The 126,015-nt window shown below is 43.4% G+C and overlaps 1 protein-coding gene and 2 pseudogenes across 2 annotated transcripts; 2 read left to right on the top strand and 1 right to left on the bottom strand.

The window, feature by feature from the left end:
* Window positions 1-4,375: 4,375 nt before the first annotated feature.
* Window positions 4,376-67,887, top strand: GIPC2 (GIPC PDZ domain containing family member 2). 2 transcript variants are annotated; one of them, XM_066623880.1, is made up of 7 exons: window positions 4,376-4,678; window positions 21,051-21,236; window positions 22,797-22,977; window positions 25,551-25,660; window positions 28,191-28,272; window positions 34,064-34,221; window positions 67,864-67,887. In XM_066623880.1, the coding sequence occupies exons 1-6, from the start codon at window positions 4,421-4,423 to the stop codon at window positions 34,213-34,215; spliced, it is 969 nt and encodes a 322-aa protein (XP_066479977.1). In that variant the 5' UTR covers window positions 4,376-4,420; the 3' UTR covers window positions 34,216-34,221; window positions 67,864-67,887. The 2 variants fall into 2 exon arrangements, with proteins under 2 accessions (XP_066479977.1, XP_066479976.1); XM_066623879.1 differs by lacking the exon at window positions 67,864-67,887 and having other exon boundaries at window positions 34,064-39,003.
* A 28,264-nt stretch (window positions 67,888-96,151) lies between these two features.
* LOC136650255 (5S ribosomal RNA) lies at window positions 96,152-96,265 on the top strand (annotated as a pseudogene).
* A 19,284-nt stretch (window positions 96,266-115,549) lies between these two features.
* Window positions 115,550-115,671, bottom strand: LOC136650804 (5S ribosomal RNA; annotated as a pseudogene).
* Between the last annotated feature and the right edge of the window lie 10,344 nt (window positions 115,672-126,015).

Below are 126,015 nucleotides of genomic sequence, written 5' to 3'. Positions count from 1 at the left end.
TGAAAAGCACCGGTCCCAGGACAGATCCTTGGGGCACACCGCTTTTGACTTCTCTCCATTGTGAAAATTGCCCATTGACACCCACTCTCTGTTTCCTGGTCTTCAACCAGTTCTCAATCCATGAGAGAACCTGTCCTCCAATTCCCTGACTGTGGAGTTTCATAATATAAGAGTATAAAATATAAGAGTATAATGTTTTTGTTGGCATCCTTCAGTCTCGGAAGACTATGGTGTCACGCTCTGAATGGTGGTTCTGGAACAGAGTGTCCTCTCCAGTGCAGGAAGCCTGGGTAAAGTAGGTATGGAGGATAGGCTGTTACCCATGCAGCAAATCCCCCCTCTCCACATCGCTGAAATGGTCCAATGGAAAGGCAGAGGCCAATACAGTTGGTTCCAGCGGCGTCGCAGGAGTTGCCAGAACGTGACTGTGTTCAGCCATGAACTGCCTCAGGGACTCTGGCTCCGGATTTTGCCTCGAGGTTGACTCCTGAAGCCTTTTCCATAACTGGATGTAGCCACAAGGCAGTGGAGGTTTGGGATCAGAGTTTTCCTTCTCTCAGATGAGCTGCCTTCCCAGGCTCACGAGTCCCATCTACCCGGTGGCTGTTTAGTCGCCTCTTACAACAAGTACAGCCAAACTGAGGGCCTGTTCTTATCCCCAGCCCCCAGGGGAAGAGTATAATATAAGAGTATAAAAAGAGTATAATATAAGAGTATAAAACTTATTTTGTCATGTCCTACATTTTTCCTGGATGTCCTACATTTTGAGGTGCCTTGCCTTTTTTTGCAGTGATGACATCTGGTCACCTTGCCTTCGGAGCACAGTGTCTCCTGCACTAAGGACAGCACCTCTGTCCTCATGAACAGATGGCGCTCTGGAGGAAGCTTCGCTGGGCCCTGCATCAGACAGGGAAGTGCCAGCATGTGACACTGTCCACCGTGACAGCAGCAATTGCGAGCAGGGTGCTGGTGTACTCTTCAGGAGATGAGCGTTCTCACTTGCCATTCTGGGCACATAGGTGGTGAGGGAGTCATGTTTGGGCTGTGGATCAGCAGGTGGGAGGTGGGTAGGGCAAGTTATAGGGTGTAGCTCAGGGGTCTGTTCTAGAACAGTGTTTCTCAAACTGTGTGGTTGGGACCCACTAGGTGGGTCACGAGTCAATTTCAGGTGGGTGCCCATTCATTACAATATTTTATTTTTAATATATTAGACTTGATGCTACCATGGTATGTGACTGCATTTGGGGAAATGTTACAGACCTGTACTTTTAACAAACTACTATGTATATTCTTTTAAGGATGATAGTCAATGGGACTTACTCCTGGGTAAGTGTGGGTAGGATTGCAGCCTAGGATTGTTAAAAATTTCCTGCTTGATGATGTCACTTTTAATGACATCACTTCCAGTGGGTCCTTACAGATTCTCATTCTAAAAAGTGGATCCCTGTGCTAAATGTGTGAGAATCACTGTTCTAGAGCAGGGATGCCCAGACCCCGGCCCTGGGGCCACTTGTGGTCCTCGAGGATTTCCAATCCAGCCCTCAGTGAGACTTGCTGGAGCCGGTGCTGGCCTGATGCAACTGCTCTCAGCTTGATGGCCAACTGTTTGACCTCTTGCTTGAGCGGTGGGACAAGGGCTCCCTCCACTGCTTGCTGTTTCACATCTGTGATACTGCAGCAGCAGCAAAGGAGAGGCTGGACTTGCTTTGTGCAAGGCCTTTTATAGACCTTGAGCTATTGCATGACCTTCATTCATTCATATAAGTTCCATCTCTAAAATATTCATTTATGTAAATTTATTCAAATTTGAAAGGTAAATTAATTCTTTTTTTTCCTGGCCCCTGACACAGTGTCAGAGAGATGATGTGGCCCTCCTGCCAAAAAGTTTGGACACCCCTGTTCTAGAGTATAAGACCTCTTCAGCCCATGATGAGAAGCTGGTGGACCCCAGGCCTGAGGAGAGAGGGAAAGGGGGGGAATTTCCAGGGTTCAGGCTTCCAGGAGAGCTGGGCCATGACAAAACAAACATTACAATCTAAATCACATTTAGGAAAGGAGGCCCAATTAGGCATCTTGCCTTTGGCCGAATGCCAGCTTTCAGCAGCCCTGGTGGGTCCAGGGTTAGGAGGATCCAGGCTGCTGAGGGCAGTTAACTGTATAGCCTTGCTTTGGCATGACTGCTGGCCTAAGGAAGCCGATGCCCCAACCAGGATGATGAATGGTCAGGATGAGTGCTAACCTGCTCCCCCTTCCAATCTCTGAGGCCACAAGGTAGACATAGCGAGAGTCTACAAGGGGCTGGAAATCTTGCCACTAGCAGATAGAGAGTGGGAAGATGCTCCTCCCTTTGGGGGGTGCCAGACACACTGAATCTTCATGCTGGTGGAAGCTTCTCAAGGCAGCTTACAATCAAAATTCAATACAAAAAATAAATGAAAACCAAACACATTTTTCTGTAGAAATGTAACTCCATTTATAAGGGATGCACTTCAATGAATGACAGGGAATGGCCTTTGAAATTATTCGCATTGCCTTGGGAAATAAAATGCATTCCTACCAGGCTACTTGGAAAGAAAAAATGCATTTTTGTGAGCATTCTCTGTCATTTTTAGTACATTCCCAAGTGATTTACACTTCTGCTTAAACACCCCTCCTCACTAATCCGTCATCCCTGGTTGAAAGTGAGTTCTTGATTTTGCCTGGGTTGCTACCTTCCCTATGATGCCCTTCAGCTTATGCATCTCAAACAAACAAGTTCAGGACCAAAGATTGTGCACAGGAAATTGGGCTGCTAAGCTGTTTGGACTTACCTGGGAGTATGTTCCACTGAACTTAGTGGGACTTATTTCTGAGAAGGCATGCATAGGATTGTGCTGTTATTAAAGGACAGCTGATAGCTTAGACATATAGTACAGTGGTTCCCAAACTGTGGGTTGGGACCCACTGATGGTTCACAACATGATTTTTGGTGAGTCGACAAAGGATGATGGAAAGATCAGATAACTTGCCTCAAGCCCTGAGGCTTTTCAAAAATCAGATACTGTAGCTGCTAATTACCCTGTAAAGAGCTCAGGGCCCAATCCTATCCAGCTTTCTAGCACTGATGCTGCTATACCAAAGGGGTGTGTGCTACATCCAGCAGTGGGGGGTGCACTCATGGAGGCCTCCTCAAGGTAAGGGAATATTTGTTCCTTTACCTCAGGCCTACATTGCAGCTGCATTGGCACTGGAAAGTTGGATAGGATTGGGCCCTCAGCTCCTGCACTTTGCAGGCATGTGTAAATACAGGGAGATAAATGTTTGAGGGTCTTTTTATGGTTATTACTACTTATAAATAAATAAAATAATTCTTTTTAGATCAGCTATTTTCAACCACTGTGCCAAGGCACACTGGTGTGCCGCGGATGGTCCACAGGTGTGCCGCCGGTCTTTGGGGAGGGTCTTTTATTAGCAGGGCAATTGGGGGATTTGAGCCCCCTACCAGGAACGTGGTATGCCTTGTCAATGGTCAAAAAACTGATGGTGTGCCTTGACAATTTTAGTGCCTTGTCACTGTGCCATGAGATGAAAAAGGTTGATAATCCCTGCTCTAGATCTCCTTTTTTTTAAAAAAGTCTGGTAAACCTAAGTGAGTCCAGATAGAGTGTCATTTTAAAAAGTGGGTCCCGGTGCTAAAAAGTTTGGGAACCACTGTCATAGTACAATTGTAAGAGAGCTGGTGCTTTGAATACACACTCTTTTCCCTACAGCCTGACACTATTCACATTTTGTAGTATCAACAGTGCAATCAGACTGGAGTCCTGCTAGGCTCACTGGGGCTTACTGCTGAGTAAATGTGAAAAGGGTTGGAAGTGAAGTCCCACGGGTGGTGTGCTTGCATGAGGTTGCCCCCTTCCTGCCCAATCCTCTGCATGTCTACTCAGAAGTAAGCCCCATTCCACTCAATGGGGGCTTACTCCCAGGTAAGAGTGGATAGGATTGCGGCCTTACAGCCCAGTCCTATCCACACTTTCCGGGGAGTCAGAACTCATTGACCGTAAAGGGATTTACTTCTGAGTAGACAAGCAGAGGATTGGGCTGTTCCTCTGCATTGCTAAGTGGGAAGGAGATTGAACGGGGCTTACTGCCGATGGGAGTTGAGGAGAACAACCCTGAGAACAGGAGCCCTCTCCAGAGAGTTCTCTGGCCAGCTTCGCTGCGGGCGAGGGGCTTGGCCGTGTCAAAGCGGCAAGCGCAAGGTTGTCGCTTCTCCTCCTGCCCCGGGCAGAAAGCAGCGCTGTGATTGGCTGTGGCGCGCCATCCACGGGCCGCCTGCTGGGTGCTCCGGGAGGCGCGCGCACAGCCTGGAGGGCAGAGTCCAGCAGGGCAAGAGCAGCAGCAGGTGGTTCTGCCTTGTGCGCCGGTCGCGGCTGTCGGGAAGATGCCTCTGGGGCTGCGGAGCAAGAAGAAAGACAAGTCCAAGGACACGTCCACGCTGGTGGAAGGCGAGGCGCCGCCGGCGCGCTGGAGAGGCGACGAGGCTGCGGCAGGCTCCCCGCCGCCCCCGCGGCGCCCCATCCAGCTGGTCTTCCACACGCAGCTGGCTCACGGCAGCCCCACGGGGCGCGTCGAGGGCTTTGCCAGCGTGAAGGAGCTGTACGCCAAGATCGCCGACGCCTTCCACATCGCCCCGGCGGAGGTACGCGGCGCGCCGGGTCGTGCTCTGCCGCGAAGCCGGCTTGGGTCGCTCCAGTGCGAGCTTCCCACACAAATGGGGGCGTCCCTGGACACCTGGGGGGAGGGCGGGCCTCGGGGTGGAGGAGCTGGCGGGGCGCCCAGGGGTTTGCTCCGGAGTAAGCCCCACTGGGCTAAACAGGACCCTGCCAAGGAAGCGGGCACAGGACTGGCAGCGCTCAGCATTCCTCGCGGCCAGGAGGTCACAGCGGGGAGCCTTCTGGACTGTTCCGCTTCACACTGCAGGGTTGGGATGGTTACGCACACACTGGCTGACAACACACACAACACGTAGGGTGACACCACACATACACACAACACTCAAAGGCATCCTCTATTTCAAGGACGTGTCCTCTTTTTTGCCTCGTGTCCTGGAAAAGCACTTCAGTGTCCTTTTCCCTGTGAGCAGGCAGCACAGAGTCTTTTTGTTATTAATAAATTAGGCATAATATAGTTTTAAAATTAATAATAAGTAATGTAGCGTTTAAAGTAACCACATGAAATCAACAGAAGAGTGTTTTTAGCTTTTATTTGGTCGTGTCCTACATTTTTCTTGGATGTCCTACATTTTGGGGTTCCTGGTCCTCTTTTGCAGTTATGACATCTGGTCACCCTGACACACCCCCTGTGTATACAGTACATGATCACATTGAAGGGGAGGTTTTACTCCAGCATCCTCCTGGTTTGCTGGTTTACTGTTGTGTTTTTTCCCTTTTTTTGGTGCTTATTTTGCATGGGGGAGAATTTATAAATTATAATTTGCCCACCTGCCCTCTGAAGTGAAGCAGTCCAGAATTCTGCCACCTCATTCTACGTAATGTGTACATTGAGTCTTAAATGTGTCAATGCTTAATGTTAGAAAGCCTCTTGTCTACTGTGCAAGATTGATGCCTACTTACGTTAAATTGCTTTAAAGATTTGGGGTACAAAATCAATGTGGCTTTATTCCAGGTTAACTAATACTCAATGCTAAGGGCACTGGAGGAAATACCAGTGTGGGTTAACTTATGGAAAACTGAGCTACCTACACAAGAACAGCCCCACTGGGGGCCCAGTCCTATCCAATTTTCCAGCCCCAGTGCAACCACAATGCAGCTCTGTGGTAAGGGAACAAATGTTCCCATATCTTAAGGAGTATTTAGAAAAATACTTTGTGATTCTTTTAGAAAAGTATCACAACACACATTTATACATCTTAGCCTTGATTCTCATTGTCTTGATGACTAGAGAACCAAGGAAAAGCCCAAAGGGTTGACTGGCAGGGATCAGATCTGCTCCAAATTGTAGGCCAGCTCTCTTTATTTGAAAGCACATATTCAGGATCTATAAAGGGAGAGTGTTTTGGGTACCAGGCCCACTAATTCAGTGTTCTAAATGCCTTCAGTTCTGGAAGTTTTGGAGGTCAACACAGGAACTACAGGCCCAGGTTTGTTGCTGGACTGTCCAACCCAATGTGGTTTCTTTCTTCTGGTAGTACTTCTCAACCCTGTCGTTTCACCTTAACTCAGGCAACCAGCAGTGTGAGAACTTTCCTTCTGGGCAAGACCTAAATGTAACTTGGGTCATCTTTTACTGCCTTTAATCACTCAGTTGTAATTATGTTGGAGTGCTGCTGTTACAAGTGGTAAAAGTGTGCATTTCCCTCTGTCCTTTTAGGGAGAGTTGTTGTTGTATTAGTGATAGTGAATGCTGAACTATAAATAGCAATCTTTTGTGTATTAATTAACGGGATATGCATGGATACAATGATGTGTATGTAGACTTTAGTTTGAGAGTTGATTCTGATTTATAGTGAAGCTATTAAAAAAAATTCCAATTTGGGGGTGGGGTGACTGAAGCAGAAAAAAATCTGAATCTCTTTCTCTGTGGTAAAAATATAACTAATTAACAAATTGCTAGTGACCTTTTAATGATACCCCAAATCTGTCACCTGAGGATCAGTTGTACAACCCTACCTATTTGCTGGATGGGCCCAGCAGCTATTGTGAATGAAATATACTTACATCCTTTCAAGGCTATTTTCAGACCTTTTGCAATGAGTTACAGTCAGAAGGTCCTGTTAAAGTCTACAGAATTGCCTTGCTTATTGCAAACCTAAAACCAGCCAAGGCAAAATTGTTTTCATTTATCCAAGTTGTGGGAATTTGATGTAGGAATTTGATCTATTTTATGTAGGTTTGAGCACTGCAAATGAAGCAAGGCCTGAACACATGTAATTATACTCCTGGGTACAAGGATCATTTTACCTTGGCATTGCAGCTTGCCACAATAGTATCTCTTCTTTATTATCGTGAAGAACAATAAGGCCTTTGAAAGACCATGAAGGTTTTTTTTCCCTGTCGACAAAGAATTGCAAAAGTTTTTTTCACACCAGACATGGTCCTAAGCTGTGCACATCCTAGCTGCAACAGCTTTTTGGACACCAGGATGGTGCAACTTTTATCATTGCTTTTCTTCCTTAGTTAATCCATTTCTGCCCAGTCCACAGGTGTACAAATTTGATCCTTGTTGTATATAGGCAACATTGAACAGAAATGGCTTAAGTACATTTTGGTGTAAAAGGAATCAGCTGCTGCCAATCTAGTTAGAATTCTCAATTCAGTAACTTTTTATGGTTCTAAACCTTTTCCTGTTATACGGCTGTACTTCAGTAATTTTGGTTGCACATAGTATGTAAGTGTTGATCTAAAAGATCCAGGAGAAGAACAGAACAAGAAAATCAACTATTTTTCTTCTTCATGTTTCCCTTGTATACGTAGGAGATGGATATGGAGGTGGAGTTTAGGTGAAAAATAGTTTTTGTTCACACTGTTGGTTTGGATAATAGAGAATGTTGAAGCAAATAGAACTTTCTCTTATCCATAAATGAGATGAAAAAACTTGCTGTTTGATGTTTTGTTACTCTTTAGTTGCTACTAATAAAAACATTACCCTACTTTAGATTGGATTATGAATAAAGATTAGTTTTCTGTAGCGAATATGGAAATAGATTCTGTCAACAGATATTGTAGAAGTTCTGTACCTAGTCATTCATTACTTGTTTTGTCTTGATCGTATGTTTTAAATCGATTTGTCCTTCTTTCAAATTTAGTGTACTGTATGCAAATGGGGGGGGAAGACTTAGTGTTGTATTAGTAAGGAACTTGCTGGTGGTATGTGTTAATGCTTAAAAGAATGTTGTTTTAAATATTGCATATGCCATGGCTTGTTTGCTTTTTACTACAATGGAAATGAGTGCAGTTTGTTTCAGGGATCAGTGAGAGGTCTGCTTGTAATGTAATGATGTGAGCTGAGGAGTCAGTCGTTCATATCACAGGTGCACTGTTCCCTATCTTGTATTATACAGATAGCAATATTGGCCTACCTTAGAAGGCAGTTATGAGAGTTACTGAACAATAGATGTGAGTGTGGTAGTCTGCATTTCACTAGAAAAGGGAAAGAGCAGTGCAAGGCTATCTTCCTTATATCCCCACAGTTTCTCTCCTTGAGTGTTTTTCTTTTCAGCTGAGTTCTGAAGCCAGAAGTTATCTCCACTGGGTGAAAAGCATTTAGGGCCAGGAACTGTAAGAAATGATGAGCATGAAAAGGGTTAATTGTATCTCTCCCATGCACCTGTTTTGCTGTTGAATCTACCTTTCCTTTTTCAACATGAGTAGGGTAGTTGCATGTTTATGCTGTCATATATAGCCTGGCCCTCATAACATATCCAAAGTGCTTTGAAATCTTGAAGTTCTAAGGGCCAGGTACTATTATGTTAAAAGTATATAATGAAGTATTACTCTTTTTATTCATGTGCGCCGTAAACTTCATATCAAGCACAATGTGTTAAAGCAAGTACTACTTTATAATAACATATCTGAAGTTATGAATGAAAGTGTCATGTATGCATTTTGGTTTTTTATTTGAATTCTGTCTGCTGGATATTTGGAAAAGTGTATTGGTTCCACATTTACACAACAAATGAAGCAAGCAAACAAGCAGTGAAGAAACGTTTTGGCTACATTTTATCTTCTCTCAATCAGATACCATGTAGTGTAATAAAACAATTTATAACAAATGGTTTACAGATGACATACAAATGTAAAATTAATTGTATATTTATAGTATTAATACTGATCTTCTACATGAGTGTAGAAAACTAGTTAAATGCTGAGATTTCTTAACAGCAGAGATCTCATTGTTCTGCCCGACTTGGATTTGGAATTGATGCATCTGCAATTAAACTTCATAGTTTGCAGTGTCTTTGTCAGTGGTATTAAACATAGATTCAAAAATAGGATTCTTTTAAAAAATCTAGCAAAACTGTTAGGTGGTGCTGACAGCTCACTTTCCAGCAAAATAAACAGACTTGTCCTTGAGACAGGAGGATTAGTGCCTGAGCAGCAAGCTAAGGCTAAAATCATATGCACACTTTCCTGGGAGTAAGTGCCATTGAACACTGTGGAACTTAACTTCTGAGTAAGTATGATAAGGATTGTGCTGTAAATGTTTTTGTTAATAGGAGTCCTCTTGGGTGTGGCTCAAATTTCAAAATAATTTTTTTCTAGTATGTCTTAAATCAAGTACCTCTTTCTTAAAGGGCAATGACTTAGCAATGACTTAGATGCAAACAGTTTCCCTGGATAAATTACTACTCAAAGTACAAATTATAGTTTGCTTCCTTACTGAGGTTGTTGAGGGAGGAAACCTTGTGGGGATTGCTTCATTTACCAACATGTTACTAAATCTTTATAAAGGTGAGTGTAGGCATATTGTGGAAAACAATCTACCTAGTTACTCAGTTCCATTAGATAATTAAGTAGTATTGTTTCCATTCCTCTCTCTGCATACCAGTCTTCACCTTCTCCATTTCTTGTTGAACTTGTGCCTGTTTCCCCCTCCCTCCAGTTATTCTCTGTCCATTTTTATGTGATTTATTCCTGAATGCACATACGACATGTAGCTTGTGCAGTCTACAGTTCTTCCTGTCTCTTGTTCAAGCAGCGCTCATCATTTGGTAATCATAAATCATCTTTATAAATAGTAGATTGAGGGCCCAATCCTATCCAATTTTCCAGCAGTGGTGCAACCACAGTGCAACCCCAAGGTAAGGGAACAAATGTTCCCATACCTCTGTAACTATCTCCCCTCCACAGGATGCAGTGCATGCCCCACTGACATGGTTGCATTGGCACTGGAAAATTGGATAGGATTGGGTCCTAAATCAACTACAAAATTCAAAGCTACAAAGACAGAAGGAGGCACATCAAAAACAATATAGCAAAGTGCATTGCTAGACACTTCATATATTTATTTCCTTCCATCCAAAACTGGACGGAGAGAAAGTTGTTGAACAGGCCCGGGGGAAGGGTTGGCATAGCAGCAGAGGCTGCAGCTGGATCTTATCCCCAGAAAGCCCTACACAGGACTACTTGGATCTGCTCCAGTAATTGAGCTGGTCCAGATGTGAGTATATCCATAGAGGCTACCGGGTCTTGACACCTCTGGCTGCCTCCCTGGCTATAACAGCGGCTGTTTCAGCACTGCTGTATTGCAGCACAGGCAGCCCTGTTAGGATTGGGCTGTAAGTCTTCAAAGAACATCAGAAGGAGAAGAGAGGAGGAAGTGCTTTTCACAAGGAGTGAATTGCTTCCAGGAAGTCCCTCGTAAGTGCTCTCACAAAAGTCTTTTCCTCATAATAATTGACTGTACAGGCACCTGACTGCAGAAATTCCCCTCTAAGAACCCAATCCTATCCAGTTTTCCAGTGCCAGTGCAACTGTGCCAATGGGGCATGCACTGCATCTTGTGGTGGGGCAGCAGTCCCAGAGGCCTCCTTAAAATATGGGAACATTTATTCCCTTACCTTGGAGCTGCATTGTGGCTACACTGGTGCTGGAAAATTGGATAGGATTGGGCCCTAAGTTGACTATGTCTTCAGTAAGGCAAGTTTACATCATTATTGATCTTTTTAAATATTCAAGGCATTGGATACCTGATGCCATAAGCTCACAGGAATTTTCAAAAAGATGGATGCATTGGGAGACTTTCACTTTTCCTAATAATATAGATTTTCATTTCCCTCTTGTTATTTCCTGTTCGGTACCCTATTACTTCATTTATTACAATGTTGCACTCTACCATTTATTTCCGAGATTATCTTTTAAATGACACAATGTTCCCTTTTCTGAACTTTAAATCAGTTTCCCAAAATTTGTTCTTGTAAGATAGTCTCATTCAATATATCATTTATTCACTGTTAGCTTAAAATACTGAAAAAACTTCTCCCATCATCATCATCATCATCATCATATTCCAACTAGTCATTCGTTGTTGTCTTTAAACACTGAGAAGTTATAAATCCTATTTATTGTTCCTCCAATTTCCTCAGTATAAGAAGAGTCCCAAGAAGATACTTCTGGACTGAGATTGCAATCTGTGCATGCTTATGTGAGGGTAATCCCCATTGAATATACTGGGACTTTCATGTAAACATGTATAGAATTACATGGCAAGTTTCTTTTTTAATTTTACTCAAATGCATTAATGTACAATGTAGGCTGAAACTTAGTATCTAATTACCACAACTTTCACACACTAACAATATAAGCAAAAACTTTCCTGGATCAATCAGATCAATGGTTGAATGCACGGCTTTTCAAACTGGGACGTCACAGTGCCCCAGCCTGAAGGCCCCGGTCCCTACCCCCTTAAGGGGTGGGAACAGCAAGGAGACAGGGAGGAGGCAGCTTCCTGTTAAAAATATATAAATCTTTATAAAGGTGAGTGTAGGCATATTGTGGAAAACCATCTACCTAGTTATTCAGTTCCATTAGATAATTAAGTAGTATTGTTAAGTAGTAAGAGGCAGGAAAGAGACAGTTAAGGGGGCTGCAGGGTCTTGGCTGGACTTACCAGAGCCTTCGGCAGCCTCCCAGGGGTGCGGGGAGCCCTGAGCAAGCATCTGCAGGGCTCCCCAGGTCTTCAAAAGTGAAAATGCAGCAATTGTGCTCCACTTCTGGTTTTGCGGAGGATCGTGGGGATCGCATGGTTGCCCCGCCCCTGCAAGGACTTGCTGCCAGGCTTGAATTCCCTTGGAGTTTGATAACTGCTGGTTGAATGGTTCGATTCAACCAATGAATTATATTCTCATTGTGTGAAAGTTGGAAATGCTAGTTGCTCGTACTGTTTATACTGTACTTCCCAAAAATCTACAGTTAGGGCATAAAGACAATAACCCATGCATGTTCTATGTGATCCTCATTCCACCTCTGAACATGGAAGTTCCACTGCACTACCTGACCTAACAACCCTTGATAATATGTAGCCTCTGTGAATTAATTTATCTGTTTTGTTTTCTAATCCATGGAAACTAGAGGTTAGCACTACATCCTGTGACACTGAGTTTTGTAACAATGCAGTTTCTGCAATAGTACTTTTGTTCTGAGGCTATCAGTCAATTTCACTGATTGAGCTTTGAGTTAATGTATTATGAGGAAAAGGATTTACTTCTTGTTTATGTTGATGACAGTGTCTCTGGCCTTGATCATTGCCCTATCATTCCTCCTCCACTACCACACATATTATGCACTTCAATGTATTCACCTATCAGTAAACACATACAGCACAATTCTATGCATGACTTCCTAGAAATTGGTTTCACTAAGTTCACAGGGACCGACTGCCAGGTAAAGGTGTATATAGGATTGTAGCCATAATTTCTTCGGTTGCCATACTTGTTTCTGACATTGTACAGTGCCAGCTGCTTTCTTATTCAACAGAGAGGAATCTCCCCTCAAGCTTCTGGCATTCCAGTTAAGTTATGAAATATGTGTGAGGGGAGAAGTTGCTCTGTTAGCAGTGCACATATTGAGATTTTACATTTTTTTTCTAGTTACCCAGCCTACCAGTACATAGTCCCCAGAAGAGGAAGTGTGTTTATATGGAAAATATGTAAAGAGCAAAAGTACAGTCCACAACAGGGAACAAGGAGTAACCAAAACAAGAACTTCCCTGCTGTCCTGCAACAGAGGTGTTCTGTTGCAAATCTAGGACACTCTTTTATGTCAAATGAAAATGCATTTGAGCTTTTCTGTGTTGCTATTTGTAGGGATGTCTCCAAGTTGTGCCAGGCACTGGAGCAAGGCAGTTATCTGGGCTTCTGTGCGAACACTGTCCTTCCATGGCAACCTCCTATCCCAGCAGTTGGGCAGATGTGGACAACACCTTCAGAGGGTGGGAGGAGCTCCAGTCACCCTAGCTTGCTGCCAGGACCCCATGCCATAAGGCAGGGGCTGCTGCCTAGGGCAAAGCCCAAATGGTCAGATGGGAGGGGAAGGTTTCAGTGCGATGCTCATCTCTTATAGGCATTTCCTCCTCCCCCTAGACCAGTTGGGCTTTCTCCTAGGTGGCAGCATCTGATTTATCATAGGGGTCCTTGAAGCAAGCTCACTGGCTACTATGCAAGTTTCACAGGACGTACAGGACTAACAATAAGAAAACAGCATACTTTGTGACTCTGTTTTATCTGTGACTTTATATATGGTTTTTGAATCTTGCTGCTAGTTCAGTGTGCTGCCCTCAGTCGCAGGTCAGCTGCTTCAGGGCTGATATTTGTTGATTCATGCATAATCTAATGCCACCTATGGTGCTTCTGCTGGCTACCTGTGTCATGTATGAATGCTGAAATAGAATGCATTTTACAGCCATATACATGTGCATGGTAATTCTTACAATATGCTACATAATCTCAAAGTAGACTACAAAAATACAGGTGCAGCCTATTTATTCAAGGATTTTTTATCTGCGGATTTGTCTCGACGCAAATTGGGTGGGGGAACTGAGAACAACTGCCTTAGTTTCCTTCGATCCAGAAGTGTCAGGCTCCAGCAACAACAACAACAGCCAGCTTCTGCTTAATTAATGAAATGGTGGTTGGTTTTTCTGTGGAGTCATGCCTGAGTCAAGTAAGGGTAGCAGTGCAGTGAGTGCAGAAAAGCAATCAGTTCCATATGAACCCTAGCATTGATACGCCCCTTCACATTACAACTCCTGAAGGAGTGCCAGGCAGGCATACCAGGGCATGGCCCAAAAGGGACCGAGCAAGGCAGGAGGGGGCAGGACAGACAGTGTGAGGCATCAGAAGCAGTAAGCAGGAGGAGGGTCACATGCAGTATGACCGAATCCTTTGCTCTACTCAGAAGTAGTCCTACTGTGGCTGGTCATTTCAGTGACCCCACTGGAGCCATGGGTTTCTCTTCAGTTGCTAGGAATAGCCTCCCCCCCCCGACTTCCCCACCTCCTACTTTTCACCCTCCTTGGGCTTTTCCATCCACTCTTAAGTCAAGAACCCCACCCCCATCCCTTGGGCTCCTCCTTCCATCCATCCTTTGCCCAATGATCATCAGTTCCTTCAGAGATGGAAATGAGAGCCTGCTTCCACCTCCCCCCCCCACCTGTTCAATGTAAAACCAAAACATTAATCCTTCCCTTTTCCTGGCTGGAACTTCCCTGCTGCTTTCCCGGTCTGAATGATGGTCCCCTGAGGTCTGGAAAAGAGTAAGCAAGTCACCTAACTCAAGTTCCGGTACCTCGTTCTGGGCTAGGAATAGTCTGCTGATTTTTTGGTTAGTTAGCGCTGGTGCAATGTGAATTTTTGGACAGTAAGTGAAACTTTATAGTGAACTAGTGGTTAGCTGCAGGTGAGAAAAAAAAATCCGAAGCTTCTGCAGCTTCCTTGATGATAAACCATGTCTGGCATGGATCTTTCATTGGATTGCATATTTTAAAGGTTGTCTGATTTATCTCTAGTCTCCTGACAAGTGACATTGCTAAGAATTTTGTTCTACAGCTTTATCCCCTCCTCTTTTCACATAGATTGGACTTCCATACTAATTGCTGTCTTCCCTTGCAGGGTGTACTAGAGATAGCAGTGGAGGGGAGAAAAGTGGAGGCATTTTTTCACATTTTTATACCACCCTTCCTCCAAGAAACTCTGGGTGGTTGCTCCCCTCCTTTTGCTCTCCGCCTTTTGTCCACACAACAAGCTTGTGAGGTAGGTGGAGCTGAGAGATAGTGACTGGTCCAAGGTCACCCAGAAAATTTCATGGCTGAGCAAGGATTTAAACCTGGATCTTCCAGGTCTAACTCCCAAACTACTGCACCATCCTGGCTCATGCAGAGGATTGCACTGTTAAAAATACACAAACTTTTATAAACTTGGATTATCCTTAGGAAAGAGGAGTACTGTGAGTGATCCAAGTTCTGATTTAACAGACATTCTTACCCGAGGTAGGTGGCTTAAAACCAGCTCATGCGGAGGCTGCATTCTATGTACGTGTTGCCCAGTTGCCGTTCTAAATAGAGTTGTGTTGTCTCATGTTTCTAAATATCACATTTCTTTTTAGTTGCCAGTGTTACGTAGTCAAAGGTGTGAAACCAGTAATGAAATGATAGCTGTAAGTAGAAAGTTAAAATGTCATCTTCTTTCTTTTAAGCAGGCAAATGTCCTTGATTTTATTGAAAAGGGGCTGTAATGAATTTGTTCAAAAACACCCAAGGCTTAGCAGACTAGTATTTGAGGAACCTGGAAACTGCTTTACTGGAGCCCTCAGTAATTTATTTTCCAAAGTTGTCTTAAATGCTTTATTACAGCAGGGAAAATATCTCATATTTCTGGTTGCCAGATTTTTAATATGGCTGCAAGCTTTAATCAGTTGAAAACTTTAGTTGATCTCCTGATTAATTGCAGAGTGAATGGCATAAGCCACAAAGGTGTATTAGCTCTGTCCTCTGCCATATTTAATGAATGCAAGCCTTTATGTTTATATACAAATTTATGTTTATAGTTGGTTTATATCCAAAGCCAGCAGACATTTTGGAATCCTGAATGGAGAGCCCAAATTTCTGCTCAGCCATGAAGCTTCCTGGGTACCTTGCCCAGTCACTGTCTCTCAGGTATCTCACGGGTTTGTTGTAAGAACAAAAGGAAAGGGTGAAAGGAATAATTCACACTATCAGTGGAAATTTTTTAATAGACAGTGTTAATTCGAAATAGTGTCTTTTAAAACTTTTACGTTCTACAGCAGGGTTGTCCAAAGTTTTTGGCAGGAGGGCCACATCATCTCTCTGACACTGTGTCGGGGGCCGGGGGGGGGAAGAATTAATTTACATTTAAGATTTGAATAAATTTACATAAGTTTACATAAATGAATATATTAAAGACGAACTTATATGAATGAATGAAGGTTTTGCAATAGCTGAAGGCCTATAAAAGGCCTTGCACAAAGCAAGGCTGGCCTTTCCTTTGCTGCCGCTACTGCATCACAGACGTGAAACAGCAAGAAGTGGAGGGAGCCTTCATCCCACAGCTCACGTGAGAGGTCAAACAGTCGCCCTCACGCTGCGAGCAGTTGCATCGGGCCAGTGTGGGCTCCAAAAAATCCCTGGAGGGCCAGAGGCTCATTGGAGACTGAGGGCTTCCTGAGGGCTGCATTGAGAGGCCTCGAGGGCTGCAGGTGGCCCCAGGGCCGGGGTTTGGGCACCCCTGTTCTACAGTGATCACCATAGAATGTGTAAATTTAGAAAAAAACACAGATGCCTTTCCAGAATCTGGTCAACTTGTTTGTGAAGGAAGTGGTGGGATGAGTCAAATGATAAGACTGGCGCTACTACTGCTTTTGTTACTGGGCACCTGCATATAGTACTTCAAAACCCTTAGAGACCCCCTGAATCATCAGGGGGTCTCTAAGAATTATCTCCATTGGCTTAAGGGGACAGCAGGAAAAGGAAGAGCTTCCTTTCAGGACTTCTCACATGGCATCTGTTCATTCTCCCCACTAGCACATAGGCTTTCTTCCAGGCCCTGTGATATTTCAGGGGCCAGGGAGAGAGCTCATTGGCCTGTGCTAGTGCAGAAGAGTTGCTGCTGAAACCATTGACAACTCTGTTCTCATCCTCACAGTGTGGGAAGAGGAGGAGTTGCTGCTGCCCACCCGTTCACCCTCCTGTGCATGGATTTTGACACTTGTCATTGCACTTGGGGCCCTTTGGGTGTGTTAAGTTACTAAGCAATAAACTATACTACAGCATCCCAATTGGTGGAACATAAACTATTAAAGATGGTTTTTGGCATACTAGTCTTGCAGTAGCTTTTGTGTATTAAATTGCTAGTTCATTTGCTTAAAGGAACATAAAGTTCCTCCCAATCCTTAAAGGCATACATTTATTATTTAGAATATCTATATACTGTTTTTAGCAAAAAAAAAAAAATTCTCAAACCAGTTAATGTTATTAAGAAAGAAGAAGATGGTTCCCTGTCCCAAAAAGGTTTATGATCTTAACAAACGCATGGGAGACACCAGCCACTGGAATACAACCTTTCCTGGGATGAACAGAGACAACTGATGTAGGAGGATTTGATGACAAGCAAGTTTTAAAAATGTAAACTAAATTTAAAGTTTGGGAGACATACAGAGTAGCAAATGGGCTCTTTTTTACAGGACCAATAATTGCAATTTTCCATCAGCCTACAGTCTCAAGTGATTCCAGGGTCCATTAAAAACAAGCTACTTTACAAGTTCAAAATTGTTTGAATTAGTAACAGTCCTGATGTTCAGGTAACCAGACAGCAGAATTTCTTCTAGCCTTGTTTTTTTATTAATTATTTATTAGTAGATCTGAATTTCTGGGTAATTGTATTTCTGAGTAAAGGTTCAGTGATTACTGTTGAGTTCTGCCTGTACTACAAACAACAAATGTGGAAGAGGGTTTATGAAATACTTTGTACTTTGTACCTAAATGTTTAGGCTTAGCAGGACATTAACAACTGCAGTGTATGATAAGGGACAAGGAAAGAGATGTTTTTAATCTCTTGATTTATGAAGCTGCCTTTCTTTGATTCACCTATCCACTCAACATAGCCTAATGATTAAAGTGGGGAGGAACAGGGCAGAGGGGAAGCACTCTTTCTGTAAACAGAAATGGTACCTATGGTAGTCCTGTTGCTAAAGTCCTGCAGATCTTGGCAGTGATCACACCTTGATTGCACTAGGCTGCAGAACACAGTCTTTGGATTAGTTGCTCATCAGTAAGTAGTTACCTTGTAACCAAGCTATCATGGTGTGGATTCCACAATTGTGTGTTCACATACAACTTGTGTTTGAATGCTCTGCCCTTCCCCCCCTTTTTGCCAGTTTGTTGCCATTTGAATGAATTTAATGTAGATACTCATAGTAGCTAAAATTTTTGCCAAGTAATCAAGCTCCTATTATCACTTCGCCTTATCTCCGGGTCAGTCAGAGGGCAGAGCCTTTCAACTCTGAACAGTTTCTTTCTCAGCTCTGAAAAGTTTAGTTTCTTGGCTCATCTCAGGCAGGCACCTCCTTAGTTGCTATAGTAATTTTCTTGGGACATTCCAGCCACAGTTAACCTTTTATTCTCCTTCCTTCTGCTGCAAGCTGGTTCTGCTTTGCAAATGCTTGCAAAGCAGGTCTGTTTTTTTTTTGAAACACCAGGATGGGATCCTCCTTCCCAGGCTACAATTCAGTGCACCCTTACTTCAGAACAATACCCATGGAAAGCAGTGGGTCTACTTCTGAGTAAAAAGGGTTGCAAATATCTCATCTCTCTGCTGTGAATTGAATTGCACACTCTCAGTTATGTGTTATGGGTTGTATGTTGTATGTTGTATGTAGAGCTTCTGGCTTAACACATCAGACACCTTAAAGGTGGATTTGATTCATGGTTCTCCTGCAGGGGTTACCAACCTTTTTCACTTGCATATCCCTTGGCAGCCCATTTCCATAAATTGTACCCTTCTTATTAGCAAAATGTTGTAATTAATAATACAGGCCCTCATCTCCTCCATATGAAAGCCCAGACTTCATGTATTAATCACAGTGTTTTCTTTTTTTTTTATCTGTTTGAAGAACAGAAGACTCTGCCTTTGCACTGTTTTGTACCAGAAGTGTGCTGAGAAATTCTGGGTGATTGTTCACTTTCCATATTATGTTTCAACTTTTTTACTGTGCTGGTTTTCAATCACTGGTTCATAGATGAATTGATGACCAAAAACTAGCTATTGTTGGGGCTTTCACAGCCAACTAGCTACCTCCCTTTCTGCCTTGCTGGTCCTTGCAAGGCATTCCTGTCTTGCAAGGCATTCTGGAGCATGACCTGCCTTTTTCTGCCATTGTTCCATTCTTTTTCAAGTACCCCCAAAGGTCCTGTTGAGTGTCCCTGGGAGTACATGAATATCAGGTTGGGAACCACTGTTTTACTGGTATGTTGTTTACAGTGCACTTACTGTGATAGTGTTTACAAAAGGTGGTGAAGACCAGAATTTAAAAAGAATAAAAATGTATCTTATGATCTTTTTTACTATGTTTTTAATAAATTAGAGACTAGAGTTCTTAGGTAACAATTAGTGGCAGGTTATTTTTCAGGATCTGGCCTCAGGTAAAATCAGACAACACTATAGTCAGACACCCTCCTAAGTTTAACCCCTGACTTATCCGAGGGTCATAGAAAATTCCATGATTGTTGGCTCAAAACCTGCCCTCGACTTATTTGTGGGATCGACTCATAGGCGGGTATCTGCGGTGAGTGATTTTAAAAGCGAGTATTTGCACATGTGAGGTAAAATTTAAACAAGATCTATAGTTTATGATTTGGTCAAGAAAGGACAATGTTTATTGCAGATAAACCTGTCTAGTCAAAGGATTACTTTTCAGGGCAGTAAAAACCTGTTTTATGTTTTACAAATGTAAGCAGTGTCACAATACTTTTTAGTTCAATCCAAAGACATCTCCCTCCTATTCTTTGCTCTTATTGTCTACCTGTCCTGTGAACTGTGCTATGCCCCTCTTATGCAATTTTTCATGGGTGGTGGATGCACAAGTAAATCTAGTTTGTGTCCAGCCCAGACACATCAAAATTCCTTGAACTTTGTGCTGTGGTTGAAGATGTGAGAACTTGAGTTTGACCGCCATCAGTAACAGTCACATTCAAAGACTTGACAAACAGTCCTATAATGCAGATAATGTCTTATGACTAGCTTCCTGCTATGAATCATTATATTCACATACCAGCTCATAGAGTCAGCAGTGCAATATTAGTCCTGGAACAAGAGGACTGAATGCTAAGCACTGCCACTGAAGATGCTGGGGCAGTTTTGGAGTAGAGCTGCTCGGCTGTAGAGATCTGCACTTCTAAGATTAGAATCACCTTAGTAATGTAGGTAGTTTCAACAGGAGCAGAATTGGGCTGCACTGTTCTTCCCAACTTTTCATGTTTAAATTGTTGCTGTAGAATTTTGGTAGAAGTCATAGTAGCATCTGAATTTTTAGAATGTGTCTGGAAATTGTAGATGACTGTATCTTGGAACATCTGTTAACTTCCTGCTTCCTGTTAGCTTTCAGTCTACTCTTTTCAAGCATTCAGGCTGCCTGCAGTATGTCCACATCGCACTATAAGCTTGCATGCTTGTAGTGACCTGTAAAAGGAAGACACATTTTCACCTTGACAAGCATGTAAACAATGTTAATAGACGGGGGGGGGGCGCACAGATCTGCTGATAAATGAAACAGTGGATATTGGATCTAGGGGTATTGGATCTAGGGGGGAATGTCTGTATCTCACTGGAAGAAATAGATCCTATTCTGTAATGCAGCACCTCATTTTGGAATGTTGCTTGGTGTCAAAATCATGCCTGAACATATATACTCTGTACCTTTGAATAGTTAGATGGCAGTGGTTTTATTATGGAATGTGATTTCTACTTCAAATTGACCCCTCTCACAGTGACATCTGTCCCTCTTATCTGCTGCCTGGAGACTAGAGAGGTTCTTAAAGTTTCAAAAGTTGTACATCCTTGCTTTAGGAGATTCCAAAACCGATTAGGGCTTCTCCTAATCTTGATAATTGTTGATTGTCTTTCTGTGAGACCCATCATAGTCAATGTATGTATTCCTTCATGCTTACTTCATAAAACATATTTTGTACATTCTTGCAGAGGGAACTCTGTTAAAATATGTATAAAGCTTGTAGCATACTTTCAATACCATTTCTGCTCCATAGGATGGTTTTTGGAATAATTCTCTTGCATAGAGACATAGGATGCCTCCAGGTAATGGTTTTTCCAATCTGCTTATGTTTGGATATGAGTATTGTATGCTTGAGTCCATCACAGTACTATGGAGAATTTAGTGGCTTTCAAAGTATGCTGTAATTTTATCTTGTGCCATGGGATAATTATTGGGATCATCCTATAATGGTGGGAGAGAGTATTTCACAAATTGTAGTATCTATGGGTTTCTGAAAACTGGATAAGATGTATTTATTTGTCTCTTGTGTTGTAGATCATGTTTTGCACTTTGAATACACACAAAATTGATATGGACAAACTCTTGGGTGTGCAGATTGGCCTGGAAGACTTCATATTTGCTCATGTAAAAGGACTCAAAAAGGAAGTAGCGGTCTTCAAATCGGAAGATGCACTTGGGCTTACCATTACTGATAATGGAAATGGATGTGCCTTCATAAAGGTAAGAAGGAAGATGTAATGAATAGATGTGAGAGATCTGGCAGAAATGGGACTGCTGATTTTCAGTACTACTTTGTTGGCATGTATGGCATGCCAGAAATCATGCCAGCAATCAGTTAATTAATACATCTTGGATAATATTTTGCAAAGTTGGAGATGTCAAAATCATGGCATGACTTGGCTGGATCAAAGGATGTGTGAGATAATATTTTTTTAAATTTTTTTTAAAGAGCCTAGCTAGGTTTAATTATAGTAAAGTCACTTTGAGCAGTATCCAGAGTAGTCTCTTCTTGAACATGTGATAAACTCATGGTATATTTATACACATATATTTAATTTTGTATGTATTTATCTTAGAATATCTTTTTCCAGTTTGAAAAGGACCATTACGTTAATCTCTGTACATTATGCCTTTGGCAAACCATTTCAGAAAGAGCATGCACAGTACAGCTCACTTGGGGACTTGTCCATGTAGATGGGGGAATGTGTAATTTTTGAATGCTCCATCACATTTAAAACTAGTAGGTCATACTTTGCAGCATGTCACAGATGAAAAACAGCATATTTTGTAACACTCCCATTCTCATCCCAAGGATTAATGTCTACCTCAAAGGCTCTTCTCTCCCTGCTACATTTGCATTCATTTACTCTGCAATATCTCCTCTATGGAGAACTTGTGCAAAGAAAGCGCCCTACAGGTAGACCACAGCTGCGATACAAGGGCATCTGCAAGAGGGATCTGAAGGCCTTAGGAATGGACCTCAACGGGTAGGAAACCCTGGCCTCTGAGCGGCCCACTTGGAGGCAGGCTGTGCAGCATGGCCTTTCCCAGTTTGAAGAGACACTCAGCCAACAGACTGAGGCAAAGAGGCAAAGAAGGAAGGCCCATAGCCAGGGAGACAGACCAGGGACAGACTGCACTTGCTCCCAGTGTGGAAGGGATTTTCACTCCCGGATCGGCCTTTTCAGCCACACTAGACGCTATTCCAGAACCACCATTCAGAGCGCGATACCATAGTCTTTCGAGACTGAAGGTTGCCAACAACTCTGCAATAGCCTGTCCCGCACCAGTTTCAGGAAAAGATATGTTAATAAAATGACCATAACAGTAGCTTTAAAAGTGTAATAGCTTTCTATTGGATTTAATTGTACTTCTTAAAATAGCTGCAACATTTTTAATATCTAGTAGGAGTTTGTGTTATGGAAGAGAAGCACTGAACTGGCATTTTGTGTATGCATTTGCATGTATGTGCATGAGAGTCAAGATACATGTATCAGAAATTGGACCAAAGTAAACATGTTGAGAGATCTGTGATTGGATCTCAAAGGTAAAAGCAGTCATTGGGGGAGTGGGACCAGTTTGGTTTCCTGCACTGGTAAAAGAAGGGTTAATGCCCTTTTTGCTATGTTTTCCAGTGAAAATTGTTCTCTTCCCCTGCCCTGGCTAGTGTTTGTCCTGCTGGGGGAAAATACAGTCAGCAAACTGTGTTTGTTTCTACCTTTTGGTCCAGTCTGTTTGCAGCATTAATCATGGCTAATATGATGTCCCTTTATCCAACAGAGAATTAAAGCAGGCAGCCTCATTGACCAAATAAAAGTGATATGTGTTGGTGACCACATAGAATCTATAAATGGAAAAAGTGTTGTGGGGTATCGTCATTATGATGTCGCTAAGGATTTAAAGGAATTGGAGAAGGGTCAGACATTTATGCTAAAACTGATAGAGCCTATGAAATCATTTGGTAAGTGATAGTTCTATCTACCATAAAGTTGACTTACACTTTCTTGTTTCAGATGTATATGTATTGTAAAATAGAGTAAAGCCTGCCCTGTTTGATCACAGAAAAGGGTATGCAACTTGAACTGTAAGACTTTGAACAGCTAATTGCAATCGTTATTTATTCAGTTGTTAAGTCTTGACCCCATGGACCACAGCATGCCAGGACCCCCCTGTCTTCCACTAACTTTGTCCAAATTCATGTTTGTTGTTTCGGTGACACTATCTAACCATCTCATCCTCTGCCATCTCCTTTTGCCTCCAATTTTTCCCAGCAGCAGAGTCTTTTCTAAAGAGTCCTCTCTTCTCATGAGATGGCCAGAGTATTTGAGCTTCAGCTTCAGTATCTGTCCTTCCAATAAACAGTCAGAGTTGATTTCTTGTTGGATTGTCTGATTTGATCTCCTTACAATCCAGGGTACTCTCAAGAGTTTAACACCGTAATTCAAAAACGTCTGTTCTTCGGCACTCAGCCTTCCTCAGCTGTCATTGCAATCATCGTCAATGTACAATTCACCAGGGGCTTAGTAAACATGTGTTCCCCTCCTCATCCTTTGAACTAGGATTGGGGAAAAAAGGTTGTTATACCTGGCAGCACACATGGCTGTTGGACAGCTTTTGTATTACATCGGAAATTATACAGGCCTGATATAGAACCCAATAAATAGAACCACAATGATCTGTATCATATGTTGCAGAAGTTCTTGGGTCAGGTGTGTCACAGGTCCATAAATGATGTAGTCAGTTAACATTGCCTTGTTTCACATTGGATAGTATCCAATACTGTTAACGGGTCTCTATGTAGAAGTTCATACAGGGGCTGACTGCCCAATCCTGATCTTACCTTTCACCTGTACAGTGCCTGTTGCCCCAGCCTAGGGTGTAGCAAACATGCTATAAATCACCTTTGTGGCACCCTGGGAGAAAGGAGCACTGGCAAGAAGGCCTGTGCCATCCCACCAGTACCAGCTCTGAAGCTGTGTCCGAAGGAATATGTAGGAACTATTCCGTGTGGCAGGGAGAACGTGAGGAGGGGATATAAGGGGGAAGGTTGAGAGGGGTGGATCAGGCCCAGGAGGGGGTGGGATAAGTGGGGGAGGCCTCCACAATATCCTATTCCCCCTTCTGAGCCTTTTCCCCCAACACAGGGCTTCTTGAAAATCCTCCAGCAATTTCAATTGTTCAGTTCCATGTCGCCCCATTGGGCAGGCTGTGGCTTGACAAATGTTCACTTTCCCAGTAGAGACATCCAGCCTGCTCAAACGCATTGCTGGATACAGTGTGGGCCACTGTACTAGTGCAGGATAGGATTGGGCTGCCCATCAAATGTCTTTCTTTGATTATCTCTGACTTTCACTTTCTCTGACTTTTCCTTTGATTCCCTTGATAAACTAACTTCATTCTTAGGGTGCACTCCTAACCCCTTATCTCAGCACTGATATAAGGGCAATGCAGCTCTGAGGTAAGGGAACAAACATTCCCTTAATTGGAGGAGGCCTCCGTGAGTGACACCCAACTGCAGGATGCAGCACACGCCCCATTGGCACAGCTATGCCAGTGCTGGAAAGCACTGACATAAGGGGTTAGGGCTGCGCGCTTAGATGCTCAGGTTCCCATTTTAGAATGCTCCCAAAGCTGGTGGGATACTGTATTCAGTGGTTTAAAGGGAGAAATAAATTTGACACAACTGTAGTGCATCCTAGTGGACATTTTGTGTCATAATCAATTTATGAATTAGATAGCATATGACTGTGGTAAATGCTAGTGCTCTTTGCAACAGCATTGCAAGAATGTTTTAAAACACTTATTTTGAAAATGTTTTTATATGAAATTAAATTTGAAAAATTTTGCCCAGAGAATTCAGGTTCAGGGCCTATATTGTACTAAATGGTCTATAAAGACATTCTTACAAAACACAAACCGCTTTTAATAGTGGTCTCAGCCCAGTGACTCTAATGATACCTTGATGTATACCTTAGACATTTTTGCGTGTCTGAGAAGCTTGAATCAGAGTTTGGACACCCAAGAGACAAGAAGACGATTGCGTGATCACATTGGTTTTGACAAGCAGTGGGAACAATTAAGACCTGGAATGCTGAAATCATGGAACTTTAATGGGACTTTTTTGTTTATTTAACAACTTCCTCAACATTTTCCTCAACCTTCAACTTCCTCAAATGCAGTAATCTGGAACCTTCACTTTTTCTATTAGAATTATTATTCTTTACTTTGAGTTTTGCTTTTTAGAAGCTCATTGATTGCTATGATGCCTTTGGACCAAACACACCAATTGCTGGTACAGTGTTTCTGTTGCAGCTGTTCTTTAAACTCTTCCATCTGCCTTCTTTTAAAAATGAGCTAGTCCCTTCAGGGTTCAATACTGAGCCAAGAGTGTTACGATGTTTGTGTTGACTGATTGCCAGAGTTCAGCATACTGAACAATGAAATCTTACCATTGACTCGGCTTTTGATAACTTCTGAAGCAAGGTTGATTATCTTTGTATTAAAATTCCAAATTGCATAATGTGTCTGCTTCAGAAATGATTGAACCAAGGTCAAAAGGTGGAAGTTTTGCGGAAGGAAAAATCTCAAGAGGCAGAGAGACTCTTCGACTCCGATCCAAAGGCCCTGCTACAGTGGAGGAAATGGTAAGTTTATATTTAATAACTTATGTAACTGCTGTCATTGGATGAGATGTAACAAAACATTGGATTTTTATCCTTCCTTCCTAAATTTTGTTTGTAAAAAAAATATCTTGGGCATTTCGGTGGAATGTTCCTATCTGCTAAGACCCAATAGCAGGGATGGGGAAATCCAGGGCAGTGCAACTTGAGTCTAATCAAGAGTCTCTGCCCTTGCTACTTGACTCACAAACAAGTCATAATGGGGACACTTTCGCCGAGTCACTCCTTCTTGTTTTGGTAGGACTCGAGTTGCCCTGCCCCCTTTTAAAAGCCCACTGTGGAAAAAATAGGGCTGCCGCTGGTATGTGTGTATTGGGAGTTCTCTTTAAACTCTCCCCTGCTGTCCCTGCCCATCTGTAAACAAGGCAGGAGGGGGTGGGACGAACTGCAAGAGAGTGGGAACAGAAGCGGCAAGAGGGAGGAGAGTCATGCACAACAGCTGCAAGGCTTACCAGGCTTATGACCCAGTCCTTGGCAGCTCTACTCAGAAGTCGTCCCAATGCAGCCAGTCATTCAATGTGGGTTCGTGCTTCCAAGCAGCAATGGAGCCCATAGAAGCCACAAGGTTGGAAAGCATGATTGCTTCCCCACCTCCCTTTCCCCCTTTCAGCCAATTCTAATGCAAGAACACCCTTGGGCTCCTCCTCCTGCCCTCTCATCCTGCGTCCAATGATCATGAGTTCCTTTCTTCCTATCATGGGCAAAACAGCTCACTCCCACCTCCCCCTTCCTGCTTAGATGCACTAACCCTTCCCTGGGTTACTGGAACCTCCCTGCTGCTTGCCCTGTTGGAATGATGGCCTCACAAGGAATTTTATGCTGCAAAAAAGAGTAAGAAAACACAGGCAGACTTGAGTCAGCATGTGTGGGGATGAGTGCCAAGTCAGGTGGCCCCTGACTCAAGTCTTCCATGCGCGCAACCCATGAGTCATTGAGTCACTGAAAAATGTGCATTTTTGTGACTCGAGTTCCCATCCTTGCCCAATAGTGATTATTATTGGTGGTACTGATACATTGGTTGAAGGAAAATGAACTAAGACACATGCATGTGAGCACAGACAAAATTTGTTTTATTGGTAAGCTTTAGATTGTTCTAAAATGGAGATACATATTCAGTGAATGTTTGTAGAAACTGCAAAGATTAACCAGTTTATTCCAATATGAAAGTCAATTGCGACAGCAGCAGCACTTGTTAGTGTGTGTAAAGGACGTTTTGCAGCTGGCTGCTTCATCTTGTGGGAAGGAGGGACTGAATTCAGGCACCTTGTGCTTGACACACGCTTCACCAAAAAGCACGCAACCCTGCTCAAAAGATATCTCCATTTACCCTGCTTCCTCTGGGCTACCTTCACAGTCTTCACACGGGTGCCTGCATTGGAAGCCGTTTCCGAAAACTGGAAGTGGCTTCCAATCAGAGATAAGTGCTGATTGGAGGCTAGCTGTTTCGGAAGAGCTGTGTACCGCAGAGGGGGCTGTGAGCCTTCTTCACACTGCCAGAGGCCAGTGTTGCCCTCCAGTAAGTAAACAAGCCCTTTGGTCACAGCACCACCATGATTACTGCAGTGCTGTCACAGCTATCCCTGCAGGACCACTCCCCTTAAGGGGGATTTCCCTGCTTCCCATTCCCCTGGTGGATTGCAACCACCAGTTTGGTGGAATACGGCCTGATAAGGTATGATAATTATTTTCTCTGTAAACCGCTTTGTGAGCTTTTTTGAAAAGTTGTTTAAAAGCGATATAGAAATATTAATAACAATAAATAACAGTTATTTATAACAATAACATTTGTTATAACAATAACATTATATTGCTATTGTTATAACATTATATTGTTGTTGTTATGTTATTGTCATAACAATATTGTTATTTGTTATAACAATAACAACATTGTTATACCAATAACAATAACAATTTATAACAATAACATTTTATAATTGTTGGAGATGATAAATACATGGAGGATATCCATTATTAGATTTAATTCTATCTGTCCATCCATGCATGCGTCCTTGTGAGTTAACATCCCTTCAGTTTCTTTTGTAGATGCCTAGTAGCCCAGTCCTATCTGGGATTGGGCTATAATGCACAGCCATTTATGACAGTGGAACAGATTTCTGCTGTTCTAAAATAGTAGCCAACAGAGCGTAGAAGCGCTCTGTTGGCGATCATTTTGGGAGTGCTGCCAGAAGAGGTGTCGGCATTCCCAGGATTTTGGTGTACTTCCCTGGACCCAGTAGGGGAAATATTCCATAATATTATGAACAGAAATATTTAATATTTTGCATTGTTTTAGCCACCATCCATATCCTTTCGTGATAGATTATTTTTAGGACCATTCTTCTGGTTCAGATGCAATTGTAGGATAGATGAGGATTTTAGATTAAATCTTTGTGAATATCCAAAATAAAAATTGGTTATCAGAAATGCATGTTAAAATTGAGTCAATTTTGTATTAACATCTTTCTTCAAAGTTTTACGTTCTATTTCACTATAGCCTTCAGACATTGAAGAAAAAGCTACTAAAAAAGTGGATGATCTACTTGAAATGTATATGGGAATAAGAGACCTGGAACTAGGTGAGTAGTCATGTTTGTATCTTTTCTAGGTCCCTGCCACTGTGGATTTCGCAAAGTTTAAACATCTACTGGCACAGATATTTTGTCTTTTTTTCTGATAGCCAGGGAGAATGTGGTATGAATGTAATGTTCTAATAACACTGATCAACACCCATTTTGCTGTCTTAAAAGTTAGACCTATTCCTGGTTATGTTTGGGGCACTGAATCAACAAATGCCATCAGTTTTTCCCTATCACATCTAGTTTTGGAGACAGCATCATTAGTGAATGGTTCAAGCAGCTTCCTTGTGAGGAAGTCATGGCATAGACTTCCTCACAAGGAAGCTGCTTGAACCATTAAGTTTTATAAAATGTTTTTCTGACCCCCCAGTTTAACAGGTCTGTATAATTGTTCAGTTTTACTTTAAATGATTTTGCATATTTATGTAAATTATTTTATATATTCATAACTTTTGGAGTAGGGTGAACTGAAATCTGGCTAGTTAACCATAAAAAAATGACTGTAGGTACTCTGGCTGGGCTGCAACACCAGACAAGAACCATATAATTTAAGTCCCTGAAGATAAGTCTTTCCCAGGGCAGCATGAATGATTAGCACATGGAAGCCTGCTTACATGTAAGGATCCCTTGATGATACTGTTTTGATGTGTATAAAATGGTATTCAGACTTGCAGCTGGCACCAGGACAGCATGCATGCCAGTGTGTGCTGGACCAGAGTCCTCCTATGCCTGACTAAATGATGATTGGTGTAGGCAGCTCTGAAAGAACAAGACATCTGTTTGAGATTTAGGGAGATGCTGAACCTGAGCATACCTTCCCTCCCAGCCTGCCCTGTATTCCCACCTCATTGAGTGAGTTTGTCAGTACAGTCAACCTTGACAACACAATCTGGCTGGTGATATGCTCATGCAGATGACATTTTTGCAGAGTGAATGCAGTCCGCTATTGCATGCCGAGATGTTAGACTTGAGACCAAGACAAATATAATAAAATCTCTTTCAATAACCAAAGGACAAACCAATTTCTAAGCACCTTAGTATGCTGCGAGTGGAACAATCTCTGCAGTCTTTGTAAGGGTATAAAGCAAGTCATCGAATGACTATTTGTCATGTCTAACCATTCTTAAATCTAAGTTTTTTAATTATACCAGCTATCTCAGCTCTCTAGATGAATGCAGTGTCAGTCATTTTGATACAGTGATTGCAGATACAATCAATCACCCAGGGAAATGAAATGCGAAAAGTGGATTCATTCCGATAATACCAATTACAGCTAGGAATTTCATTTTTATTGCTCGTGCCAGATTAACCTAATCACCATAAGTGTGATATGTGTTCAGTAGATAAACGATTAAGAGTGTAATCATTGCTCTGTTTCCACTGTGCTCTGTTCAGAAAAGACTTTCACTTTTGGGTAATATAGCTCTTGAATCCCCAAAACAACTTTAATTTCCTAAAGGCAATTTTAAGTCTAGAAGTTTAAAATATACGAGTAAAAGTACCCAAAATAAATGAGGACTCCCTAATCGTTCCAGTAACCAGAGTGAGTATGGGAATTACAATTATTCTGGAGATTGTTAGTTCCTAAGTGGCTGTAAATGTTGAAAATTCAATGCATTTGTTTGCTCTATGGACGAATTGGTATAATGGGAGAAAAATTTTAAATCCACATAGACTGTAAGAAATCCAGTTCTACAGTCTGTGTAAAACAGCTGCATGATCAGGGTGTGGAGGAGCACTTGTACACATTCCACTCATGTACTTGTATTATTATTATTGCAAAAGGTACTGATTTGGCATGGATTTTTGTCACCAAGACTGGAATCCTATGCTTGTTCCCCATGGAACTAAATCTCACTAAAACTAATGGAACTGCCAGTTGAAGGGATTAGGATTTCTGTATAAGTGAAATCAATTAAATTATTCAGCCCCTGGTGGAAGCTATGAAAAACGTCCATGCTAACATCACCGGTAACTGAGAAAGATGCACTTTTTAATGTGATGATGCTGTTCTTATTAGCATGGAGAGAGCAATTAGCCCTGTTTATCGCAATGTTGTTAATATTGGGCTGGAGGTCTGGTCTAGAGGGTAGAGCCTCCGTCTGCCTGAAGATAACATCCACAAGGTCGCCAGTTCGAGGCCACCGGCACCATGCGACCTTGGAGCAGCTGACAAGCTGAAGCCGAGCAATTCCATCTGCTCTGAGCATGGGAGGATGGAGGCCAGAATGTGAAGCCAGATTGGAATGAAACACCTTGAATGTAGTAGTTCTTGAAAGAAAGAACCTTCTTTGAAATTGTAAAAATCCCAATTTAAATAGGGATTTAGATAAAGCCTGCCTATGTAAACCGCCTTGAATAAAGTCTTGAATAAAGACGAAGAAAGGCGGTATATAAATACCTGTTATTATTATTATTATTCCCAGCAGATGATGCTGATGTGCTGGTATCTTGTGAGTGTATGTTGAGAGTTCCTTTAGGACAATGAACCATTTTATCATTCATTTTGTTACGTAAATCGCTTTCAATTATTTTGTTGTTGTAGTTGGTAAAGCAATGTCTGTGTGTTCATTCTACTAGCAATAACATTGTGGTAGTGTAAATACATGCATAATGTCTCAGACTGCATCAGCAATGTATAGGAATGACACAGAGATGATGCATAGAGAAAGTTGTCTTTTGAACGTTGCAAACACTATTTGGAAGAGGAGCCACAATTCCATGGAAGTTGATACTATACTGTTCACACAAGTTGCTTACTTCTAGAGGCAGATTATTTCACATATTGTAATGTATGAAGCAACTCTTAATCCGGTAGCTGTGTGTCAGATTTCATCAATCATACATCTTTGCATTCAGGAAGACACACACTCAAAACATCAATGATATTATATCAGCTATGATATTTCATGGCAGTTCATTCCAGTGACCACTAGAGGTCAGTACTTGGCTACTGAATATCAGCATGCTACCAGCTGTCAAACTTTCATGTGATATTTTGTGATCACATTTTTATGTCTGATAAAGAGTGTCTTAATGAAAACATCTGATTGTTATAAGGAGCAGGGCCTAGGAGAGGGGGGTAAAGGGGGTAATTTGTACCTGGGCCCAGGTTTAGAAAGGGCGCCCAGGAGTCAAAGGAGGGGGCCCAGAAAGTTCCTGGGACCGGACATTTTCCTATCTCACCTGAACTCGCTGCCTGTGCATGATGTTGGGGGCACAGCTGCGGGCATGCAATGGCAACTGCTGCTGCAGGCCATGCACACTGGACCCAGGAATGCATCCATGACCTTCCTTAACACCGTATCACATCTTGGCCTGCTACAGTAGCTCTTTTCCTTGTGGTTCCAATAACCATGAAGGACTGTATAGGAGCTCAGGGATACCACTGTGGGGCTATAGCTGCTGAAGAAATTTATTTTGGTGCACATAGGACACTGTCCATTCTAGTGCGACTCTAACTACAGTGATGCTAATTTTCTGCAATGATTTACTATACTTCAAAGATTTTAGAGAGACTAAGGAGTGTGTTTGGTTTTCCATACTACTTTATCTAGCTGCCAATGCTTCATGGTTGGGTAGACCTGGGCTCCACATCAAGAAGCCTGGCAGACCTGGACTTCAAAGTCTATTCTAGCTGTCAGCACCCTCTCCCTGCCTTATTTTGTCTCCCATTCTGCCTGCTTCCATTTACCCCCTCCCCCTTTGGGAAGGGGCCCAAAAGAAACTTTGTACCCCCTGATAAAATTCCTCTCAGAGGCCCTGATAAGGAGGAACTTATATTAGAAAGCTTAGTCATATGACTTTAGTATATGGAAAAGTTTTTAGTACGTATATGGAAAACCTTACGTCTTATAAGGTTTTCAAATAGATTAATGAAATGTAGTATGTTTGACTCAAGATGCTTTTGAGTCTAATTTTTTATGTGGTATTTGAACACTGAACATAGTGAGGAAATGAATGTATTGTAACTTATTCTCTAAACAGATTGTGTTGTCACAGAATACTTCAGTGGATTTGCAGACTGATCCTCTATACGTTTGCTATCAGTATTCTCTGGCATAGGCAGATGTCAAATTGGTCCATTTTTATCCTGCCACTCTGTCTGAATTAATGCTTCATATGATGTGAAAAAGAAAGCAGAAAGAAAATTTCAAACAACCCTAAAGGCTTTGTTCTAATTAAACCCACCTGTTGTACATAACAGCCCAACAGGAGATTTAAAGACACCAGAGAGTTGCCAAACTCTTTGTGTGGTTTTTCCTTTTACCTAGTCCATTATTTTTTGCTACAGCAGTTTGCTTTTTCTTTTTTATTTCCATGGCTGAGAGATAAGAGAAGCATAGAGAGATTAATTTTCTAAAGGATGTCCAAATTCAAACCATGGCCGAGCAAGATTTTGAAATGAGGTTTCCCATAGGCAGACCTAAAAGTCCCTCAACATATACCATTTCTGTCCCATTTGTTCCACTTTCAATGACTTGGAGCATGGAAATCTCTTGGGACACTGTTAGGTTCACTCTTGGCTTTTAAACTAGAACCAGTTTGATAGTCCTGCCATCCATTCTGCCAGTTTTATAGAACTGGATGAGCAATGGACAACTGTAGCATTATGGTTTTAGGCCATTGTAATGTTGTCTAGCCTTGTTGCCTGTATGCAAGGAGCCTCCAACCGTGCCTTCCGTGGATCTCCGCTAGAGCTTGGTTTCAAAGGCCACTATCCTAATTAAATCCCCGCTGCTAATGAAGTGCAGGCTGCATCTTACAAGGGAGGGGGCAGTCATGGAAGACTCCTGAAGGACACATTCCTTCCCTTACTTTGGGATAAGTCTCCACTTCCCCAGTGGGTCTCTTTGGATCCATACCAGCTGTTTTGTGGGCATACGTATGAGAAAAATAAGGAAAGGGTGAAGGAAGAGGGATAGGATCCCGTGTAGTCAGTTGTCACCAGGAACCACCCTTTCAGTCCCCTGTTACACCCATCACCCACCCTGTTCTGCCTATCATCCACCTTGTTCTCCCACCCATTGCCCACCTCCTGAGCTGGCTTACCTGCATCAGAACGGGTTGCTGGCTGTGATAGTACCCCACCACTGCCAATTTGCAGCATTGGTTTTAAAATGGCTACTGGTGTCACACTGTATGATGCTGTAAAGGCATATACAGTACATTGCTGTATATGCCTTTACAGTGGCACCTGTCGCTCATAAGATTGGGCTATAAATTATTGGAGTCTCCATGAATGTTTTCTCCTAACCTTTATTTTGCATACGTGTGTTCCATCAAACATGTAGTTTGCTAATTTTCAGCTGGCCAACTACAAGTACAGTGGTACCTCGCATAACGAAATTAATTAGTTCCGCGAGTCCTTTCGTTGTGCGAGTTTTTCGTTTTGCGAAGCGCGGTTTCCCATAGGAATGCATTGAAATTTAATTAATGCGTTCCTATGGGCAAGAAAAGTCAGAACAAAGTCAAATTTGGTTTACAAAGTGTTTATTAAGTGCTCTTTAAAGGCTGTACTGTACTGTACTGTACTGAGGATTTCAAAAATTTCAAGCACAAAACTTCAACTTTTTAATTTTAAAAATTTGTCTTGCGAAGCACGGCCATAGAAAATTCGTCTTGCGAGTCACCAGAAAAAATCGCAAAAACACTTTCGTCTTGCGAGTTTTTCGGTGTGCAAGGCATTCGTTATGCGAGGTACCACTGTAGTATCTTAATAATGGTGACCTTTCATATCCATGCCCCTAACAGTGTACTTTATAATTTTTCTGTCTCTTCTTGTTTTCAGCTGCAACAATGGTGGAAGCTGGAAAAGGCAAGAACAACCCTGATGAGTTTGCAGTTGCACTTGATGAAGCTCTAGGAGACTTTGCATTCCCAGACGAGTTTGTCTTTGATGTGTGGGGAGCCATAGGTGATGCGATGCAAGGACGATTTTAACGAAAAGTAGGCAGGTTTAGTGTGCATTGTCAGCTGTCTGGGGACATGGCATAGATTATAAATCATGTTTCTGAATAGAAGCATATGAATATTTGGAATCTTGGATAAATTTTAAGAGAGATTGTTTGAAGCTGATACCAATTTCTTCTCAAAAATGAGTTCAGGGCTGTACTTGTATGAAGCTTTTAGGCTGATAAGGCACTTGATTTGAAATGCACTCACTTGAAATTTCTCAAAAAACAGTATTTTTCAGGTACTTGCTTAGCAAGTTAAGTTTTTAAAATTAAGGTGGAGAGCAGTTCAGTAGGATGCTAAAAATCCTATGGGATTGAATTGCGTTTCTGATCACAAAAGGAGTGATCTGTTGTTCAACTTGAGCAAAATTGCACTGAAGAAATATATCACTAATCCTGACCTGCCTTTTCCTCATTCTCCCACATTTATCTAAGTGGCTACAGTGTTTGCTTTCCTCGAAAATCTCTTCCTTAAAGGAATGCTTGATGGTTTTGTGTGTGCATGTTCACATATTCTAACTGTAGATGCTAGAGAGTGAATCGAGGACCTTCTACAATCAAAGGTTTGTGAATCTTTTGTGAAAAGGTATGAGAATGTCTTGACATCCTGAGAGCTGCTGTAACAATGAAGTGAATGTACTATTGACCCGACTCAAGGGTCAGCATTGCCCCCTTCCAGCATTGATTTGCCTGTGATTTGGGTACTCTGCTTCAGGGGCACGTTGTCATTTATTTTCAGTGGCATTTTCAGTGTCAAAATGATGGGAGGTGCAGCACAATCCTATCTTGCACCGTAACCATCGCAAGATAGGGGCCCAGAGTGGCTCAGCTGGAGGCAAGGAAACTCTTCCTCTTACTCCCAGTAAGCCACAGCAGCCCCATTAGGTCTCCTCGGACTTGCACCACCTCTGGAGGTGGCTAGCAGCCGCTCCATACTGCTTGGGAAAGGGGGCTAGTATCCGGCATATCTTCTCAGTCCCAGCCCTGCTTCCCGCTCCCTGCCTGCCCGCCCCCCAGGATCGCCCTCTGCCCGCCTGCACCCCACCTTCTCCCTGCCCTCCCCAGACCAGACCCCTGTGTCGGCTGAGGTCAGCCGACGCAACCTACCTGAGGCAAGCTGCCGCAGAGGCTGGATGCAGCCTCCGTGCTCTAGCACACCTCCGTGCACTGGCGTGGCTTGCTCCTGAGGAGGCACAAAAGTGCTTTATGGCATGTTTGCAACCCTCCTGGACCAGTGCAAGGGACTTGTGCCCCCCAAGGGCACTTTAGGATTGCACCCTTAACCTCTTTATTCCAGCATGCTGCAGTCTCTGCTAGAATCGCCTCTCTATGAGACTCCTTTTTGAGGGGAAAAAAAAGTGCTTCCAGCTGGAAGCACATAATCCTGCTAACATGTGTTTTGACCTGCGGTATAAGGAGTATAAAGTAACTCCTTATAAAAAACACTTTGTTGTTGCATAGCAGTCAGAGAATGTCTTTCAAGTGTGCTTTGTGGTGGCGTTTTGGATAAGAGTCCCAGAACTTTGGCACTTTCACAAGTGATTCTTAGAGTAGTGTTGTAATTTTTTAAGTCTGTAAATAAAACACACTAACTGTAAATAAAGCACACACTAACATATAATCACTAGAACGTACTTTTTAGTTTTAGAATGCCTCCTTGTTTCCTTTCTGCGTAAATGCAATTCCAAGAGACACATTCCAGACTGAAGGGCATTTTTAGTATCACTTGGAAAATATCCCTGCACGAAACATTCCAAGTCAGTGGTTCTCACACATTTAGCACCGGAACCCACTTTTTAGAATGAGAGTCTGTTGGGACCTAACAGAAGCGATGTCAGGATCAAAGTGAAATTATCAAGCAGGAAAATTTTTAACAATCCTAGCCTGCAATCCTACCCAATCCTTTCCCAAGAGTATATCCCATTTACTATCATTGTTAAAAGCATATACACAGTAGCATGTTTAAAGTACAGGTCTGCAACATTTCCCCACATGCAGTCACATACCATGGTAGCTTCAAGCCTAATATATTAAAAATAAAATATTAAAATGAATGAGGACCCATCTGAAATTGGCTTGCAACCCACCTAGTGTGTCCCGACTCGCAGTTTGAGAAACACTGTTCCAAGTAGTATCCAGAGTGGTGCTAGTGCAATGTGATAGCGCAGCGGTTGCCAAACTTGCGATCACTGCACGCTGAAAAACTGGCCCAGGTTCAGCCCGAAGCTTACTGTTTTGCTGCATCGCTGCATGTAGTCTAAGTAGATTGGGGCGCAGGGACACTCTGGGCAGTATGTCTGTTGCCTGGTGTCCCAGAAGGCATCCCAAGGTGCCGGGCAGAGTCAACTGCACAGAGCATCCCTATGCCCTGATATACTTGGGCTGCATGCGGTGACACGGCAGACCAGTAAGCTGTACTCACATGGCGGAAGACTTTCACCAAACCCTGGATCTGGGCCAGGTTTTGGAAAGCTCTGTACTAGCGTAAGCCATTTTTCCTACCCTCTCCTTCCTGCTGAACTCCCCTGAAAAAGCCATTCTTGAGGTTGAGGCTTGGGAGTGGTGTCGGAGGCTAAACCAGGTAGAGAGTCTACTTGCAAAAGTTGTCTCTGACCAATTCTTGGGATTTTTTCTCCCCTATATTTTAGAATGCCTCATATGACTCTCAGCCTGGGCTAGTTAAGCAAGAAAAGTTTTGGAAGGAATAATATTGATGTTCTGATGAGGGGATGGGAAAAATGGCTTGTGCCAACACTACTGCATCTCTGCTACTTTCTCTTAATAAAATCCATAAATTTAGATCTCCTTTTTCTGCTGTCCATTAAGCATTCTCAGAACCACAGAATGTCAGAAAACTCTCATGCTTTGGGACTTGATGTGTGGTTTGGAACTAGTGGAGATGAAAATGTATGGCATATGGGATACACTCCATCAGGAACTGCACAAATGAGAATTAATCAAAGCATATATAGTATGCTACTCTATTTCAATTAGGTTTATCCAGAAGAAGTTAATTGGGAATTCTTAGTACTGTATGTATTTATTATTACAATCCCATTTTTGAATGAAAATATGATGGTCTGTCAAAAAAGAAGAAGTGATTTGTAACTATTTATTCATGTGTTAATGTCACAGTAACTGTATAAGTGTACTGAAGCTGTACATTTGATTTTGTTTTTAAACACATTTTTTTGTGAATCCTGGAATTCTGGGGACTTGTTATGTGCCAAACATTTCAAAAAGGAGGAATGAGATTAATAGGTGACTTCTGGTTGCTTAGTTATACAGTACTTGGCAGTAATTGTGTTGAAACTATACAAGCTTTTGAACTACAGAAATGTCTTTCTCTGGTAGAATGAAACTGTTTCTAATCTCTGATAGATACAAAACAAGGTTTTTTTACTAATACAATTATATAATTATATATATTTATATAACCACTTCTAAGAGAAATCTGGAAAAATATTTTGTGACCAATGCACCAGCTGTTAGAAGTGACTGAAAAATATTGGAAGTTGAAAACCTAAAAGAAGTTAAAACTTTTTTCACCACATAGCTCTTAGAGTTCTCAGGCTGCAGTCCTGTGCTGATTTACTGGGGAGTAACCCCCATTGACTATAATAGGACTTACTTCTGAGTAAACAGGCATGGGATTGGGCTGTAATAGTCTCTCTGTACCAAAGTAGGTTTAACTTTTTCTTGACTTGGAAAATGTACATAATGCAAGAGAATAACATCTAGTAAATCCATAAGCTGAGGTATCTAATGAATTCAGATCATGTGTTGTGTGCCTGGAACTTTATTAATGGGAATGAGGTTCAAATTGATTTTGTATCATGAATATGTTTGTTTGATCTCTTTGACCTACTTATTTGTGGGCCAGCTCACATACAACGCAAAACCTCGGTTTAACTTTGGGAGCATGAAAGTTGTGCCTGGATTCTCAAATGGGTTGCGCTTGTTACGTGTTTTGTGCGATCTGTGACTGCTAACATTTCCCATGAAGGCAGCAGCTCCAAAAAGTGGAATACTGGAATAATTTAGTCAATATGCCTTAATCACAACAGAGTGCCTGGAACAAGAAAGACCAGCTGTTTAATCTTATGTAGATGTTGCTGGATTATTCTGTGCAAGAAATAAAACAATTTGTTGAGTCTAGCTGTTCTAATTGGCTCCATGCCATTTGAATAGATTTTATAGGCTAGAAAATGTCACTTCAATGTGACAGTTTAACAGATCTGACACAAGAAGTCGTTGGGTATAAACCTAATACTCCATGTAAGTCGTTTTGTTTTGAAAGAGACAAATTAAAGTTGGCAAAACTTTTCTAAGAGAGATTATTTGTTTATTAATGTGGTTAGGTGTTGCCAAGTTTAATTGCAATCACTTTTTTCCATTAGAAATTGATGTATGCATATTGCTTAGTCTGTTGTTTTTACTACACCTAAAAGCAGGTGATCACTGCTAAAATAATATTAAAATTACTATTTAATCCTGTTAATATTTTTTTTTGTGGTGGTGTTGAGTTTTATGTTTTTTTTTTTTCAAAAAACAATCAAATCAGATTACACTTCATTTTCAGTGTTTTCTGTCACTGGGGTTTGGTTTAAGCTATACAGAATAACTGGAGTTGTGGAGAACCATGGAAGCTTGTTCCATAAGCAATAGTATTTGAGCCAAACATGTCACTAGAGCAAAACTTGTGCAAATGCTGTATCTTTACAATATTCTTTTGTACTAGATTCTAAACAAATAAATTAAACCTATTTTCTAAGTTACTTTCAAGCTTGCTTTTTACACTGTGAGGTGTGCCTGCATTCTGAGTCATAGGACTAAAAGGGATATGAAACTCATCTAGTACACCGATTCTCATCTTCTGGAGACTCATCTTGCAAAAAATTAGCAGAATCACATGGAGAGCTCCTTGCACATGAATATCTTGTGGTGAATATAGCAAGTAGTGTTGGGGTGGTGAGTAGAGCTGCATAAAATGACTACTATGCCACTGCTGTAAATTGGATCTTCGTCCAGTGTATGGTCAGTGATCTTTCATCTGGATGCAACATACAGTAACTGTGTTGCAGAAAATGGATAAGTAACCTACAGATTACCACCAACATAATTGATTCTAGAGAGTTAGAGTCTAAATTTAACTCTAGGTTAAACATGTAGTTAGCCTCGCATGCTCACATTATTATTAATAATAATAATAAATTTAAATGCATAAAATGACTACTATGCTACTGCTGTAAATTGGATCTTTGTCCAGTGTATGGTCAGTGATCTTTCATGTGGACGTAACATAACTGACATGTACCCAGCTCCACCTATACATGCATATAAAAACATATGAGGCAACAATTCACAGAAAATGTGTCAGGCAAGCAACAATTATCCTTACAGCGCAATCCTATCTTGAGCTGGAACAGGCAGGCCAGGAGGCCTGCACTATATCCAACGCAAGATTGGGGCCAGAAATGGCTCAGCTGGAGGCAAGGGGAAATTCTTCCCCTTACCCCCGGGTAAACCACTATTGCCCCAATGGGTCTCCTCAAACTTGTGCTATCTCAGGAGGTGGCACAAGTCAGGAGCAGCTTGAAGTGGCTCCGTGCTGCTTGGGGAAAGGGGTTGGGATCCGGCATAACTGCCAGGACCTAGCCCCACCTCCAGCTCCCCACCCTCCCTGCCCTGTAACACCTCCCTCCCCCCTCCTCCCCAGACCTGTGCATCAATCAATGCAACCCTCCCTCCCCAAGTTAGCGCAGAGGCTGGATGCAGCCTCCATGGGCGAGCACTTGTCCCAGCACCAGCCCAGCTGACTCTCGAGGAGGCACAAACATGCTTTACGGCATGTTTGCCATCCTCCTGGGCCAGCACAAGTGACTTGCGCCAACCTAGGGCACAGTTAGGATTGCGCTTTTAGTGATCTTACTATGTTTAGTCAATACTGGTGTTTGCTTTTAAGCTGGTATCGGTTGTCATCTGGCAGATTTTGTCCTCAGTGTTTTGCTTCTCTTTCTCTTATTCTTTGACAAAAGGCAAAGTAGTATCTTGTGAATTCCAAAACCAGTGGAAGTAGATTCATTATTGGGCTATTTTTTTCCAGGCATCATGTTTTTCTCTGTCTTTTAAATGCAGTGAAAAGATAACAAGGAGTGATAACAAGAGCTGAATCATGTACTTTTACTAGCCTGGTTCAATAACACTCTTAATATGAGGAGGCAAATATCACACACCTTGTTACCTGTGGTGAGCTCCTTCGTATCTTACAGGGTACCTAATGATTTTATTTGTCCTCCCTCCTGTTTCTGTACATGTTTGTTTTTGCCTTACTACTTAATATGGTGGTTTTGGCTTCCTTTTATGTTGTGGTTATATGTTTGATTCTCTGACTCAGAACCTTCCTTCTCTTTCTTTTTCAACTTCTCGTAATTTATGCCCATATTTTATTGTGTTTTCCTCTTCTTACTTAATCCCTTACTACTTTAATGTTCTTGTAATTTTTAATGGTCGTTTTCCACTGTCAGCAGATGACATCACTTTATTGCTACTGCTGCTGCTGCTTGTGGTCTTCAAGGTCAAGAAGATGAACAAAGCAAGTTTGGAACGGGGCCTCCGTTCAGTGTGTTGCCGAGACAAATGGTTCTGCTTAAAATGTTGTCCTCCTGAGTGCTACCAGCTTGTCTTTCTAATGCCTTAACAAATGAATTTTAATAGACCTGACCTGGCTCAGTTCATCACTGAGCTATTAATTTGGATATCCCAAAGCAGTTCTAGTCTACAGTAGAATGGTGGAGACCTTATGATAGGAAGCTCAATCCAATTTTGTTCATTATTTGATGATTAGTGAAGGAATGTTAGGCATTTGGGGAAAACATGCAGCAAATGTATAGGTGATTGCACATAAACTCCATGCTTTACTGCTGTGATTATATTATTCAATTGCTATTTCTTTCGACTTGGGACACTTCCATATGTGTTCCTTGTAGTGCCAACCAGTTACTGTATTGATTTTCCACTGGGCAATCACATGTGGAATTGTAACATTCCTCCCACACTGCAGTAGCTATAGCCTGTTCTGGGACATGGTAGAGTCACCGAATCCCCCTTTACCCTTCCTGTTTTTGTTATGGTCTCTTGAATTTTAGTGTGTGCCCTTCAAAAAGAGGGAACAGTAGTGCTGACAACAGTCCAGTGGATACTAGATGGATGACAACATTGTGTGAATCTCCATAAACACATATGAAAGCCTAGATGGTGCTGAGACTAGGAAGTGTCCATGTGTCTTTACTGGTGCTTCAAAGCTATTCTGAAAGGGAATGAAAGCAGAAGCAACAGAATAAAGTAACATTTTTTCCTCCATACTTAGTGGAAGATACAACATGAACAAGCATAGAGTTCTTTCTTCCTTGAAAAAAGGAAATATATATATATATATATATATATATATATATATATATATATATATATATATATATATATATATATATATATCTGATATTGTGGTGTCTCTGTGGAGAGGCAAAGGTTCAAATTCTTGTATTTGACATACAAATGCAAGGAATTATAAGACGAACAAAGATGAGGAAGGGCCCATTCCTATCCAACTGTCCAGCCCTGATGTGACTATGCCAATGGGGCATGTGCTGCATCCTGTGGTGGGGGGCAGTCATGGAGGCCCCTTAAACGTAAGGGAACATTTGCACCTTTACCTCGGGGCCACATTGCAGCTGTATCAACGCTAGAAAGTTAGAGAGGATGGGGCCTGAAGCCAAGAAATATTAATTTGTACCTATTTGGAAAGTCTGCAGAATATTCAAATGAATTTTTTATTCCAGGCATTACCCAAAACAGAAACTCTTTTGTGCATAAATCAAGTCATTTAGAGCAACCCTTAATGTATTAAAGGATGTTTTTATTGCACTAGCAGTTGAAGTATTTGCAATCATAATAATAATATTGCTCAAGAGAAGACTTCTGCAGAACGGCTCATTGGGAGCATGCCCTGAAACAGAGCAAAACATGTTGACGTGTCTGTCCATGCTGATGAAAGATAAGGAACCCTTAACAATCAGTTTAGCTTTTTCTATAGTATTTTTTTCACATGAAATGAATTTTTCCCCCCAGTTGTCTGAAATGGGAATGGCTCCAGAAGTATAATAGACACCTACCATTATCAGTGTCTTTAACTGATTTTGAATTATATGGTTACAACTAAACTTGAATTAATTCCTATAAGAGAGATTGCAACGGCGTTCTCCCTTCATGCATTCAGTTTACACATCAGTATACATCAGTGAAGACCTTGTAGTTAATAATTTAAAACAGGCCAAGGGGTTACAGTTAGGTTTACATACAGCGCAATTGCATATTTTATGACTGGCCTGCAGTTGGAGAGCAGAGGGCTATGTAAAGCCTGCCTTACACAGGAACAAATTATTCCAGAAGGATAGCCATGTTAGCCATGTTGCAGTCAATTGCAAAAGATGAGTTTTTGAAAGATAGTAGGTAGCATCCTAACCTTGATCTGATCAAGTGGAAGGCACTTGTATCTGGGTGTGTGTGTGCCAGTCTTTGCCAATCTTTCCCCTGTCAACAGCCTTCAATATGGCATCCCATATTGTTCCAAAGTGTTTCCTGGCCTTCAGGAGAGGGTTTTCAGGAGTCATGCAAGGATGTTGTGGGGGAGAAGGTCCCAGAAAGTTCCTAGCTAGTTTTTCTGTACGTGCTGGATAGAACCCTTAACAAATGTTTTGTGCTATAATGGGCTGTGGTCCATGAAAGTCTGTGTCACAGTAAGTTTGTTAGTTTTAGAAATGCCTTAAGAGTCTTGCTTATATGGGCTGTTGTTTTTATCAAACAGTCTTCACAGTTCTCTTGAAGTTGGAAAATTTCAAAGTAGAGTGGATGTCTTATGCAGTTTTTTTTTCATTTGATGCAATGAGAGATAAAGAGAGATTCAGAAAAATGTTTGAGAATCTCTAGAATACAAAAACCAAATATAAAATACATATTCAACATTTTTGTTTCTGGGTGACTGAGGCAAATCAGGTTGATGGGACTGTGTAAAAGAGCTTTGGTCAGGGGGGAAAACACCCAAGATCTATCAAAGACTTTCCAAGTTTTTACCATTCACCAATATAGCCCAGAATTATGTCAAAAACATTTCTTCCAAGAAATGTTTGCTCAAACATGTGGCAGCCAGAGAAAGTGCAAAAGTGCAAAAATAAATCTCCTGATTTTAGAAATGGGCTATGTCAGATGCAAGGGAGGGCACCGGGATGCAGGTCTCTTGTTATCAGGTGTGCTCCCTGGGGCATTTGGTGGGGCCACTGTGAGATACAGGAAGCTGGACTAGATGGGCCTATGGCCTGATCCATCAGGGCTGTTCTTATGTTCTTAAAAAAAATGGAAGAGGAAAATAGGATTGGCATAATAAATAAAACAGAAAAATCAAAGGCACAAAGAGCAACTGGGAGAGTACACTATGGAAAACTTACAGTTCTGCCAAGTACATGGAGAACCACTTGCAAATTAATAGCAGAACTGGATAAGATGAACAAAAGAAAAGTCACATAGCAGGAATATTTTTGATGTGGGTCAGTCAGATGGAGTGTTTATAGGAAGGTATTTCAGCGCAGAAAAAATGATGGTGATGGGGGATGGGCAGATCAGATCTGGAAAGGGGGTTTGACAGTGGCTGCCAAATCCTAGCCTCCTTCCTGGGCCTGATCCTGCAGCATGGGTCCATCTGGACCTGTGCCAGGGAATTAGCTAGTGCAGGTCCGAGTAGACTCCCCCCTCCCCCCTTGTGCACGGTAGAGACTTACCCACCTTGTAAGGGAACAAATGTTCCTTTGCTCAGAGGAGATCTCCACAACTGCCCCGTGGGATGTAGCGTTAGCCATTTTGACATTGCTGCGTCAGTGTGGGGAGGCAGGGAATAGATAGGATTGGTCACTAAGACAGTGATGGGATTGTAGGGGCACTGTAAAGGAATTACTGTGACACAAAGGGCACCTTGAACAAAGTTAAGTTTGTTAACTCTGCTCTAAAGGGTTCTTTCTGCACTACCAGTACAAGACTCCTGCACACACATTCATGTCTTAAGTCTCATTGATTTCTCTGTTTGGTGAAGGTAAGAAAATGTTATCCTTGGTTCCCCAGTCACCCTGTTCCAATGAGCTTGGCTCACTTGCTTGAGTAATCTGGAGTTTTGCCTTGTGAGTCCTTTTTTGCAACATACCTTATTTCCTTCTTGTGGCATACCATAAACTGGATTGCATAGATTGATATAAGAAGAATGAAGAGCCTATGGTTCTTGCTCACAGACAGGTTGGACAGAATACATTTTTAGTTGGTTCCAATTCCAGTATTTTAATACTGCGGGGTGTGTGTGTGTGTGTGTGTGTGTGTGTGTGTGTGTGTGTGTGTGTGTGTGTGATGTTGCATTCTGGCTGCTGTTTGGAAGAGGAATGAATCAACAAAGGTCACAGTGGAGTTGGCTTAATCTGGATGCAACTGCATGCACCATTTTTTAGGTAAGACAGATGATGATATGTACCTCTCCTTATGCACACTGTGGATCTCCCATTGTGATCTCAAATAGTGTGATGTTATTTCTGAATAATGTACAGTATTCTAGATGAGTGCTATATAACAAAAAAAAGTATATTCACACAAAGACATTTTATTTTCTTTTAAAATTTTGTTTGATGTTTTTCCTTGTCAAATTGCTGACAAATTTTAGCTGTTTCTTTCCATCGCTTCTTTCCATCCTGCTCTAGAGAGCGTGATTCATTGCTGGTCAGCACTGGCAAAATTCCAAGGCGGCTAATGCTTTCAACACACCTCTTCCTACACTATAAAACACAAACTGTGCATTGTTCATCACCACAGCTGCGGTGATTGAAACTATGCAGCCAAGTAATGTTGCACAACATCAAATCTAGGAATATCAGGCCAACAGTCTGATCCTGTACTATTGGAAAGAATGGATCTTTTGCTACTGACATCACTTATCAGCTTAAGAAATAATACAGTTAGGCAACCGATCAGTATTTCTGGCTTTGACTGGGTTGCACTCAATTTAAACAAAACAGCAAACAACTTTATAAAGAGACAGAAAAGACTTTATTGCTGTCAGATGACAGTTTTGTTTGTTTGCTATCAAATAGCAACACTCCCATTCTGATTTGAAAAACAATTTGTACACAAGAACTGGGAAGTATAAAATGTAGCTATGCTTGGATGATAAAGAAAGCGAAATAATACAACAGAAACAGAGCTTTTGCTGTTGTTTGTTGCCATCATTGATTTATGGACCTATTCTATGACTTATGGCCCAATCCTGTGGGGGCCTTGCACTACAGGAACTAGAGTTCTGGTGGTGCAGAGTTCTTTATAGCTGTCGCAAAACATGACACATCATACCATACGAAGTGAGAGGTCAAGGCTACGTGCCTACAATCTGGAAAGGGGTCCTGGTACTGGTAATGCAGGGGAGGGAAGGGAACAGGGAGTGGGAAGAATGGAAAGGAGAATGGTTTGGGGAGGGGTGTAGATGAAGGCTGGGAAGGGGTGGTGGCCGTAGTGCCGCCAATATCCTATCCCCTGTCCCAGTCTTGATTCACTTTTCTGGGTTCACTCAGAAGTACCAGCTAAATCATTGGCACAGGTCTGAGTAGATCCATTCAGGCAATGGAGTCTTACTTCCAGGTGAATGAACGAATATTTCCTTCATCTGGGAGACATCTGGGACTGTATCACCCCCCACAGAATGCAGTGCACACTTTGGTAGCACAGCTGCATTGGCGGGGTGGTTGATAGGATTGGACTGTTAGGCTGCAATCCTGTGCATGATTTTGTAGGAGTAAGCCCAGCTGAACACAGTGGAAAGAACATCTGAATGAAATTGTATTGGATTGTGCTGCTGGTGTGCTGAAGTCACCTTGTTAAGTATGGCATGAAAATATTAAGATATGTGCATTAAACGAGGCTGGTGAGAGTCCAGGATAAACACACATTTAGAATGTCTATTAGAGTGAAAATGTGTGATTAAAAAGTTCAGACAGCAATGGTTTGTAGTTCAGAAAAATTATCCTGGTCCAAACTCCAGATTCCATTCAGCATGTCAAATGTGAATGATTATGCAAGTGATAAATAAGGAGTGCCACCTCTCTCCCTCTTCAAGTTTGCATTGTTCTGAGAACATTTTAGTAAGAATTTAAAATATTGTTTGCATCATTGGTAGGTGCAGCCTCTTTGAAAAGGTTGAAAAGGCAGTCTGGGAGATATTTATTTATTTATACAGGTATTTATATACCGCTTTTCTTTGGTCGTCAGATTTCTCCTTAGACTTTAATCCAAGATAGTTTACATAGGCAGGCTGTTCTCAATCTCCCCCCCCCCCCCCGTAGGGATTTTTACAATTGAATAGTTCTAGTCTTTCATAGAACTCCAGCTGGATTCCTTCCTGGTCTGACCTCTCTCTGGCCCTCCACCTCCCAAGCTCCACTTGATGGCAACTCCTCTCTGCCACCGATGGTTAGCTCAGACATAGCACTCTAGTAGCTTATAACAAGATTCCTTTATATCCCCTTCCCCAGAGCTGTGTCCCTATGACTTCAAGAAGATTTGCAAAATATGAAATCTGCAGTTTATGATAGCAAATCACTGTATAATGGGCTGTTAATATCCATGGGGCTTTGGTTCCAGTAATCCTCATGGACTCCCAAAAACATGGATGCTCAAGTTCCTATATAAAAATGGCAAAGTATTGTATTTTTAGGTGGTGGCCTTTAAGGCCCAGAGGCAGCCTGAGTGACAGGCTGATTGGCTGCTTCTGTGCCAAAGCATCTCTGGCCTGGAGGGAGCTGCTGGGTGAGATGAGTTAGAGCCTGCAGTTGCACATGTTGAGCTTCAAAGGACAGCACTGGCAGTCAAGGAGGAGAAAGTGAGGGGAATTCTTTAAATATTTGCAATCTGCAGTTGGTTACATCTGTGGATGCAGAATCCATGGATACAGAGGACCCAATCTATATTTATGCAGAGCACTGCATAACAATGGTTGACCCTTGTGGTTTAGAATTTGACTACTGGATGCACAACTCAGGCAGATTTTGGGAACTGCTGGGTAAGGCATGCACTGTGGATTTTCTTAACCTGGAAGATGTGGGATGTACAAACAATTCTTTTGGCATCTTGATAAATGTTAGCCTTGCCAACCTCTAGAACGAACCCTGAAAAAAGATGATATGAAGAGCAAAGTGCTGATGAGCTGTTTTAGTGGAGTATAAATGTTTGGATTCTGAGAAGACAGTTAAAAAGAAAAACACCAGGAGGTACCAAGAAATGTGATGGAAAAGCAAAACCTGTCATTGCGAACTTCAGGCCTGCAGCAGCAGCTTGTCCAAGGTCATTTCTGGCACAATGGAACACTTCTGTTCATGTGCTGCTGCAGTTGAGGAGATGAGGCCCCTATGCATGAATCAAGGCAGGAAGAAATCAAAGAAAGTGCAAACATACATATTGAAGCCGTTCAGGATCTCTTATGTGAGGAAATGTATCTCCTTGAAGTACATTTTGCTCTCAGTCCTTAAGGAATAAAATGAAAGCTGTTACTATGTATTTATCATGTGATGATAAAGACTGGCAGAGATCTGAGAAGAACAAGGAGCCTGAAACATACCTTCTTAAGTGCTGCGGTCATTGCAGAGCCTGAGGCTGCACGTTCCAGGTTAAATACCCAGAAGAAAACTAAGTATTGACAGCTGGATTAGAAGAAAGAGATAGTTCCAACATAAGAAAACTTTCATGCTTTGTGTTAATACACATGTTTAGTCCTAAGAAACTTTTGAAGACTGATTTATGATATGTAATATGTTCAGTTTTTTAAAACATATACACTCATGGAGAGTGATTGCACAGTAAGAGCTGGGAAACTTTCACTGCAAATAAAGAAGTCTTCAGGAATTCCCATTAGAGACCTTTCAGATATTGACAGAAGTAGTTTTATTAGCTGTGAGCAAAACACAGCAGAGTTTAAAATCCTGTAGCACATTGACACATCTCAGAACGGTTCTTCCTGGAACCGTTGCACTCACTCTTTAAAGCATACTATTAGGTGACTTTGTTCAGGGAGAGAAAAAGAAAATTGGAAAAGTTAGATTTCCAGTAGTGCAGTGGATGGAATTCTGGCTTTTGCAAAGCTTGGTTTCAGTCCTTACTCAGCCATAAATGTCCTGTGTATTTGGACAGGTTATGTCTCAGACTAAAGTTTTCATTTGTAGAATGAAACAGTGATAAAAGAAATATTGACCTGCCTGCTTGCTACTTTGTTATGACCATGAATAAGGGCTGTAAAATCTAGAGATGATCTCTAGACGGGGACGCAGTTGCATTTTACTTTGCATGTAGAATGGGGACCTCTAACGAAATGCTTCTTTATCAGATTCTTGCCATGTAAGCAACCTTACAGCCCAATCCTGAGCTGACCAGAGCGCTGGGCTACCATAGTGCCAAAATAGCTGCCGTGGCATCCTACATTGCATCTACATTGCATGTAGAATGGGGACCTCTAACGAAATGCTTCCTTATCAGATTCTTGCCATGTAAGCAACCTTACAGCCCAATCCTGAGCTGACCAGAGTGCTGGGCTACCACAGTGCCAAAATAGCTGCCGTGGCATCCTGAGCAGGTCGGGCAGCTGCTAGCAGTTCCTCAGGGGAAGGGGATATTGGCCCCCTTTCCCTGCGTAAGGAAAGTAGCTCCACAATGGGGAGACTCTGCACTGGCTATTTAGCAGGCACAGTCCCGTGTCTGGCTAAGAGGCCTGATGTGGGGCTCCAGTTGAGCTCCACCAGTCCTGCCCCACTCCCTCTCATGCCACCTCTCCACCCTCCCTCTGCCCTGGAACGCCTCCCCCCATGCCCCCACTTTTCGCTGCCCAGAGCTTACCTGGAGCTGCAAGCAGCGGTTGCCTGTCCTCCACCCGGCGCTGGTTCAGGGTGGGCTTGTGCTGAGCCAGTGCCCACGTTGGCTGGGTGAAACGTGTCACAGGCATGCCTTACGGCATGTTTGCAACACTGCGCACAAGCAGTGAGCCAGTGCACACAGGTCAGGATCGGGCCCTTGACATTGACACATCTTGCATGAGAGAAACCTCTTAATTTCAATGTTGGTAAGCAAGGATGACTATCTAAAAGAGCCTTTTTGACCTCCTGTTGAATGATGGACATCTACATAGAAGCCCTATTCATATGTTTATGCTCCCTATGCTCCCTGTCCACTCTCCTGGGTACCCCTGGGCTCAGCACTTGGTCTGGACAGCCAGAATCTCTGTTCATGCTCAGCACTTTCCCTTGCAGACAAGTGCTGAATGCAGGGGTGCTCTGGGGCCATGGTATGTCTGACTTATGTGTTCCTGTTTGCCCCATTCATGGCCACGGATGATGAGCACATGAATAGGGCTATAAATTGTTGGCAAATTACCACACTATTTTAGCAGCCCTTCTAGTGTCCTTTAAACCTCTTACCAGTTGTATATCTCTACCCATGAATAGCTCCTGTGTGGCTGGAAAGATGTTTCAATGGCCCAAACATATGAGTAGTGGACAATTGCCACAAGTCTTTCTAATGATGGCCCACTCTGGGAAATTGTTCTTTGAGGAAGATGCACACATCACTTATACATGTCTCTGTTTTAAGAGAGCTACTTGCAGATAAGCAGCTTCCGTAAGACTGGATGAAAGTCAAAAAGACACCATGGTTTAGTTTTTTATTTGTGGTTAATCTTTTTTGGCGGGAGGGGGGAATCAGTTGGAAATCAACAACCAAGGCTTGGATACTTGGATACAGAGTTGTTTCCAGGTAGTGCATGCTCTAAGCAGTAGTTGCCAAACTCGCGACCACTGCGTAACAAAAATGTGGTCCCCGTTCTGATTGCAGCTTACCATTCCGCTGAGTTGCTGTGTGTCTTTCACCACGTTTGAGGGTCAGGGATGCTGTGGGAGGTCGCATCTGTTGCACAGCATCCCAGAAGGCTGTGCAACAGGACATCTGGGCAGAAGCGACTGCACAGAGCATCCCTGTCCCCCAAACAAGGTGAAAGACATGCAGCGACCTGATGGAATGGTAAGGTCCACTCACAGGGCAGATGGCTTAGTCCAAAACCTGCATCTGACCAATGGGCCAGGGTTTGGAAAACCCTGCTCTAAAATGATTAGTGATGTGCTGCCTAAAATTTTGCAAGCGCATTAAAATCAGTATTTTTCTTTTTACAGAAAGTTGTAAATTTAATATTTCAAAATGTGCAAAACACTCAGAAGGAAAAAGTCTCTTAAATTTAAACAGGTTGCATAGTATCTCTAAAAGTTATTAGATGTAGTAATGCATGCAGGAAAACATTTCATACGAACCATTTAATAGCCACTTGCATCAATTAAACCATAAAAGAAGTACAAATTTCCTTTCAGTTCCTGAGCAGACCTCTTTTCTTAAATGGCCTTTTCATGAGCCAATAATTCTACTACCCAAACTATCCAGGCCTGAATCATTGAGAGCATTACTAGATTTCTACCTCATTAAAACGATCCTTTCTGCAACACATGCTGCTTGGTCAATAAAGGTTCATTTGCCCTTTTCATGTAGGACTTGTAGCAAAGAATAATTTTTATGATTATCCAAGTGTATTGGATATGTGAGACTGGTAGCACATACTAGATTTCTTCCAGTAACTCAGTTTATTCTGAGTTATAAGGCCCAGGGGAGGAAAAAAAATAGATTAGTAAAATAACAAGCGCAACATACCTAAGAACTACCTTTGTTAATGTGGTTGTCTGAGTCTAGAACTGTTCCACCCTTGAAGAGATGTGAAGACATAGGACTCACAGTAACGTTGTAAATGAACTTCAGGTGAAAGGATAAAGCTGAGCTTGTAGATAAATCATATGGGCCTTACTACTGACAGGTTATACAGAAAGGGGGGGGGAGAGAGTGTTCTGTCACTCAGGGCACAATCCTAACCCCTTATGTCAGTGCTTTCCAGCACTGACATAAGGGCAATGCAGCTTAATTGCATAAGGGCAATGCAGCAGTAAGGGAACAAGCATTCCCTTACTTTGAAGAGGCCTCCGTGAGTGACGCCCAACTGCAGGAAGCAGCACACGTCCCATTGGCACCTCTATGCCAGTGCTGGAAAGCACTGACATATGGGGTTGGGACTGCGCCCTCAGAGTAACATTCACCAGCTTCTCAAAGATGACAGAATCATGAAAGTTTCAGCGTGCTAGGACTAGACTGAACTGAAAGTTTCAGTTCTTGAACTTTTCAGTCTCTGGAATACTTTACATTCCTCAAAGGACTGTGTGGCACATGCACAGAGTCTTGGGGAGTCCCAGAATGCTGGTGCATGCAAGGAATAGAGCAGTGCTCAGCCCAACACTGCATACTGGTGAAGATCCAGAACAGGAGGGGAATGAGGAAGCCATAAACAGGAGAGGCAGGAGGGACGGACAAGATAACTGGGCAGGAGGAAGATGGCAGCCTCTTACGATATGCTTGTAGGATCCCTGAAGGGATCCCAAGGGGCCCCAGGGCTCCCAGGAGCACACATTGAGAAACACTGATCTAGATGGTTCAAAAAGTGTTGTAGACCAAGTTCTGCTTGGTCAAGCTTTGAGAGTGTGTATCATTCATGCACTTTATATGGTATTCAGACACTTCTTGTTTGATGTCAAGGTGGATAGGACTACAGACAACTAAAAGTGAGGGTTGGCTTTCATGATTGGTGTATTACTCAGGCATAATGTTTCCTCCATTTTATTTCCCTGGCCTATGTGTCTTTAAGCAGAACCAGGCTCCTGGAAGTAAAATGGCTCAAAAGATGTGCACACTGCTTGGTTGTTTTTGCTTATGAACTAATGAGCTTACATTCCAATGTATTTTAATTACAGAGCTAGCCCCTGCAAACTTGGGTCTTATCAGTAAGATGACCCAAATTTGTATGGTGGAAGCACTTTGTTATTGTAGCCCCCACCTAATTAGGTGTAGCTAATTAGTTAGCATTGGTGCATCACTATATAAGCCAAAGCTTTAACAGCTTTGGTAGTAAACACCTTGTGTATATAAGTATGTAATTTTGCTTGTTTAATTGTTTGAGATGAAGACTGTTTGGATAGCGATGGTCTGCAGCTTGGCCTCTCTGTTCCAGCTTATTGGGTGCACGTGTACATTGTCAGTTATCTAATAAAGGCTTCAATCTTATACACCAGCAATTTTCAACCTTTTTCATCTCACAGCATACTGACAAGGAATTGTTAAAGCACACCATCAAGTTTTTGACAATTGACAATGCACACTATGCTGCCAGTGGGGGGGCTCATATGGTCGATTGGCCCTATTAATAAATGACCTTCCCCCAAATTCCTGTGACACACCTGTGGACCACTCACAGCGCTCCAATGTGCCATGGCACAGTGGTTAAAAATGGCTACTATACACGCTTTCCTGGGAGGAAGCCCCATTGAACACTATGGGACTTATTTCTGAATACATGCTTGTCAAACTCCATGAAGAAGAGTTCTTTGTTCAGGTTTTCTCTAACTTACAAAATGTAAGACACTGTTAGAGTCAAAATTCACAGTCTGAAAAATCATATAAGCAAACAGCTACTGGAAAAGGTACTATGCTGGGATGAAAAGGGCTAATAGTTCTTTTTCTGTTCAATAAAAGAGAACCACCACTTAGAAGGTGCCTCTTGCCTAATTAGCAGGGAGCAAATTATGATGTGCAGTTTTTCAGGACACTTCCATATGCATAGAAAGAGCATTCTATAAACATTCAAAAGTGCTTCTCCCCATCCTTCTTGAAGGCCTTACAACTTCTTCTAGGTTGACTGGGCAACTTTGAATTTTACATTGCTGATCCTTTTGTGTCAGGATGTCCACATGCTCATATTATCATGTTAATTTGCTATTCTTTGTCCAAAGCTATGAATTCTGGAGTTATCAGTGATTGAATTAAGGATGGTGAAGGAGAATGGGAGGCTCTTAATAAAATTCAGATGTCCACTCCCTGGTTTTCTTCTAACCAAATTACCATTATCTTCTATAAACCGAAGCTCAGAGAGTCAACAGAAAAGATAAGAGGTTGAGGTTTTCTCTGACCTGTTTTCCCTTAGACCAGTCGTTTCCAAATGCAGAAACCAGCCAGAGGAGCTGAGGAATCTGCGCAAAATACCACCACCCTATACAATGTATAGGATTGTAGTACTAATGGGGAGCTACCAGTGGCCTAGTAGATCAAGGGAGCTGCCAATCAAAAACATTTGGGAATCACTGCCCTAGACTGTGCAGAAGGACATGGCTAGATAAATCATTAAAAAAAGAGGTCATAGAACCTTTCTTCAGTAATCTGAGCCAAGTTTTATTTTTTAATGCAAGGGCTCACATCCTTTCCCACTGTGTTTCTGTGTCCAGTTCTGCAGGGTGAGTGATCATTTCCATTTTCATGTCTGCACCACTATCTGTTTGGACTTCTGACTGTGCATTTGCTGCTGCCTTTAATGACAGGTTTCCCAGAAAGCAGTGATAATGACTAATTATTTTGCATGGCCCCGTACTGATGCAGCCCCACTGTTGTTTGAAATAAGCAGCATGGATTCGACCTCTAACCTAATCAGGTCTTTGTAATGCCTGAATACAAATGCGTCAGACTATGTGTAAACACATGAATAAGCCCACTTCTTGTTCAGTTTTTCCTTATTATACTTCCAACGCTGGACTACATACAAGTGTGTCTGAAGATTGGAGATTCACAGACAGCATTACTTAAATTTCCCCCAGGAGATTTTTGTTACACTGAAATGCCAACAAAAACTAGAAAGAATACTAGCAGTAGTGTTTTTAAAACTTGTGATGACTAGAAGAACAAGGAACATTAAAATATTTCTAAGAACATAAGAAAAGCTTTGCTGGATCAGGCCAGAAGCCCACATAGTCCAGCATTCTGTTTCCACAGGGCTCTCTGGGAAGCCCACAAGCAGGAAAGAAAGGCACACCGCTCTCCCACCATGCTTCCTTGCAACTGGTATTCAAAGGCATGATACTGAACCTGGAGGTAGCCATCACAGAAGCCGGAATAAAAGTAGAATAAATATGTGTGATGCTGGCTTTTTTGTTTTTGCTCTAATGTGCATCACTTTACACTTATGAACACTGAATAGCATTTGCCATTTGGCTGCCCATTCATCCAGTTTGGACATATTTTTGGAACACTGTATAGAACATGTTTTGGTTCTTACCATGCGGAGTAGTTTTTTGTCATTTGCAGAATTGACCACCTCACTGCTTGCCTAGTTGGTCTGCCTAAGGGTACAGCTGCACACTAACCACAGTCCTCTAGAAATGTAAAAATGGCTTCAGGTGCCATTGAGATGCTCTGTGCCTTATTAGTAGTAAAACATTTTTCTCTGTACAAACAAAATTAGCTTCAAGGTTTCTGCATTTTACTAGCTTTCACGCTTAATGTTTTAGGTTATGGAAACTCCAGGCTTGGGCGGGTGTTTCTCAACAGGATCTTCACTGGTAGAGATGCTAGTAAGTCCTCTTTCTTCTCTCCATCAGTGGTGGTGGTGGTGGGGGGTGTCTTCAACTGCTGTTCACTTGCCCACTTGCACATACTAACTGCTGTCTGCCTTTGGGCCTGAGCCTCCTCATACCTGCTGTTAACTTCAAACTTCCACATTTTCTTAGAATGTTGGTCAAAACTAATTTCTTTTGTGCCAGTAGGAAATAACTCAAAAGTGTCAAGCAGCACAAGTTTTGAACTCAGGGACCTGGAGACCTCTCTTGTACTTTTTGTGCCAGGCTACAAGGAGGCGTTTGTCATTCAAGATGCTGCCATTTGCCTCTTTCTGGTACACATGTGTCAGCCGATTGTGGTCGTTGCTGAGAAGCCGGGAACTGTTCAATAAGGTTCTCTTTGTTTCATACCTCTTAGCTGCTCGAATGTGAGAACAGAAGCAGTTGTGCATAATTGCTGAAAAAGCAGCTCGAGTCAGAGGTGGATGCAGGCAGAAATAGAATGACAAAATCTATCCTACGAACAGAACATGTGCAAGTGGCTGCTATGCAGTCACAGAACCCATTAAGCCAAGTAAGACACACTTGTGAAAAGTCCATTCTACCTGATACCTCAAAATTGTCGATATTCTGACAGCATGGGTGGCAAAAGAAGCATCCCTGCAAAAATCAATCATGCTGTTTAGATGCCTTCTCAGGTCTGTATGGGGAAGAGAGTTGAGACATGTCTCTATAATGTCAAGTAAATATAGTCCTTCTCAAGAATGATTCACCAAGTCGCCATGTGTTATCTGATTTCAGGGCCTGCTAAGTGCTCGGAATGGAAAATTGGAGAGGTGTGAACCTAAAAGGTCAGAAAAAGTTGTCTTTTCCTCCAAAAATATACTGACTTGTCATCAGTTACAGCAAAATGGAGCCGTTCTTGTTCAAATAAGTGTAGTTCTACGGATCACAGGACAGATGGAAAAACATGGCAGTAGAGGACAGGAAGAGCTCTGGTCCACTGCACAGTCTTGAGGAAGTCATTCTGCCATCATTCAAGTTATTTAAAGTGGAAATAATAGCAACTTCACATGCTTGGGTGATTTTTTTTTCTGTGGTGAAGGGGAACAAAGGGCAATAGGGACGCAGCACCTAGTGGTTAACAATGGCCCTTTCTCCCTTGTTCTCCCCACTCTACTTTTCCTACTGGTCAATCTGGACTAACTGGGAAACACAATCACTTTTGCTTCTACTACCCAAGGAAGCCCAGTCAGAAAGAGGCTGCCTTGGGAAAGCCTGCCAGGTTAACAAGGATCCCCTAAGTCCAATGGTTGCCACTTAAAACCAAACAGCAGCAAAACTGGGGTGGTCTGGAAAGTGTGACAACCCGCTCCCTCACTAGTGACCTCATGCTAGACAGGTAATCAGTAAGAAATAGAAGGAGTTTATTGCAAGGGCTGAAGAAACACAACAACAGATGGGGAAAAGCAATGGGGGAAATGAGGCATGGTTCAACCAGTAATTAGGAGGTACAAAAACAAGGAAGGGAGGTTGCTGACAAAGGTGGACATGGAGGTTAAAACCTTGACCTTCTCTTTCTTACTTGTACTATTCAGAAGTCTGGTACCTGCACTCACATGATAAGTGGGCATGCCTTCTGGTGAAACAGCAGCAGTTTCCAATGCCAGACTGGTGCAACCCATCCAAGCAGCACTGTGTGTGGCATGATAAAACCTGGGGTTGACGTCATTTGTTCATCCAGTTGGACTATTTGTAACCATCTAGGCACCTTTGCTTGCCCCTTGATCTGGACAGGGGAACTGTCCAGGTCAATACCCAATTGGCTGGCCTATGCCAACTCAGCAGGAGGTCTGGCTACAACCTGTTCTTCTTAATCTTGGGGAACCCAGACAAGAAGGCTCTGAATCCACAAAACAACCTGTCGGATCTAGGAGATCCTTCCGTAGTGGTGCTGAATTCAAAGAGGCTCTTGTACCCTAGTGTAGGACACTGAAGCATCATAGAGGTCCCTGGGTAGTGAGAATGGTTTAAAAACAGGGGAAATGAGGAAAAATGTAGGGAAAACGCAGAGATCTTTTTGCATATATTCATTACCAAAGGGCCAAAATATATAGACCAATCCTGTATGTTTGTCTTCTCAGAAGTCTTATTATGTTCAGCGGGGCTTACTCCTAGGAACCCATGTATTACATTGTAGCTGTAGATCTGGACAATAACCTAATAAAAATCTATTGTGGATAGGTTTCACATCCATTTCATTTTGTAAGGATGACTTAGGGCCCAATCCTATCTAACTTTCCAGTGCTGGTGCAGCCGCAATGCAGCCTTGAGGAAAGGGAACAAATGTTCCCTTATCTGGAGGAAGCCTCCATGATTGCCCCCTCCCTGCAGGATGCAGTGCGTGCCCCATTGGCCTAGCTGCACTGGTGATAGAAAATTGGATAGAATTTGGCCCTTAGACGTAATCCCATGAGACCTGTCATGGAGTTCAACCTTGGGATGGTGTTCCATGCTGAAGAAGTGGTCATATTTACCTGCACTTATTTAGTACAGCTGTGTGGAGTCCAGGCTTCCTGACGTCTTCATATCCCTGCCAGCAAGTGAACTGGACTGTTCTACACATGGAGGTTCTACACATCTGGGAAACATGTGGCCTACAAAAATTACCGTTTCCACAGGGAGTGGAAGCAGATGGAGGACATGTTTTGCAACTGCAATCAATCACACTGAGATGGCAGTGTTCAAAGCAGCTCTCCCTATTTTCACAGATGAAACTATCTTCCTTACAAGTTGTAGTTTTTATTTTCAGTGATGCCAGATTCGTTATGATACTGCATCAGTTTCACAGCTTATCTCCTAAGAGTGTCTAGAAAATGCATCTTAGAATCAAGTTGAATTGTTGTGAGCAGTGTGACCCAAATTGAAGATCATGCGCTGATCTGAGAGCAGAGAATCTTTGAAGTCTGTGTTCAGCAACGGTATATGAAATCTGGAGAACTTCTTCCATTCTTTTTTCCAGTTGGGCTTGGCTCAATTTTATTGCATCTGTTGATTAGAAGCAGCTGGGCTTGAGTGGCCTGTGTTAATAGAAAAAGACATTGTATGGATAACACCTTTTTTCCTAGAGAAAAGCCTCAAGGAAAATCCAGGCTGAGCACACATTTCACTTGGTAAATTGCATTGCCTCGCATGCCGTTTTAATTTACTTGAAAAAGTGCTCATGGGGGAGCATGATTTTTGTGTGCTGAGATCAGATAAAAAAAGCCTTGAAACACTATACTACACAGTGCTGCTTTCTAAGTATTGATGTTACAAAAAGATGAAGGTGCAACATATCCTGACACAGAGAAGATCACTGGGCACAGGTGAGCAGATATTATAAAACATGTTATCTATTGTATTAGAAAACAATAGGCTATATTTTAAAAATATATATTTTAAATAAAGTAAGTCCTTGAAGTGTGCAAGGCAAAACATATTTTTCTAGTATTCAATCTCTATTCACTTCAACCTGCCCCCTGGCAGTTTGCCTGTCTTCATTGCCAGGAGATCACTGCGCACATGGAACTTGGTTGCCAGCTGGTCTGCGTGGATGCACGGCTTGGTTGCTGTGCTGGTGGTGGTTTTCTTTTTCTTTTCTATTGTGCCTTGCTTCTTTTTTACCTGCCCTGTTTACCTGCGCTGGGTGCCCCGCCTTGTGCTTTCCTTTGAATATGGCAGAGCTGCCAGCATAGGATTTGGCTTATGCTATGCCAGTGTTCCTATGCCTTTGGTGCAGCAGTTAGGTAAGAATGGGCTGAAAATTACTGTCAACCCAATTCTAACCTGTGCTGGCACAGTTGGGCTGCATGGCCTGTGGTGTATCCAGTGCAGGTTAGGATAAGGTTAGAGGAATACTCAAGGATAAGGGGATATTTTTCCCCTTACGCCCGGTAAAGCCCAGTTTGCCCTATGGGGCTCCTCAGATCTGTGCCAGCTATTTAGCAGGCACAATTAAGTAAGCCTGGTGGTAATGTCACAAGGCTTGAGAGGAAGGATAGGATAAGGCAAAACAGACCTTTTCTGTTCCTGCCCTCTTCCTAGGCCTGTGCCATCCTCGTTTCTCCCTTCCCCTTAGCACCCCTCCCTTTCTCCAAAATACCCTCTCACTAATCTCACCCAGCTCCTGCACCACTCAGCTCAAAACTTGCCCCTGCCAGTATCCACGGGCCTGGTTGCAGCGCTAGCATCCTGGTGCAGGCCATCCTGCCTGCGCTACTTACTCTATTCTTCAAGGCACATTTGCAACATAGGCTGGCACAAGGGCTGTTGCACCAGCAAAGGGTAAGTACAGGATTGTGCAGTATGTCAAGTAAACAAAATGTAATGCTAGAAGCATCGCTCAAACAAGATCCCATTGGCACCAACAGGAGTTTTCCTTTCAAAGCTAACAGCAATGTCTAATGCTAATAAGCAAGGATGATTTTTATCAGCACTGCTGATAAAATATAAGGGGACAAGGTTAAATATCTCCCATACACCTGGTCCCCAATCCTCCACTAGGGCCCAGAAGCTGCTATTTGAATGTTTTAAAAAACCCAAGATGGAGCTCTTTGATCTGAGGCTGCAGGTAGAGTACCAATGAGAAGAAGTGTCACTGCATTAGTAGCATTGTCTCCAGCCTGTTACCTTCAGTAAACCACATTTAATGGTCAATATATATCACAGAAATATTCATTCCTATTCTGTGGCTATATTCATATTTTTGTGACCCAGAGCCCTTATTGCCACACTGTAATTACACTGCTGAAATGAGATTATGGTAAACGTTCTGCCTCATTGTGTTGGCAGTTTGTGCTTTTATTCACAATGTTGTAAAAAATCATAGAAATTTTAGAAGGCATCTTATAGAAGTTGCTGTAAATTGAGTTATATACCAATGGAATCTTGGAATGGAATCTTGGGATGTAGGAATTTCACAGTTTCACTTCAGGAGGTTTGCAAAGGTATCCAGGAACACAATGTGCATACAGGCACCCCTCCACTCCCCCCCCCCCGCTAATTTGACAGTTTGGGGACCGGAGCAGTGGTGAAAAGCAGAAATGGTTGAAAAGTGGAACCTGGTCTTTTTCTAAAGTTTACAAATGTTGCTTCCAATGCTTTTTTAGCTAGCAAATTGCAAATGCCTTTTTTATCTTGCAATTTCCTGCTGTCCCACAAAGATTTCTGAAAACGGACTCTCATTAATGACTTCAGGAATGGGAATAGACCTGGAACTAAATTTGGCAAGTGCTCTCTCTCTCTCTCTCTCTCTCTCTCTCTCACAAGCACACGCAAACAAAACAGTTTGAATCACCATATCATATGCAAATCAACATGGGGAGCAATTCTAGCCTTTAGAACAGTAGAGAGAGGTTGAAAGAGCAGAGTATGCATTGAATGAATGACTTCTGGGTTTAACTGAAAAGTGTTGAAAGAGTGAATTGTTGAAAAACGAACCATCAGAAAGTGGGGATACTTGTAGAACCTCCCCTTCACGTGCTTCAGTAACTCTGAATTGGAGGGCAAAAGGATTTCCAATGAATGCAAACTGCATTTACTAGCATTAACTAAAGCTTCAATCTTTAGTTGGTTTAACTGGAAGATTACCCAACTTCAGCTTTACTTGATTAAACAGCAGATGGAAGTTTTATTATTATTCATATTATTTATTTGATTTTTACCCTGCTTTTCTCCCCGAAGGGCACTAAAGGCAGCTCACAAACAATTAAAATATATAAAAGATAAAATACATAAACTATAAAATACAAATAAAACTTTAAACTATAAAATAGGCATTAAAAGCCAGCCTGTGGCAAGCAGCAGCAATAAAAAAATAAATTAAAACATAAAAATTACTTTAAAGCGTTTTAATCAGCAAAGATGTTAGTTCAGATCACACTTGCTTATTTTTTGAGGTACATTTTGGTTTTGGAGTGCTACTGGCATAGCGAATGAAAAGAAATATTACAGTTGGCTTTTCTTTCTAATGCTGAGTGATAACTTTTCTATTATTCTGCATAAGATTTAAGAAATTTAATTGACTGTTTAAAATGCAGATGACAAATGAAAATAAATTATTTTAATAGTTGGCAGCTGATGATTTAATGTGTGTTGGCAACCTTCAGTCTCGAAAGACTATGGTATCGCGCTCTGAAAGGTGGTTCTGGAATAGTGTGGCTGAAAAGGCCAATCCGGGAGTGACAATCCCTTCCACACCGGGAGCAAGTGCAGTCTGTCCCTGGTCTGCCTCCCTGGCTATGGGCCTTCCTTCTTTGCCTCTTAGCCTCAGACTGTTGGCCAAGTGTCTCTTCAAACTGGGAAAGGCCATGCTGCACAGCCTGCCTCCAAGCGGGCCGCTCAGAGGCCAGGGTTTCCCACCTGTTGAGGTCCACTCCTAAGGCCTTCAGATCCCTCTTGCAGATGTCCTTGTATCGCAGCTGTGGTCTACCTGTAGGGCGCTTTCCTTGCACGAGTTCTCCATAGAGGAGATCCTTTGGGATCCGGCCATCATCTATTCTCACGACATGACTGAGCCAACGCAGGCGTCTCTGTTTTAGCAGTGCATACATGCTAGGGATTCCAGCACGTACCTGCTGCTATGTATGAATGATTTAATACAGTGTTGACTAAGGGCCCAATCCTATCCAATTTTCCAGGACCAGTGTAGCCATGCCAATGGGGCGTGCATCCTGCATCCTGTGGTGGGGAGAGTCACAGAGGTCTCCTCAAGGTATAGGAACATTTCCCTTACCTTGGGGCTGCATTTTGGTTGCACCAGTGCTGGAAAGTTGAATAAGATTGGGCCTTAGTTTGAGGCACGGTGACCTTTGAGCCTAGAGCCATTGGATAGCCCAGTAATACTACAGCATACACACAATGGTAAAGAGCTGCTTGATTTTAAAAGCAATAAGGTTGGTCTGACTGACTTTGGGGCCTCAAAGGCTGTGTTATATGACAGAAGGTGACAGAATAACCAGTGTGACAGCGACCTGGGTAACGAACCATTTGTGCAAAATCTTAAAAGCCACACTGCAAAAGTATAGAAGAGGCTGTTTGATGTCATTTGAAGGCAAAATTGTATTCTCACAGAGCTGCTTAGGCGTAAACACCTTGAAATGCAAATAGATAAACTGGCTAGGTAATGAGCAGATAGGCCCCAACTTGGCAGTCTTAGCAAGGACAGTCTGCCTGTATTTGTTTATAGTTTTAAATTGTTATTCTTCCGTGCTTTCAAAGGAAAAGACACATATAGGTAAAATAGTCTTTGCCCTAAAGTGTAACCAACATATATGGGGACATAGTAGTAATTAGAAGTAAGTCTTAAGCAACCTTTGCTGCTAGATTTTAGAAAAGTCTTAAGAACAGACAAAAGCTTTAACATTGCAGGAAGGCTTCACAGGTGTTTCTGTGTTGACATTAGCATAGGAGAAAGGCATGCAGAGAGAGATCATGGTACCAGTTGAAGTACATTGTGTCATCTCTCTAATGAGAATGGTACGGAGACCTGTCAAGGCAGTCCCTAACTGGATTGATGGATGCGAGTAAGGGTCAGTACTGGATAAAATGATATTATAGCATCCCCTGCTGGTTCTTGAAAACTTTGTAATTCAACATGTTTAATTGTTTAATTTCATCTTTTTTGGAAACCTGTAACTTGAAGCTCATGTATGAGGTGTCTCTAAGGTTATCTCTAGCCTATTAAGAACATAAGAACAGCCCCACTGGGAATAGGCCCATCTAGTCCAGCTTCCTGTATCTCACAGCGGCCCACCAAATGCCCCAGGGAGCACATCAGATAACAAGAGATCTGCATCCTGGTGCCCTCCCTTGCATTGGCATTCTGACATAGCCCATTTCTAAAATCAGGAGGTTGCACATGCACATCATGGCTTGTAACCCATAATGGATTTTTCCTCCAGAAACTTGTCCAATCCTCTTTTAAAGGCATCCAGGCCAGATGCCGTCACCACATCCTGTGGCAAGGAGTTCCACAGACCAACCACACGCTGAGTAAAGAAATATTTTCTTTTGTCTGTCCTAACCCACCCAACACTCAATTTTAGTGGATGTCCCCTGGTTCTGGTGTTATGTGAGAGTGTAAAGAGCATCTCTCTATCCATTTTATCCTTCCCATGCATAATTTTGTATGTCTCAATCATGTCCCCCCTCAGGCGTCTCTGTTCTAGGCTGAAGAGGCCCAAACACCGTAGCCTTTCCTCATAAGGAAGGTGCCCCAGCCCAGTAATCATCTTAGTCGCTCTCTTTTGCACGAGTTAGCCCCATCTATGATGTCAAATCTTCAGCGAATGAGAAGTCTAGAATTGAGGACAGAGTGCTGCGAGAGGTATAAAGGTTAAGGACCAGCATTCAGACGGGGCTCATGCTTTGTGACATGAGTCCCGTGGGCCGATTGTATACAATTCAAATAAAAGTCTGTGAACCTACATCCCTGTGTATCGAGTCGTTCTGAGTTGCTTTCTTCAGCCTTGCAACAAGTTTAGCGCTTACCAAAGTGTGGGTTGCGACCTACTGGTGGGTCTCAAGTCCAAGCACAGTGGGTCGTGGTCTGGGTCAACCAGCACGCCCTTGCACTGGTTTGGCTCCAAGTAGAAGCCCCTGTGCTCACCAGAGCCACTGGATACCTCTCTCAGCCCGGTAACCAACAATACAGGCCTCTGCAGGCCTCAGAATGGCCCTCCGAAGCCTCAGCAAGTCACTTCTGATTACACAGGCCTACAAAATTGAGGGTCAGAAAAGTTTTTCCCAAACTTTATGGTGGTTTGATATGAATTTGGGGTGCTAATTCCAAAAATGACATCCGTTTTGCCCTCTCACGTCTAGTTTTGGAGATATAGTATAGCTTCATTAGTGAATGGTTCAAGCAGCTTCGTCATGAGGAAGCCATGGTGTAGGCTTCCTCATGAGGAAGCTGCTTGAACCATTCACTAAAGAGGCTATGCCATGTCTCCAAAACTAGACGTTATAGGGCAAAACAGATGCCATTTTTGGAATCAGAACCCCAGATATACCCAGGAATTGGTGTAAGGAAGCAAAATGTGTGTTGGCCTGTGTTATTGAAAGCCGCTTCTGATGCACTTCCAAAAACAGGAAGTGGCTTCAGAGGCTTCGAGGGTCATTCTGAGGCCTGCAGAGACCTGTAGAGCGGGTTGCCAAGCCAGGAGAGGCCTCCAACAGCACCAAGAGTGTTGTGACCCACATCAGAGGATGAGGTGGGTTGTGGCACTGCCAAGTCCCTGGACTAGCTGTTTTGTATCTAGTTAGTGATCTGGAGTGGTTGTACTGCTGCAGTCTCTTGTGACTAGCACAGCTGAAACTAAAATTCATATGCGGAACCATAAAACATGTGCAACTGTAAATTTTCACCCATAGGAAAACTGAATACAAGGTTTTCTTTTTAAAGAAAGAGTTAATATTCTGAGTAAATTAATCTCTACACATTCATAACAGAACATTTTGCTATGAAGGTCAAACATGTGTGCTCTGGTGACTAATATTGTACTTGAAAGTCAGATCCCATTTCTGTCATGGGCTTTTTTGTAGCAATCCATACTTGGTCATTATCAAGTTATTCATGTTAGTAATTGTTGCTATAAAGGTTAATAGAATAAATCCAGTGACTAGAATGTTGGCCTGAAAGGTCAAATTCTATTCCTCTCAAGGGTAGCACTGCATTCTTGGCCAATATATAGCTTTAGCAAACTATGTCCATATATACTCCAATAAGACAAGAATTTTTGGATTATAAATGGGCCACAACTTCACTGACCATTAATTATGAACCGCAGTGGGTCCTAAGTAACTTACAATTACTCACCCAAAAAATCCCCACTGAATTCCCTCAGGAATTTTAACTAAGTGTGCAAGTCATCCAGCATCTCTGCCAACGTTCAAATGCAGTGATATGGTGCTCACCCACCCATCATGACATCACACAGATGCCTTACAAAAGCCCTTCCAAATATGATGACTTTGCATGCAAAATTTAAATGCCCCATCAGTTCTTGTAACTGTTGAAGAGAGACCTTCCAGGACCAGGCACGACTGACCACCAAGGCTCCCACCTTGTCCAAAGGCAACCTACAGCATCAAACTAAGGGCGCAATCCTAACCCCTTATGTCAGTGCTTTCCAGCACTAGCATAGCAGTACCAATGGGACATGTGCTGCATCCTGCCATTGGATGTCACTCACAGAGGCCTCCTCAAAGTAAGGGAATGTTTGTTCCCTTACCTCAGAGCTGCATTGCCCTTATGTCAGTGCTGGAAAGCACTGATATAAGGGGTTAGGATTGCGCCCTAAATGTCTTTAAAGGTCAGTTGGATACTCAAGCCCTCAATTATCTTACTGACCAAGTGAACTCCAGGCTCCCTGGTCAGTTAAATAAATTCTTCTAATAACAATTGGTACTGTCCAGATGCACTTCAGCACATTAACAGCAAATCATTGAGACGGCATATCCCGCCTGGTGTGTCTGGTGTCTCGGTGCCTATTCCAGCTTTGCAATGAATTTTTCAAAAACTGCACAGAGCTGCCCATTGGGAATGCCCTGTCCATGTAATACTGTCCATCAAAAGACAAACTGGGGAAGTGAAAATCCTCAGGAAACAGCCAAAATGCTGACTCAGTGTTGCACTTGGTCATTAGGGCACCTGCTTCATAACCCTTCAATATCATCACTGAGTAATTGAAGGATATGTAGCATACTGAGCACAGATAGGGCACAATTCATTGTTAATCAATATCCTTTTGGAAAGGAAAAGTGGTGAATCAGTGTATACCCTCCCAGGCCCTTGTTTGACACAATACCCAGGGGAGACATCTAAAGGTTAGGCAAAATTGGGCACTGAAGAGGCCTCACCACCCCACTTGCAGTCACCTCTTTAGTTATTGTCATACGCTCCCTGCTTCATTTGAAAAATAGATTGTAGGTTAGGCACATGACTATTGACATGGCAAGGATTACACGATGCAGTATGAAAAACCTGTTCTCCTTTATGTATTGGTTTACTACCAACTGTGCTGGGAATGACTAGCTATTCTCCTTTCCTGAAGAATCCACAGGAGCGAAGTGCCCTAACCCTAGCGAGGTGCAATACGCTCCGCTTGAACATTTTAATTCTAAGATTCACTGCAGTGCCGTATGAAGCATGGCTTTGCCCATGTAACAGCAAGACAGTAGCCTGACCCACATGTTATTGTATTGCAATTTTTATAAGGATATTCATGTTCTCCACCTAGACCCGATTCTCACAAAATTTCCAGAACACCCTGATAAATTCATTCTACAACATTTGCTGAATGGAGTTAATGAATCGCATATTACCCAATTAGCAACTTTTATAAAACTGGCAATACAGCGCCACAGCGCTCTCCCTCCATTTAACCAGTTGGTATAAACTAATATAAGTCCAGTGTTGCAAGAGTTATTAACTTAGATAATACTAATTCGTGAAGATGCCTCTGTCAAGCATAAAAAAATCTATTTTTTTGAACTTCTGATCTTCAATCAATGTTAAAATGGGCGTAATGCTTATGTAACCTTTTTGTATTATTTATTGCTACTTTTTTGTTTGTTTGTATGTCTCATATGCCAATAAAGGTAAATGAATGAATGAATGACATGGCAAGGGGGGAGACAGGAGACATAGAGTAAAGGTAGAAAGGCATTGTCAATAGGAATGGCAGTCCCACCCGTTTCTTCTGGCTTGGGAGCACAATCCTTCTCCACTTCAAATCTCACTTCTGCCATGAACTCATAAGGTAACTTTTCTTATGCACTTCCTCTCAGTTTTGGCTTCCCACCTGCAACATAGAGATAATGCTATCAGGCAGTGGTGTAGCTAACGATCCTGCTGCCCGGCGCAGAGCTCAGGATGTCGCCCCGGAAGTGATGTCACATCCAGAAGTGACATCACTTCCGGGTTTTGATTTCACACCAACTTTTTAAAAAAGTGAAAAATAAAAAATCTGCCACATTTCCCAAGCTGCCTCCCCCCCCAGCACCAGCTCCCTCCTACTTCACATCCATTCCCTCTGAGGTCTTACACTGGGCTGCTCCTGCAGCCCCGTCAGGCTCATGGGTGGGGGGGAGAAGCAGACGCCACTACTGGCGCACGCCCCACCAGCCAGGCACATTGGGCCACAGGGGGCAGTGGGCTACATTGAGGAGAGCCCTGCACGTGTGAAGGGAGGTGGGGCATCTCCCCTTCCCCCGCTGTTTTGTTTGGTGGCACAGCTCAGGTCCAGCGACTGTGGGGGGGGGGGAGAGAGGAGGAGGCTGTGGAGAAGCTGTTCACATTGATTGTGGGAGAAGGAGAACTCAGGGCAGGCAGGGGGGAGGAAGTTGCACCTGACTGACTGAGACTCCAATCCTATCTGCACTTACCTTGGAGTAAGCCCCATTGGGTATAATGGGACTTACTTCTGAGTAGACCTGCCTGGGCTGGCGTGGGCTCTCAGGCTCCTGTCCTAGCCCCAATTTCCTGGGAGTAAGTCCCATTGGCTATAATGGGACTTACTTCTGAGTAGACATGCCTGAGCTGGGCTGGGCTCTCATGAGCCTGTCCCAGCCCCACTTTCCTGGGAGTAAGTCCCATTGGCTATAATGGGACTTACTTCTGAGTAGACCAGCACAGGCTTGGGCTCTGAGTTGCAATCCTCTCCACACCTTCCTGGGAGTAAGCCCCATTGGCTACACTGGGACTTACCTCTGAGTAAATGTGCCAAGGATTGGCTCTGAGTGGGTGGGTGAAAGGAAGGCTTTCCTGCTGCGGCTGGGGGGAGGAAGACCTGGGTCTTGGGGCAGGCAGGCGGGAGGAAGTTGTGCCTGTCTGACTGAGGCTCCAATCCTGTCCATGCTTTCCGCCGCTACTGCTATCAGGGTCGTTGTAAGAATTACAAGAGAATTAGTATGAAGCATTTTGGACACTTGTGGGTGCTGCCCAGATGCGAAATAGTATTTACAGAGATCAATCCTGCTCTGACCACTTTCATTTTATATCTCTCTAGCTTTTCACCACAACCAGATCCAGGACCACTATTGCTCTTTCAAAAGACATCTGGCAGGATGTGCCTCCTTCTTCTTCTGCAGTGAAACAGAAGCTGTGAAAATGTTGAAGTAAACAGCTGAAAAATCTTTTGTGGCACAAAAAAGAATGCTTAAAAAACAATAATGACACAAGGCCATAATTATACTTAGCTTCTTATGAATTTCTTGTTAGACCGACCATTCATCATGATTGCCAAAATAAATAAAGACAAGATTTATTGTCTCTCCAGTCAAATTGGTTTATATGGTAGATATGTTGTGCAAGCAAAATCATTATGGGGCTCAACATAGCAGTGAACATCCTTCAGAAGAATGGCTTTGTAAACGTATCATATCCATACTGAATTTTAAGACAAACCATATCTTGAGATCAAGTCAAAGACTATAGAGGAGGAATAGGATTTGCAGCTTTGCAAAAAAAAAAAAAAAAAAAAAAGCATCAATTTCAATATGCTTCAGAAATAATGGGTGAATTTTAATGAAAAAATCCAGCTGAGTGACAGTGAGTGTGGCAGCTTCATTCTGTGCTTCTAAATGTTATGAGGTCAAATGACTGAAGGGTAGCTGTATTAGGGCCCAATCCTAACCAACTTTCCAGCACTGACATAGCTGTGCCAATGGGGCATGTGTTGCATCCTGCAGTTGGGTGGCAGTCACAGAGGCTTCCCCAAGCAGGTTGACCAGATATCTTAACCTCAGAAGGAGGACAAGGCACCCCAAAATGTAGGACATCCATGAAAAATGTAGGACATGGCAAAATAAAAGCTGAAAACACACACATATGGATTTCATGTGGTTAATTTAAATAATAAGTAATGTAGTGTTTAAAACTATATTACATATAATTTATTAATTACAAGAAGGTTATGCACTGCCTGCTCACAGGAAAAAGAAGGACATTTAAGTTCTTTTCCAGGAAATGAGGCTAAAAAAGAGGACATGTCCTAGAAAAAGAGAACATCTGGTCACTCTGTCCTCAAGGTAAGGGAATGTTTGTTCCCTTACCTAGCAGCTGCATTGCCCTTACTTTGGTGCTGGAAAGTTGGTTAGGATTGCACCCTTAATGACACTAGTTTTGACTTGAGATGCAAAATGTCTTACAGCAGAATCCTATGCATGTCTGCTCAGGAGTAAGGCCTGCAATTCAATGGGACCTACTTCCAGGGAATTGTAGAGCTATCTGCTGCCATATGGTCTGGCACAGCTTGAAGCACCACAAGGCTGTGTGGCTTCTGGCTGCAGCAACCTGATGATGACATCACCACTGAATGTGAAAGAGCATGGGATTTGGTGGCTGAGTCTGGCCCTCCACTGAAGGGGAGGGGGCAGGAGTTATGGCAGGGTGGAAGTATAAAAAGAAAGGAGGAGGAAAGCAAGGACACTCCTTGTAGGAAGTAGGAGGCAAAGGGGTAGAGAAAGAAGCTGAAGTAGAAGGGAAGGGGGGGGGGAGGGCAGAGAGGAAAAGGATGTAGGGGGCCAAAGTAGAAAGGCAGACATTAGGCAGGGATGGCAGGATAGATTGAAGATGAGGAGGCAAAAGGGGACTGGCTAAAAAAAGGAAAGAACAATGTGGACAGTGGAACATGAGGAGGAAGTTTGAGGGGAGAGGGGGGCAGGAAGGGTGAAGCTAGCAAGGGACCAGAGAGAGGAGGCAGAAGAAAGAGCTCTCATGAAGAAGAAAGAGCTTTCACGCTCACCATGAAAGAGGAGCAGTGGCGATCCTGGCCCTGGTGCTGCTGCCTCCCTTGTGGATGCTTTTGGAGGACTGAAGAGGCCACACGTGGCCTCCCTGATCATCCGAAGGCCTTGTGAGACCATCGGAAGGCTGAGAAACATCACTTCCAGTTTCTCAGGGGAAGCTTCTCAGGGAAGTGCATATAGGATTGTAGCCAGTGCACTCAGTGTGAAATGGTGAGATGACAATAGCAATATGCAAGCAATTAGAATAAAAGCTCTAGCTTATTTATAGAAAGCACTCCTTGAAACATTGTTTTCATGTGTGGTTTTTTTAGAAATTTCTTTTAATTTCACTTTAGAACAACTGTTGGCCTTAGCGAGAGTCACTCCTGGGATCAAACTTCTCACATTCATGTTTTAAAAGATACTTGTCATCTGGCACTGTGAGGCATGCCAGTTTCTTGTCACTTCTATAAAGCATAACATATTTTATATTGGCAATTTCCAATCTGCAGGAAGTAAAAGCCACACTGGAAAGAAGAGTCATCCATCTAATTTGCACCCTGGCTAGAAGATTGTTGTTGTGGACAAACATGTAGGATTCTTGCATATGCATTTAATTTCAGGTCAGTAAATTAGATTCCTCTTCCCTTGGAATTATAGATTCTCAACATCTGTGTTAGGATGTTACAAAAATGGGACAATGAGGTTATGGAAAAAAGGCCCTGAAATATAAACAAAGATATGGAACATGGCCAGACTCTTCTTCTGACATAGCGGAGATGCTTTCTGACAGTGTCCCTGTATGTGGTTTCGGTAATTGCCACCACACTCAACAAAATACTGCTATCCTAGTGTAATCATCCACCCTTTTTTTTGTTGTATTGCTTTTCTAGTCAGCTGTTTCTTACCTTTAGTTCCTAGAGTGAACCTAACATGTCCAGATAAATTGCTGGAAAGCACAATGTTAAATCTAGAATTGGGAGCAGTCCAGCTGGCAGCAATCTGGTGAGGTACACCTTGTGTCCAGGTGCCACCTCCCCTGGCCTGCTGCTTTCCTGGTAGCTGTATGTGTTGCCCTGTCCTCTTCTTATGAGCTCTCCTTAGCACACCCTAGGGGAGGATGGGCTTTTCTTTTCCAACTTTGCTACCACTGTGAACTGTTCCTGAGTACTACCAGGAGAGTGCTCAGGAAAAGAGCTAGAACCACCATGAAATTTTCTTTCCTTCTCAGATACTTGTAAAGTGGCCAGGTAGGGAGAAGCTGGGAGCTGAGAAGTTACATTCTCAGGATTCCTCCTATCAGTGGAGAAGGAGGATGGTAAAGTGCTTGCAGGGGTGGGAGTTTGATTGTGTGAGAGGTGAATTGGGGCTGGAGCACACATGGGCTGGCAGATTGGAGCTGTTTTGGATGACTTGGATTGCCCCTGACTAGAATTGATAAACTTGTTGACAAAATGTCTAGTTGGAGACAAATCAGAATGGTTGCTGGAATGGGAACCCTGCAACAGTAGTAAGCATGGTAAATTTAATGTTACTGTATTAAGAAATGGATTTAACATAAGAACAGCCCTGCTGGATCAGGCCATAGGCCATGTAGTCCAGCTTCCTATATCTCATAGTGGCCCACCAAATGCCTCAGGGAGCACACAAGACAACTGGAGATCTGCATCCTGGTGCTCCCTCCCTTCTGGTTTAAAGTCAGAAATGGACTTCAGGTATCATAATGTCATTGTATGAGTCTGCAGTAGTGTTGCATTTGGAATATCTTTGAGCAGACCAGTGATCCCAGATCACCTAGAAGGTACCTTTGAAATTATGAGGAGTTTGGAGCACTTTCTCGATGAGGAAAAGCTAAAGACTCTGAGACTCCTTAGTTTAGAAAAAAGAAAGCTGTGAAGAAGGACAAGACAGAAGTTTATAACATAGCAGTTTGAATGGTTAAGTTATTAAATTCAGTGCCATGAAGTACGGTGGCAGACACTGGCTCTGAAAGCTTTTGAAAAGGGTTAAAAGCGTTCATGGGGCTGGGTCTATCAATGACTGTTGGTCATGATGGCTCAGTGGAGCTTCCATGTTTGGAAGTAATCTATTGCTGGATAAGAACTGGTTGTGGCATACAATAAGCAATCTATTGCATTCACATGCTGCTTGTAGGCTTCCAGGACACATCTGCCTGCCCTCTGAGACTGGATTCAGATTCTGGACAAAGGACTCCTGGGTTTGATCCACCCAAACTCTGTTTTTTTTTTCTTTATGAAGGTGATATGTGGGATAGCTGAGAAGGGAGCAATGCCAGCATTATGGCTTTTGTGATCTGTCGCTTGTAGCTCTTAAAATCTTGATATGCTGCTCTCAGTCTTAGGATCTCTGATCCGAGAACTCTGGTAGAAGGCATTGCTGTAAATTACATATTCAAATTCCTTCAACCCTAGTGTCTGATAAACAGGATGGCAATCCTTTGTTTTAATCTTGTACTGAGTGTCATTAGTGAAGGATAAACTTAAAGCACCCCCAAGCACCCTCTGAAGTCTTAATTCAAAACACTCTTCTACTGGTGAATAACTTGTTTGTTTTTTTGGTTTTGTTGTTTTGTTTTCTTGGTAGTTCAGCCAGCTGACAACCTGAGGCATTTATATGATCTGCAATGGTACATTCACGTCTTGTTTGTTGTAACACTGGACTGGCTGCCTCCAGACCACCCAGTTTGCAAGTGAGCACCGTAAACAGGCTATTGGGGAAAGTCAAAGATGGGTGAATTTGCTAAGCATTACCTGTGGAATCCCCAATAAGCATGCTAGACAGAGGCTTTTGGACTTAAAGGGCCACTGTATTGAAACCATAATAAACCACAGCAGGGCAGCTAACTGGCAAAGCCCACCAGACATTCAGGTCCTAAAAGGGGAAAATGGCTCTAGCTGTCTACATCCCCCAGGTGATCTGGATGATCAGTGGGTGTACCACTTGACTCAAGACTAAAGTCAGTCAGAGACTAAGACTAAGGGTGCAATCCTATCCAATTTTCCAATGGAGCCATGCCAGTGGGGTGTGCGCTGCAACCTGTGTTGGGGAGGCAGTCACAGAGGCCTCCCCAAGGAAAGGGAACATTTGTTCCCTTACCTCAGGGCTGCATTGCAGCTGGACAGGTACAGAAAAGTTGGATAGGATTGGGCGTGATCAAACTGGTTCACCCAGCCCATGCCTTAAAGTAGCCTTTGCCTCATCCAGTCAAGGGCTCAACCAACCAGCCTCACTGAGCCAGAAAAGCAACATATGAGTGGCCCTGGCTGGTCCCATAACCGTGCTGCCTCAGGATGGACACCAAATACACTTTCCTGCCTGACCCACACACTGCCTGCATGTAAAGTGACTGAGAGGAAGGAAAACCCCCACCGCTCACAACAGTCTGGGGTAGGCAAAAAAACTGCCCCAGTTTTATCAGCTTAACTGACCCCAGCCAAGGGCCAATCAAGTTGATACCAAAAAATTCATACCTGGCCCTAAACAAGTGACCAGCTAATCTCAGATTACAGGACGGGTGGGTAGGGGATCACTGACCAGGTCCCAAATGAAAAGGCTGGGCAAGTGTGTGCCTTGAAAGTGTACTCACTCCTCTCCCTGGCCAAGCAATCCTCTAATGAATGGCCCTCAAAAGTCTTGCCCCAGTGTACTGGAAGGGGCAGGGCAAAAGGCGATGACATATAAGGACACATCATCATGATGGTGTAGGCAACAGAAACAACACTTTACATATGACATAATAATAATAATAACAGTATTTATATACCTCTTTTTAACGAAAAGTTCACAAAGTGGTTTACAGAGAAAATCAAACAAACAGCCAATGGCTTCCTGTCCCAAAAGGGCTCGCAATCTAAAAAGATGCAAAAGAACACCAGCAGACAGCCACTAGAAAAGACACTGCTGGGGTGAGGAGGGTCAGTTACTCTTCCCCTGCTAAAAAGAGGACACCCATTTGAAAAAGTGCCTCTTACCCAATTAGCAGGGGTGTGTACACAGGTTCCTCTGTGTAGCTCAAGACTATCTTTCCATTGGCTAGATGTTGCACTATTAACTGACCAGATTTTGTTTTCAGATAAATGGTTGATGACTACTATGGAGTCGCCCACCCTGCGTGAGTTCTTGAGCTGGTCCTGGAAGCGTGAGTGGTGTGAAGTAGCAAGTCACTGCCAGGTGCAGGAGGGAAGAGATGCTAATGGCAGTGCATCTGCTGGTAATTCCAGCCGGAGGGACTCAGTGAAGGGGCAGGAGGGTTCAAAAGGCCAGTGGCAATCCTGGGAGGCTTCCCCAGCCCTCAAAATGCCTTCTAAGGGCTTAAAAACATCACTTCCAGATTCCTCTGTGAAACCAGAAGTGATGTTTATCGGCCCTCCGAGGCCTTTACAAGGCCTTCGGAGGGTTGGGGAAGCTGCGTGGCTTCCTCAGCCCTCAGAATTCCTCTGAAGGAAAGGCCATCAGGGGGCAGCCTTTGGATTGGTGCACTAACTGAATGCTGCAGGGGTAAGAACATAAGAACAGCTCCGTTGGATCAGGCCATCTAATCCAGCTTCCTCTATCTCACAGTGGCCCACCAAATGCCCCAGGGAGCACACAAGACAACAAGAGACCTGCATCCTGGTGCCCTTCCTTGCATCTGGCATTCTGACACAGCCCCTTTCTAAAATCAGGAGGTTGCACATACACATCATGGCTTGTAACCCATGATGGATTTTTTTCTCCAGAAATTTGTCCAATCTCCTTTTAAAAGCATCTAGGCCAGACACCATCACCACATCTGTAGCAAGAAGTTCCACAGTTGGTGGGTGGTGGTGTGGCACTGTCCCCCCAAGCCTGGTGCCTAGGGCATTTGTCCCCCTTGCCCTGCCACAGGTATGGCACAGCAAAAGGCAAGTACAAAAAAGCAGAGGAAGGAAACAAGAGGAAATCAGAAAGAACTGAGAAAGCAGAGTAGAGGATGGGGATGAATATATGGTGGAACAAATAAGGAGGGAGCGAGAGGAGGAATGTTTAAATGTGCCTCAGATTGTCTGAAAGAACAGTGCCTATGTTCCTGGTGGAGTTTTCAGTGCACATAATGATGAGGGAAAGCTGTTGACCCAAATGTCAAATTTTAGCTGACATTGTTGTCTGGAAAGTTCTCAATTTTTGGAAAACTTTAATTGAATTGAACTTAAAATGCATGGTGACCTTTAGTAATTCATCCTTGAAAACTGTCAGGTTAAAAAATACTTGATTTGCTAGCTCTTCAGATTTTGCTTTGTGCTTGGGAACTTTTAGCAATTTTTTTAAACCCCAAAAGCATGGTTTTGATCAGCTCCAGAGAAGCCCAGCTGTTGGAAAGGATAGTTTTGAGCCTTATGTGCTTTAGAGAAATGTGATTATGGTTGACTGACATGACAATGCCAAGGAACCAAAATAAAGAAAACAATATCTATTCCTTTCAGTGCTGCAATAATTTAAAGAGCTTTAACATTTTCCTGTTCATTGGTTTTACTATATGAATTGACAAAATATCAGATTATGTTTGTGTGTCAGTTTTCTGATCTGATTATCTAGAACTGCTGAGACAATAGTGGTTTCAGGGGAAGAAAAAGTATTATTAATTACTCTAATGCAGTGGTTCTCACACATTTAGCACTGGGACCCACTTTTTAGAATGAAAATCTGTCAGGACCCACTGAAAGTGATGTCATGACTGGAAGTGACATCATCAAGCAGGAAAATTTTTTAGCAATCCTAGGCTGCAATTCTACTACACTTACCCAAGAGTAAGTTCCATTTACTATTATTGTTCAAAGCATATGCACAGTAGCTTGTAACAGGTCTGTAACATTTGCCCAAATGCAGTCACCATGGGAGCATCAAGTCTAATACATTAAAAATAAAATATTGAAATGAATGGGGACCCACCTGAAATTCGCTCACAACCCACCTAGTGGGTCCCAACCCACAGTTGGAGAAACACTGCTCTAACGTATACACTGTTTCAGAGCCATGCTCTCAGAGTGATTAAAAGTAACATTTTAAATGATAACAAAAATACATCTAGCTATTCAAGAAGAAATTCTTGATGGTAAGGGTGGTTCAGCAGTGGAAATGATTGCTAAAGGAGGTAAGAACATAAGAACAGCCCCACTGGATCAGTCCATAGGCCCATCTAGTCCAGCTTCCTGTATTTCACAGCACACCAGATAACAAGAGACCTCATCCTGGTGCTCTCCCTTGCATTTGACATAGCCCATTTCTAAAATCAGGAGGTTGCACATACACATCATGGCTTGTAACCCGTAATGGATTTTTCCTCCAGAAACTTGTCCAATCCCCCTTTAAAGGCATCCAGGCCAGATGCTGTCACCACATCCTGTGGCAAGGAGTTCCACAGACCGACCACACACTGAGTAAAGAAATATTTTCTTTTGTCTGTCCTAACCCTCCCAACACTCAATTTTAGTGGATGTCCCCTGGTTCTGGTGTTATGTGAGAGTGTAAAGAGCATCTCACTATCCACTCTATCCATCCCCTGCATAATTTTGTATGTCTCAATCATGTCCCCCCTCAGGTGTCTATTTTCTAGACTGAAGAGGCCCAAACGCCGTACCCTTTCCTCATAAGGAAGGTGCCCCAGCCCAGTAATCATCTTAGTCGCTCTCTTTTGCACCTTTTCCATTTCCACTATGTCTTTTTTGAGATGCGGCGACCAGAACTGGACACAATACTCCAGGTGTGACCTTCCCATCGATTTGTACAATGGCATTATAATATTAGCCATTTTGTTCTCAATACTTTTTCTAATGATCCCAAGCATAGAATTGGCCTTCTTCACTGCCACCGCACATTGGATCGACACTTTCATCGACCTGTCCACCACCACCCCAAGATCTCTCTCCTGATCTGTCACAGGCAGCTCAGAACCCGTTAGCCTATATTTGAAGTTTTGATTTTTTGCCCCAATGTGCATGACTTTACACTTACTTACATTGTAATGCATCTGCCATTTTGCTGCCCATTCTGCCAGTCTGGAGAGATCCTTCTGGAGCTCCTCACAATCACTTCTGGTCTTCACCACTCAGAAACGTTTGGTGTCGTCTACAAACTTAGCCACTTCACTGCTCAACCCTGTCTCCAGGTCATTTATGAAGAGGTTGAAGAGCACCGGTCCCAGGACAGATCCTTGGGGCACACCGCTTTTCACCTCTCTCCATTGTGAAAATTGCCCATTAACACCCACTCTCTGCTTCCTGGCCTTCAACCAGTTCTCAATCCATGAGAGGACCTGTCCTCTAATTCCCTGACTGTGGAGTTTTTTCAGTAGCCTTTGGTGAGGGACTGTGTCGAACGCCTTCTGAAGGTCCAGATATATAATGTCCACGGGTTCTCTCACATCCACATGCCTGTTGACCTTTTCAAAGAATTCTAAAAGGTTCGTGAGGCAAGACGTACCCTTATAGAAGCCGTGCTGATTCTCCCTCAGCAAGGCTTGTTCGTCTATCTGATTTGAGGTGGTGGATTCTCTCTCACTGGAGATCAAGCACAGGCACAGCAGGTACCTGCTGAAGATGCTCTAGGAGACTTTCCTGCCACAGACTGGGGGTTGAACTAGATGACCTTGTTGGCTTCTTCCAACTCTATGATTCTAGCAATTGCATTGCAAAAACTCATTTTATTTAGCTATCACTATAGGAATAAGCTGACAGCCTCTTTATTTTTCTCTGGGCTGTTATTCTATGAGCCGGGGAGCTTTACCAGAAAACATTCTTGTGCGGGGCGGGGGGTGGGGTGGGGGTAGTTGGATAAAAATCGCAAGGCTTACATGACCTGTTTGCTGAAACTGAGGTCCACAATTGGAGGTAGACATGTTCCAGCTCTAGCAGGGTTATTGTATACAATGAGGACAGCTTCATGCAATACTGATCTCAACAGGTACTCTATAATGAGCTAAGCATGCTGTTTTGAAAAGTAGCTTGTCTCAGTTCCTTCAGTAGTAGGAGGCCCAAAGTGCAGCTTCTGCATTGGTCTGTTTCCTTGTAATGTGAAAGCACTGAAAACTTACAGTGTCTTTGTAATATCTCATTATACTGGCATCCTTCAGTCTCATAAGACTATGGTATCACACTCTGAATAGTGGTTCTGGAACAGTGTCCTCTCCAGTGTGTGAAGCCTGGGTAAAGTAGATATGGAGGTTAGACTGTTAACCATGCAGCAAATCCCCCCTCTCCACATCGCTGAAATGGTCCAACGGAAAGGCAGAAGCCAATATGGCGTCGCAGAAGCCAAGTTCCAGCGGAGTCGCAGGAGTTGCCAGAACGTGGCTGTGTTCAGCCATGAACTGCCTCAGGGACTCCGGCTCCAGATTTTGCCTCAAGGTTGACTCCTGAAGCCTTTCCCATAACTGGATGTAGCCACAAGGCAGTGGAGGTTTGGGATCAGAGTTTTCCTTCTCTCAGATGAGCTGCCTTCCCAGGCTGATGAGTCCCATCTACCCGGTGGCTGGCTAGTTGCCTCTTACAACAAGTACAGCCAAACTGAGGGCCTATTCTTATCCCCCAGCCCCCAGGGGTATTGTAATATCTGCTTGTTTATAAACACACAAGCAGTGCCTATTGAAAATAAGCACAAGAGGATAGCTCAACTGCTAATCCTCCATCAGATTCCCAGAGAGCACCTGATTTATTCCTGCATCAGCCACTCCGACTTTATCTCCAAATTCAAGGGTCAAATGCATGCAAAGACTGGTCTGCGACTGAGCTCTGCAGGTAGATTGCCAATTAAAGAAACATCTCCAGCCACTGAGAAAAGATAGGCTGATCATCTCTGAAGGTTAAGTGATCTGCTTAACAGTAACTCCATGGCTGTTTCAAACTGTTTGCCTGTTTCTTCATGTTTCAGCATAACTTTGCAATATGTAAGCTGAGCTTTCAAAAGTATCAAACCACAGCACTACAGAGGTTTCCCCCACTCTGCACACATACACAACAATGGGTGTGTGGCTAGAACACTTTGTGTATGCTCTGTTGCACTGAACTCTCCCACTGACATTTGGCATGCTGTGCAGTGAAAGCAAATATTTTTGATATTTTTGGAAAGGGCTTCTTAGAAGCAGTGCAAATATTTGTCTACAGAGGGATTTATTTTCCTTTCTCTGCTAATGAAAATAAGCTGCTTAGGCCAAATTGCAGTCTCGAATATAATGCTATGCCAGTGCTTTTAAAGGGGGTTGGGTAAGCGGGTGAAAGTCTATGGCTCTGAAGCAAATTTCATTCCGCCCCCTCCAGACAGTAGTTCAATTTCGCTTGCCAACTCCTCTTACTGACTTAATAATAAAATGTGGTATGTGAATGTGGTTAGAGTATATTCAAGATCAGAATTACTTTGATTTAGGCCTTTAAACAAAAAACAAAAAAGCTTTACGTTTACAAAGATAAATACTCTAGACCAGGGATGCCCAAACCCCAGCCCTGGGGCCACTTGCAGCCCTCGAGGCCTCTCAATGCGGCCCTCAGGGAGCCCCCAGTGAGCCTCTGGCCCTCCGGAAATTTGTTGGAGCCCGCACTGGCCCAGTGCAACTGCTCTCAGTGTGAGGGTGACTGTTTGACCTCTCATGTGAGCTGTGGGATGGGGGCTTCCTCTACTGCTTGCTGTTTCACATCTGTGATGCAGTAGCGGCAGCAAAGGAAAGGCCAGCCTTGCTTTGTGCAAGGCCTTTTATAGGCCTTGAGCTATTTCACGACCTTCATTCATTCATATAAGTTCATCTTTAATATATTCATTTATGTAAATTTATTCATATTTTAAATGTAAATTAATTATTTTTTAACTCGGCCCCTGACACAGTGGCAGAGAGATGATGTGGCCCTCCTGCCAAAAACTTTGGACACCCCTGCTCTAGACTCCTTTCCTTCTTGCAACAGGCACACAAACACTGTTCCTCAGCTAAACTGGACCCAAAGATCAAATTCCCCTCTGGAACAACTTGCTTGATAACACATGGGAGATAGCCTTACTCTGATGTACTGGTGCCAAAGCAGCATTTTTCTGATCCCAGTTCAGTTTGTGACACAAACTTCCCTCTTCCCTAAAAGGCTTTGTCTGTTTTTAAAAAATGGGATGTTGATTGCTGTTCTGCTAACTTCTCGGGCAGCCCTATCCTATGCTGCCCCAGTGCCCAGAGGAGCAGCAACACCAAAATGGCCCCTGCTGTATCCAGTGGGCCTGGGGCAGCCACTGAAGTCTCCTTGGCATAAGGGAACTTTGTTCCCTTACTGTGGGTAAAGCTCTGGTGGCCCCAATGGGTCTTCTCGGAGCCGCGTCAGCTATTTTGCTGGCATTGAAGCAAGGAGACCCATGTAGGGCCTCCAGGTTTGGGAGGAGGTATAGGATACGGTGGCAGAATCTGCCGCCATCTCTGCCCCCAATCCGGTCTCAATCCTCCCCTCCCCCTGTGTTCCCTCCATCCAGTTCTGCCCTCCCTCTACACTCGTGATGCCTCAAAAAGCCACCCTGCCAAGCAGTGCAAACTTACAACCAGTTGCTTCGGCGGTGAGTAGTCCAGGCTCTGAGGCAAAGCACTGATGCGGCAGCCTCACTGCCTGTGCAGGAGTGCCTTACAGCACTTTTGTGATGGCAGTTGCTAGAGCAGCATGGCTGCTCCAGCATTGGATTGGGCCCTAAGTCCATGTTGTTTAAATTCTTGTGTTTCTGGTTGCCTGTTTTGTAATTATAGCCAGACGTGTTATGGTGTATATAGCATGCACATTGATTATATGCAAATGGCCTCTGGGAAATACAGCCAGTTTTTCCATGTGCTCTGAAGACCAAATGCCTATGTCATTTATTCATATATGTTTGAGGGCTTGGAGTTCCAATAGCTCTTCTTGTCCCTTATCATTCTAGTGTGCATCTCTCCATCTTACTGTGACCAGACACCACATCCTCTTGGCTCTTCTTGTCTTTGCACAGAAAATGCCAGCAGATAGTTGGGTATATCTAGATCTTGAGAACATATAACAGAGTGGCACACTGATGAACCGATGATGCAAGTCGCTTTGTACTTTGGGACTCTCCAGAAAATCTTCTCAAATCTGATCAGCTATCCTCTTCTCTTTCCAGTGGTCAATTCATCATCTGTTTCTTCACTGGTATTCTGTACTTCAGCCCCATCAAACAGGTAGGATTCAGCTGCTTGATTTAGATATTAGATTTACAACACCATTTTGGGGGGGGGGATCTTGACCCAGAAGTGATAGAGAACATCTACCAGAGGGTCTTCTGGGTCAGGTGGGTGGAGTCTGGAGCACTGCCACTCATTTTTATTTTTATTTAAGCGCAATTGTTCCTGTTCTGAGAATTATCTCAGTCTTTCAATAGAGTTGTCACATATTCAAAATGCCTAAGCTTTTTCAGTTGGTAGGATGGGACAAAGGATTGGCTCTAGACTGGCTATGAAGTCATTAGCCTAACCTACATTAACAACCCAATCTATATGCCTAATAAAGGTTTGTTGTATGTTGTATGTTATGTAACAACCCAATCTTACTTGGCAGGGTGGCAGAGGTGTACATGTTCTGCTTGTGCTGACTGCCACAAAGGAGTCGGTGTCAGCCATAAAAAGTGCTTTGGCAGTGCATGAATTAATGCACTGCTGGAATGCCAGCAGGAAGCTGAAAGCCTCGCCTCACACTCTGGAGCAGTCAGAAGAAGCCTCTGACAGAGGTAATGTGTCTGAGGAAGCAGGATAGGGTGGGGGAGGAGCAGGAGAGGGAGGAATTAGACGGTGATCAGGTCCAAGAAGGGAAGTTTTGGCAGCAGTGGTGGCCGCAGAATCCTAACCCCCCTTCCCAGACCTAATTCCACAGCATGGGTCCATGTGGGATTTCCAGTGATTTCACTAACACAGGTCTGAGTGGTATGTCTCTGAGGTGTGAAGACATACCCACAGGTAAGCTAGTGATCGTTCCCTTACCCAGAGGAGACCTCCACAACTGCCTCTCTGCAGGATGTAGTGGTAGCCATTTTGGCGCTGCTGCATCAGTAGGGAGAGGGGAGGAATATCTGCGCAAATTTTTTTTTTTTGGTTTATGCTATTCTGTTTCTTCTATCACAGTGCTTCCAAAACTCCTACAAGGGAGTTGGGAGCACTGTAAGTTATTGCAGGGGAGGGGCTATGGCAGCAATGTGATCCCCAGGTTTACGCTGCTGCTGGGAATGGAAAGGGGGATTTCTACTTACCTGCAGCCAACGCTGCAGTCCGGGGGGGGGGGTTTCCTGTGCCTGCAAAACTCTAAAGAAAGAAAGAAAAAAAAAACAAGCACTTCCAGTTTTTGTGACGAAACCAGAAGTGCCTTTTTTCTTTTTTAAAGACTTTTGCACATATGGGGAGCCCTGCAGAGGACTCCCTGCACCCCTGGACCCTCCATGACTGCAGTGCTGGCTGCAGGTAAGTAGAAAACCCCCTCCCCTTGCATTGCTGCCTTTCCCCTTCCTGCCCCTTGAAGTGCTTCCCTGGCTGGTGAGTCACGAGCCACCAGTTTGGGAACCACTGTTCTATCATATCCAGGATATTAAGAACATAAGAACATAAGAACAGCCCCACTGGGTCAGGCCATAGGCCCATCTAGCCCAGCTTCCTGTATCTCACAGCGGCCCACCAAGTGCCCCAGGGAGCACACCAGATAACAAGAGACCTCATCCTGGTGCCCTCCCTTGCATCTGGCATTCTGACATAACCCATTTCTAAAATCAGGAGGTTGCGCATACACATCATGGCTTGTACCCCGTAATGGATTTTTCCTCCAGAAACTTGTCCAATCCCCTTTAAATATTGAGATTTTCCTTATTAGAAAATTCAAATCACAGGACTTAAACATGTCCAGGATTTGATAGAATTAATTAGTCTTTGACTTCTAGTATGGCTGTTATGTCTTCAGCCTCTCCAGCCACTTGACCATGCGCTAAACTTCAAAAGTGCTTATCGTTGTACCTCATGTAAACATTCATCCATTGAGTCAGGGCACTGTGTGCAATCAAAAATTTTGTGTACTGGTTTGATGACTGATGGGATCTGTTGCCCTCAAGGACTTTTATTTTAAACTTGAAAAAGAAACATTGGATGACGAAAAGAAGCAACTTGTAAAACAAAACAACAACAAACCCTTTTGTGGCGAACATACGTATTTCTGTGTTATTCCAGGTATTAAATTTTGAATTAACAGCTGAAGAACACAAATCTGGGGCAGGAAGCTGATGTGCTGAGCAGACGCAGCCTGACCATTCTGAGGTATTTACTGAACTCAGAGGCAGGAATTCCACTTGGCACCGGTAAATAAAACTGTAAGGTTGATCCTAAATAAGCCCTCAGGTCCAAGTCAGTATTCTACAGCTATCCAAATAATCATTGTCATTTTTTCAATTATTCTCACCAAATGTTTTTGAGAACATCTTGTGACTAGAGTTAGAACTCGGGAATCAACTCTGACCTTGGAATGGAAGACATGTCAAAAGGATATTTGGTGTATACACAGTACCATATATCCAACTGAAGCAGTCACCTCAGGCAGCAGATTAGTGGAGAGAACACCCATCATTGTCTGCCTTCTTGTGTCCACTGTTCCTCTTCCTTCTCCTTCCACTCCTTGAAATTTGTAATCCCCATCCTTTAAGTCTGGATATTTCTTAGTATGCTCAGATCATTTCTTGCCTGTGTGCATGGGATGTGGAAGTTTCCTCTGCTTCTTTGCCCAATTCAGTGAAACTGGAGCCATAGGAAATGACAAATCCCATGCACCCTTGCAGGCAATTTGCTGATGAGCATTCCAGATTTGAGGATGAAGCCTATAAGGCCTCTCCTCTCTGCAGTGACTCTGCCTCAAGGATACGGCTGCTTGAGAGAAGTCAGAGGAGGCTGGCAGATTACAAACTCAGCGTCAGTCAGGCCTAAATTATAGAGGGCCTTTGGGCACAGATCACATTGGGGGTGGGACTTCATAACCACCCATGATCTGAGTTTGCTGCAATTGTTTCCATGTATGATGACGCATAACATTTTACTTCTGAAATCCTCTGTTTCAGCAGGGGTATACTATTTGCTGTAACTTTCTTTCCTCTTTGACATTCCAGTGATTCAGTCTAAATCCATGTAGTGATGCTGATCAGGCTTGTATTTTCTTATTAAGCTTCTGTGACTTTCCCTTTCATTGATGTCATGATTACTGTATCTATCTTCCTTTTTTTGAATGATGCTGTCGAACAGCAGACCCATTGAAATTCCAGATGCACTCATTTGTTTTCCGTTTATACAAGTCTCCTAGGCAGTTTGCAGCAGCAGCTGGCACTGATATGTATCATGGTCCTGTTTTTTTAAAATTGTTATTAAATCTCCTGACACAGACACGTAAAGATAAACACTGTAGGCCACTGTACAGTAGTAAGGGATATTCTATTTTTATATTTATACAAACATTTGTTCCAGAATTTGACAAAGGAGACTTCTTACTACCTATTTCTCAATCTATAAATGAACAATTTCACTTCTGTCAAAACAGTGACATCTTTGCAAAGACATTAGGCACAGCACAAACTATTGCCATTGGTCTTGCAAGTGTGTCTAAATAAGCTTCTGAATAAGAGCATATTTTTGTTCAGTAGTCAAATCAAGTCAAGTCAACCTTTATTAGGCATAAACATTTGGTAGGTGAAGACTCTGTATGGAAACCGTAGAGAGAATATAAACTTAAGTAGTGCACAAATATATGTATATGTGCACACCTACGTGTACACACAGATACAAACGTACAATACATTTTACATACAAACATGTATTATTTTAAAAACAAAACAATCAGTTACTCTGCAGATATTGCCAAAGATGTAATGTGCTCAGTGATTACTTGCTACAGAAAGCTTGGCTCGATTCAAATTACTCAAGTTTAGGAACTGTGCGACTGAGAGGGTTGTATGCTCTACATCACCTGCTAGAAGGAATTGAATGATAGCTTTCTCAGAATGCCCTGTGTTAGCATGGAGCAAGGGAGAGAGAAATTGCTGTCTTAGTGCTTGACATCTGGGACAGTGCAACATAACATGTTTCAGTAGTACTGGTGCTTTGCTGCTAGAGGTATCAGCCATTTTAGCCATTTTGTGACAGTCTCCACCAGTGGATTGGACTATAAGTAACTGAGCGCTGAAGAAATGGCAAAATACCTCCATGGGGGGGGGGTAGTGCTGTCTTTGCCCAATCCCCTGGCATGAGGCATGGTGGGGAAAATGGCACACTGTGTTTGGAGGAGGTGTCAAGGAAGAGGAGCTTGGCAGTCAATAGAACTGCTTCTCTGAATTGGTAGGTCAGTGTGGGATTCAATCTGCCCCTTTGGGCCTATTTGTACTTATGCCAGCCAAAGGGCTGGCACAGATTCCCAATGGGGACCATGGCACGATGGAGTAGGTAAGTAAAAAATTCTTACCTATCTTGTCATATCATGGTCCCTGTGTGGCCCATAGCATGCAGCAGAGCCTGTGCCAATGCTGCTGCATGCTATGGACTGGCAGAGGATAGCTTTGGAGCCTGTTAGTGTTGGAAAGAAGTTCAGAATAGGAAATTTGGTGAGCACCCTAATAGAAGTGGATTGGTCAAAGGCAACCAAGACTTCTCTTCAGAGGCTTCAGTTCAAGCATACTGGATGGGTTCTACTGAACAATGGGCATAAAGCCAACCTCAAAGTTTGAGGTGGGGCAATGCAACTCTGAGCTTCCTTGACTCCTTACAGGGGTTGGTGGTGATAACCTGGGATTGGCATGAGATGACGGGCTGCTGGAGCCAGGGTTTGGTCTCCCAGTACAGGGGAAGATATAACATTAGAGTCAACCTGTCTCCTCCAAGGCAAGAGTCCTTCCTGAATGGTGGAGCATTAAGATGTTTAGGGCCGACTGCGATTTGCATTGATTGTTTAATAAAATTTTGACAATATTTGTAATCAAAAACTCTTTGTCTCTTGTGTTTTTGGGATATGCAGGCTAATGATTAAACTGCCTGCTGTGGCTCTACATTTTCTTTTTTTAATTTTCCCTTTTATTTTAGAGATCTTTTGGTGGATTTCATGGGACACTTTAATGCAATTATAAACTTGTGGCTGCAGGAGTAAAGCCAGTGATCTATTCTGAACTGACATCTGTGGTTGTTTCTTAAACCAAAGAACAAGATCAATGGAGGGAATTTTCTAGTCTACACTTTCCTGTGATATAACAAAGGTAACTTTATTGGCATTGTAATAAATGCTGATTGAAACGTATGGTTCCTGAACATAGGAGAATAAACACTCTCCTCCAGGATGTGAGAGCATTTGGTACAACTGTCTATATTCACATTGACATAATGTTTCATGACTTTGAATGCTGTTCTCTTTCAGATTTAATTTCCTTTGCTATGTTACAACTCAGAAGTATACAGAGTCCCCCCCCCCCCCCCAGGGGAATATTTTATGTCTTTCATGAGTTAGATACAACACCTTATTGGTTAAAGGTTGATAAGTTGTCAAAAATGTCTAGCTGAGCAGTTATTTTTTATTATTATCATCATCATTATTTTTAACATTTTGAATTGAATTTGCAATGTGGGTTGTTGTGCTATTACGAGAGCAAAGGATGAGGCATACCCGAGCTTAGTATACCAACAGAATGCACACAGATGAATTATCTATATAAAAAAGAAATGGGGACAGAGCATGGTGAAAAAATTAGATGGCTTATCTATCCTATAGCTCAGTGGTTCCTAAACTGTGGATCAGGACCCACTGGTGGATCGCAACCTGATTTTTAGTGGGTCACCAAAGGGTGATGGAAAGATCAGATAACTAATTGCCTCAAGTCCTGAAGCTATTCAAAAATCAGATACTGTAGCTGCCAACTGTCCTGCAAGGAGCTGAGCTCCTGCAGTTTGCAAGCATGTGTAAATATAGGGAGACAAATGTTAGAGGGTCTTTCTTTCTCGTTGTTATTATTACTTAAATATTTCTTTCTAGATCTTTTTTTTTAAGGTCTGGTAAACCTAGGTGGTTCCTGTTGGAGTGTCGTTTAAAAAAGTGGATCCTCATGCTAAAAAGTTTTTGTTTTCCTACCATTTCCTGCAATCTTTGTAATGATATGACAAGCTACAGAGAAGATCCAGCAATATACGTGTAAATGGGATTTCATGAGACTATAAGACGGGTAGACTATAGACTATAGACTATAAGACTATAAGGTGGGCCGCTGTGAGATACAGGAAGCTGGACTAGATGGGCCTATGGCCTGATCCAGTGGGGCTGTTCTTATGTTCTTATGTTCTTAAGACTAAGGGCGTAATCCTAACCCCTTATGTCAGTGCTTTCCAGCACTGGCATAGCGGTGCCAATGGGCCATGTGCTTCATCCTGCAGTTGGGTGTCACTCATGGAGGCCTCCTCAAAGTCAGGGAATGTTTGTTCCCTTACCTTAGAGCTGTATTGCCCTTATGTCAGTGCTGGAAAGCAGTGACATAAGGGGTTAGGATTGCACCCTAATTCTGTTATCTGTATCAAGCAGCTAAGGTTCCCCACCCTATCCTTTCCTCTCAAAAGTCTTCCCCAGAGGATAATTGCTCTCTGAGGAAACATAAAACAGAAAGCAAAGTATTTAAACTTCACCAATTAGTCAGTGCAGCAGCAGCTAGCTTTGCCAGAGTGTGTTTGGTTTTACAGGATATGCTCATTGCTAACATTGCTCTCTGGCTGGGTGATTGATTGACGCTGTTTTCCTATGAGTAGCATGAGTTGTCGTAATGGGTGTTTTTCTTTTCTTCTCATTCAGATGTACAAAACCATGTTCAAATAGGGTTGGGAAAGACTGTTGTCTGAAATGCTGGATTGCTGGATCTGACTCTAAGGCACAAAGCAGTTTCCTTTAGAAAGAAATGAAACAAATAAAACAAGACAGTGTTGGTGTCTGGTCACGCTGGGTCCTTTCTTTTGAAGGCCTCACAGCACTTTCTTTTCAGGCAATTGGGTCTTCAACCAGTACCTGACCTGGCCAAATTCAGACACCAGCCCTGCAAAAGGCATCTCTTCGCATTTTGAGTAATTCAAATAAAGACTGTTGCAAAAAAACAGTGTACAGTACAGTACAATAAATGGGATAATATGCCCAACAAGGCAACCCATCTTTTTTGCACAAATAGTGAGACCAAGCAGGTCTTCATTCTATGTAGGGAAACAGATGCTTTAATTAATTGAACAGTCACTCCATTATTTTTTGTTTAGTGATTCTTTGATGTGTGTAATATTTACAGCCTGATTAAATGTGCTCGGTGGTGATGATCTTTTATATTTTTGGTTATGCATAATCTGGTGTCCAGTAATTATTTTCTGATGCTGGGAATGAAGTTTTTGTTTCATCATTGACACTTTTTATTTTTGTCTTAGTATAATCACCAGCCATATCCCAAGTCATTTTCATATGGTAAATGTTTTGTTCACTTGCATATGCAAGAAGCTTCTAGAGTAAGGACAATATAGTCACCATGCAACCCTATACTTTTGTAATATATAGTTCTAGACTGCAGCAACTCACAGAGCAGCTGCAGGTCAGATCTCTATCCATGTGAGTGCCTCACATTTGGTGCTGCCCTACCCTGCATGTTCTAGGAATGCAGATAGGGTGGGCTGAGGTGGAACTGCAGCAGCACATTCATTCATTTCTCACCATACATGTGATTTGCTACATGTCTGCAAAGTGCCTGTATTTGTATGTATGCAGGCATGACACAGATGTGCAATGGAATGTATTTACAGCATATGTGGAATCTGTAAAACCAATATGGTATGCTGATCTCTCTCTCTCTGAATGTCTGAAAGGGGCTTATAGTTCCCAGGGTTCTGAAGGGAGAGGAAATGACTGCTTAGCCAATTTAGTTTGTGGTGCAGTCACTTGAAAGGCTCAGTCAGGAGAAGGCAAAAGTGGCAGTGGGGGCGGTGGGGCTTTTAGTTTTCCCTGCCGCACCATTCTGGCTTCTCCTTCTCCAAAAGGAGCTGGAAGGAGCTTCTCCAAAAGCTGGAATGGTACTGCAGGGAGACCAAAAGCTACTGAAGCAGGAGGAGGCGGTGGGTGGTGGCTATGATGGGGCTTTTGATGGCTGCATAAAGGGCCTTGCAGGCTATATGCAGCCCATGGGCAACATGTTGGATCACCCTGATATAAACAGTAATCAAATGCACCAGGAGAGATACAGAGCAATCATACTAGAAGCTTCCTGTGATCTTCCTGTGATAGACAAACAAGTCTTGCTGAGGGAGAATCAGCATGGCTTCTGTAAGGGTAAGTCTTGCCTCACGAACCTTTTAGAATACATTGAAAAGGTCAACAGACATGTGGATGCGGGAGAACACGTGGACATTATATATCTGGACTTTCAGAAGGCGTTTGACACGGTCCCTCACCAAAGGCTACTGAAAAAACTCCACAGTCAGGGAATTAGAGAGTAGGTCCTCTCCTGGATTGAGACCTGGTTGAAGACCAGGAAACAGAGAGTGGGTGTCATTGGGCAATTTTCACAATGGAGAGAGGTGAAAAGCAGTGTGCCCCAAGGATCTGTCCTGGGACTGGTGCTCTCCAACCTCTTCATAAATGACCTGGAGACAGGGTTGAGCAGTGAGGTTGCTAAGTTTGCAGACGACACCAAAATTTTCCAAATGGCGAAGACCAGAAGTGATTGTGAGGTGCTCCAGAAGGATCTCTCCAAACTGGCAGAATGGGCAGCAAAATGCCAGATGTACTTTCAGTGTAAGTAAGTGTATAGTAATGCACATTGGGGCAAAGAATCTAAACCTTACATATAGGTTAATGGGTTTTCAGCTGTCTGAGAAAGATCAGGAGAGGGATCTTGGGGTGGTGGTGAACAGGTCGATGAAAGTGTCGACCCAATGTGCAGCAGCAGTGAAGAAGGTCAATTCTATGCTTGGGATCATTAGAAAAGGTATTGAGAACAAAACGGCTAATGTTATAATGCCATTGTACAAATCAATAGTAAGGCCACACCTGGAGTATTGCGTCCAGTTCTGGTTGCCACATCTCAAAAAGGACATAGTGGAAATGGAAAAGGTGCAAAAGAGAGCAACTAAGATGATTACTGGGCTGAGGCACCTTCCTTATGAGGAAAGGCTACGGCGTTTGGGCCTCTTCAGCCTAGAAAAGTGGCACCTGAGAGGGAATATGAATGAGACATTAAAAATTATGCATGGGAAGGATAGAGTTGATAGAGAGATGCTCTTTACACTCTCACATAACACCAGAACCACTAAACATCCACTAAAATTGAGTGTCGGAAGGGTTAGGACAAAAGAAAAAATTTCTTTACTCAGCGTGTGTTTGGTCTGTGGAACTTCTTACCACAGAATGTGGTGATGGCATCTGACCAAGATGCCTTTAAAAGGGGATTGGACAAATTTCTGGAGGAAAAATCCATTACGGGTTACAGGCCATGACGTGTATGTGCAACCTCCTGATTTTAGAAACGGGCTATGTCAGAATGCCAGATGCAAGGGAGGGCACCAGGATGCAGGTCTCTTGTTATCTGGTGTGCTTGTTGGCATCTGGTAAACACAGACAGCTTACCCCCACTGCCCAAGGTCTCACAGCTTGGCACAGTTCCTGAGGAGCATGTGCAGCAGCCCTGCTGGAAAGCTTGCTTCGAGGACAGAAATACAGCACAGACAGCAGGGTCCTTCACCAAACATTTATTTACATCAGATACAGTGCAGTTCAGTACAGGTATTCAGCACTGGTCCCATGTAGGCAACCAGAGCTACACTCCGTCACAGTGTTTAGAGCACAGCAACAAAGTGCTCGGCAGGCAGGCAGGCAGGCAGCCAGCCAGCCAGCCAGCCAGCCAGCCAGCCAACAACCCCCTGGGTCCAGCAGTGGCTGCTTTGGCTTTATACAAAAGCTGGCCAATGGGTGCCTGTTTCAGGGCAGCCCCACCCATTTCCACCTGTGTCTGTAGTCACTCTGCAGGCAATCAACTAGCACCTGCTGAGTGACTCAGCACTTCTTGCCTGTAGCAGGCTTTTGCTGCCTCTGCTGGGGCCAAGCTTTACACAGGCCTCCTGTGTCAACCCAGGGGCATCCTCCAGCCACTCCCAGCCAAGGGATTGGGCACAAACCTTGACAGTGCTCCCTGGGCATTTGGTGGCTGCTGTGAGATACAGAAAGCGGGACTAGATGGGCCTAATGGCCTGATCCAGTGGGGCTGTTCTTATCTGCTATGGCTTGTAAGCCATATAATAGAACAATCTCCAGACTATTTGCAGTTGCAGGCTCTTCTATTGATAGGTCAGGAAGGGTGAAAAGCAATTGAGAAATAGTCCTTAATTTTTTTTTTTAAAGACAGAATAAATACAAAGATAAGGATGAAAAATGTATAAAATGCTTTGAGGTCACTTATAAATATTTATTTCAATCATACAATTCAAAAGTGCACAGAAAGTCAACAACTTGTTTTAAGTCATTGTTATCCTGTCCATATTATTATTTTAAAAACCACTCTGGTTATTCACACTTCAGTACAGGCGTAGAAAATAAAAGGTCAAACCCTCAGAAATGGAGAGCAATAATTCAAACTGCCAAATGCATTTCAACCTTCTGGTCTTCCTTAGTGGTGTAGAGATAAGAGAATTGTCTGGTCCCAATTTCAGTGAAGCAGTTCAGCCCTGCATCTATCCACATTCATCTTCTTGAGGTTACACAAATTACATTTCAGTCCTTCTGTATGAAAATAATACTTAAGATAAAAGAGTGCTCTATGCAAAGTTGCACATTTTTACTTACCAAATGCTAGAAAACACATTTTTTGTATAAAAGCTCTTTGTAGAAAAGGGATGTTGGTAGCCTAAACATGTTGGTAACTTATAGCTCAATCCTATGCTTGTCTACACAGAAGAAAGTCCCATTGTAGTCAGGGGGCTTACTCCCAGGTAAGTGTGAATAGGATTGTAGCCTTAAACCTGTTGTAGGAGCTTAGAGGTCAGGGTGGGGCTTTGAGTCTAGATGTCTAGTTTTCAGTGTCCACAGGCCTAGTTATAAGCAGGTATGGGCAAGTCAGATGCGGCTTGAGTCGAGTCTTGAGTCTCTGCCCCCTGTGACTTGACTGGTGGGCACTTTCCAAGTTGCCTGGAGGGGTTTTGTGACTTGAAAAGACTCAAATCACAAGTCTTTTTGATACACGTGTCAGGTGCGGGAGAAAGAAAAGCAGAACTGCTGCCCATCTGTGTGTGTGTGTGTGTGTGTGTGAGTTCATTTTAAACACTGTCTTGCTGCCACATCCCATCTGTAAACAGAAGGGGGTGGGACAGACTGCAAGTCAGCAGGGACAGAAGCAACAAGAGGGAGGAGGGTCACGCACAGCAGCTTCCAGGCTTACCAAGATGACCCAATTCTTTGCAGCTTTATGCAGATGTAGTCCCATTGTAGCCAGTTATTTAGTGGAGCTTCCTCCTCCAACATAACAACAGAGCTCACAGGAGCCATACAATTGGAAAGCATGATCTCTACAAACCTCCCCCCTTCCCCATCTCCTTCTTTCCTGGGCTTCTCCAGCCAATTCTACAGCAAGAACCCTCTTGGGCCCCCCCTGCCCTCCCTCATCTAAAGAAACAAATCAGACCTCTTATCCTTTGTCCAATGACCATTGTTCCTTCAGAGATGGACAAGAGAGCCCGCTCCCCACCTCCCTCCTCCTGCTCAATGCAAAAAAACAAAACATTAACCCTTCCCTGCCTCCTGGATGGAACTTCCCTGCTGCTTGCCTGGTCTGAATGATGGCCCCACAAGGTCTTTCACACTGAAAGAAGTAAGCAAGCGCAACCAGATAGACTTGAGTTTGCATTGTGGGGACTGAATGCAGAGTCAGTGACCTCAGGCTCCAGTCAGTTCCTAAGTCACTGGCGCAGCTGACTTGGAATATCCACAAGTCAGTAAGAAATGCTGATTTTTGTGAGTCACCTGATTTGAGTTCCCATCCCTGGTTATAAGGTCTATGAGTAGGAAGCAAGATTAGATTAATAGACCTACCCTAGTACCTTCACACATAATGCAGAAGCTGCTCCCATATATGGGGGGGGGGTCCTTAGGATCAGAGAATGCTTAATTATGTTGTTGCTTAATTATGTTGAAGCATGTTGTTGAAGAAGTTTTGGGAGGGCCTTGGTCTGAATAGCTGCTGTAATGAATGTACAAATTTTATCCCATCTTTTGAATATTTCAACTTTTTTTTTGGACACTTCAAATTCTTTAGAAGCTCCTGTGCAACTTCAGCAATCTAAAAGTGGCTGGGGCATGTTCCTCCAGCAGGCTTTGTCCTTTTTTTGAAATGTTATTATCAGCCAATCAGGTGCTTCTGTGGATTTATGGTCCTTCCTCCTGACTGGAGGAGCTAAGCTTCCTACTGTTTGACATACATCTACCAATTGGGTAGCCAAACCCTAACTAGGTAAAGGGGTGGGGTGGAGAGGCTGGGTGGCCCCACTCCTCTGATCAGGTTATGGTTTGTCATAATCAAACCTAGGTTACATAAATTCAAGCACAGGGATGTGTTTTTCTGCCAGGTCTGCCGTGATGGTTCATGGAAGATATGTCCACTTAATCCCCAGTAAGTGCAGGGACCAGGATTTCTGGAACAATGTAAGCAATGTATTTCCAGCTAGATACATTTAGGAATTAATGTAGTTTGTTTTCAATTTTTAGTTCAAGTCAGTTTGCTAATTTCACTAAGGTTGAGGGGCTTCTGTGCTTTGCTCTTGAGTAGCTTCCTGGCTCCCTCTGTAGGGTGCTACTGGTATCAATTTGATCAAGCTATTTTTTTTTCTTCTTCCACCCAGCCAAGTTCAGGTTTTTTCCATTAGCCTGCTTGTACTTTTTCTACCCCCTCCCCCACATTTTGTTTATTTGACTTTTGGATCTTTAATAAGCTAGTTATCTTTTGATTCTTTGTCTTCCTAGTCCATGTGTTCATGGCTAATGCAGTGGGTTGTCATGATAGCTCCAGATGTTACTGTGATTTGGATTTTTAATAAGACCTGTGCTCTCCTGGGAGGGTTTTTTCCCCTCATAGCCTCAGATTCTGCAAGGTATCTTTAGCCTGGGATGGTGGCAGCAGACAGAACTATCTGTTTCTTCCCCACTCAGATAATGACCTCTTAAGCAGAGAAAAGGGATGCCTGCCTGATAACTACTAGGCACAATGCTCCTTGGTCAACCTGATTTCCCCTGATACCTACTCTGACAGCTGCAATGTAGCATGTGAGAAGAACAGGGTTGGCTAGGTGCAGGGTGAGCAGATGCAATGGAGGACAGAGTGCCTATACCTTTAACCATTGTATAATAGAGGGAATTTTGGCAGGTGCAGCTTTTTAGACCCTTCCATGTTGAGCTGTACCTGCCAAAATACCCTCTTCTAGGCACTCTGTCCTCTATTACATTTGGTCACCCTGGCAAGGTGTCAAGGGGAAGGCCTTGGTGGTATCTTGGCAAGGGGAACTCTATAATGGTGGTTATTGGAGTGACTCCAAGCCCTGCTCTGGATTGCACTCTTAATGTTATCTATTTAGTCAGCTAGTCTAGCAGACTATTCACCATACTTGTAGCTGTAGAGGTGACATGTAGTTCAGAGACATATGGATCCAGATAGATGAAAAGATGTGCTAAATTGCATTTTGCTTTAATACATTTCCTGTCTGTTCACAAGGAAATTACTTCAGACATCCAGATTTTACTTTATCTTCTTAATCTCAATAATGAGAAATTGGGGCAGACTGCCATGCAGGGAAATAATTATGCTATCCCATTGTTTTGTAGCTTTTCTCTGAAAATGTGCTGATTGTCCCAAAGGTCAAACAAGGAGACAAATGAAATGCAGATCAATTTCTCATTCTGTATTGGCAAGGGAACATTACCAAATTCACACACTGCTAACAGAGGATGAATAGAAATCTCCTCACATTGCAGCTTGGGGAATTCACAGTTAAAGATTACATTTGTTGCAGTGCCTGTTTACACCTGATAAATGGGTGAAGTTAAGTAAACATGTATTATTCCATTGCAGACTATTTAGTCAAAGCACAACAGAAGGGTTCGAATCCCTTTCTGAGGGGACTTGAATTACTTTTGGATTTTTCAGAATGATAGTCCTGAAAAGACTTGGCATGGCAGCTAATTGATGCCAGTTGTGCAGGCAATATTTTTATTGTGGCAATTTGTATCAAAAACTGATCTGGGCCTGCCAACAGAAATACAACTAAATGGGCAGCAGATGCCAACATCATTCTATCACTTCTATCATAAACCTGAGTTAGAGATGTTAAGAATACTGCTGTATTGGCAAAGCAATGTAGTGGATCACATTTTTGAAATGTTTCCAAAGCTGGATGCCTGTATTTTCAAAACAGTATCTTCCGAGTTGTTACCCTCTCCTGCTTAACCCTATGCCAGTGGTTCTCAAACTTTTAGCATCGGGATTCACTTTTTAGAATGAGAATCTGTCAGGACCCACCAGAAGTGATGTCATGACCGGACGTTACATCATCAAGCAGAACATTTTTTTAATAATCATAGGCTGCGTTCCTACCCACACTTACCCAGGAGTAAGTCCCATTGACTATCATTGTTAAAAGCATATACATAGCAGCCTGTTAAAAATACAGATCTGTAACATTTCCCCAAATGCAGTCACATACCATGGTAGCATCAAGTCTATTAAAAATAAAATATTGAAATGAATGGGGACCCACCTGACATTGGTTTGTGATGTGGCTTCCAACCCACAGTTTGAGAGACACTGCCCTATGCTATAGAGTAGCTCCTAGAAACTTGGCTTTGAGTGATCATTACTTAACTTTTTTGTAAGAAACAAGCAAGCAAGCAACCTCATCACCTCCAGTGCAGTCTTGCTGATTCTTAGGAATGACAGCTTAGAAACAAAGAAGGAATTAGGAGAGACTGTGTTTTATTGGAAAGTGAGGTAATTGCAGTGGCTTGGGGGGGCACAGTGCTAAGTTTTACAGGGTGCCTCAACGTGCCATGCTCCTCCTCCTCCTCCTCCTCCCTGTCAGAACCATTCCAGGTGGCAAGAGCAATGTGCAGGAGGTGCCTCAGTGTTGCACTCACCATTTGGAGTGGCTCTGATGGCAAGGGGAAGGGGCAGCTTACACGGTGTGTTGAGGCACCCTTAAAAACTTAGTGCTGTGTCCCCATTTCTGGGAATGCTACTGGATCATTGGCAATACAGAATTTGGGGCACAATCCAATGCATGTCTACTCAGAAGTAAGTCCTGTTCTGTTCAATAGGGCTTACTTCCTGGAAAGTGCAGATAAGATCGCAGTTTCATTCTGGATTCAACCATGTCATTCTGCTGCCTATGAATATGGCATGTGGGGAAAGGCAGTACTGTATAGAAATCTCCTAAATAATATAAACAAGTATTTGATGAAAAATATTCATCAAATACTTGTTTATATTATTTAGGAGATTTAGGAGCCATTACAGTGGCTGTAATGTGATGTCAACTGTTACCCTGCACATGCCCGATCTCGTCTGGTCTCGGAAGCTAAGCAGGATCAGGCCTGGTTAGTACTTGGATGGGAGACCGCCAGGGAATACCGGGTGCTGTAGGCTTATACCAGGGGTGCTCAAACTTTCAACTTTAGGGATGCTGGACCTTTAACAAGTGTATAGAAGAGAGAATTTCAGCAGGTGCAGCTTGTCATCTGTGAGATGACAAGTTGCACCTGCTGCAGTTCTCTCTTATATACACTTATTAAAGGTCCAGCATCCCTAAAGTTGAAAGTTTGAGCACCCCTGGCTTATACCATAGTCTTTTGAGACTGAAGGTTGCCAACCAACCAACCAATGGAATAATCCACAGTAAAGCTCTTAGAATTACTTGGAGTGGTCCAGTTCTCTTGAGTGGAGCTCCTGATCCTTCTAGTTCTGGAGCATGAAAGCGTATTCTTGTTGTTTGATGCTGGTGCTGCTTAGGTAGTAAGCCATGCTGCTAGTTGATTTTGTTCTCATGCACTGTTCTCGATAAATGGAAGATATTTTACGAGTCTACCTATCTTCTCTGCAGAGTGCTGACCGGAGTTCAGAACTATTGAGACCAAAGGGGGCATCCACCCCTAGAATGGGCAAAGAGAAAACATTATAAGTATAGACCAGGCGTTTCATGAGCTGGCTCTAAGTGATCTGCCTGGATGTTAGTTCCCAATTCCCTGATTCTGACTCGGCAACCACTTCCTAGCTGCGTAACCACCTCTATTCCTATAAATCTTTTATACTGCACTTTTAAAAAATGCTCTAGTACAATCTCTGTTCTCAAGAGCGTACCCAAATCTTGAAAGCTGTACTTAAATATTCTCTAATTAATCCATCAGTTCTAACATATTGGCTGTCAAAGTTAATGTGAAATCATCATTCATATTTAATATCAGCAAATGCTACGGTGATTTAACATGCAGAGATATCAAAACCGTCCCATCTTAGTTCTTAAGACCTTGTGCATTGTCTTCCGCAAACGATTTGGACTTGATTTTGCCATATTGTTTACTGGGATTCGAGAAATACGGAACGCTCCTTATATGGATTGATTTGGAGCACATTTGCTTGGGTTGGAATTTCCACTTGAGAATGTTTTCAGAGTTCCCAATGTGTGAGATGGATGGATCATTTCTGGTTTGCCTCAGACAGCGTGTGCATTGTACAGATAGGTTTTTATGATATCTTTAGATCCATAAAATCAGTCAGTTTGTGTTATATGAATTATGGCTTCTGGTACATTTCTGATTATCCACTCAATTTCTGAAGGAATAAAACTGCCTTTAGAACTTGTCATGTGTCTTTCATTAGACGCGTTCATTTGCCATATCCTTTTGGTCGCTTCTGTGACTAAATGCAAAGCTTATTTCCGCCCATTTCTTCCTCTGCTGTTATGATCCAGTTCTGAGATGGTGTTCTCTGAGACAGTAATAGCCTTTTCTTCATTTTCCTTGGACAGTAATCAATGGATTACTTCACTGTTGCTCAAATATTTAGAACTTAATCTACCTCTAGTGATCCCAGCAGCCCTTTCAAGGCATGTCTGGCAGATGTCTGTGGTGATTCTCATGCCCAGAAGCTGCACTACCCAGGTATCAGTATGTGAGGGCAAACTGATGTTTTATTGTAGTGAAATTCTGTTGTGGGCAGTTGGTAATTCTGTGATGTTCCCTTACTAATGGCCCAGTCCTATCCAACTTTCCAGCACTGATGCAGCCACAAAGCAGCAATGAGGTAAGGCCAGTGGTGACCCTGGGTGATGTCATGCCAAGGGCCGTGACCTCAGAGTGTGCCCCCCCCAGAGAGACACCCACCACCCGAGGCTGGCACCCCCTTGCTTTCTTGGGTGCTCCGGAGCCTCATATGGTGTTCAGGAGTGCTTGGAAAGCCCTCCGAGCTCCTAAGGGCCCTTAAACAGTACTTCCAGAAAACTCTGCATTGGCATTAGAAAGTTGGTTTACGACTGAGCAGTTAATTGCAGAATTATTTCTGATATATGGTCCCTTAGGAACAAAATAAGCATTTATGTGATGGGCTGAACCTGATTATTCCCTACTCCAAAGGCAGAATTCCCTCTTGGAGAGTGAGAAAGAGAGAATCCACACTCACTGCTTGTCTTCCAGCAGAATTCATGATCTGCAAGTGTCAATTTAAAAATCCTTGGGCTCTGCAAGCATGTAAAACAGGTACTTACAGGTACTGGATGTCCCTTTCATGTTACAATGAGCCCTTGATTTAATGGTTCTTAGTTCAATAGACTTTGGAAATAATAGTTGTTTTATGCTCCATTACGAACTAGTCATATACGTTTTGCACATACACATCTCCATTGATTTCATAGCATTCAGAGTTAATAGACTTTCAGAATTAATAGATACCCCTCCCCCATTAGTCTATTAAAATTGAAGGTTTACTGTATTGCATTTATTAATTTCTATATATTGCATCATGTTTGCATTGTCACTTAAAGGACTTGGGGAAACAGAATGCAGAAATGGGGATATTTTCACAAAATATAAATAAGAGTGCAAGATCATCTGGCCTGTATGTGTATATAATAATCTCAATATATTGATGGGAGGGGGGAGATGAACTGGTGTAATTACTGTGATGTGTTTGGTTTCAATTGGTTTTAAGATATGCATATAAAATTATGCACACTTTTGTTTTTTTCATCATTTTTATGTGCATACCAAATTTAAAAAAGTTTCAGATCTTTATATTCATAGCTGTTTAGGATGTTTAGCTACAGGATGTTTAGCTGTTCAGAATTTTTTTTTTTTTAGTGAGAACACTGGTTACCATATTTAAGTCTTTCATTGCCAGTGGCAGACCTTCCCAGCCCTGTGCCCTGTGGCAAAGGTTTGCGATGGCGCCCCCCGTGGGATGTCGCCTTCCCCCCATGCAGATCTGCTCCCCCTCCTTACGTTGAGCTCATGGAGCCTCTCATGACTCCAGGACATGTTGGGGAAGCCTCCTGAGGATTCCCTGACGCTTTAAACTGTGCCTCCGGAAAACCAGCAGTAGTTTCTGACCCCGTCTGGAACCTCAGAGAGGCTTCCATGGGGTCATAAAGGCTCATGAGACTCCGTGCCCGGGGCATTTGCCCCAATGGGAGGTCTGCCACTCTTTTTCACAAACCTGTCTGAGCATTATAACTGGAAAAAAATTAAACAATCCAAACCTTTCTGTCAAAATGATCTTTAAGGTTGCAAGCCACAAAACACTAAAGCTGCCATGTAATCACATAATCTGGTTTGCAGTGCAATTCTCTGCCTGTCTGTTCAGAACGCCCATGGAGCTCATTGGGGGTTATTCCCAGGTAAGTGGGACATGCACACACTTACAGAAAGTAACAGCTTGAGCCTGTTTAGGATTGGGCTGCCAGGTGGAGCAGGATACAAAGGTTGAAGTGACATCCATTGTCATAAAATGGCTGATGGCATGCACAGTGCTCTTAATTTAAGTGTTCTTAAATTGACACTTGCAGGCCATTTTGCTTGCACTGCTGCAAGAGGCTGGACCCTGCTGTGCCAGTTGGACCTGGTAAGAGTGGTGAGCTTGGGGGTGAGCAGGGAGGGTATAGGCCAGTGGTTCTCGAACTTCTCCAGCCCGTGGCTCCCCTGATCCTTGTGGCCATTGGCCACGGCTCCCCATTACAACACCTCACCTCAGTTACTCCCAAAATGGGGATGAAGGTGTTATAATTATACGCTAGAAACAAAAAAACAGCTGCCAGCACTCTGAGGCTGCAATCCTAACCACACTTACCTGAGAGTAAGCCCCATTGAACAAAATAGGACTTACTTCTGAGTAGACCTGGTTAGGCTTGCGCCCTGAGTTTGTAAGCAGCACACCTGGAGGGTTTTGGAAAGGGAGGGGGGAATTTGCTGGGGGAGGAGAAGACTTTGTTTTGTGTGTATCTGCTAATTGCAAACTGATGCAAACTGAGACCCAGAGACTGTTTGGCTGCAATCCTAACCTCACTTTCCTGGGAGTAAGTCCCATTGAACACAATAGGACTTACTTTTGAGTAGACCTAGTTAGGCTTGTGCCTTTTGTCTTATAATAGCAGCTAACATGGGAAGTAACCCTCCCCTCCTCAAAAGGAGGCAGGAGGGAAAAGGGGGGTGGCTGAAAAGGACTGGGTGTTTTTATTTTTTAATCAATTTTTGGAGACAAAGCCATCAAGAGTGGCCTTTTTTCTTTTTTGAAGGGGGAGGATCCTTGGTTAACCTGACACAGACCCCAAGCCTATGTAGGTCTACTCAGAAGTAAGTCCCATTTGAGTCAATGGGGCTTACTCCCAGGAAAGTGTGGATAGGATTGCAGCCACACCCAGCAAGATTACAACTCACCCCCAAAGTAGATGGGGGCTGCTCAGACACATACACCCCAACATGCAGATGCCACCCCTATTCCCCCCAGGCAAGATGGGAGATGCAGGCTGGGGCATTTGGACACCCCCCCCCCCCAAGAGCAGGCTGGGCTCCCTCTTTCCCAAGCAGAGGAAAGTGCTTTGCTGCTCTCTCTAGGTCAGGCTTCCCTCTCAGTTTGAAGCCTGCCAGGAGTGCCCCCTGTGCTGATGAGATGCTGCACCTCTGCTGCTGCTGCCCAACTAGCCAGCCTTCTCTCCCACCTCCCCCCACCATGTTTCCCACACTCTCCCCACCTCACGCTGCCCCACCCACCTCGTTCTCAGCCTCGGAAAAGCAGCAAGTCAGGAGGCAGCACATGCAGCAGAGCACAGCAGACCTGACCTGACCGGACCTGAGCAGCTGCGGCCATCTCTCTCCCCCCGAGATGCCTGGCTGTGCTCCTGGAGGTTAGCCATGCCTCACTAGGGAGGCGGGACGCACAGATTGAATACCTCAGGTATAGGCAGACTGGGGGCATCAGTGGACAGGGAAGGTGGGGAGGAGGTGAGAAGGGTGAGTTCAGTAGCAATGGCACATGTCAGATCTTATACCCCTTTCCTCTCCTCACCACTAAGCCACCAAAAATGGTGGTATACACCTGAGGAGACCCATAGGCGGTCCCAGGGATTACTGGGAGATAAGTATAAATGTTTTATACTTGCCTCCCATTTTGTCCTTGGGTTACCCCCCACAGCTGAATGCAGCATGTGCCTTTTTAGTGTGGCTGCATTGGCGTGGCTGGGGATAGATTTGGGCCCTACGTCCCACTGAACACAGTAGCACTTCTGAGTAAACATGCATAGGATTCCACTTTTAGATAGCATCCTATGGACATTTACCAGCAAGTGAGCTCAATGGGATGACCTTTTGAGTAGACATGCATAGGCTTGAACAGTTGGTCTTGTTCAGTTAAACCTAACAAGTTTCAGGTATACCAAAACTGAAAGCAAGCATTCACTTCTGTGTAATGATTGTGTAAAATCACACATGTGGTGGCTGTATCCCTGCCATAATAATAAATAATAATAACAGGTATTTATATACCGCCTTTCTTGGTCTTTATTCAAGACTTTATTCAAGTCTTTACACAGGCGGTTTACATAGGCAGGCTTTTATTTAAATCCCTTATTAAATAGGGATTTTTACAATTTGAAAGAAGGTTCTTTCTTTCAAGAACCACTACATTCAAGGTGTTTCATTCCGATCTGGCTTCACATTCTGGCCTCCATCCTCCCACACTCAGAGCAGATGGAATAGCTCGGCTTCAGCTTGTCAGCTGCTTCAAGGTCGCACGGTGCCGGTGGCCTCGAACTGGCGACCTTGTGGATGTTATCTTCAGACAGACGCAGGCTCTACCCTCTGGACCAGACCTCCTGCCCTCCTGCCATCACCTGCTGGCTCTGGTCATCCAGTATGACTAATCTTACCGTGCCCACTCATGGTTGCAAGACTATAGCATGGCTTGGATGGTTTTCCATATGGTTAAAGACATTCAGTCAGACATTTAAAAATAAGAAACACATTCTAAGTGGTTGTCTGTTTTCCATTCAAATATCTGGAGCAGAATTCTTGAATTTGTGTTTGTGACAAAGCTGGGCTGAAGAGTGCATGGTCTTAGGTTAAGCTAGAGCACAAGGGCCTCACAGTGGCGTCACTAGGGTTCACATCACCTGATGGGGGATGCCAGCGCGTCACTCTGCATGCAGTGGGCGGGGCAACACCCCAGGTGGTGGGTGTGGTGATGTACCATCACTCCGCCCCCACTGGTTTTTTGGCTGTACATTTTGATAGAACAAAGAACACATTCTGCATGAAATTACACATTGATTGATATATAACATGATATTATTCCTCCAAACTGAGATTTAAGTGATTTTGGTCACTAGTGGTGTCACCCCCCCAAGTGATATCACACACTCCTGTGACACACTAGTGTTGTCAACTTACTAACACCTTATTGCAGCAGTTCTCAAACTTTTAGCACTGGGACCCATTTTTTAGAATGACAATCTGTCCACCATAAGTGATGTCATGGTGGAAGTGACATCATCAGGCAAATTAAAATAAATAAGTATAAATAATTAAAGTAAAACAAATAATTAAATAAGCAGAAGCCAGCCCTGTTCCACCAAGTGAATTTCCTCTATAGCCTGCTAGCAATAACACCCTCCTTTTCCAAAATCAGTAAGGTTTTCAGCCCTACCCAGTGCCCAGTTCAATCTAAGAACTTCTGTTTAAACCAGATCACTGTCAGGATCCACCTGGCTTTGCAAGTCTCAAAAAAGTTAACCTTATCAGCTGAAGCCTCTGTTCGGTCCTTTTTAGTGGGGGGGGGGGTAGGGGGGGGAGCTGTTTTCTGGAGCATTTGTTGAGCTCCAGTTCCATCAGATCAGAACCATTCTGATCTCCACATTCCCCTTTGCCTGGCCTGACTACCAGCCAAAACACATTTGCTCACTCGCGAGTAAACCCAACCGTGAGGATTAGTTTTGCTTTCCATGGGGCTCAATATATTCGTCTGCTTAGAGCAGGGGTGCCCAAACCCTGGCCCTGGGGCCACTTGCGGCCCTCAAGGTCTCCCAGTGCGGCCCTCAGGGAGCCCCCAGTCTCCAATGAGCCTCTGGCCCTTCAGAGGATTTGCTGGAGCCCACACTAGCCTGACTCAACTGCTCTCAGCATGAAGGCAACTGTTTGACCTCTTGCATGAGCTGTGGGATGAGGGCTTCCTCCACTGCTTGCTGTTTCACATCTGTGATGCAGTAGCGGCAGCAAAGGAAAGGCCAGCCTTACTTTGTGCAAGGCCTTTTGTAGGCCTTGAGGCCTTGCAAGACCTTCATTCATTCATAGAAGTTCATCTTTAATATATACATTTATGTAAACTTAAGTAAATTTATTCAAATTTTAAATGTGAATTAATTCTTTTTTTCCCTGGCCCCCGACACAGTGTCAGAGATGATGTGGCCCTCCTGCCAAAAACTTTGAACACCCCTGGCTTAGAAGGAAGGACTTCCTTCTCAGGTGTTTTTGGGGGCTGCATTCATTGGATCAGGACCATTCTGGTGTCGTTGGATTCCTCTCTGCCTGCCGTTTCTGAAGGACTAAGGCAAGTTCACCTACTCACGAGTAAATGCGTGATACGGACTAGTTTTACTTTCCATAGGGCTCCATGCATTTTTTGTTCTCCGTTTTTTTGGCCATAACATTTGATAGAAAAGAGATATTTCACTCTAGTTCTTTGCTTTGCATTCTGCTGGAAATTCCACATCCAATGGTATATAACATGATGCTATTAGTTCTAACCACCGTGATTTTAGCATGTCACCCCCTCAGTGCTTGTCACCTGCCTGTGCATGTCACCCGGTGCGGCCAGCACCACCCACATACCCCTGGTGACGCCATTGGGGCCTCAGCTTCCTGAATTAGTGCTTGCTTGTCTTCTTAAATTCTGCCCCTCCCTCCCCCTTTCTAGAAGTGGCAAGGCTACCCTGCTTGTGTAACAGGACTCTGGCCACTTCTGCTACCTGTCATCTTGTACGGCTTGTGGTGTCAGTACTGGTGCTACTGAGCGCAACATCAAGAGACTATTTTTTTTTTTACAAAACTCTCTCTCTCTCTCTCTCTCTCTGCGTTTTGTCAACAAGTAATAAAACAAGTTCCCATTGAAACAATATACAAAACAAGCCACAAAATTTCATATTGATCCATTATGGTTTAAAAATGGCAGACAGACAATAGGTTAGTAGTGGTTGTGGCACTGGCAATCACAGAACCAGTGTTTTAAGTCTGAGAGCCTTCCAAAATTTGGGAATCAAATTTTCAAATCAAACACCTACATTGTACACCGGGAAGCCTTAGATACAACAGGTGAGAACTGGTGCTCTTACTACCTGGAGCTGGCAGAGTGCAAAATTCTAAATAGATTTTACAGCAAATCCTTTCATATAGTTTCTGCTTGTCTGGTGGCCAAATACCTGATTGACTCTCAGGTCTATCAATATTTATTTCTTTGGCCTGAACAACTAAAGGTTGAGCCTCATTATTTATGTGGGTTCCATTCCAAGCACTCATGTGGATGGCAAAAAATGCAATATAGCAAATCAATTAAAAAAACAAAGTTTCTTTGCTCTGGTGATTTAAAAACAGCCTTGCTGACCTTTGTGATGTAAGATAAGAGTCATTAAGAAGACAATTCATCAATCAGTCCTCCTCTAAGCGCTTACAAAGGCATTTCACTCAGCCCCTCCCTTCACCAATGCAAAGTGATCACCTTTCTTTCAGGTGCTCAGGGGGAAGGGAGGGGTCACCTGGAGAGAGGAGGATTGATGGATTGTCAGCCTGTTGCTCTCTCCCTCCCTCTCATTAAGGAGGCTATTGTTAAAGGATTGTTCAGTTTTGTAAACTGATTTTAAAGGGTGCATTTTCCCCTTCTCCAGGGATCAGCACATTCCTTCTCATTTGCAGGGGTCATTCGTGTTGAGTCAAATCCATGTATAAAAAAATCTGTGTATAAATAGGCTGGACCTGTACAAGATTTTTGCTTGACTGTTGATGGATCAGCTAAGGACTTTCAGCCTCGAATCATACTTGTATATATCTGTTGATATTATTTAGCTTGTTTCTTGCTCATCACTTTGACTGTGATCCTTGTTCCCTTGGAGTGGAGGCGTGGGACTCATTGTAGCAAACTGGATGCACAATGGTCTGAAATGCAACATTGCAGATTTAGAGCCCAATCCTATGCATGTCTACTCTGAAGTAAGTCCCATTATAGTCAGTGGGGCTTACTCCTCAGTAAGTGTGGATAGGATTGCAGCCTTCACATAATAAAGGTAAAATATGTTTTTAATTATTTTCCCAAGGACCATTTATATGCAATACAAACCACAGCAATGTCTTCAACAGACTTTCAAATCCTTGTTGTGACTTCTGAAAATTTAATTACTTCCTCCTGTAGCTGTTGAAGGGAAGAGATTTCTTATTTAACATAATTGCTTTTCCTCTGGCATGCAAGGTAATAGCTCACTTTAAAGATCAACTTAATGCCTCTGTGAGTTCCTTTCTCTTTTCTTTCTGTTTTGCTAATCTGTAATCATTGATGCTGTTTTCTGTCTCATGCCATTTTATTTTGTTAAAGTTGACCAATCAAGCCAGATGGATTTTTGGCTACTGAATTACCAAGGGTTCAGGACAGGAAGTGGTTCTTGTGTAATGTAAATGAAGGCTAACAGCTCAATCCTTTTCCTCAACATCTGCCCAGATGTGTCATCATGAGCTCCATTCTATGATGGGGGTGTGTGACCCAGAGGCAAATTGAGGTAAGTAAAAATTATTTTTATTTACCTCCAGGTAAGCCCTGAAGCCACCTATGGATCCCTTTGAACATACACCACTTATTCTGGTAGTTTATGTCTGAAGAGGGAAAATGGGTGGGGAGGTTTACAAGAGAGGGGATAAGCTCCGATATGCACCATTGCTGCCAGATCCACCCCTCCCACCTTCTCCCTGCCCCTGGTTCTTTCCCCTTCTCTGCCCCAAAATGCACTCACCAATTTAGCAACCAAATTGCACTCACTGGTATTGCATGATGCCCACCAGAACCAGGCCTGGATCCTGCTGCTGGCTGAAGATGCATTCCGCTGGTGGACTCAATTAAATAGGATTGGGCCATTAGTGTAATGTGATGTTCGTATAAGTGATGTATGAGTATTGGTATTGGCAACCTTCAGTCTCGAAAGACTATGGTATCGCGCTCTGAAAGGTGGTTCTGGCACAGCGTCTAGTGTGGCTGAAAAGGCCAATCCGGGAGTGACAATCCCTTCCACACCGGGAGCAAGTGCAGTCTGTCCCTGGTCTGTCTCCCTGGCTATGGGCCTTCCTTCTTTGCCTCTTAGCCTCAGACTGTTGGCAAAGTGTCTCTTCAAACTGGGAAAGGCCATGCTGCACAGCCTGCCTCCAAGCGGGCCGCTCAGAGGCCAGGGTTTCCCACTTGTTGAGGTCCATCCCTAAGGCCTTCAGATCCCTCTTGCAGATGTCCTTGTATCGCAGCTGTGGTCTACCTGTAGGGCGCTTTCCTTGCACGAGTTCTCCATAGAGGAGATCCTTTGGGATCCGGCCATCATCCATTCTCACGACATGACCAAGCCAACGCAGGCGTCTCTGTTTCAGCAGTGAATACATGCTAGGGATTCCAGCACGTTCCAGGACTGTGTTGTTTGGAACTTTGTCCTGCCAGGTGATGCCGAGGATGCGTCGGAGGCAGCGCATGTGGAAAGCGCTCAGTTTCCTCTCCTGTTGTGGGCGAAGAGTCCATGACTCGCTGCAGTACAGAAGTGTACTCAGGACGCAAGCTCTGTAGACCTGGATCTTGGTATGTTCCGTCAGCTTCTTGTTGGACCAGACTCTCTTTGTGAGTCTGGAAAACGTGGTAGCTGCTTTACCGATGCGCCTGTTTAGCTCGGCATCGAGAGAATGAGTGTCGGAGATCGTTGAGCCAAGGTACACAAAGTCATGGACAACCTCCAGTTCATGCTCAGAGATTGTAATGCAGGGAGGTGAGTCCACATCCTGAACCATGACCTGTGTTTTCTTCAGGCTGATTGTCAGTCCAAAATCTTGGCAGGCCTTGCTAAAACGATCCATGAGCTGCTGGAGATCTTTGGCAGAGTGGGTAGTGACAGCTGCATCGTCGGCAAAGAGGAAGTCACGCAGACATTTCAGCTGGACTTTGGATTTTGCTCTCAGTCTGGAGAGGTTGAAGAGCTTTCCGTCTGATCTGGTCCGGAGATAGATGCCTTCTGTTGCAGTTCCAAAGGCCTGCTTCAGCAGGACAGCGAAGAAAATCCCAAACAAGGTTGGTGCAAGAACACAGCCCTGCTTCACTCCGCTTCGGATGTCAAAAGGGTCTGATGTGGAGCCATCGAAGACAACAGTGCCCTTCATGTCCTTGTGGAAGGATCTGATGATGCTGAGGAGCCTGGGTGGACATCCAATCTTGGGGAGAATCTTGAAGAGGCCGTCTCTGCTGACCAGGTCGAAAGCCTTTGTGAGATCTATGAAGGCTATAAAGAGTGGCTGTCGTTGTTCCCTGCATTTCTCCTGCAGTTGTCTAAGGGAGAATACCATATCAGTGGTGGACCTGTTGGCTCGGAATCCACACTGCGATTCTGGATAGACGCTCTCTGCAAGTACCTGGAGCCTCTTTAGTACAACTCGGGCAAACAGCTTTCCTACAACGCTAAGGAGAGAGATGCCGCGGTAGTTGTTGCAGTCACCCCTGTCACCTTTGTTCTTGTACAGCGTGATGATGTTTGCATCCCTCATGTCTTGAGGTACTCCACCTTCTCTCCAGCAGAGACAGAGGATTTCATGCAGCTCAGTGACGATGATCTCTTTGCAACATTTTAGGACTTCAGCAGGGATGCTGTCTTTTCCAGGTGCCTTGCCAAAGGCAAGGGAGTCCAGGGCCACGTGAAGTTCTTCTAGGGTTGGTTCACTGTCAAGCTCTTCCAGCACAGGCAGGCACTCAATGTTGTTCAGTGCTTCTTCGGTGACTACATTTTCTCTGGAATATAGCTCAGAGTAGTGCTGCACCCAGCGTTCCATCTGCTGCGCCCGATCCTGGATGACCTCGCCTGTGGCAGACTTCAGAGGGGCAATTTTCTTCTGTGTTGGACCTAGGGCCTGCTTGATACCATCATACATCCCCTTGATGTTGCCCGTGTCAGCTGCTATCTGTATCTCGGAACAGAGCTGGAGCCAGTAGTCGTTAGCACATCTCCTGGCAGTCTGTTGGACTTTGCTGCGAGCAGTTCGGAGGACCTGCAGGTTGCGCTCACTGGGACAGACCTTGTATGCTGCTTGAGCTCTCCTCTTTTCCTCAATGACTGGTGTCAACTCCTCAGAGTGGGCTTCAAACCAGTCTGCCGCCTTGTTGGTCTTCTTGCCGAATATGGACAAGGCGGTGTTGTAAACGGTATTCTTGAAATGTTCCCATCTGCTGGATGCGTTTGCGTCGGCCGGGCCTGGAAGAGATTCCTCAAGCGCTTGTGCAAATTCCTCCACTTTTCTCTGATCCCGGGTCTTGCTGGTATCAATGCGAGGTCTTCCTTCCTTTTTCGTGTGATACAGTCGCTTTGTTTGCAGTTTCACTCTGCTGCACACCAGGGAGTGGTCAGTGTCGCAGGCAGCACCATGATAACTGCGTGTGATCTTGATGCTGGGAAGGCTGGAGCGTCTGGTGAGGATCAGGTCGAGCTGGTGCCAGTGCTTTGATCTTGGATGTCTCCAAGAGACTCTATGTTGGGGCTTTGTGTTGAAGAATGTGTTGCTGACACAGAGACCGTGATGACAGCAAAACTCTAGCAGGCGTTGGCCATTTTCGTTCATCCTCCCAGTGCCAAACTGACCTAAGCAAGTGGGCCATGAACTGTTATCAGCACCAACTCTAGCATTGAAATCGCCGAGGATGAACAATGGCTCTTTTACAGGGATTTTCTTGACAGTGGTGGCCAGGTCATCATAGAATTTGTCTTTGGCTTCTGCTGGAGATGACAGAGTCGGTGCATAAGCACTGATGAGAGTGATAGGTGTTTTGCCAAATCCCAAGCCACTGGGCCTTGCAAGCCAGTCCAATCAGAGTTGCCAATAAGTCAAGTTCCAGTCCAATGGTCAGGTTCCAGGTAGGTCAGTCCAATCCGTCAGGGTATCCAAATCAAAGTCCAAAGCCAATCACAATCCAGTCTTTCCTAATTCCATAAACCAAGTCAGCCAGTCAGTCTCCTTTCCTACCTCCAACCTGCACTCCTTCAAAACCCACCAACCCTTTCTGCCTCAGGTGCTCCTTATATCCCTGAGGGCCTTATTACCTTCCAGTGGCTCCAGCTGTGCAGCACACTCTGCTGGATGCCCAGGTCTTACCCTTAAAGGGGCCACTGCTGACACCACAACTACCTCCTCGCCAGTTCTTCCGCAATTCCAATACATTCCACCCCTTGGTGTCACAGTGGTCCCCTTTATCAATTGTCCATTGATTTCTTTCTTGGGCCATCCACCCCTTGGTCTGCCTCATCTTTTCCATGCTGGTTGCTGAAGCTCCCATATAGTCAAGTCCCATTCTATCCATCTCTGATCCCAATCTGTCCAGGTCATGCCCCATCCCAGAGGGGAGCTTATCAATTCCAGTGGTCCTGCAGTTAAGTCCAGAGGCCATCCTATTAATTGCAGGCATGCTGGCTCCTCCACCTCCATCTGTTTCTCTCTCTAGGGCATCCCCAAAACTATGAAGCATTCCCATTCCATTTCTTGGGGAGTCTCTTTCAAACCCCCTTCCAGCAGCAAAGCCCATTTTATTCATCCTGCCAAGCCCCATTCTAGGAGGATAATGGCCCAAACTCTCCATGCCATGGAAAGGGCCTTCCATTCCTCCCATTTTGTTCATCCTAAAATCCAAGCCTTTCATACCCGTTGTTCCAGGTCCCAAGTTGCCTATCTCCAGGCCCTTGGTCAAGTGGTTTGCATTAATAGGTCTCCCTCCTGGTCCCAGCCCCATACCAATGCCCCCAAGTCCATGAGGAAGCTGCTGGGGTTGCTCTGGAGGAGAGCAGTCTCTGTTTGGTAAGGCTCGTTCATCCATCTTCACGTGCATCTGTCTACCAAACAGCAACTGTCCATTGAACATGGAGATGGCCTGGACAGCTTCAATTACTTGCTCAAAAGTCACAGTGCCGATCCCACGACTTCTGCCATCTTTGTCTTTAAAAATGTCCGCACGGACAACCACACCGGCCATGCTGAACACATCCTTCAGTTTCTTCCAGCCAACTTTGTACTTCAAATTGGCAACAAACACAGTGCTTCCCAATCTGCCAGCCTGAAAAGAGTCAAAGAGGCCCTCTTTGCTGCTCCTGCAGCCCCACCCCTTTATCTCTAGTCCAGACCGGCACTTCAGTTCAACCAGGCGTCCTGCCTGTGCCTTATACAGGCTCTCTGCAGCCTTTATATCTTTGTGGGCATTTGCAAAGGCCTTCACATATGTGAGATTTTTCTCTCTTTCAATGCAAATTAGCCCTTTTAACTTGGCAACTTCCTCTCTCAGAATTCTCTTCTCCACATCCTCCCCACCTGACCCCCTGAGCCTTTTCAGGGAAAGGATGCCATATTTAATGAGTCCTCCCATATACTGCACCATCTGGAAAATGGTCCAAAGAATGCTCAAAGTAGCCCAGACATTCCATAATAGGACAGGAGCATTTGCTTTCCATATAGCAAGGTCCAGGGCCTCCCAGATCTGCCAGAGATCCATTTGCTTGCTCTCTTGTTAGACAAGGGGATACTACTTGCCTTGGGCTTGTACCCCACTCCTGGTACCAATTGTTTTGCCAAATCCCAAGCCACTGGGCCTTGCAAGCCAGTCCAATCAGAGTTGCCAATAAGTCAAGTTCCAGTCCAATGGTCAGGTTCCAGGTAGGTCAGTCCAATCCGTCAGGGTATCCAAATCAAAGTCCAAAGCCAATCACAATCCAGTCTTTCCCAATTCCATAAACCAAGTCAGTCAGCCAGTCAGTCTCCTTTCCTACCTCCAACCTGCACTCCTTCAAAACCCACCAACCCTTTCTGCCTCAGGTGCTCCTTATATCCCTGAGGGCCTTATTACCTTCCAGTGGCTCCAGCTGTGCAGCACACTCTGCTGGATGCCCAGGTCTTACCCTTAAAGGGGCCACTGCTGACACCACAACTACCTCCTCGCCAGTTCTTCCGCAATTCCAATACAATAGGTCCTGCTGATGACTGGAGCTGCAGGGACAAAATTCTTTCACTTCCCACAGTAGGTGGGATGATGGATTTCAGCAGGGTATTTCTGACCGCAAAGCCAACGCCATGTTCCCTGGTTTCGTTTGGTGGTTTTCCCTGCCAGAAAAATGAGAAATTTCTCTCCTTGACAGATCCGGAATCTGGCAGCCTAGTCTCTTGAAGGGCGACGATGTCCATCTGCAGTCTGCTCAGCTCCATGTCGATGACAGCTGTTTTGCGTGCGTCGTCTATTTCTTGCAGGTCATCAGAGAAGCCAGGTGTCATTGTCCTAACGTTCCAGGTGCCCAGCTTTAGGGCAATAGTTTTCTGTTTTCTGTTGCATGGTGCAGAGTTGTCGATCCGCTTGTCGGTTTTCACCCTAAACCCCACGCACCCCATGAGGTTAACGGACCGTGGCGAGGCAACACCTTACTGGCTGGGGACTGCCCAGCTTAAGGCGGGCGGTAGCTGCCCAATGAGATGCAATGATCTCTCCCACCGTCGGAAGCAGCCCCTGGCGTCATGCTCTACGCCAATCGAGCAAAGACTTATAACCGGTAAACTGCTGCTTCCCGTGTTGTGCCGACGCCGTATGGCGAAGTTGGAGTGTCCTCTCCAGTGCGCGAAGCCTGGGTAAAGAAGGTATGGAGGATAGGCTGTTACCCATGCAGCAAATCCCCCCTCTCCACGTCGCTGGAATGGTCCAATGGAAAGGCAGAAGCCAATACGGTTGGTTCCAGCGGCGTCGCAGGAGTTGCCAGAACGTGACTGTGTTCAGCCATGAACTGCCTAAGGGACTCCGGCTCCTGATTTTGCCTCGAGGTTGACTCCTGAAGCCTTTTCCAGAACTGGATGTAGCCACAAGGCAGTGGAGGTTTGGGATCAGAGTTTCCTTCTCTTAGATGAGCTGCCTTCCCAGGCTGATGAGTCCCATCTACCCGGTGGCTGTTTAGTCGCCTCTTACGACAAGTACAGCCAAACTGAGGGCCTATTCTTGGCCCCCAGCCCCCAGGGGTAATAGGAGTTTTATTATTGTGTTGTATTTTATGAACATTGTATTTGTGTTGTATACAACATTGTATTGTGTTGTATTTTATGAACATTTCATAAGCCACCTTGGGAATTAGCTTTAGCATGGGAAAGGTAGGGTATAAATTCTTTAAATAAAATAAAATAAATAAATTTCTGAGAAGACCAGGGGAATGGGGGGAGATGTTAGACAGGCTTTTCAGTGGCTGTGAGAAGCGCTTCGGTGTCTCCTATAGCTCTCTCCTCAGCTTCCAGAAGCTTCCATATATATTTGCAAATATATGCCAAATTTAGTGTGCATGGTTTATACAGGTTTCAAAATACAATCTGGGCTTTAGGAAATCCCTAATTCAGGGCCAGGCAAGAGAAGGACGAGGGGGGGGAGGCAAAATCCCCTGGGCCCATCTCCCAGGGGGCCCAGGCCATGATAAAACAAACTATACCATACACAACAAGTTCATCACAAAATAAATTTGGGTACCCTGTTCTCAGCCTGTCCAGGGCTGTATTTCTACTATGAATTTAATCCACATTCAATGCTATTTCCCCACTGCATTTAGGAAGGAGGGGGTAATCAGGCATCTGGTCCCTGGCCCTACGCCAGTTCTCAGCAGTGCTGTTCAGGGCTAGTCATTTGGATTATGGACTGAGCCTACTGACTTCTCAGCAGCTGTTTCAAAAAACTGTTTTTCCGCTTTGCCATCTTTTTCTGATTTGGATGTCCAGAAGATTGGAGCAAAAAGTAGTGGCTGGAGTGGATGTATGAGTAGTGGATGTATGAGTATAGCAGTATAAAGTGTGTTAAAATACAATGCAGGTATGAACTGGGTAAAAATCATCTTTCTGAATAACCATGTCCAGACTTAAAATGGCATGGTAGAGAAATGACTTTAAAAGTCTTAAATGGTGGTGACTGAGAGAACTTTAAGATTTATCTCTTGTGCATTTGGTATCATACTGATCAAAGTTCCACTGCAATACAAATGCTATTCTGCAGTGGCTCCTGACTGTTACTACATTGGTTTCAACGGCAAGCATCAACTCCGATTAATTTCAGGTCATGCGGAGTACAATGAGGGAAACATGCTGTGATTTTCTAGCGGTGATTTTCTGAAAATTGTGAGGTGGCCACTTCCACAGGTAGACACCCACACAAATTCTTTACCTGAAAAAGGTAGTTTAACCTGGAAGCAATTTCCTATGTTATGATCATCACTGATGGGAAAGAGTCTATAGGACTTTCCTTTTAGTAAAATCATTATTGAGAGGAATGCACGCACATGCTATAGCTATTTCTGTTTTTTGATTCATAAAAACATATTGTGCTATCAGAATTCATGCCACTTTCCAAAACAAACATGTCCCTGTCCACAGTCTAAGACAGACAATGAGTGGCGGGAAGCAATGGGGCAGGAATGAAGAAATGTGAGCAAATGAGGGCACTTCTGACTCAAAGAAAGGTGTACCAAAAAGATAATGTAAATTTTCTAGGGTTGATATTACATGGATGGAAAACTTCCTTGCATCACTCTAGAACAGTGGTTCTCAAATCTTTAAGCACTGGACCCACTTTTTAGAATGACAGTTTGTTGGACCCTCTGGAAGTGTTGGCATTAACTTGGAAGTGAACATTTTTAACATCCCTATAGTATATGACAAAATCAAATCAAGTTTACAATAAGTTAAAAAACTTATTTAAAGAAGCACCTTCCTAACCGACCCAAGCAGTTGCTCATCTGTTTAAAAAGAATTCTCCAAACATTCCAAAGGCTACAATCCTATCTACAGTTACTTAGAAGTAAGCCTAATTGACTATCATTGTTAAAAGCATATAAAGGGTTTGGCATCTGCAGATTTCATCTGCAGATGCTGAATGGTCGTCCCCCCCTCAAGCCTCCAAACCTGACCAGAGCTGTGCTCTAGTTGGATCAAGAGGCCCTTTGGGTTTGGACGGTGAGGGCCCTCAAAAACCATGAGTTTGAATACCTGTGGTTTTGCTTATCCACAGGAGTTCTGGGAATGGAACCCGGAGGTCCACTGTACATAGTATCCTGTTAGAAGTACAGATCTGTGACATTCTCCAAATGGACTCACAAATGTAGTCTCAAGTCTAATATATTAAAAATGAAACACAGATTGAAAAGAATGGGGACCCACCTGAAACTGGCTTGCGACCCACCTAGTGGGTTCTGACTCACAATTTGAAAAACACTGCTCTAGAATAATTCTGATAATATAGTGGACCTAGCTAAAACACATTGTCACACAAATGAATAATATTTAAATATATTCCCAAACACAATAAAATCTATGCAGGAATGTTTATGTGCAAATGAAATAATTCCAGTTCTTCGTGTTCCCTCATCTAAGTTATTTTATGCCATTGGCTTTTTTTGTAAACAAGGTTTGTTTTAGTCGGCAGCTGTAATTAAAATTAAAAAGTACATGAATAACAAAGGAAAGACCAAAGGCCATCAGGTGACCTTTTAAAAATTATATTGCTCACATCAGATTGTTATCAAGTTGTTTTATGTTACTGTGGTCATTAAGATCTGAATAGGATACTTAAAATAAGGATAGTTTGGCTGAAATGCAGATGACTTGACTTTAAAATCTGAAGCTACTGCTTTGGAGTGATGTTCATAAGATATAATTGTGCCACTCCAGTGAAGGGAATTTACTGATGGCCCAGTCCTATGCCCTTCTGGTGCACAGGTTGCAAGGACACCAGTGCAGCAGCTGCTGGGTCCTGTATTCCAGTAGAGGACCATGCTGACTGGGAAAGGTAAGAAAAGAAAAATACTTACCTCCCCAGCTGCTGCCTGGGCCCCTATGGGACTCCTCAGATTTACACCAGCTTTTCTGCTGGCATAGATCTGAGATGGCTGCTAGGGGCGTGTCAGGGCTGGGGGAGAGGTTTGGATATTGGTGCCAATTGACAAGACTTGCTCCATCCTTCCCCTCTGCCAGCTGCCAGTCTGCATGGCTCTGCTGGCAGCATGTGGCTTATCCTCCTTGTGCTGATAGGACTGCTATACAGACTGGTGTAGCCTCATAGTGTGCTGGCATACTGAGAGCATAGGACTGGTTGGTTGGTTGGCAACCTTCAGTCTCGAAAGACTATGGTATAAGCCTACAGCACCAGGTATTCCCAGGCTGTCTCCCATCCAAGTACTAACCAGGCCTGACTCTGCTTAGCTTCTGAGATCAGATGAGATCAGGCATGTGCAGGGTAACAGTAGGACTGGACACACACTTAATTTAAAATATTTATATCCCATCTTTCGCCTGACATTCAAGCAGTAGCAGACCTCCCCAGCCAATGTGGAGCAGAGATGTGCAATCACATAAAGACATGGCCTCTATGTTTTGTGTGGCTGCAGCTGGATCAGGAACAGTTTTTAGATACTGCCGGATCCATCCTATACGTATATCTCAACACGTATATCAGTTTATTGTCTAAGATAAAATACCATTTTTATTGACAAACATAAAAGCCCATCCTATGCATGTCTACTCATGAGTAGGCCACTCTGTGTTCTACCCTTGCTAACTGGGCTAAGAGGCACCTTTTAAAGTGATGTTGACATATTAAGCAGAGGGAGAGCAACTGTCCCTCTTCACTCCAGGGTAGTGTCTTTTGCAGTGGATGTTGCTGGTGTCTCTTCCGTATTTTTTTTTTAAAGATTGCGAGCTCTTTGGGGACAGGAAACCATTATTATGTGCTGCTTTGTGAACTACTCTTTCAGTGGTTCTCACACATTTAGCATTGGGACCCATTTTTTAGAATGAGAATCATGAGAATCTGTCAGGACCCACAGGAAGTGATGTCATGATCGGAAGTGACATCATCAAGCAGGAAAATTGTTAAAATAATGACTATCATTGTTAAAAGAATTATGCATAGTAGCTTGAGGTCTGGTCTAGAGGGTAGAGCCTTCATTTGCCTGAAGATTAACATCCACAAGGTCGCCAGTTTGAGGCCACTGGCACCCTGCGACCTTGAAGCAGCTGACAAGCTGCAGCTGAGCTGTTCCATCTGCTCGGAGCGTGGGAGGATGGAGGCCAGAATGTTAAACCAGATCGGAGTGTAACACCTTGAATGTAGTGGTTCTTGAAAGAAAGAACCTTCTTTCAATTTGTAAAAATCCCTGCGTGGATTTAATAAGCCTGCCTATGTAAACCGCCTTGAATAAAGTCTTGAATAAAGACCAAGAAAGGCGGTATATAAATACTGTATATTATTATTATTATTATATTATTAAAAATAAAATATTGAAATGAATGGGGACCCACCTGAACTTAGCTTGCAACCCACCTAGTGGGTCCCGACCCACAGTTTGAGAAACATTGCTGTAGCTGAAAAGCGGTATGTAAATATTCATAATAATAATAAGAATGGGGTTTAATCTTGTATAAGTGTGCATAGGATTGCTGGTTTACTGAATAATAAAATCTATAGTTAGTCTTGAATCATTTGGATGGGCTTAAAAATTCAAGGGGTGGTATTAGAAGTTAAGATAGGATTAAGATAAGACTAGGATTGGGCCCTCACTCCCAGGAATGTGTGCATAGGATTACAGGTTCAGTCATGACTAAGTAAACCTAGGACACAACCTTCAGTAAATACAACTGAACGTAGAATATCACAAAAGTCTGGATGTTGCCTACTGTGTTTGTATTCAAGATTACAGCACATACTTTTTTGCACATGTTTATTAAACACTTATTTGCCGCATATTTGATGTATGCCTACTGCTTATTTTGGGATAAGTGCCTGTCCTTCACACATGAAGTGTTTAGTTTTAACCAATATGATGTGTGGGATTCTCACAGGAAATAGTTTGATTTTTTTTTTACCAAGATGTCAAACTATTTTACATCTTTAACAAAGCCATTTAAGCATTTCGAATGATCCTGTAATGAAGTTCTAGAATTGGAGCACTTGAGACCATTTACCAAAATATTTATGACTTGGCAGCAAAGCCCATATATTTTACGTTTCCGCTGTTTAAAAACAAAAACAAAACCCCGTTAACCTAATGTTTTCAGAGAAATAGAGCGACTTTAAAAAAATAATTTGTTTGAGTTCTAGCACTAATTAGGTTAGCTGCCTAAGGGCCAAATCCTATCCAATTTTCTAGTGCTGGTGTAGCTGTGCCAGTGGGGCATTCACTGCATCCTGTGGTGTGGAGGCAGTCACAGAGGCCTCCTCAAAGTATGGGAACATTTGTTCCCTTACCCTGGGGCTGCATTGCAGCTGCACCAGTGCTGGAAAGTTGGATAGGATTGGGCCCTAAGTTGGAATGCATCTGAACATTAAAATGTCAGGTTTTCCTATCCTCATATAAGCTTCAAGAATTTACAGCATTCTTTTTCTTCTTTTTTTTCTTTTGCTGATTCGTAGAGCCTTTGAATAGCTCATCTAAATGTGTTGTCATTTTTATGTGTTAAACATGCAATCTGGAAAAAATATATATCAGTTATCTCCCCTCCCAGTAAATTGGCTCATCACAATGTACTATGTCAAATGCATAAAGGTGGGGCTTCGGTATCTGCGAGGGATCCATTCTTGGACCCCAGCAGATACTGAAAACCGCAGATAATGAAATCTGCTGTTTTTGGCCTTCCTATGTTGCACAGCAAGTGAACTGCAAGTTGAGCCTACTTATCTGCAGATTTTCTATCTGTGGATCTAGTTCAACACAGGTCCCCCAGACCCATGTTGAGCCAGACTTGGCTCAACCTGAACCCTCTGAAGGTGACCGGTCACCTGGAGGGCTTTCTGAAGCCCTCAGAGGCAGTGCGCATCTGCCCACTGCCTCTGTGGACTTCAGTATGCCTCCTAAAGGTTAAAAAAAAAGAAGATTTCTGGCTTTCAGATGAAAACTAGAAGCGATGTTTTATGCCTCTAAAAGGCATTTGGTGGGCCTGGTAAGCCCCCGGAGGCTTCCCGGCTTTCCTAATGCCTTTTAAAGGCATAAAAATGTCCAAAAACTGGAAGTCATGTTTTTTTGCCTCGCCGAGGGCTTTCTAAAGCCCGCAGAGGCTGCAGGCAGATACATGCAGCCTCTGCAGGCTTCAGAAACTCCTCCCAGAGGTGATAGGAATGGAGCTCTTGTTGCCTTCAGAGAGTTTAGATTGAGCCAAGTCTGGCTCAACACGGGTCTGGGGGACTCACGTTGAGCCAGATCCACAGATAGAAAATCTATAGATAAGTAGGCTCAACCTGTATTTCACTTGCAGCACAACATAGAATCCAGTATGCTTCCCTGCTGACAAAAGGGTCTACCTTGTAGTGGCATTTGGAGCTGCCCTGAGTGAAGAAGGAACTAGGTGTGGTTGAGTGAATAGAAAGGGTGTGGAGACTTCTGCTTCTGAAATGCTATATGAACTTGTATCCTAAGGCCTGCAAATGTGGCCATCAGATCCTAATTCTAGTGCAGTCTTACATGATGGAAATTTAGCGGTTCCAACTCTGCATCATGTGCCCTTCACAAGATAGCATCTTTGATACTGTACTATCACATGTTTAGCTGTGATCCATCAAGTCTTCAGTAATTAAGGGATTAGATTCCTAGAGCTCTCTCTGATGTTACACTTACTGTACGGTGTAGATGCTATAATGGTTTGACCATTTTCTGAGCCACATGGTAACTCTGTTCTAGCCTGGGGTACTAGGCCAGTGCTAGAGGTTCTTTAGGATCAGAGAAAGAAGCAAGTCTAGGGCTGTCAGAAAAGAGTTTTATTCTAAAACATAAGAGTTTTAACTTACAGAAGCACTTCTAGGCATCGAGAGGCATCTCCAGGCACAACCTTACAATGTTTCAGGCAACTCTACAGACAACACAGCCTGTCAGTGTCCAATGAGGTCTGAGAGTGTCTGAGCTAAATTGGTGTGAGGTTATATCGGGGGTGCACAGTGCTAACTGGTCAAAACATACAGGTTGTCAGCTATCTCCAGGCTGTTGCCAGAGTTTTTGGGCTTCATGCAACTGACAATAACTAGACTGATGTAGAGGAGAGAGAAATCTTCACCACTAGGGATAAGGAGTTGCACAGCAGGTGCAGCATAATTGGTGGCACAGACAGGGTCAGGTCCAGGGTGGGGAGGATGAGCCTGGTCTTAGCATCCAATATCAGCAGCACCTGGGGAGTTGTGTCCAAGTTCTTGTTACAGCATCAAGAATGGTGGAGGGCAGGTGATGGGCCTGGCCTCAGCTGTCAGATTCTCAAATACTGATGATGTGGGTAAAGCCTACATCACCACTTTATTTCTATCTCCTCTGACAGAAATTGGAACAAAACTGGAATGAAAAGGAATGATGGTATGACCTCCCCTAACATATAAAGGACCACCATGTCATCATCTCTTCTCTGAGCAATAGCTTGGAATCCAACTCTGAGTGGGCAGTGCTTTGTTTGAAAGGACCTTGACGCTGGACTGAAGTGTGAACCTGCCAGCTGTGAGGCCCTAGAGTTGAGACCTGGCATGACAGACCCCAGAATTAGAGACTCTGGAGCCAGCACCCACTGAGTCAAAACCCAAGTCCCTTGAGAAACCAGCCACTCCCACACTCAGAGCTTCGCACTGAGTTGAACATGCACATCAGTGCAGCCAGTAGGCTGGGAAAAATGCAGTGGAGTGGAGGGGAACAGCAAGGTGCAGTTCTTGCCCATGTCAGAGAGAAGCTTCTTTAAATTGTTCTGCTCTACAGGCAGGGGGCTGGATCCTGAGGACATGGGGCATCTGGATCTGAAGATATTTGTGAGCTAATGCCTCCCTTGGCCCTTGTAGGTGCAAATTGCACACCTGGAACTCTCCAGGATTTAGCAATCCATGTCTGGCCTTGTTTAATGAATTTGTGCTTGGAGGAGAGGACATGCCAAATGATGTATGTACGAAACAGTCCTGAGGGTGGCTCTATGTAGTTATGACACAGACATAATTGCTGTAGGCTGATGTTAGACCCATACAAAACATGTAAAGTGTGGACAATATATTGTTAAAGATCTGAGTGCATATACCAGAATACCATGGGTTAAATGCTAAGTTCAATTAGTCATGACTAATTGGCAGGAATTAGTCAGGACTAAGGCCCCAATCTTGTTTCCTACCAGGTTACACGATGCAGCGGCACCAATGGAGCATGCACCATATCAAACAGTGGGGTGTGTGTGTGATCAGATGACCCAGGAGCAGTAACTAAAAATATTTTTTGAATATATATATATATATATATATATATATATATATATATATATATATATATATATATATATATACTTACTTACTTACTTACTTACTTACTTACTTACTTTCTGGTAGACCACCTTCTTGCCAGTGGGTCTGGGTGATGAAAGGGGGAAAGAATCCTAGTATGAGCTCTAGCCACCAAGATCCACCTGCTCCAGCTCCCAAACCGCTCCCTGCTCTCACCCTGATTCTCTTCCAAGGTGCCAACAACCTGCCTCTGCTGCCATATTATCTGCTCTGGTGCAGCATCTGGGAGGTGCTGCTGCATATGTGGCCCCTCCAGCATGACAGTGCTGCTGCTTTTGTGATACTGGAGCAACACTTATGGCATAATGGCCCAATTGGGATGGGCTGCCTCTTCCTTAGTCATGATGGACACAACTTGATACAAATCGATGATCGGACCAAAGTCGCCTGGTGCTTGCACATGTTGTCGAAAGAGCCAGCTATGTTGTCCATGCTTTACATGGTTTTGGCAGAAAATACCAACAGAACACAAGTGTACCTAAAGTGTCTGCCATACAAGTGGGTTAACTGGGTCAGTGCAGGTTGTGCTGCAAAGGGACAATTTGCTCTTGAAGAAGGTGGAAATCACCATTCCAGCTGTTTTTGAAAGAAAGCTGAAATAATCAGGAGAAATAATTAAATCTTAGGAGGTATCATTATAACTGATTATTTTCTGCAAGGTGGCAAAACCTAAACATTGGTTAGAGAGAGGAGCCAAACTGAACTAAAAGCTTTTACCCATGCTTTCTTGATTGAGTTTAATAATGCTGTTGAAAGGACTGCAGAATGATTTATTGCAAAGATGGCATCCTTCAGCAAAATTGCACTATGATTTAGGGCTGAGTTTAAATGGGGAGCTCTTTTTTGTGAACTTATTTGTTCCCATGAAAAAGTGCTCCATCCTTCTGTCCTTCACAAGCAGGCAAAATATTTATGGGTCTGTGTGTGCCAGTTGCTGAGACAACTGAGCGGATGCCTATGAAGTGTGGTTGACTCAGCAGTTGGGGACATTGCCTCCCTTCCCACACCAATTAAGAAAGAGGGCAAAGCATTGGTTTCATTTATCCTCAATGATATCATCACTTAGCCAAATCTGGGTGCCTATCCAATATAGTGATGTCATCACGTTCCAAAGTAGCAGCAGAGAGGGAACAAAGATTCACAATCAGGAGTAAAAACAACAGTACTAAGGTTCTTTTCACACCCTCCAGGATAGTAGAGTTGAGGGATGTCCTACCCAACCTCACTTCTTCTTCCACTCCAAGGCTCTTCCTTTTTAAATTCAGGAAATGGGAAGATAAAAATGAGCAACAGTGGTGGCAGAGGCAAGGAATGGGGGAGTGTGTGCCTCATGTAAGGATGGTAGCTCACCACCATGTCAGGTGTGGGTGCTGGAATCGGGCTTGGCCTAACCTGGCCTGGCTTGGCCCAGGATTATTTTTTGAAAATGTACATGTATTGTAGTGTGTTTTGGCATGTATGATTATATTAACTAGTCGGTAAGTGCGCAGCCCATGCCTAAAGACCCTTGGGTTCAGCAGTAGGTTGCATGTACTGTATTTCTTGCTGGGTATTGAGATTGTCTCTACACCATGCAGATGATTGGTCTTTAGCTCTGACTCCACTGTTCTCCTGCTTGGTATGTCTGTTTTTGGACATCCCCTCAAAGGAGACAGACTCTTCTGAAGTGCATGTTACCCACAGCCCTGGTGATGAATATCAGAGATTCTTTTCAGCACTGTGCCTTGGGGTAGGATGACCAACTGAGACAAGTTATCACAGGTTTCCATGTATGGATTGCTCTTGCTGGATCAGGGGGGCATATTGGTTCAAATGAATATACTTTCAACAAACAAATATTATTTTTGGCTCATGGAATTAGTTATTTTCAGTGGCATTTCTTTTTTTGTACCAAAAGTAAGCATATTAAAAGCACTCTGTAGCAGCGGATGTCAGAACAAGCTGTTCTGTGCTAAATAGTGTGTGATTAATGTAGAAGACATGTGAAATGAACATAAAAGTATGGATACTGATAAATTATTTTACTATAGGAGAGGAGTAAAAATATAGCCAACTGTTCTTTAAAAGAGAATGGTTTCTGTCAAATAGCACACTATTCAAATAGCAACCCCACATTTTACTTAAGCAGTCACGACATTATGAATTTGTCATGCATGAATTCAAACGGATGTTGTTTGCCATTTTGGGGGTTTAGGTTATGAACACTGCATATAGAAAGCTAAGAGCATTACTCTCCATATTACTCTCCAATGCATCTCTGATCTTGTTTCGAGAAAATGAATTTTAGATAAAGTCTGTTTTTATGCTGTATTGATTAGCAAGTGACTTGTGGAAGTGAGTGATCGAAGTGGCTGTTTCTTCTTGCAGTCCTCTTGCTGTGATCACTTGCAGCAGTGGCGCTGGAGAAAGAGGAGGGCTGCCGCTGCCCCGATCCTCTTCGTGCTTGCTCTCAGTGATTGAGAAGACAATAGAATGGCTGATTGAAGTGACTGGATGGGGACAGTGTGCCGACATATGGTGGACTCAAAGCAGTCAGCTTTGTGGCTGGTCCGGCCCTTATGATGGGAGTGATGTGCAGTTTTCAACAGAAAATTTAATTCACTTTGAGCCTTACGCCTACAGAGTTTATCTGTATTGTGAATGAGGAAATAAAGAAGTGGATAGCACAATAACAAAATAATATAGCTCAGTAAAATATGGTTCCAATCAAAGCCCAGCAAAGAACAAGGAAATTAATATATGAACTGGGTATAGATACCTCAAATATCCATCAGGGAACAAACTGAAAACTGGTTATTGTAGTTGTTTGCAAAAATACATTATTGGAGGGTGCTCACAAATTCCAAGAGAATGTTGGTGCATGGAGGCTTTGCTATGAGGGAGCATGAGTGAGCTGTAGCATGTATTTTATTTTCTACGTATGTGGCACTGAAGTCAAGGTGGCCACTTCCACTTACAATCCCATGTACTTGTAAGCACCATGTGAGCACCTGGATAGTTTCTTGTAAAAGTTCATAATCAAGAGGTGTGTGGGTTTGGATCTCTCACTGATTGGGTTAAATAAGTCATCGCCGAATCCATGTCTCCGCTTATGATTAGTGCATCAACTTACTTTTAAAAAGGTTTCAAAACAATCTGAAAATCATAGCTTTGTGAACGGTGCAGTCTAATGCTCTTCTGAATGACAACGGTAACTTTTTCTGCTTTATTTACCAAGATGTTGGAAAAATTCATGTAGAAATACCACAGTGAGGTTGCTTTCCAGTGCTGTGGTTATTATTTATTTTGTGGTTGGGATTCAATATCTTACTGGTTTATTTGGAAGTTAAGCCTTAAAGGGGAAGTTTGCAGTTTTTTAAAATATGAGTTACCGTATCATTATAAATCATTTTGCAGACTAGAGTCTTCTCAAAACTGCCAATAAGGACCATCTACCAGATATTATGAAAAACATTTTTAAATGAATTTGAGATTACAAAAAGAAAAGATTGTTCCTACATTATGAAAACAGGATGAAGCATTATTAACCAGTTGGCACTGTTGACTACACGCAGTGTAGCCAACACATAAAATATGCTTGCATATTAGCATAAGAAATGTGATTTGTGGTGTCTATAATGAAAGGTTTGGTTAGATTGTTTTCCATTGCCCCAAATACCCTCAGTAAAACACAAGACAAGCAGTTTGGATCAAATGTGCCACAACTTCTTTAAGATTAAACATATACATGACCTGCAGTGGATCCCTCTTTCTTAAGAACATAAGAAGAGCCCCACTGGATCAGGCCAAAGGCCCATCTGGTCCAGCTTCCTGTATCTCACAGTGGCCGACTAAATACTTCAGAGAGCACACAAGACAACAAGACACAACCGGCGACCTGGTGCCCTCTCCTGCATCTGGCAATCTGAGGTAGCCTACCTCTAAAACCAGGAGCTTGGGCATACCTACCATGACTTGTAACACGTGATGAACTTTTCCTCCAGAAATTTGTCCAATTCCCTCTTAAAGGCATCTTGGCAAGATGCCATCACTACTTCCTGTGACAAGGAGTTCCACAGACTAATTATATGCAGGGTAAAGAAATATTTTCTTTTCTCTGTCCTAACTCTTCCAACACTCAATTGTAGTGGATGTCCCCTGGTTCTGGTGTTATGTGAGAGAGAAAAGAGCACCCCTCTATCAGCTCTTTCCACCCCCTGCATAATTTTGTGTTTCAATCATGTCTCCCATCAGGCACCTCTTTTCTAGACTGAAGAGCCTCAAATGCTGTAGCCTTTCCTCATAAGGGAAGTTCACCAGCCCAGTAATCGTTTTGGTTGCTCTCTTCTGCACCTTTTCCATTTCCACTATGTCCTTTTTGAGATGTGGCAATCAGAACTGGACACAATACGCCAGGTGTAATCATTTCGTCATCCACCTCCCAAGGGATCCTACATTGGAGGAAACAGCACACAGTGGCTTATTATTCCCTATTTGGGCATTCCCATCCTAGTTCAAAGTTGTAGCTGGCCTAATAGAGTTCATGGTCCCTGCTGAGGGCAGAAAGTGACATCATTAAGCAGGGAGTGATGTCATTAAGCAGTTGATGGCCAGAAATAAGCACTTTATTTTCATGTAGGAACTCATTAGATGCTAATGAGAAAATATGCAGATCTTGATCTTATTTCAAGATACGGGAGAGTTTGATTATCATGCTGGGAGAGGAGAGCCCAATTACACAGGCCAACACACATTTTGCTTCCTTAAACATTACACCAATTCCTGGGTATATTTGGGGTGCTGATTCCAAAAATGGCATCCGTTTTGCCCCATCACATCTAGTTCTGGAGACACGGCGTAGCCTCTTTAGTGAATGGTTCGAGCAGCTTCCTCATGAGGAAGCCTACACCATGGCTTCCTCATGAGGAAGCTGCTTGAACCATTCACTAATGAGGCTATACCATATCTCCAAAACTAGACGTGAGAGGGCAAAACGGATGCCATTTTTGGAATCGGCACCCCAAATTCATATCAAACCACCATAAAGTTTGGGAAAAACTTTTCTGACCCTCAATTTTGTAGGCCTGTGTTATCACACAGGCTGCCCTTTTAGCAGTGCCACTTCTGTCACTACCTTACACGCCCAGGTACATGTGTCTAAGATTGTAACACATCCTACTTATTTCTCCACTACATTTCTGTGCAGCCATCCCCCCATCATGGAATTCAAGGTAGCATACATGGAGTTGGTAGTAATCCACCTACTAACAGCCCAAACCCGAACTCTGTGCACCAGCTTACCACTGGTGCGCACTGTTGCAAATGTGCCATAA

Source organism: Tiliqua scincoides, chromosome 4, assembly GCF_035046505.1.
Source record: "Tiliqua scincoides isolate rTilSci1 chromosome 4, rTilSci1.hap2, whole genome shotgun sequence".
Lineage (NCBI taxonomy): Eukaryota > Metazoa > Chordata > Lepidosauria > Squamata > Scincidae > Tiliqua > Tiliqua scincoides.
The sequence above is the reverse complement of the archived record's forward strand: the minus strand, read 5'-3'. Positions and strand labels throughout refer to the sequence as shown.

Coding starts and splice junctions, on each gene's coding strand:
- GIPC2 (XM_066623880.1), top strand. CDS start 4,421: ATGCCTCTGGGGCTGCGGAGCAAGAAGAAAGACAAGTCCAAGGACACG. Junction 21,237..22,796: donor ATGGATGTGCCTTCATAAAG/GTAAGAAGGAAG, acceptor TTTATCCAACAG/AGAATTAAAGCAGGCAGCCT. Junction 28,273..34,063: donor AATAAGAGACCTGGAACTAG/GTGAGTAGTCAT, acceptor TCTTGTTTTCAG/CTGCAACAATGGTGGAAGCT.